Source organism: Tenrec ecaudatus, chromosome 1 (genome assembly GCF_050624435.1).
Source record: "Tenrec ecaudatus isolate mTenEca1 chromosome 1, mTenEca1.hap1, whole genome shotgun sequence".
Lineage (NCBI taxonomy): Eukaryota > Metazoa > Chordata > Mammalia > Afrosoricida > Tenrecidae > Tenrec > Tenrec ecaudatus.
The window spans coordinates 52,411,064-52,554,795 of record NC_134530.1 but is presented as its reverse complement, the minus strand read 5'-3'; the positions used below and the strand labels follow the sequence as shown (position 1 = coordinate 52,554,795).

The window sequence follows — 143,732 nt, the reverse complement described above, 5'->3', positions numbered from 1 at the left end:
GCAATTCTACTCCTAGATCGCTAGATATAGACAAGAGAAATAAAAATATGTATCTATTCAGAAACTTGTCCATGAATGTTTTTAGCAGCATAAGTCACAATAGCCAAAGGGTGGAAACCACCCAAATGTCCATCAACAGATGAATGGATAAACAAATTATGGACTAGACATACAGTGGAATATTATGTAGACATAAGAAAGAATGAAGTGCTGATACACACAACAAATTGTGTGCATCTTGCCAGCGATGATCATATTTATATTAAAGATCACATATTGTATAATTCATTTTATATGAAATATATAAATTAAGCAAGTCCATAAAATAGAATGCATATAAGTGATTGCCAAAGAATGGGAGATAGGAGACAGAGGGAAGCGACTTAAAGGGCACAGGGTATCTTCTGGAGTAATGAAAATGTTGAAACCACACACACGCACGCTGGTCAGAGCTCCAGGACAGTGGAAGACACTTTGTGTAGGACAACAAGGCCGCCATGGGGACTGGCCTGCACAGGACAGGACACAGCCCAGGGAGTGGAGAAAAGGCCACACTTTAGACATTTTCTTCTAGGTTTCCAAGACTTGGTCTTCGCAAGGCATCTTCCTTGCAACAGCCCCTCCCAGACCCCTCCTCCCACAGACCCTTCTGCCTTTGCAGACATGAAAAGGCGAAGCCAAGACGCCCTCCAGAACATCCTCAGCTCTGAGTTCCTGAGATTCCGAACTTTCCTGACTCTGGAACAGACCATCCCACCGCTCTTCTGTCAGTGTTTTGTACTGTGGTGGCTTACGTGTTGTGCTGATGCTGGGTGCATTACTGCCAGTATTTCCAATGCCAGCAGAGTCACCCATGGTGAACAGGTTTCAGTCAAGCTTCCAGACCAGGAACAGACTAAAAAGAAAGGATAGGCAGTCCATCGCTGAGGGATTCGCCACTGACCGTCTACGAACAGCAGCGGGCCATCGTCAGAGCGAGAGCTGGGAGAGGAGCTCCTCAGGTTGGCAGACATTGAAACGCGCCTAGGGAAGAGCTGCCTCCTCAAAGCAGAGTCGACTGTCATGAAGTGGATGGGGTTTGGAGGACCTTCATTTGGACTCAATTCAAAACGAGAAGAGACCGCTACCAGCATCTAGTCATCGCTGGAATGCAGAACATACAAAGCAGGAAATGAAAAATTGGCGGCTGTCAAAAATAAAGTGGAGCACCTAAAGACTGGTATTCCAGGCACTAATGAGCCTCAGGGACAGGTATTGGCCATTTTCAGTCGGACAACCATAGGGTTTACTAAGCCAGCAATGACCGATTCAAGAGGAAAGGTGTTGAATTCACAGTCAAAGAGGACATGGCACGCTCTATCTTGACGTGTAATGAATGCTGTCTGTGATAGGATAATACCTATACATAAAAGAAAAACCCGTTAATACAACTATTATTCAAATGTATGTAGCAAACACTAAAACCAGTAAAGAAGAAGTTGAAGAATTCTCCGGCTTCTTTAGTCTGAAATTGATCAACTATGTAATCAAAATGCTTCAATGATTACTGGTGAGTGGAATGTGAACGTTGGACGCAACGAAGGCTCAGTAGTTGAGAAATGGATGATTTTGAGAAGAGTAAAGGAGTAGGAGATAGGATGATAGAAATTTTGCAAAGCCAATACTTCATCACAAATACCTTTTTCAATAACATAGATGGCAACTATATGTGCGGATCTCGCCTAATGGAATACAAATGTGCAAAAAGATGAAGGGAACTCAGTATTATCCAAAACAAGGCCAGGAGCCAATTGTGGAATAGACCAGCAATTGCTCATAGGCAAGTTCAGGTTGAAGTAAAATAAAATTATAACAAGTGCACAAGGAACAAAACACAACCCGGACTACTTCCTAACTGTGTTCTGTTGAGTTCTCTAGAGAAGCAAAACCAGTGAAATTTGTGTATGTTTACAGAAAGAGATTTATATCAAGAAGTGACCTACATGTGGTAGAAGTAGGTAAGTAGCAATTGCTTTGAGTCCATATGTCTCCTGCCTCAGGTAGTTTCAGAAGCTGACAAAAGGAAGCAGGATGATGAAGCAGGAGGGACACAGCCTGGTAGAGGGAGAGGTGAATGAGTCCAGGTGAATCCAAGGTCAGCAGTCTGCTGATGGCTCCTGAGATCATCAGGTGACAGTACAGGAGATCAACAAACCAGACATGGGACCCAGATTCAGTGAAGAAGATGGAACAAGAGCACGCAGCTCTGCTTCTGCTCTCTCTCTCTCTCTCTCTCTCTCTCTCTCTCTCTCTCTCTCTCATACAAAGGCTGCACTCCTATGGAGGTGTCATCAGGCTGTAACCTGATTGAGAGGCTGGGCTCCATCTCTCCTTTCGCCCAGGAGTGTCTAGTTGACAGCAACCCTAACCGTTCATTACCCACTTGAATATAGAGACTATCTCAAAAACAAAGTTGACATATTGGACACCAGTGACCAAAGACCAATGACTTGTGGGATGACATAAAAAGCACCAAACATGGAGAAAGCAAAAGGTTTCGAAAAAGACTAACGTGGATATCAGAAGGGATTCTGAAACGTGCTCTTGAGCGCAGGATAGCTAAAGCGAATAAAAGAGCTGAACAGATTTTTTTTTTAAGCAGCTGGAGACGACAGCAGAAAGCATTAAATGAAATGTGTAAAGGCCTGGAGTTGGAAAGTCAGTAGGGAAGGACACGCTCAGCATATCTCCAGCTGGAAATTTGGAGGGAAAAATCCAAGTTTCAAATCGAAACCATGACGAACTCTATGGGTAAAATACTGAACAATACAGAAAGCACCAAAAGAAGAGGGACGAATAGAACGTCACTGAACCCAGGAGAGTGGGTAACCTTCAGCCACGTCAAGAGCGAGAATATGACCAAGAGCCAGTGGTGTTGAAGGAAGAAGTCCAAGCTGCACTGAAAATGTTAGTGAAAAACAGAGCTCCAGGAATTTGCAGGCAGCCAAGTGAAATGTTTCAACAAACCTATGAAGCTCTGGAAGCGCTCACTAGTCTATGCCAAGAAATTCGGAAAATAGCAACCAACCTTAAAATATCTGTACATGCGCTCATTCAACAGGAGAAAACAAGGTGACTCAAGAGAATATGGAAATTATTGAACACCGATCACTACTCTCCTGTGCAGGTAAAATTTTACTAAAGATCGTTCAGCAATGGCTGCAGCGTGACATTGAGAGGGGGCTGGATTCCGATGTGGAATGAAGGAAGTCACTGCTGAAAGCAAGGAACGTCAGAAAGACGCTTACTTGTGTTGGATTAATGCTGCAAAGACATCCAACTATGTCGCCGTAACGACGGATAACATCTCAAAGAAGGCGGATTCCAGACCATTTCGCGTGCTTGAATTCCTTGGAACCCCGTCTCAAAGTGATGCTGCAGCTAGTGCTGAATGACCCTCAGACTCTGTCTCACGCACTCCGGACACGTTATCAGGTGAGATCCGTCCAGAAGAAGGACATCCTGTCCGGTACAGGGTCAGGTGAAACGGAGGTCAGCGACACGCATGGACACCGTGGCTGCAACAATGGGCTCAAACTTCGCAACAACTGTGAGGATGGAGCAGGACCAGGGGTGTCTCACTCTGGTGAACACAGGGTCTCCATGATCGACAGCACCTAAGAACAACAGGCGATCAGCCAGTGTCTCGCATCCTCAACCCTGTGTCCTCTCAGCGGCACACAACCCGCACAAATGGACGTTCAGAAACTACTGATGGCCTCAATTGATGGATGCTAACATTCTGTCAGTCTAAGTGTTTAAGAGTATAATCCTAAGCATCTATGATTTGATGAGTCTAAGAATCGTAAGCAGCTGGTACTTTTAACAGGGGAAACCCATCTCAAATGCCAGCAGGGTCAGGTAGAGACATGCTGTGCATAAAATGGGTCAGATGTGCATGCAAACACCCCGCCCCTCAGCCCCAGGAGAGCACTAAGTGGCCAGGCTAGGTCTTGACACCAGATTGACCCAGTCTCAAGCCCTTCGCCCAGGCCCACTGACGCCTGTTTGCACCGTGACTGTTGGCAGCGCCTTTCTGCTCCTCTGTTCCATGCCTTGGTTCTCTTGTGGAGTTCGTTCGGTCTGGCTCTTGATTGTGTTAGATTAGAGCCTTCCATTGCAAGTGGAAAGACACAAATAGCCAAAGCAACATGCAAAGAACTATTTGTTGGCCTGTGTGACTGGAAAATTGATAAGAGCAGAACTTCCTTGCAAGACACTGAGAACTCCCTTGCAAGACGCTGAACCAGAGAAGCTCCATGTTGAACTAGAACCCTGCCTCACCTCAAAGGAACACCTCCAATGAAGCAAACAACCGAAGGCACCCCCCAGAGAGGACGACTGAGCACTTTCCCTGATAACAAGGTCCTGTGGCGAGAAGTAGTAAGCAACTGGTGGAGAGTCCTGATAACGTGACGTCAGAACAACGTGCCGTCAGAAGAGCTTGTTGACTCAAATGTATAAGAACCCGGATGAAGGTTGGTGGTGTCAGAGAGCGAGGAACCAGGGAGACGTCCACTCCTACTCTCTCCACCTTGACCCGTGGTGAGTACACTGACGACGGCATTGCCTTGATGATGGGACTGTGACTTAACTCCCTTTTGCTGGTCGTATAAGTTGAACTTGAACTTTATTCACTGTTTGCTGTGTAATCCTCATGCCCTTCCTTGCCCTTGGGTGACTATTGAATAGTTTGATGTGTATTTGCCGTGAATAAACCGAGCGTTCGAAAATGTCTAAGAGGGTTAAGTGATTCCTGCTCGCACCGCTCGTGCCAAAAATGCAGGGAGTGAACTGACTGCAGGGACAGCTGGAGGTCGAGGCTTAAGCAGTGTCCTGGAGCGCTCTCTCTCCTCCCTCCCTGCTCTGAGCTCTGCTTCCCTCTGTGGTGTGTGGTGGCATGGCAGCCTTGCTCCTCACTGAGGAAGATGAAGGAATCGAGGTACTTGAATGGGGGTGCTAGCAAAATAATCTATTGGCAGTACCACGGACTGCTGAAACAACGACACGCAAGTCTGTCTTGGAAGATGTGCGAGCGGAATACTCCTTAGAGGCAAGGATGGTGAGACTGCATCTCATGGACTTTGGACATGGTGCCAGAAGACACCAGTCCCTGGAGAAGGACGTCGTGCTTGGTAAAGTGGAGGGGCGGGGAAAAGGAGGAAGGGCCTCAAGGAGATGGATGGACACGGTGGCTGCGACCAGGGGCTCAAACAAGGACCAATGGTGAGGCTGGTGCAGGACCAGCGTCTCCTTCTGTTGCGCACAGGGTCGCTGTGGGTCAGAACTGACTGCTTTGATCCTCGAGAAAAACTAATCTTCCCTATGCCCTGGTCCATGGGTCGAATCTCAGAGAGAGTCTGAATCGTTGAAGTGGAATCGATCAGGGCGGGTAGGCCCATTAGCCAGAACCACATCGAATCAGTTCCTTACTACAAGGAGGATTCCGTTAACGTGGGGTAAGAAGATTCTAGACCTTCTCAGTGGTCCTGGTATATCCTTCACTTCATAGGAGCCTGGAAGATCAGGAGTTCCCTTGGCTTCGTTACTGCCACCCCCCAAGCCCACGGAACATGATGAGGCCGCATGGGCTCAACAAAGGCAGAGGTAGGGCTGGACCCAAAGGTTCGGTAGACAGACCTAGTGGGAACTACAGGAGAGCAGGAATCTGCTCCTGGGCTCTTAGCATGATGTTGGGAAGCGGATACTTGTCCCCCTCTGTGATGCCAGGGGCACATGACAGAGGCCATCGCCTGCGTGCGCTCTCAGACTGGGGGTTGCTGCTAGTCTGGCTCCTCCTCTGTGAGCAGAGTGAATAAACAGAGGAAAAATGGAAATCTTCAAATGATGCAGGATGGATGTAAGGAAGATATCCATCACTCCAACACACTGACAGATGGGCTGATCAGATGAATTCATTTTTCAGCCAATCACTTGTTGAATGCTGCCGTGAGCTTTTACTCAGAGACACCTTCAGGTTACCAATGACCTCCGGCCTCCAGGCATCTCCCCCATCCCGCACCAGGAGCACATCCTATCCCACCAGCAAAAAAGCAAAAGACAAAACAGCCTCCTAGTGGGAGACCTGCAAGGGGCGGGAGGGCCCCTGACTGACAGTTCGATGGCACCACAAGGCTCTCACAGCCCCCGGGCCCTCGCCAGTGTCAAAATGTTGTGATTTTCCTGGGAGAACTGATGAGTGGAACTGAGTAAAATTAAACATAGGCCTGATTCGGGAGGTGGGCTGCCTATGTAACCATGGTAACAGCATCCTTGCTGACGTTCCCACACACCAGAGGACACAGGCGGTTGGGGGGGAAGGCATCTCTCAGACCCTCCAGAAGACCCCATCCCTGAGTCTTGCTCTCATTCAGGAGCCTACGGACCTTCCACATGGTGCACAAATTACTCACTTGATGTCTTGACCTAATGCCTATTTGGTGCTAGGCATCCTGAACACCGGTGCCCAGGAGCGATGTAATGAACCTGGTAAATGCAATCAGCTTCTAACTGAAAGGTGGGAGGTTCAAGTCCACCCAGAGGTGCCTCTCCTCCTGAAAAGTCAACCACTGAAAAGCCTGTGGAGCAGCGTTTCACTCCATTATGCATGGAGTCAGGAGGCGTCCGTCACCTTGAAGAGTGAACACTCCAGGTTGGCCCCACCCCCAGAGGGCTTAGAGGGAAAGAGACTGGTAGGTGAACAGGAGGCTATACTGTGTTATGAAATGAGAGACTGAGCAACCAGAGGAGAAAAACAAAGGGGCCTTATTGGGATGGGGATCCAGGGAGGGCCTAACGAGAGAAATGTGAACTGAGACCGGAAGGGTCAGAAGGAGTTAGTCGGGCAAACAGGACGGGGAAGCGCTTTCTCAGTGGGAGCACAGCCTGTGTAAAGGCTGTGGGGTGGGAGGAGCTCAGAGGAACCCAGAAAGGCTGTCTGCAGTGAGGTCAGAGGCCTGACCAGGGACAGGTGAGGTGGGACCCGAGGGCTGTGCTGAGATCTAGCAACTCTATCTGAGGGCAGTGGGGGCAAGGAATGGGGCAGATAGAGGGCACAACAAAGGAGAAGGGTGTTCCAGGAACGGGGAGCAGCTCCCAAGTAGTTAGGCCTGGAAAAGAGGTCGTCCTGAGCCAGCGGGAGCTGGGTGGTAGCACACAGAGAGAGAAAGAGGGAGAGATAGCCCGAGAGGAGGGTGGAGATGAGGCCAGGTCAGAGAGAACATCACAGGTGGCCATTCAGAGGCTGACTTTTAAACAGGCCAGTGGCGGGATTCAGCATCTAATGTCTGCCGTACCCCCTAGGCTCGGCCTTACTTGGTTCTACAGCCACTTCTGAGGAAGGACTCAAGCGGCTCAGGCCCTAACTGGATGGGGGGCAAGGAGGGGATCGAATTGGAAGAGCACGGCTCTGGGGTCATGCCTCTGAAGCATTAGTGCCCTTCCTCCATCCTTCTCAGCTGGGGGGACCTGGGTCTCTGAGCCACAGCCCCTCAAAAAGCAAGGCTGAACCTCCCTCCTCATCCGGCTCCTCTGTGGGTGAGTGCCTGTGTGAGTGTACCTGCACGTGTGTTGGGGACATTCCTGCAGGCGTGTGTGTGTGTGTGTGTGTGTGTGTGTGTGTCACCAGCAGGGCACACAACAGGTGCTCAGGATCCGATGCTAGGGTCCGTATTGTTGTGAGCCCATCTCGAGTGGGGTTGGTGACGGCTGGAGTCACAGCAGCCCCAGAAAGGCAAGGTTGTCACTTCCTTTAAAGGGGATAAAGCTGGGGTCCAGGGAGGCAAAGAACCTGGCCCTGGGGCACTGGTGGCATGTGGACAGGATGTCCAAGGACCGAGAAGCTGAGATGGCTATGGCTAGGCCCTCCAGAGCCCCCTGGGCAGAGATTTGAATCTGATCTCTGACCTGTCAATCACTTGCTGGCCTCCTAGGCTAGGAGGCCTAACCTCTCCAGGTCTCAGTTGCCTCATCTGTGACATGGGAATCGTCCTCTCCCCTGCGTGGTGGGGTCGTTGGGAGGACTGCCTGAGGTGGAGGAAGGGAGGAGGGGATGCTGCTCCTAGCACCTTCGCTTGGTACCATTGCTGTCATTGGGGTGCAATCCGGGACTCTCCCAGCCTGGCAGAGCCCCCTCCCCGCAAGCTGAGCCACCTCCTATTAGGCACCCAGGACTGGGTGAGTGAATAAACTGGCGAAAGCAAAGAGCACCTGGTTAATAATGGATCTCAAGCACTCCCCCCCACAGAGCAGCTGTCCCGATACCCTGCCCCTCTGATCTCCTCTTCTCCCACTTGGTTCTCAGCTGCAGCCACTGTAATTTCTGCACCACCGACAACAGAATAGTGATGGCAATCCATCTCCCGTCCTCCCTTTCAGCAGAGCTCTGCCAGTACTCACTGCCCTCCCCTACCTCTCCCGACAGAAAGATGCCAAAGGCCGTCTTTGAGCAACACACCGCATAATTCTGAGCAGGCCCCTCCCCATTCTGTAGCTCAGTTTCCCCATCTGCACAAGGCCCGTACATCAATTGGCAAAATCAGCTGCATTGGGCCAATCAGTCCTGTTGGGAAGATCTAGGCGTCCACTCGGAGCCTGCTCCTTCATCTCCCAGCCATCCCTGTGATCTTGACTCTTCCAGCCCCACCCAGTCCCATGCACCAAGCTCCACCCACCCTGATCTCCTGCCATTCTTGATATAGGCTGAGTCCTTCCTGGATGCACAGTCTTCCTGTTTGCTGCTCCATCTGCTGGGAACACGCTTCCCTTGGCGGCAACCAGGGTTTGTTCTGTCGGTTCAGTCAGGCCTCTGCTCAGACGCCCGTAAATCTCACTCACCCCAGCCAACCACTCTCTGCCTGCTGACCTGGCTTTATTTTCCCACCCAGCGCTTTTCTACATGGCGCCTACTGTTACGTTGATGTGCGTGTTCACTCCCCCTCCACTCTGTGCCCCAGAATGGGAGCTCCATGAGGGTCTGCTGTGTCCCCAGATCACAGGATCACACCCAGAACAAGCACATTGTCTTTGACAAATAAAGAGGTTGGAGCTAATTCAACTGGCATCTGAGTTCAAATTCTGGCCCCTTCCCTCCCTCACAGTGTGACCTGGGACTGAATTTAGCCTCTCTGGTCTAAGGTGCTCTTCTGTGACATGCACTTAACGCTGTTGTTGTTAGGTGCCATCAAGTCGGTTGTGGCTCGTAGGAACCCTGTGTCCTCACAATTCATATACCGGAGCCCGTTGTTGCAGCCACTGTGGCAGATCCATCTCCTTGACCCTCGTCCTCTTTATGGATAACCTTCTACTCTGCCAAGCACGATGTCCTTCTCCGGGCACTGGTCTCTCCTGAGAACATGTCCCAAGTGCAAGAGATGGAGTCTTGCCATTCTCACCTCTAAGGAGCATTCTGGCTGTCCTTCCAAGAAGAGCTTCTGACAGTGCACGGTACTTTCAATCATCGTCGCCAACACCATCTTCTGTGCTCTTCCTGATCCATTGTGTAACTTCCACAAGCATATGAGCCGACTAAAAATGTCATGAGTTGGGTCAGACACACTCAGTCCTCAAAGTGACATCCTTGTTCTTCAATACTTCAAAGAGGTCTTTGGCAGCAGGTTGACCCATCGCAACACCTTCAATTGTATCAAAACCTTAAGGCACCTGCGATGCCATGACAGATAAAGGCAGGCAAACAGCCTAGTGCAGCACCTGGTATGGCGTCAGTGCTCCAGAAAGAAGAGATGTAAACAAAACAGGGGACAATGGAACAACAAGTGACCAAAAATCGATGGTGAGGAAGGTGTAGGAGGCCTGGTAGGGCTTGATCTAGGGCAATGTAACCAAGAGGAATTACTGAAACCCAAATGAAGGCTGAGCATGATAGTGGGACAAAAGGAAAGTCAAAGGAAATAGAGAAGAGAGCTAGGAGGCAAAGGACATTTATAGAGATCTAAATACAGGCATGCACATATGTAAATATATTTATATATGACAATGGGGAAATAGATCTATGTGCATATATTTATAGGTTTAGTATTAAGGTAGCAGATGGACATTGGGCCTCCACTCAAGTACTCCCTCAATACAAGAACATTTTGTTCTATTAAACTGGCATTCCATGATGCTCACCTTCCCTGCATGATCATTGAAGAAAAAGCAGGTGCATAAGCAAATGTGGTGAAGAAAGCTGATGGTGCCCGGCTATCAAAAGATATAGCATCAGGGGTCTTAAAGGCTTGAAGATAAACAAGCGGCCATCTAGCTGAGAATCAACAAAGCCCACATGGAAGAAGCACACCAGCCTGTATGATCACGAGGTGTCGATGGGATCAGGTATCAGGCATCAAAGCCCTAGAGCAAAAAATCAAAATGTCAACAAGGGTGGGGCGAGTGTGGAGTGGAAGCCCAAAGCCCATCTGTAGGCAATTGGACATCCCCTTACAGAAGGATCATGAGAAGAAGATGGGCCAGTCAGGGTGCAGTGTAGCAACGATGAAACATACAGCTTTCCTCTGCTTCTTTAATGTTTTCTTCCCTCACTATCAGGACCCTAATTCTACCTTACAAATCTAGCTAGACCAGAGCATGTACATGGGTACAGATAAGAGTTGGAAACACAGGGAACCCAGGACAGATAAACTCCTTGGGACCAATATTGAGAGTGGCCATATCAGGAGGGGAAGGAGAAGGTGGGGGAAGAAAGAGGGAACCGATCACAATGATGTACATATAACCCCCTCCCACGGATACGGACAACAGAAAAGTGGGTAAAGGGACACATCAAACAGTACAAAACATGGAAAAAGTTATAATTATCAAGAGTTCATGAAGGAGGGAGGAGGGAGAAGGAAAAAGTGAGGAGCTGATACCAAGGCGCAAGTAGAAAGTGCTTTGAAAATGATGATGTCAAGATATGTAACAAATGTGCTTGACACAATGGATGAATGGATGGATGGATGGATGGATGGATGGATGGGTGGATGGATGGATTGTGATAAGAGCTGTACGAGCCCCCAATAAAATGGTTTATTAAAATTAAAAGGAAAGAAAAGATGTGATTGTTGCCGTTGTTATGGCAATGGTACTACACCCACCCTCTCATGCCCCCACGTTGACACCCTTTCTCCTGCCAGATGCTGGGATGTGGAAGAATCAGACCTTGACCTGTTCACAGTTGAGTGGAAAGATAGACCCGGAAAATGGTAGTCAGGGTCTGTGTGGTGGAGAGCCAAGGCAAAGGAGGCTCAGCTTTACTGTGAGAATCAGTGAGGGCTCCCCAGAGGAGGGGGTGCTGAGACTGGGTCTTGAAGAGTGAGTAAGAGCTCACCAGCTGTCAGAGAGAGAGGATGGCATCCAGGCAGAGAGAAAGGGGGAGGCAGAAGCAGGGAGAGGCAATTACCTGGTGTGTCTGTGACTCATATCACCCCCTCCAAATGACATGGGGCTAAAGGCAGTGGCCTGTGGCCTGAGGGCTCGCGGGGCAGGGATCCCAGCAGAAAGCACCCAGTCAACCTTTGTTCCCTGAGGATAGCTCTGAGCAGCATGGAAGGTGGACAAGAGGGGACAAGATCCAGGCAGGGAAGCGTTTCAGAGGGCAGAGCTGGGACATGAGGGGGCTGATCCTGAAGGCCAGGGGAGACCCCAAGGACCAGGATGCACTCAGAGTTCGCTTAGGAGAAACAACTAGGCCAGTGGACTTGATAAGGAAATGTCTGCGCTTGCAAAAAAGCTTCTTCAAACCTGCAGCTGACACTGGAGTCTCTGACAGACAAGACAGGCTGGTAGGTGAGGTGGTGGCTGTGGGGTGGGAGAGCCATGGGGAGGAGGTCAGTCAGGGCATGTCTCACAGTTCAGGGAATATCAGGAAGGAATGTTCTGCCCACCAGAAGCAGGGCAGGGATCCCTGACAAGACAAATGCCTTCCCCCCAGAAAGCCAACGGGAAAACACATTTGTTTCCACACTTGTGTTTTCAGGAGACAGCATAATTGTTTTTGCACAAGAAAGCCGTGAATGGAAAATTCCACCTGCTGTGACAGCCACTTCCTCCCCTGGGCACGGAACAATAGAGGAAGCGTCTGCCCAGCTTCCTGGGGCCAGGAATTCTAGCAGCAGAGCTTTGGAGCTTCGTTCCTTTGGCTCAAGGCTTTATCATTTGTTAAAATGCAGGCAACTGCGCAGAAGCTGTGTCTGGAACACAAACTTATTTTCATGAATTCAACAAATATTTATTGAGTTTTGCTCTAAACCAGGCAGTCACCAGAGCCTGGCAGTAGAGAGATTAATTAACATTTGTTCGGGAACAGGCAAGCTGTGTGGGTGCCAGGGAGGGCTCGGGGACACTAAGGTAAGCCACGGGATAGGCGTAGGCCATCTGCCCCGTGTCAACTGTAAGATAGAAAACGCCCATTATTTTGTATTTCTTATTAAAGCCATCATGAATAGTTCACAGAGGGCAAACTGGGCCTGGACTCAAAACACTAAATATTCAACAAGCCTGTGGCCCTGTAGCTGGGTGCTCCCAGGCTCTGACACCCTAGGTGGGAGGCTCCCAGTGGTTCCTTCCTGTGTTGTGGTCAGTTGGTTTCAGATCTCAGTGATCGTGACAGTGAGCCCTGTGCAGAACAACATCAGTGTGTGGGGTTTTCAAGGCTGGACCCTTGACAGGCACGGATCCTCAGCTCTTTTCTCCCGAGAAGCTCAGAGTCGCTGCGTGGATTTGAACCGCCAACCTTTGGGTGAGCAGCAGAGTGCTTCACCGTTTGCACCACCAGGGCTCCATGCCTCCCTCCCAAACCAGTCAAACTCTAATTCAGCCTCCTCCAAGGGGGGAAGGGGGAGGGGAGCCCCTGTCCATGGTGCTGAAACAGGCGTAGGCCTTTCTGCGGGTGAACACCAGCCACCTTAAAGTTTTACTGCTTCCTACTTCTGGGAAGCTAGGTGACAACGAGGGCATCAGAGGGGCTTGAAGAAGGTGATCATTCCCAAAGTCTTTGCTTCTGCCACTCTGTCCCAGAGCAGAGGAGGGGCTCCTCAGGGCAAGGAAGGACTCAAGGGGCGGGGAGGGAGCTGGAGGGGCAATATTAGGACCATTATTGTGCATGGTATTCACATGTCCTAGGAAAAGGAATTTTTCATTTAGAGTCTTTTTTTCTGCTCCCTAAAGACCAGTCGTGTTCTTTAAAAAGGAAAGTAATGCCAGCAGTTTTTGTGGTGTGTGTGTGTGTGTGTGTGTGTGTGTGTGTGATTGCTTCTGTATTTGTGTGTGTGATTTATTCTGCGTTTAATAGGCTCTGTGTATGGTGATACATATCTTATATTAAAACAACTGACATTTCATAATTCAATTACTCAGGAGAGAAAATTCAAAACAAATCTTGAGCTGGTGTTTTTTTTCCCCAATTCTATCCACAGCCCTGTGACCACAGCCTACTAAGAAGAGAAGATTCTAGTATCCATGTGTGGAGGGTGGAGGTCCCTGCCTTAACTGAGACTCTGGAGGAAGCTCCCCAAAAGTACTTAGTCCCAGGAATCTGGACACCCCACAGCACAGGGCATCCAGCCTTTTGGCCGTGTCAACCATGGTCCCTGGCTGTGTCGACCATGCTCTGCCCCTCAGGACCCCATCTACAACCAACACTATTTTAAAATGTTTACTCATTTATTTATGTGCCTTCCTCTACGCTCAAGTCAATGTGTGTCTACCCCCTGGTTAGTCATTTCCCTCCAGGGTGGGAGAGGAAGGAAGGGAAGGAAGGAGGGAGGAAGGGAAGGAAGGAAGGAAGGAAGGAAGGAAGGAAGGAAGGAAGGAAGGAAAGAAGGAAGGAAGGAAGGAAGGAAGGAAGGAAGGAAGGAAGGAAGGAAGGAAGGGCAAACCGCTAACGAGGAAACATCGTCCCTCTGAGAACTAGTAAAGAATTAGTGTGAAAATCTTGACTTTCCATATGTGTGCTCTCATACAACATGTGTGTCCTTTGCTGTTGATTTCTTTCACTCAGCACAATGTCCCCCACATTCATCCAGGCCCTCAGAGTCACGCTTTTCCTGCTGTGCTGCTGGGCTCCCCTTTGGGTGTATGTTCCATGGTTTGTCTATCCTCTCTTCCATGGACGAGGATTTAGGATCACCCCCGTTTTCAACACTCCTCAGTCCCAGGCTGGTGTTTCACAATCTTGGCTGACCTGGGAGGCCTCAGGAGATCTGCTCAAAAACATGATATTGGCCAACTCTGATGCATGCTCACAGCAGTGGTATCAGACAGGACTGGGTTGAAAGCCAAGATCCGCTGTGGGACTGGGGAGAGGCCCTTTCATCGCTCCTGCGCCTCGTTTGATACCGAAGGCTGACCACAGCGGATCCCCAAGGGATGTGCCCCACAGTCTGTGTCTGGCCAATGTTAACATTTTTATTATTATTGTGTTAGCCCAGGTAAACTAGAGAAACAAATTCATAAACATGCATGTGTATATAAGGGAGAGGTTTATATACAAAAGCAATTGAACATTGAGAAAACATCCCAGCCCAGTCCAGATCAAGTCCATAAGTCTGATATTAGCCCATATGTCTGATATCAATCTATAAAGTCCTCTTCAGACTCATGAAAAACACATGCAATGAAGCCAAATGCAGGACGATCATAAGCCAGTGGGTAGAAAGTCTCTGGGCCCAGTGGCGTTGTAAGCATCTCAGCGCTGGCAGGGGTCTCTCTGTGGCTTCTCTGGCTTCAGAGGTCTGGTTGCATCCATGTGGCTTGTCTTCTGCAATGTCTCCCAGGAAGTGGCAGAGAGAAAGAAGTGTCTTCTGCCTCCAAGGAGGAAGTACCAGAATTCTCAGGAGGAGGCCATGCCCACAGGAACCTCATTGGCTATCTCCAGATTGACAGCCTAGATTCCACCCCTACCCTCTTCATCCTTAAATTGGCCCCAGATTAGGGGACTGTCACAATCAGTTTTATTGCATGCAGGACCTTGGTTTCCGTGAGTCTTCAGGCTTGGACAAACCCATCTGAGGAAGAACTGCTGTGTTCTTATGACGCTATTAGCAAGGGCCATTGAGCAGACCACAATGTCCAGAAGAACGAACAAATCGGTGCTGGAAGAAGTCCAACCAGAATGCTCCTCAGAAGAAAGGGCAGCAAGCCATTGTGTCACTTACTGGAGACGTGTTACAGGAGGGATCGGTCCCTAGAGAAGGACATCGTGCTTGGAAAAGTAGAGGGTCGGGAAAAAGGAAAAGAGGAAAACCCTCAAAGAGATGAACTGACACAGGAGCTCAACCCAAGGAATGATGGGGAGGACAGCCCAGGGCTGGCCATGGTTTTCCGTCCGTGGTTCAGAGGGTTGGTAGGGGCTGGAACTGACGCACCAGAACCTCACAGCCTCCACGATCTGCCTCTCTGTTTGGGGAGCCTGTTTGCCTGTGTGTACCCCGAGTCAGCGAGATGGATCCCGCAGAACACACGGAGTCAGATCTGCAGCTGCATGATGTGCATGTGCCTCCACTCTAGTGACTGTGCGCGGAGAACGACCCTGGACCAGGCCGGGTGGCTGAGTGCTTTGCCAAGAATTGTCCTCCAGAAAAAGAGTGCCATTCTCGGCTCTATTTGATGGAGACAAGTCTGAGGCTTAGAAGGGTTGGATGGTTAGTGCAAAGTGCCCATCTACTGAGTGGTGGCGTCTGCCCTTGACCTCAGATCTTTCTCACCCCAGACCCCCACGTCCAGCTTGCGTTTCGCACCGCGGAATAGAGCGAGCTCTCCTCCTCCAGCTCCTCTGTCTTCTTCTCTTCTTCCTCTTCTTCCTCGCTTTGCCCTCTTTTTCTTCTTTCTCTCTTTCCCTGGGCCAGCTCTCAGCCCACGTCCACCCTGCCAAGGCCCCTTTGGACAACCAGCCTAAGATCTAAGATCCTGTGTGACTTTCTAGAAAAGTAGGGAGGAAGCATATGGATTCAGAGACACCCCCACCCTTTGGAGAGGGATTTTACAGACTCCAGACTTCCCAACCCACCCTGAGGCCCCCTCTCCTGGTCCCCGAGCTCCCTGGCTGGGAGATAACACATCCGTTTGTCCTTCCCTCCTTCTCACAACTCAGATGTGGGACAGTCCCCCATCCACACCCACCCCTACCCCCAGCTCCCTGCCTCGCTGCAAATGCAGAGTGAGAGATGGTAACACTGTGTCAGGTTCACTGGCACAGAACTGGACCAAGGGACTTCTTCTGGGTCTCGTGTCCTCTTCAGAGCAGCCCAGGAGGTAGCGAGGTATGCTCACTCAACAGAAGGGGGTCACTGAAGTCCAGAGTGTCAGAGTCTTAGAAAGCCTCAACCTCCTCACTTCACAGATAAAGGAACTGAGACCCAGAGAAGACGACATGATTGCCCAATGTCACACAGCACGTAGGGAACAGAGTCGGCACCAGCTCCCCAGGGCCCCTGATGGACAGGTCTCGCCTGCCGGTCAGTCCAGGTTGTTTTGTTTTATATACTTGCTTATTTACTTTTAGCAAGACACTCCCCTGCCTGCTCTTCAGAGAAGCTGGAGGGCAGGGGGCGGTCTGATCCCAGCTCAGAGTCCCAGGGCAGTCACTGACACCCTGTGTGTGGCCTTGGACACCCCTCTGCCTCTGCAGGCCTCATCTGTGAGGTGGCCCGTCATGGAACCAGGGTACTGCGTGTCCCCTGGCGTCCTGGCTGTGCTCCTGGTCCCAGGGTTTCAGAGCCGGACATGGTCTCTGCAGCTGCTTCACACACCCCCTACGCCCGCTCCCTCCCCCCCCCACACACACATATACATACATACACACTAAGGGGGTTAATCCCTCCGCTAGAAAGCCTGCCTCTGCACTTGGACTGAGGGGGCTGGCTTGTAGGAACCTCCTCCAGCGGCTGTGCACATCAGAAGCAGCAGGTGGCTGTTCCCAGTGCTTCCGAGTGAGCCCGGAGCCCAGCTGGGACAGAGCCATCCTTTCCAAGTGACATCTGCTGAGGGCAGCATTGAATTATGCCACATGCTAATCGCATTTCACTCGCTCCTGGAACCTTTACTGAGCTGCAGCCGGAGGCTCCCCGGTGAGAGGCCCTCTGTCTGCCCGGGGACTTCTGGCAGGAGGTGGCCACCGAGGGCTGGCTGGGGAGTCGCCCGTGGTGGAGGGAGGGCCTCCGTGCCTGAGCAGGACACTCAGGGATGGGACTGCTGATGGGCGGGGAGAAGCTGGGGTGAGGGGGCCCCATGTATTGGGGATTCACTCTGCCGGACTGTCCACCCAGTGGAGGTCCCTGGAGACTCGTGTGGGCATCCGTCCCTCCATCCACGCACTCTCTCACTGACTCGCTCTGCACACACCTGCAGCTGAGGTGCTGGGAGTGACAGGTTGTGGGATGCGGAGGCGAGTAGGTGCTTGTTTGGACCCTGGAAGCACTCACAGCCTGACTCAGGGAAAGGAAGGTGATGAGAGCCTCTGCCCCAGAAAGGGCGGTCGCAGGTACAGTGGGCAGGACAGGGGCACTAATTCCCTCAAGAGGCAGTTGAGAGTGCGCCCACTGAGAAGCAGACCTCAGGCAAGGACTCGGGCTGGGAGTTTTCCTGGGCATGGCCCCAGTAAGCCTGGTGTGGGAGAGAGCCAGAGTGGGTGGCAGCTGTGGGCAGTTGCTTGGGACCCTTGGGGACCAAAGAAGATGGCTCGGAGTTACCCTCCTTGAGGACACAGAGGTATCCTCTATCCACTGACTGGGGGGACATCCCTTCCTCCTGCCCCCTCACCTGCAAACTCTCCCCATGCTGGCGGGTGCTCGCGTGCAGGCGCTTGAGATGAGAAGCCGTCAGCCTGCTGAGGACTGTCTGCAGCTGCAGGAGAACTCAGAGCCAGGGGACAGGAGACAAGAGCAGCTGCTGTGGCGTCTTAGGGCAAGAGATGACATTTTAACTGGGTCTGAAGCAGGAGCAGGAGTTGCTTGTGGAGCAGGCTTGGAGCGTGCTAACTCAGGCAGCCGGAACTGTGTGGTGGGAGGGCAAGAAATGAAAGTGGCTCCGTGGTCAGAGGACTTCGAGGATGGACTTTAGTTTAGGATTGAGTGTGCAGGTGAAGTTTTAGGTGGTGGAGTTGCAAACTGGGGGGAGGTGGGAGGGAGAGAGAGAGAGATCAATGGAGCCAGGCCCCTGCTAAAGTGGAAGGAATGGCTCCGGAGGACAGAAAGGGGAAGCACTTCCACCAGGAGAGTGGTCATCTTCCTGTGATGGCGGGGGATATGTTTAGCAATAGGAGAAGGAAGAAGTCAGGCTGCCTGGTGGGAGTCGGGGAGCTGAGGGTTGGGAAGTTGGGGAGAACCAAGCTGGAGAAGAGTGGACAATTTGAATTTCCCTTGAAGGTAAGGGGAGAGAGAACAGAACCCAGGAAGGTCCAAGGAGGGCTGCGTGGTGCTGGAGCCGGCTGAGATTGGCACCGACACATTGGCACCCTTGCCACGACTGGGTGCATTTTCCTCTGCAGCCTCCCAGCAGCTCAGGACAGGAGTTGAGAAGACAGATGGTCACATTGGAACGTAGCTGAGGTTTGGCAGGACCCGAGTGTCCGGAGGCGAATGCCAGCTAATTGCAGGCACCAGTCTGCCTGTGGGCAGGACCTTACTGGCTTTCCGTCGCCGGTCCTGCCCTTGGATAAGGGAGCAGAAGAGTGGATGGTTGACAAGAGCCTAGCTGGGAATTGGACTCTCCTCCAAGCTCTGCTCCCCACTCTCCTGTGTGAGCCTAGGAAGTCACATCCCCTCTTGGAACCTCGGTTTCTGCACCTAGGAATCCAGGGCTCCTCAGTTTTGGGACCAGTCTTCTGTGTTGTGAGGGGCCTATCTCCTGTGGGATGGTGAACAGCATCCTCTACCGTCTGCACACTAGGTGCCAATCGAGCCCCTCACTGTGGCAAACAGTTCCTCTAGGAGACAAAATTTCCCCCAATGGAAAACCACTGCATTAATGATCATAAAATCATTGGACTAATAATAAAATCTACGCAGCCAACCCATGAGAGCAGGGGTTCTCATGAGTCACGTTAAATAATAGGAACCAAAACAACAGCTAAAACCTCTGGCCGCTGATTAGAGCAGTGGAGAAATGCGCAGTTCCCGGGGACAACTTCTCGACGTTCCTAGTCCCTGATTCTGAGGTCCTGGCTCTTGGCACATTTTCTTCTGTGAAAGGTTGCCTTTTGCAAAGCATCCTGGAAGTAAGTGATTAATTCAAAGGCATGGTGTTCTTCAGTCCTTTACGACATCTTTGTCTTTGCATAATAACTGGATTGTTCTCCAGATGGATCTGAATAAAAGGCAGCAGAGAAGAGAGAGCCCAGGATGAGAATAATAAGATGGAATCCTAATCTTCCTAGGACCAGCCGGGAGGCAGCAAAAGAGGCCAGATGGAGTGGTGAATCTATACAGCAGGGTCAGCTCAGGAGGCAGACTCCACACTAGTAATGTGAACAGGCAAAATGTAGTGTACAGCATTGTCCATCATCAGTAAGAGAGGTTGAGCTACTAAAGGGGGTAAAAGAGGATTCTCAAGAACACCGCAGAAGCAAACACGGGGATTTGTTCCCTCCCGTAGTGACTGATAGGTGGTGCTGCAGGTGAGGCACTGGACTGCTAACTGTAAATCAGAGGTTCAAACCCACCACATGCACCAAGGGAGAAAGATGAGGCTGTCTGCCCCTGTCAAGAGTTACAGTCTCCAAAGTCCTAGTGAGCAGTTCTACTGTGTCCTATAGAGTGGCTGTGAGCCGGGACCAACTGGGTGGCCGTGGGATGTAGCAGTGACTGGGGGTGTGGCTGGAGACCACCTGTAAAAGTAGTTGCTACGTGAGAAGTCCCTGGGTGAAGGCTCGTGCACTTGGCTCTCATCCGAAAGATCGGCTGTTCAAGTCTGTCCAATCTACTTCTACAAGCTTTCAGCCATTGAATACCCGTGGAGAACAGTTAGACTGTGACACACACAGGGTGGCCATGAGTCAGAACCAACTCCGTGGCAACTGTGGGTCGTAGAGGTCAGAAGAGCAATAGATCAGGTCCACAATGGCTGGTGGGGGGAGTCCCACTGGGCAGCTCTCAGACTGAAGAAAGGAAAGTGGGAGATCCAAGTCAGGAAGTGCCTTCCCCCAGCAATTCCTTCCGTGGCCCCCTATTGACAGTCTAACCTAGTGCAAGCGGAAACAAAGATCTGTTACAGCTCCTCGCCCCACGGAGAAGGGCAAAGAGAGGTGAATTTGGAGCTGAGACAATAAGGTGAGTTGCCACAGGCCTCTTCTTTGGCTAACCAGCTTCCTTCTGTCCCTTCTACACACATCGTGCTTGCTAAAGCAGATGGGCGGTGAGAAAGAGGAAGGCCCTTGCAGAGATGGACCGGCACCGTGGCGGCAACAAAAAGAAGCAAAAGAGCAATGGGGAGGATGTCCCAGGACCAAGCTGTGTTTCGTGTTGTCTTGCACAGCGTCACTATGGGTCAGGAGCCTCTCAATGGTCTCTAGCCATGACAGATGGAGGACAATGGAAACCCAAAATCCATTTGCAGTCCCCTCCCCACAGGGATTAAGGTGCCAGTGAATTCCCTGCCGCTCATCCGGGGATGTGAACAGCCTTGTTATCAGACAGAGAACATCGGAAAGTCAGTAATGGTGGATGTAGTTAGGTTAAAACACTGTATTAATTGATCGCCCCTTTGACATATTTTAAATTTGTTTCAGTTTCTAAGGTTTTCTGCTCTTTCTTTCTATTGAGCTTTTCTCTGTTTTGTTTTTGCATTGATGTTTAAGGTGTTTTTTCCCTGTTTATGTTTTGTATGATTTTCGGTATGTGAAATCCAGGGTAGTGAATCTCTAGAGACAGTAACTGGATGAATTACCTAGGGGCATGGCAGGGAAGACTGGGAGAAAGTGGGGAGCTGACAAGAACAAGAAGAAAATGCTCTGAAATTCATTGTGGTGTTGAGAGCATAACTATTCTAGTATGACCGAGTGATTAAATTGCATGATACGTGCATTATATGCCAATAAAACCATTTTTTAAAAACAATGCGAGGAGCCAATGCCAGCTGCCATTCATGAATTACCTCTCCAAATAGACTCTTCAAGAGCAGACACGAGGGCATTCCTTAGCAGTAGGTGCCATTCCTGGTCCCACGGAAGCACACCACTAGTGACATCAACAACTCCCCACAGCTGGTTTCTCAAAGGCAGATCCGTGAGACCCCCACTCTTCCCACAACTTCCCAGTGATCGCTACCAATTCTCCTTCCCCTCCCTCTGTGGGAAACATCTTGGCATCTTACCTGTGGGTCCATCCAGTGCCCCAGCTGTCCCCGAGCAAGTTCTCTATCACCTTCTCTAATGAAGCTGCACAGCGATGTCATCGGCTACTCAGCAGTCAGCTGGCTGCCCCTGGCTCGCCAACACTACAGCAGACGAGCCCAGACAACCCCATGAACACTGCACCATCCACAAAGCAGCAACCACACTCTCTCCAACCAAATATCGGAATCCCAGCCTGGGGAGGGTCTTCCCTACCGGCCGAGTCTCCTTCATTCCATACACTGGCTCAGCCTTACAGCATGCTGCATGTGTGACTGTTGTTGTCATGAGGTGTCAGCCCATTGGCTCCACCTCATCGTGACTCTGTGTCTGACAGAAGGAAGCACGGCCCTGTCCTGAACCACCTTCACAGTTCCTATGTTTGAGCCCACGGTGGAAGCCACTGTAGCAACCCATCTCATCAAAAGCCTTCCCCTTTGTCACTCCCGTCCTCTTGGCCAAGCATGAGGTCCTCCTCCAGGGACTGCTCTCCCGGCAACATGGCTAAAGCACATCGCTGCTTCTAAGGAGCAGTCTGGCTGTACTTATGCCAAGACAGTTTATCCATGGTAATTTTCCATATTCTCCACCAGCATCATAATTCAAATACATGAATTCTTCGGTCTTCCTTAGTCAATGCCCAACTGCCTGTCACATGTATATGAGGCTATTGAAAATACCATGGTTTTCTAAATACAGACATGTATACAGGTAAATATATTTATATATGAAGTTGGGGGAATAGATCTATGTGCATATATTGATAGGTTTAGTTTTAAGGTAGCAGATGGAAATTGGGCCTCCACTCAAGTACTCCCTCAAGGCAAGAACACTTTATTCTATTAAATTGGCATTCCATGATGCTCACCTCCCTGATACAATCTCTGAAGACAAATGGGTGCATAAGCAAACGTGGTGAAGAAAGCTTATGGTGCCCAGCTAGCAAAAGATATAGTGTCTGGGGTCTTAGAGGCTTGAAGGTAAATAAGTGGCCATCTAGCTCAGAAGTAACAAAGCCCACATGGAAGAAGCACACCAGCCTGTGTGATCATGAGGTGTCAAAGGGATCAGGGATTAGGCATCAGAGAACAAAAAAATCATATCATTGTAAATGAGGGGGAGTGCAGATTGGGGACACTGTCCTGTCCTGCGGGAACTTCAACGTGGATCCTGGAGGAGAGAGTGGGAATTGGGGGGACAAGAGACATGGAGAATGGAGACAAGACAATAGCCTGATCAAGTCTCGTTTAATGAACAAAGGGTTACAGCTTAGAAGGGCCAGGGAAAGGGAAACACCTGTCACACATGCAAATTAGGCTACTTTGGTGATGGACCAACCAGGGAGTTCAGGGGAGCGTGCCTTGCCCATGAGTCAGTAATGCGGCTTACAGTCTTCAACCAGGTATGCAGAGTGGCATGTTTATGCAAATCAGGCGCAGGTGAAGACAATCTTTTACCCAATCAAGGAGAAGCAGGACATAGATGCTTATCTAAAGAACATCACACCTTGTTTGCTTATGCTTTATAGGCTGGCTACTTTCTGGGAATGCTGACCACAAAACAGGATCATACAGACAGATAGAGACTTCCTTATCTAAGTCTGGCAAGTTAGGAATGTCAAACACAGCTGCCGTGCTCTGTCACATAGGCTGAGGTAGAAGAATACTCAGAACTCAGGCTAATAAATTCCAAGTAATGGCCGGGCCTCATGGCTCTGGACAGGACACAAAGCCCATCTGTAGGCAACTGGACATCCCCTTACAGAAGAAACATGGGAGGAGACAAGCCAGTCAGGATGCAGTGTAGCACCGATGAAACATACAATTTTACTCTAGTTCTTTAATGCTTCCTTCCCCCCACTTCCCCACCTTATCATGATCCCAGTTCTACCTTACAAATCCGCCTAGATGAGAGGATGTACACTGACACAAATAGGAACTGGAAACACAGGGAATCCAAGGCAGATGATCCCTTCAGGATCAGTGGTGAGAGTGGTGATAACCGGGAGGGTGGAGGGAAGGTGAGGTTGAAAGGGGAAACTGATTACAAGGATCTACATATAACCTCCTCCCTGGGGATGGACAACAGAAGAGGGGTGAAGGGAGACGTCAGACAGTGTAAGACATGACAAAATAATAATAATTTATAAATTATCAAGGGTTCATGAGGAAGGGGGTGGTGGGGAGGGAGGGGAAAAAACGAGGAGCTGATACTAAGGGCTCAAGTTGAAAACAAATATTTTGAGAATGATGATGACAGCAAATGTACAAATGTGCTTGGCACAATGGACAGACGGATGGATGGATGGATTGTGAAGAGTTGTACGAGCCCCCAATAAAATGATTTTTTTTAAATACCATGGCTTGTGTGGGACACACCTTACTTCTCATAATCAAATGCTCTAAAGAAGTCTTGTACAGCAGCCTTACTTGATACAATGTGTATTTTGATCTCTTTTTGTATGTTGTTTTGTTTTTTAAATGCTTATTTTTTAATCATTTTATTGGGAGTTCATACAATTCTTATCACAGTCCATACACCCATCCATTGTGCCAAACATTTGTACATTTGTTGCCATCATCATTCTCAAAACATTTTCTTTCTTGACTGCTCCTTCCATGAGCATTGCCTGTGGATCCAAGCAAGATGAAATCCTTAAATACTTCAATCTTTTCATCATTTGTCATGTTGTTACCTGTCAGTCCAGTTGTGAGGATCTGGGTCTTGTTTACACTGACTTACAATCCATATTGAAGGATTCAATCCTTGATCTTTAGCAGCGTTTCAAGTCCTCCTCACTTTCAGAAAGCAAGGCTGTGTCATCTGCATACTGAAGGCTGTTAATAAGGCTTCCTCCAATTCTGATGTTGCCTTCTTCTTGATGTAAGCCAGTTTCTCTGCGTACCTGCTCTGAAGACAGATTGCGTAAGTACGGTGAGAGACCACAACCCCGGTGCACACCTCTCCTGATTTTCAACTATACAGAATTACCTTGTTGTTTACACAGCTGCCTCTTGATCCGTGTACAAGGTCCACATGCGCACAATCAAGTGTTCTGGAATCCCCCTTGTTCTCAAGGCCATCCATAATGTATTATGATCCACACAGTTGAATGTCTTGGCCTAGTCAATAAACACAAGTAGACATCTTTCTGGTTCACTTTCTCTCTTTTCAGCTAAGATCCATCTGACATCAGCAATGATATTCTGTGCTCCATGTCCTCTTGGGAATCCAGCAGGAATCTCGGCAGCTCCGTATCAATACCGCTGCAACTGGTAAATGGCCTTCAGCAAAATCTTGCTTGCATGTAATGTCAACACTATTGTTGTACAATCTGTACATTCTGTGGAGTCACCTTGTTTTTGGAATGGGTGTAAGTATGGATCTGTTCCAGTCAGTTAGCCGATGAGCTGTCCTCCAAATGTCCTGATATAGACTAGTGAGTGCTCCCCGTGTTTCATCAGCCTGTGGAACATTTCCATTCGCATTCCAGAAATTTCGAGGCCTTGTTTTTGACTAGTGCCTTCAGGGCACCTTGGACTTCTTCCTTCAGGCTCTTGATCGCATTCTGTCTCTTGAAATGGTTGAACGTTGACTCAGTCTTTTCGGTACAATGACTGTGCGTTCTTTCCATGTTCTTTTGGCGCGTCGTTCAATGTTTTGCCCATAGGATCTTACAATGTTGCAGCTCGCTTTAATTTTCTCTTGAGTTCTTTCAGTTTCAGAGATGCTGAGCATAGGCTTCCTTTTTGGTTTGCTAGCTCCAGGCCTTGGCATGCTGTACTTTGTCTCCTCAAGCTGCCCTTGGAATCATTCTCTTCAGCTCTTGCACTGCCCGCTCCTTCCCGTGTGCTCCGCTGCTCTGCGAGGAACAGCACGTTCCAGACTCTTCTGACGTCCACTTTGAGCTGTTCTTGTTTCTGATCTTTTTAGTGACATTTTGCTTTCTTCATGTATGATATTCTTTTTTCCTTTTTAAAATTTTTAAAAATCATTTTATCGGGGGCTCACACAACTCTTATCACAATCCATCCATCAATTGTCACATCTGCATATTTGTTGCCATCATCATTCTCAGAAAACATTTTCTTTCTACTTGAACCCTTGGTATCAGCTCATTTTTTCCCTTCCCTCCCCTCCCTCACAAACCCTTGGTAATTTATAAATTATTATTATTTCATGTCTTACACTGTCCGATGTCTCCCTTCACCCACTTTTCTGTGGTCCGTCCCCCAGAGAGGGGGTTATATGTAGATCATTGTGGTTGGTTTCCCCTTTCTACCACACCTTCCCCTTACCCTCTGGGTATCACTACCCTCATTATTGGTCCTGAGATGTTTATCTGTCCTGGATTCCCTGTGTTTCCAGTTCTTATCTGTACCAGTGTACATGCTCTGGTCTAGCCAGAGCCAGATTTGTAAGGTAGAATTGGGATCATGATAGTGGGAGGAAGCATTTAAGAGCTAGAGGAAAGTTGTGTGTTTCATCGGTGCTACACTGCCCCCGACTCCTCCCTGTGATCCTTCTGCATCTGGTCTCCTCCCCGTGATCCTTCTGTAAGGGGATGTCCAGTTGCTACAGATGGGCTTTGGGTTTCCACTCGTCACTCCCCTTTATTCATAATGATGTTATTTTTTTTTTGTTCTTTGATACCTGCTCCCTTTGTCACCTCGTGATCACACAGGCTGGTGTGCTTTTTGCATGTGGGCTTTGTTACTTCTCAGCTAGATGGCTGCTTGTTTATCTTCAAGCCTTTAAGACCCCCCACAGCTCATAGGATTTTCTGTCATTGATGTTCAATGCATCCAATGTGTCCTTGAGATGTTCTCTAAATTCAGATGGGGTATGCTCAAGGTCCTATTTTGGCTCTTGTGTATCTGTTCTAATTGTCTTCATCTTTGACCTGAACTTACATATAAGCAATTGATGGTGTGTTCCGTGATCAGCTCCTACCCAGTTAATATTGAACTTCTCCATCATCTCTTCCCACAGATGGAGCCAATCTGATTTCTATATGTTCCATCTGGAGAAGTCCATGTGTGTAGTTGTTGGGAAAAATTTTTTAAAGACCTTTGCTATGAACAAGTCATTAACCTTGCAAAATTCTAGCATGGGATCTCCAGCCTCATTTCTATGACTAAGATCATATTTGCCAACTACTGTTCCTTCCTCGATTTAGCATTCCAATTGCCAATAATTACCAATGCATCTTTGTTACATGCTTGATCAATTTCAGACTGAATGAAGAGAGCACTAGAATTCTTCACTTTCTCCATCATTAGCTTTAGGATTGATGCATAAATTTGAATAATAATTATGCTGCTGGAGTTCGTTGTATGTACAAATATTAGCCTGTCACAGACAGCATTGCCCTTCCACATAGTGCCTGAAATGTCCTTTTTGATGATGAATGCAACACCATTCCTCTTGAGCGTATCATTCTTAACAGAGTAAACCATACAAGTTTCTGACTCAAAATGGCCAGCATCAATCCATTGCAGCTCCCTCATGCCAAGTATATCATACTTTATGCATTCCATTTCAATCTTGACAACTTCCAATTTTCCTAGATTCACCCTTCATACATTCCACGCTCCAATGACTAATGTATGTGTGCAGCTCTTTTTTTCACCATTTGAGTCATGCCTCATCATAAAATGAAGGTCCTGGCAGCTCTGCTCCCACGGCTTTACCCCGTCCACTTCATGACCGTCTGCTCGACTTTGAGGAGGCAGCTCTTGCTCCGTCTTAGCTTGAGTGCCTCTCAACGTGAAGGGCTCATCCTCTGGCACTCTCTCGGACAATGGTCTGTTATTCATTAGGTTTGCCATAACTGACAATATTGTGATGCTTCCATGAGGTTTTCCATGACTAATTCCTCTGAAGTGGACAGCCTATTCCTTCTTCCTAGTGTGGAAGCTCTGCTGAGAAGCTGTTCACTTTGGGTGATCTGCCAGCATTGGAAATACCAGTGAAATCACTTCCAGCATCACAGAAACACACAAGCCACCACAGTACAGTCTGAAGTCTGTAGATTCGCTTTTATTCTTCCTTAATTCAAAGTGGTTCTTGTCTTCTGATTGAACCATGAGTGCAGGATAACCACTCTCCTTCCCCTGTAATGGGGGGTGTAAACCCTCTATTCCAACAATAGGGGAGGCACTGCTCTTTAATGGGCTCTGATTCAAAGTAAACATTTAAATCTGTCAGGCTTTGTCTCCCAGCTGCACCCAAACTCAGCCTTCAGTAAGCCATTGCCTTCAATTAGGTCAGGTAGTGATGGGGTATGTGACAAGGCTAGTTAATTTTACTGGAATGAGCCCACTGCTGCGCTTCCTTGGCTTTGAAATTAGTTCCCTGCTAAGAGGCACGCCTGTGTAACATATAATGAAGGTAGATAAGGCTTTTACAGACGATGGTGTGGACAACAGGATACCAAAACATCCATATCCAGAAACTGTGTCCAGCCCAATGAGGAAAAAGCTCTGTCCTCTACATGATGGAAGAAGTCCAAAGAAATCCACCTGCCAACAGTCTATCCAGGGAATGATGCCATATTGGGTACTCAATATTGGTTTTCTCATTTGAAGCTTGAGCACCCAGCAGTAGCAGTAGCCAAGTCACTATAAATAAAGGTACCGTATATACTCGAGTACCAGCCGACACAAATATAAGCCGAGGCACCTAGTTTTCCCTCACAAAAAAATTGGGAAAGCTTGTTGACTCGAGTATAAGCCTAGGGTGGGAAATACAGCAGCTACTCATACATTTCAAAATAAGAATAGATACCATAAAATTACATTAATTGAGACATCAGTAGGTAAATGGTTTTTAATGTTATTTTCAAAGAAAAACAGTAAACCAGCTCTGTAAGTGGAAAAGAGGGTCAACAAAAACAATATGGTTTCAACAATAACTATACACACTGTTACTGCGTGTGCTGCATTGCTACACATGCTGCCTCACCACGTGTACACAACGCAGCTTGTACAGTTTGAGGCCTAACACAGGCTGATGATATTCCAGAATGTGATGATATGACTTTGCACAGAGCAGCCTGTGTGAGGGCTCATAACATACACGCTGCATTGTGCGCACTGTTACTGCCACATGTAAGGGAAGTGTTAATGCAACACATGCAGTAACACAGTGCGTACACAATGCAGTGAGCATGTTATGAGCCCTCACACAGGCTGCTCTGTGCAAACATAGTCAACACTGGGCCCAGAGAGGGGCTAATAAGAATATAAAAAATAAAACATAGCAGACTAAGTACTGTAAATAAATGAACTGTAGATCCAAGACCAGAGATATACCGGTACTTGTATTCAGCAATGCTTGGGCAGAGCAAGGGGGTGTGACCAACCACGGGTAAGACTGTAAAGGCTACGTCATTGGTCACAGCCCTGGAGAAGAGTGGGAGAAGAAGAGGCCACATCTGACATTCATCTGACAAGGATGCGGTGCGCCCCAGGTACCAGCACACAGAAGCGGGCAGGTTCGTGCCCAGTACGGCTCAGACAACACAGGCTGCCGGCGTGCAGAAGAGCGATGATATCAGCAGACATCAGACCACCCAGAGGCTGCAGGCACCAATGCATGAGCAGGAGAGACCGGACACCACTCGCATTGCACCACAGAACAGGTAAGTGGGACCCTCACTCAAGTATAAGCAGAGGGGGATTTGTCAGCATAAAAAATGTGCTGAAAAACTCAGCTTATACCCGAGTACATACGGGAAGTCCATATTTTTGAGCCCAGGAATAGCCTGAATCCCTGCCAGCACTAGGGCCACTATACTCGTGGATCGCCTGGTCAAACATGGAAGTGGCTGAGTAAAGAGGTTAGCGGCTAGCCATAGAGCATGTATGGTGCTCATGTGATTAGTAAAATCGTCTGTTGCAGTAGCTTCCCATTAGTGAGCACAAATCTTCACAGTCTGTGCCCTTTCTAAGAAGTCTACGTTAACACTTCTTCCCAAGAATTCCTCGTTACCAACTTTCTAATCTTGTTACTACCAAGTCCCTTACTATTCAGCCACCATTAAGAATCGCTTATAATTCAATATAGATCCTTACTTCCTGCTGCCTCTCACTCCAAACTGAGCGGACAAGCAATATGCTTTGAGATTCTACCCACTGGGAAGATTGTCCTGCGCCATCGTCTGTAAGGGACGCTTCTCAGGAGAGCTGTAATGTTGCATTCTTCAACCTTGAGTGATTCTAGCATGCAGTCCCACCTGTAAATTAGACTTCGGGGTTATTGGATTTTTTTACCTCAGTCCAACTATCATAAGGAAAATCTTCAGAAGTCATGAGCATTTTTGAGGAAAGAGAGGCAATGGAGCAAGAATGGATCTTCAGAGAGTGAAGACGGCTGACTCATGTCCCTTACTCCTGCTTTCTTCCTGGCACAGCCTTGGGCGGGCCTGGTCTCTTTCACGCGACTGTATAGAAGCCTGGCCTCACTGTTGATGGTTCTTCCCAAACCTGAGGCAAGTTTTGAAAATGGGTCAAAGTAGCACACACAACGATTGTATATGTTTACCCTCAACTCTCCAAGTGTGCCAATGTCGTGCCACTTCTCCATGGCAAACAGCGCACAATGAAGCGCCTGAACTTGTGCCTGGAAGGCAGGATCTTGGCATGCTGCAGACATTCAATGCTCAGGACCTCCCCTGAGGACGCAGACTTCTGAATGTGGGGGGGGGGGGGGTTTAGTTCTCACTCTTTATTTCACATTTTTTTGTATTTGGGGATCGAAAGTTCTTGCCACGTTTTTGGCCATCAAGTGCAGCTGCAGCACAGCAGGTGATGCTCTGTGTGGTCTCAAGATGGTTGCATTATTTGTGCGCTATACAATAGCAGGGGGGGGGGGATTTAACCCTGACACAAGCCTGGGAAAGTAGAAGAAGACCGTCCCAGATTAAAGAGCGCTGCTGTGTGGTGCTTCCAAGTTGGGATGGTGAAGAAGTACAGCAAGTGGGCCAGTAGTTACTGTGTACCATGTTCCAGCGACGGTCTTGAGCTGCTCACTTAATTGAATTGTACCCGGAATTGCAATCAAGATTGGTCTCAGCATCGGATGGAATTTACAAAACTCCAAAATCATTCTCCAGAATCCATCCCAAACCTCTGCACAGACCTGGCAGGCAAGTTAAATGGAGAGGAGACTAGCCACGCCTACCTAGTGTAAGCCTTTTAGGACAGAGCCCTGGTGCCCTGGCAGGTGAGCTGCAAAGGCCGTGGGGAGAGCCCATTAGCTGCTTCAGTGGAGAAGGATGCCGTGCTCTGCTCCTGTAGGAAGGGACCCCTCAGAGACCCTTTGTAGGGTTGCTATGAGCTGGAATCAACTCGATGGTAAGAGGTTGGGTGGGCTGTGACTTCATTAATTCCGAAATCCCTACCCTCTCCCCAACCCCAGAGATACAGAATTGCTTATTGTTTACTTTCTTATTAGGGGGAGAATGTTCTAAGAGCTCCCATTTAGTCCTGCCTTCAGTAATGGCCCACACTCCATTAGTCACAGTCCCAAAGTGAAAGCTCCTCTAGTTGCAACTTTGTTTATTCCATTACACATTCAGGAACCAGAGAAATAATCCATTCTACACTCTTGGGCTAAGTATCTATCATCTGACTTCTGAAGTCGCCACTTTGACTGTTAAGTAACTGGGGCATTGTGCATCCCCTGTGTCATGGATGCAATTGTATCCCCCGAAACTGTGTGTCACATTGACTGAGCCTTGATTCTCAGTGACTTGGCAGGTATGTTATGATGTAATCACACCTCATGATATGATCTAATGTGACCATAGGAATTCCAGGTGCAAAGGACATGCTCCACTACTGGGTCCCTCCTTCTCTCCTTAATTCTCTTTCCTCTCTTCTCTTCTCTTCTCTTCTCTCTCTCCCTCTCCCACATCCCCACACCCCCATACCCCCTTGGCTAAGAACCTCCTAGACCCAGGGGAAGATTGATGCCAAGACACAAGAGATCTCTAAGAGATGCCAAGCCCCCACAGTTGAAAGAAGACAATGATCTTCCCCAGAGGTGACATAGACCAAAATCTTTCTTCTGGAACGTCCTAAACTTTGACGAAATACACTTCCGCTTATGAAAGCCATCCACTTGTGGTATTTTTGCTGCAGCAGAATTATATAACACATTCGTCCTAAATTTGGACTCTGTCTACTAATTGCCCCAAATCTTCTTCTAAGTCCACGGCTTCCAAGGACCTCTAATAAATGACTTCGTGTTCCTTTAGGGGAGGCTTGGAGGAGAGTTCTATGCTACACTGTTGCAAGATCCTCTTCGATCAATCTGAGTTGTCTGGGTCAAAACTGGATGTGAAGTCAATATTCCATATTGTAGTAAACGCGTGTCAGGTTGTAGCCACCAAACCTAGAATAGTCTTTGTTGGCTCTAGTGGGCTATCCTTCTACTTCCTGGATGGGGGTAAGGGAATGAGGGAGGGGACCCTATGATCCATTACTCACCATTAAAGAGCTGTGAGGAGCTCCAGGAGCGGACTGGGTGACATAGCGAGCTGCTCCCCTCAAGGTCTGCAGTTGGAAACCCCCAGTTATTACTCGGGATAAATATGAGGCTTTCTGCTCCTGGAAGTAGTCACCGCCTCCGAAGCCCCAAGTAGAGTTGTTTTGAGTCAGTATCAACTCGAAAGCAGTGGGCAAAGATCCCAAGTGAAATCATGGAAGTCCCAAGTGTGTGTGCTCTGTATATAGACCGAGAGACAATCAATCAAACAGAACAAGGGGCTACTGTGCTGTGTAAAATCACAAAAAGTCTATGTCAGAGTTGGATCATTTCACCATGTCTATCCAGTCTATATGCTGAGTAAACAATCCAAGAAGTTGGACTATGAAGAAGAATGAAGATTGGAGGAGGAGTCGTTAAGAGCCTGAAATATGTAGATGATACAACCTTGCTTACTGAAGTGAAGAGAATTTGAAGCATTTACTAAGGAAAAGACTACTGACGTCAGTATGGAGACCAGAAGATCCTGGATAGAGGGAGTAGGGAGTGGGCATGTGAACCAAACCTCTAAATCATAAAAGAGATGAGATGAACTGTATTGGTTGGGTAGAGGCATGAATTCAGGAAAGCCCGAGACCATGCAGAACTTGCCTGCTCTCTACATGACTTTCCAAAGTGAGCTTGCTATGGTGACAGACTATGGAGCCTATATCAAAATCTTGTGGAACCCGCAAGGCTCTGGCCCTTAGTCACCCTTCAGGTCTGGAACGACCTCATCCCTGTGGCTCTATTTTCGGCCAAACAATAGACAGGCTTTGAAGAGGAACAGTAACATCAATGAGGTACGCACACCTTAGAAAATCAAGCACAAAAATTACATTTTTACATGAATTAGACCTCAATAGAAAGAAAACAAAAATTCTCACAAGCAGGCCTCTAAGCAACATCACTAGAACTAGAGAGAAGATTGACATTGTTGGGGATTTGGGGGAGGTACACCATCAATGCCCACGGAAGCAACATTTAGGAAATGAAGCAACATATTGCATTGGATAAATCTGTTGCAAAAGACCTCTTTAACAAAAAAATATTATATATATATATATATATATATATATATATATATATATATATATCCTGACCCAAGCAATGGTATTTTCAATCACCTCATCTGAGTGTAAAGGAAGACCAACAAATGAATTGATGCCTTTTGAGTTATGAGGTCGGTGAAGAATATTGAACATATCATGGGTTCCCTGAGAATAAAATTATTGTCTCAGAATACTTGTTAGACATGAGGATGGCAGGGCTTCATCCACATACTTTGAACGTGCTATTGGGGAGACCAGGCCCTAGAGAAGGGCATCGTGCTCGGTAAAGCAGAGGATTGGTGCAACGGAGGAAGACCTCAGCAATAGGGATGAACACAGTGGCTACAACAATGTGCTCAAACACAGGACTAATTGTGAGGCGGACACCGAACTGGCCAGGGCTCGAGCTCTACTGGACATAAGATGACTACGAGTTGGGGACAGCTAGATAACACCCAACAACAATAAAGATCTTTGTAGGTTAAGTCCTGCTCACTAGCACATCCCGACTACTTCACAGTGAACGCGTCCACCTGGCCTTCGGTTACTGGCAGATGCCACTCCAGGATCTTCTCACCCCAGCAAGGCAGGAGCTCATCTGAATGGCACGACACTCCATGTCAACCCTGGCCTACAAAGCTAAGCTTCCATAGAGCTTCTTAAGAATGCAGATCCCCCATCCCACCCCCACCCTCACGAATGTGTTTCTCGGTGCCTTGATGAAGAAAGTGTCTTCTGGTAGTGTTCACGGAGCTAGTGGATGTGCAGGTCATACACGATACATGCACTTGAACATGCCTCTTTCCTTGAGGCGTGGGTTCTCTCTTCCATACCATGCCATGGAAGTCCTGGCTCCGCACCTCACGGAGCATAGGCTATCTTCCAGCCTGCATTGCACGCAAGCCGTCAGGTAAGCTGGTAGGAGCAACCTTCCGCTGCATGAGTTCATACAAGAAAGCCCAAGCCTGCACTAATTAATCCAGTATTACATTCAACGCTTGGAATCAACGCCCACATATATGGCCAGGATGGTGTCAACTCTTCCCACTAGCAAAAGTGTGCCCTTCTTTGGCACATAGTGTGTCCTGATTCCCTGCAGCATGCTGAGCTTCGACCTTCATTATGGATCTGGTGGCAACAAAGGTTACTTGTATTTCTTGAGGAGAAAGGGCATCTCCTTTTGGAGCATCCACTCCATACAAATGTATCACAGAATTTTCTAAAGAAAACTAGTCTCCCCAGATACAAGAGAGCACGTTATTTCCATTGGCAAGTCTCCATTCCATGTGAGGCCCCCAGACCCCCCAGTCCAAGTCTCCAGACCACACTCTTTCCTAGTCTGCACGTTAACTTTCACATGAGAAGGACGTTTTAATTCTGCAACCCACAGAATTACGTTTGATGTTTGGTTTCAGCCACATCAATCCTGTGGCTATACGGAAAGGGAAGGTTGCTCTGATTTTTTGTTTTGTTTTGTTAATCATTTTATTAGAGGCTCATACAACTCTTATCACAATACATTCATACATCAATGGTTTTCTGTTTTGTTGTTAAGAATTCTGTGGATTGATGTATGTATATGTATGGACTGTGATAAGAGTTGTATGAGCCCCTAATAAAATGTTTAAAAAAAAAAAAGGATGAAAGAAAAAAAAAAGAATGCTGTGGAAACTCTGTGATTCACAAACCATGACTCAAGCTGAGGGTTAAAGGCTTAAACGTGTTCTTTTTCTAATAAGTGCCCCATAAAGTCAAGAACTTCCCCCACACCCCAGTGCTTGCGGTCAAGTCTCTTGGACTCCCAAGACGCTTGTTCCAGTTGACATTGCATCAAAGTCGCAGGTGAAAGCATGGGCTCCTCACAATGCCAGGCTCCATCCTGGCATCCCATTTCCCATTGGCAGGGGCCTCTGTCCTGAGCTCAAGCTCAAGATTACAGCCAAATGAAATCACGTTCCATTTTTTGAGGTTCTGACCCTGGGACCAATTCGTTGTCCATTAGGATTCAGTGAGGAGACAGAATCCACACTGTCATTTGAGAGTAGGAAATTTCATGTAAAGAATTGTTCACTAAGGGGACCATTGAGTTTGTGTTAATGGTGGCAGAACAACTTGGAAAATGATATCAATAATAGTTGTACGTCACAAAGAATGTAATCAACGGCACTGAATTATACATGTAGAGGTCAAATTGGAGAATTTTGGTGGTGTATATTTTGTCACAATTTTTTAATTACATGAATAACAATGAGTACAAGAAGAAAATGTTCTAGAATTGATTGTGGTGATGATTGTACAACTCTTCTTGATATGATTGCATTATTGAATTGTATGACAGGTGAAGTGTCAATAAAACTGCTTAAAAAAAAGAAAAAGAACTGTTCATTAGAAAAAGGTGATTAACTAGTAAATGGAGTAAAAGAGACCCCAGGGGGTCCAGCATCAGCAAGCACATAAAAGTAACTATTACATGGATGACAGAGTGGGCGGGAGGGGGGTGAACAGTAACTCAGAGAAAGGCCTTCCCAACGCTGAGACTTTGACCTCCTCGGTGAGGCAGGGAGTGACTACTGAAAGCATGGAGTCTCCAGAAGCTAAGAGCCTTGCCAGAGAGCATGGGCTAGTGCTGGCACCAAGAAGTAGCCTTCTGGGTGAGAGTAGGAACCAACACTGTGGCAGGGGCTAGTCTGTAACAAACTTTGTTTATCCTGCCACCGTGTCAATTCCAACTCACAGCAGCTCTATACAAGGTTGATGAAACTGTACATCGTTAGGAGAGCAGACAGCCTCATCTTTCTCCCCAAGATCAGCTGGTGTATTTGAACCACCAACCTAGTGGCAGTTCAATTCCTAACCCAAATGCCAGCAAAGGTCAAATGAGAGTGAGGCCTGAGGGTGCATCTGGACCAGGTTCATGAGGGCCAATAAGGAGGTAAGCACTGGACTTTGGTTCTTGTTCTGAACTTTAAAATAAAATAAAGGTTAGAGCCTGGAAGAGAAGTGGCTTCCTGCTGCTCTCACCTGCAGTGTTCCCCCAGCGGCCTCTACCAACAAAGCCTACCATTGTCCCCATGGTAACAGAACTGTCTGCAGAGTCCCGCTCCGGTGTCATAAACAGGGCAAAGAAGGGCACACCTGGAGCTTAGAGTCAGTAAGTAGATTACTGGCCTGGAAAGACAGACAAACGTGGAAGGAAGTAAAGGGTTTGGCAGAAGAGGAGGTTAAAGCCGGGGTTTCTCTGGAGCCTTGGCCAGAGAACTTTGTCTAAGGCACTTCAAAATGAGAATGCATTCAGAGCATCAACACAGCCCAAGAAAGTCACATTGCTCAGTTTTCAAATAAAGTTCTCCAACAGTCTTCTTCTTCCCACCACTGGGACAAAGCAGGCATTTCGTCTTTCTTAAAAAGTCTCATCTTCCCATCTCTTGCTGACTCAAGCTACCTTGCCACCAGCAGTGTCAAGACATTTCCCCATTAATTTAACACCGTCTTCTGCAGTCCTACTGGGTGCCAGACGCCAAGCTGGAGAAGGCCCTTTGTGGGCTTCCACTGAGCCTGTTGACCGTTGTCTGTGACTGAGCCCAGCTCTCGTGAGTGCTGAGTGCAGACTAACTTATGAACAAAAGAAAAAAAATCCAAACAATTAATGTAGCTCAGGTTTAGATTTTCTGGCATTTCTTTGAAAATCACAAGAGCAATGGTGTCAGCTGCCGTGGGTTCTGGTGCTGCGTGGGTTCCTCTCCAGCTGTGTGACCATCTGTGAGCTAGCTCTCCTCTCTGGGCCTGTTTCCTTATACCAAGTGGACCTGGCAGTACCTAACTCCTGAGGATGGCTGTGAGGATCAGGGGCAATGTCTGTGGTAGGTAAAGTGGGAGGTGCTGGCACGGTAGGTGGTCAGACCATCCCCAAGATCTCAACAGACTCCAGACACAGATGTGGAGGCCAGTCACCTGGGCACCTCTGAGCAGTGTCAGTCCCGTTGTTGCTAAAGGATGTGGGACCCTCCAGAGTCTTCCTTGGATGGATTTCTAGGGAGCCCCGAGTCTCACGTCCTCAGGGACCAGATCTAGAGCCTGGGCCACCAGAGGACGCAGATGGTCATTCAAGCTCATACAGCATTGGGTGGCAGAACCCAAATGGAGGCCTGGGCTCATGGGACTGAGTTCCGTGACCACGCGGGAGACAGGATCAGGATGCACCTCAGTGTGTGGGTGTGAGAGCCAGAGAGGCTGCAATTCACGTCCCAGCTCTGCCGCTGCCGGTGACTCTCTCGAGGCCATGTGCCAGGCACTGAGCTCGGTGCTGGAGACAGGGGTGTGACAAGATCCACGGGGTCCAGCTGGCTCATGGCTCACAGTCTGCTGGGGGAGCTGGTGAACAAGCAACCAATAAACAAGTTCCTTGCCTGCTGTGAAGGACAACATGGGGCACGGTGGGGCCCCCGGAGTAATAGGGGCCTTCTCCCAGGCAGGAGGGAGGCTCTCAAGGATGAGGCATCTGGGATGAGGAGCAGAGGAGGAGGCTCAGTCGTCAGCGGACAGAGACCCAAGCCAGGCAGGGCCCTGGCAAGGGCGAGGAGGGCGCCGGAGGGCTGAGCTGACAGAGACGCGCTGGGTTTATGTGTTTCACATGCTGTTGTTCTCATGGCACTTATAGCCTGTGGTCTTAGGAAAGTTGCTTGCCCTCTCTGAGCCCCCGTCCTCTCTTATGTAGTAGATGGCCTTCGTTGGAAGATGGCTTGTGACAATCCCCACAGGGCACTTAACAATGTGTTCCATTCATTGGGAGTGTCAAACGCACGCTGGCCTTTGTACATCACTTCACCCAAAGGCCTCGCCGTCCAGCTACCGTCCATGGCCACGCTTGAATGTGCAGGTTCTGAATGGGCAGTGGCACCACTGTCTCTGTACTCCCCTTGACCATGGACATGTGAAGCTAAACTTCATGAAGGTCCTGTCAGTCAGCTAGGGAGGTCAGTGGGAGCCAGTGAGAGTGTGGCCAGACCACAGTCTCAATTAGGGCCTGCGGGTGACCTGTGGCTCTAGCAAAGCCATTGATCCAGTTCTTTGATGCCCAGGATAGCGCATGCCCCAACCTAGGGCCAAGTGAGAGGTCCCGAGGGGCAGTCATTGCTCTGGCCCATCCCACGGCCGGACCGATGATGACAGAGGAAACATATCGCTCCTGGCAGTAACAGTCACTGGGCCTCTCCACACTCGTGAAAATCCTATTTGCTGGGGCCTGGGTGGATGAAGGCATACACCCTACACCTGCTCAACCCTCGGCCCTAGGCAGAGCCAGGCGGGGCCACCCATCTTCTTGTTCTCTTAGGCACCTCATCCAAGAGGCCCCCACCTGACATACTTCACAGCATTGGAAAATATGTGCCCAAGCCACAAATTACCCAGCAGTGTTGCATCTGATCTCTGACTCTGACACTGCCCACAGAGGCCACAGAGCAGCTCAAGGCAGCGGCTTTGGAGTCACCCTGGACTTGGGTCGGTCTCAGCTGTGCCATACAATGGCTGTGTGTCTATAGGTGAATCAACTCACCTTCCCGAGCTTCCATTTCTTCTTTTCCAAAATGAGGAGTGGCCACCCCCGGTTTGTCTGGGTTGACTAGAACACAAATGGTGTAAGGCACTGACCACAATAAAACATGTAAGAACCTGTGGTCACAGAGTTGGCTCTACTCATGATGACCATGTGTGTCAGAATACAGCACCGCCTACTCCAAAGGTGTCCAAGGACGGCAGCCTCACCTAAGTAGATGGCCAGTCTTTTCTTGCACAGTAAAAATCTACCAGAATGGGTTATAAATAAAAGGGAGGGATCAGTTTCATGAGATGATATTTATGGAGGGTCAGTGATGATTCCAAGGGGCTATACTAGTTGTTTTGCCTTTTAATGTCTTCTCTCTGGCCCTCAAAACAGGGGGGGGGGGCTGTCATTGTCTCCATCTAGTAGCTTAGGACAGAGCCACAGTGTTCAGGGGACTGGTGCATGCACTCCCGGCAGGTGGAGGGTGGGCCTGCGGCTGAAACCCTTGGCTTGGCCATTCCGGAGCTGGTGCCACTCCCATATCACAATGCATTCCCAGCTATGAGACGGGCCGACTGGCACTCCCATGTTCCTTTTCGTCTTCCCTTCCTCGTGTCACACATTTTGAACCCCAGCTCCGAGAGAAGCCCTTTGCTGGAGGCCGAATACACAAAGGCGGACTTAGAATTTGAGGAGCTCAGCACTTGATGCTGCAGCCGAGCGTCCCAGGACACATGTTATCAGTTAGTTTTTGTTGTGCTTACGTGTTGATCTGCTAACCTCAAGGTCACCATTTCGAAACCAGCAGCGGTTCCCGGGGAGAAAGATAAGGTTTCTATTCCCATCGCTAGTCTCAGAAACCCATGGGGGCAGTTCTACCCTGTCCTATAGGTTTGCTCCGAGTCAGCATGGACTCAGTAGCTGTGTTTGGTTGAGTTTTTTAGTTTAGTAAGGTTCCTAAAACGCATTCACTGAAAAGAAAGGATCCACGTTTTTATTGTGTTTCCAATAAATTCACTTGTACGGCTACTCTCCTCAGACAGGTCAGCCTGACTGGCAGTCCCAGATGTCCACTCCCAAGTCTAGCAGTTGGTGCTGGATGTTCATGAAGAACTTTCCTGGTAGCTACCCAGGTTTCCTCATATACTAGTTTCAAGGCACAGTGCCAAGAGGGAAAAAGCCAGAGATAACATATCTGTATCAGTATCTATAATAGACATGTTACCCATCAGGTGAGGCTTAGTGGTCAGTTCAGGGTGAGGGGTCAGTCTGTGGCCTAGTCCAGTACACTTTTCATTCAGGTAAAAGGATATTGACTTGTGAGGTCACTAGAATGGGTCCTGTCCTTTGATCAATGGAAAAACCCAGGCACAGAGTCAGCCAGGGGATGAGTAGAATCAGTCCAGCGTACAGCAAGAACCTTGCCAACCAGTTTGCATATGAAGAAACCGAAGACCAAGAAACTGAGGAGTAGCAACTGTCTTGGTCCCAAGTAACACAGCAGAAGTAACTTGGGTCCCTAACACCCAGTCCTCTCCTCTGTCCACACCTGAGCAAGCCTTCTATGGGAGTGGGCTGTCCCCACAACTGGGGTGTCTCTCTTCTATGCCCATCTCTGCTGTGCATTTGTAAATGGAGCCTGTTCAACACACCTAGCGCCACACAAAGTACTTGGTCATCCCCATCTCCTCTGACCTGACAGGGGGTTCCCACAGAGAAGCCAAGTCCACAGTAAGCGACTGACTTGCCCGGAGTCACACTATGAGTGGGGCCAGTCTGCCTTGACGCCACAGCCTGCATCTCCCAACGTGCAGCAGGGAGGGCTCAGCCTGGTCCAGGAGCCCAGTACGGAGAGAGGCAGCTCTGGAGATCTTAAGGGTCTCAAGATATAGCCCCTATGGAAGGGCTCCAAAGTTTCTGGAAAACTTTCATTATTTTTTCATTCATTTTTTCCAGCAATTTTTGAAGCCCCTGGTACATCCAAAAGTCAACCTTCACTAATATGTTACCAGCAGGGGCTTGTTGGGGGGAATCACTCTTAGATAGTGCACCTGCTATTTGCAGGGATGGGAAATATAACAGCATATATGGGCAACTGGGTGTGCAGCTTAAATCAAGAAGCCTACAAGGGGGGAAAGATGCTTTTGATAAATGCTAGAACATACACAACTGTGCGACAACTAAAGAATAGGACTGTAGACAAGTGTGTGTGCATACGTGTCCCAGTGACAGGGATGTCAATGTGTGCACGTTGTCACTGTTCCGTGCTGTTGAGTTGGCCCCAGCTCACAGGGACCCTGGGTACAACAGGAGGAGACCCTGACTGCGCCTGTTCTCTCTCACCACTGCTGCTGTTTGAGCACGTGGGGCCGCCCAGCTCATGAAGGGCCTTCCTCTCTCTTGCTGACTCTCTACCAAGTCCGCGGTCCTTCTCCAGGCATTAGTCCTACCTGACAACGTGTGCAAAGCACAGTAAACAACAGCCCACCAGCTTCACTTCTAAAGATCACTCTGGCTGTACTTCTTCCAAGACAGATGTGTTTGTTCATCTGGAATCCCATAGTCCATTCAATGTCTTTGACGGACACCATAATTCAAATGCATCGATTCTTCTCCAGTTCTCCTTACTCCCTGCTCAGAAAGGAGGCCGTTTTGAGAATCCCACGGTTTGGGTCAAGTGTGTCTCAGTTCTCAGGGAGATCTCTTAGTTCTTTAACACTTTACAAAAGCCTTGTGTAGCAAACCAGCCCAATATCCTATGTAGCTTCACTTCCTGACTACTATGGCCGTGGGCACTGATTGTGGATCCAAGTAAAATGAAATCCTTGGCAACGTCAATCTTGTATCCACTTGTCGTGACTGTCTATTGTTGTGAAGACTTTTCTTTGCCTTGAATTGTAAATCCATACCGAGGGCCATAGTTTTAGCATAGCAGCAAGTGCTTCCTTCAAGTCGTCTTCGCTTTCAGCAGGCAAAGTTGTATCGCTGCGTGTGGCAGGTTCACAAGCTGCCTCCCATGCTGATGCCACCTACTTCTCTGATAGGCCAGCTTCTGGGGTTATTTGCCAAGCATACTGATTAAACGGATACACACCTGACCACACCTTGTTTGCCTCATTTCAAACCACTCAGTCTCCCTTTGTTCCAGTCCAATGACTGCTTCTTGGTCAATGTCTAGGTTCCCCATGACTACAATTCAGAAGTCTGGGATTCTCATCCTTTGCAATGTTATCCACAGTTTCTCGTGAGCCACACAGTTGAATGCTTGGCATCGTCAATGAAACTCGGGTAAACATCTTTCTGGTCTTCTCTACTTTCAGCAAAGATCTATCTGACATCAGCAATGACAGTCCTTGTTCCACATCCTCTTCTGCAGCCAGCTTGAACATCTGTCAGTTCCCTAGGTACTGCAGCTGCCATGTTTGAACTAGCTTCAGCAAAAGTTTACTTGTATGTGCTATGAATGGTAATGATGGACAGTCTTTGCATCCTGCTGGCCCACCTTTCTTTGGATTGAACACAAGTACCTCTTCCAGTCAGGTGGCCTTACATTTCTTGGCATAGATGAGGGAGTACCTCAAGCAATGCATCGGCTTGCTGACACATCTCTATCGCTGTTCGGCCAATCCCTGGAGCCTTTTGTCACTAATACCATCCGTGCCGCGTGGACTTTTTTTTTCAATACCACTGGCTCTTGATCATGTACTACTTCCTGAAATGGTTGAAGGTCAACCAATTATTTTTGGTACAGTGGGTCTGTGTATGCCTTCGATCTTCATTGATGCTTCTTACGTTGTTCAGTAGTGTGTCCATAGACTCCCTCGCTATGACAACTCCAGGCTTAACTTACTTCCTCCATTATATCAACTTGAAAAAGGTCAAACATGATTTTCTCTGTCTTCACATATCTCATCATACATGGAGTACACAGACGGGACTATATAAATGTATCTATATGCATGTAGATAAGTGTGCATGTAAGTGGATACATTCATATATACAATACAGTGTGCTTTGTTATGTTTTGTTTTCTTCCATCAAGTTGGCTCTGACTCAGAGTGACCCTGTGGACAACAGAAGCAAACACTGGCCAGGCCTACAGCATCCTCATCATTGTTGCTTGAGCCATGGTGGTAAGCCACCTCCCAGAGGGCCTTCCTCTTTCTCCTGAGCCTCTACTTTACCAAGCACGGTGCCCTTTTCTAGGGACTGGTCTCTCCTGATAACATGCCCAAAGTGTGCGAGATGAAGTCTCGCCATGCTTGCTTCTAAGCAGCATTCGGGTCATACCTCTTCCAAGAAAGGTCTGTTTGTTCTTTTGGCAGTCCGTGGTACTTAAATAGTCTTCTCCCACACACAATTCAAATGCATCCATTCTTCTTCAGTCTTCCTTATTCAATGTCAAATTTCCACATGCATATAAGGCAACTGAAAATGCCATGTCTTGGGTCAGGTCCCCTCAAAGTAATCATTTTTGCTTTGCAAAGATGAAATACTCTAAAGAGGTCTTGTGAAGCAGACTTACCTGATACAGCACGTCTTTTGATCTCTTGACTACGGCTTCCATGAGCATTGATTGTGGACCTCAGCAAAAGGAAATCCTAGACAGTGTCAACCTTTTCTCCATTTAACATGATGTTACCTATTGGCCCAGTTGTGAGGATTTGAGTTCCCTTCTCATTGAGTGGTAATCTGCACTGAAGGCTGCGATCTTTCTTTTTCATCTAAGGACTCAGAACCAAAGTCTAGGCAAACATCAAACTTGTGGTAGCTACATAATTTAAGTCCTCCTCACTTTCAGCAAGCCAGCTCCATGTAGTGTGTGGGATCTTTAATGAGCAAACAGCCACATAAGAGATCTATGATCTCTGTGTATGTGCTCAGAGTAAACGAGGAAGAAGGAACCCAAAAACTCAGAGAAGAACCTGATCCAGAATGAGGTGGTGCCCAGCTACCACCCTGACCCCCTGGATCTGGAGCATAATAGACAGGTTCTTAAAGAATGAGGGAGAAATATGGAACAGAGCTGAAATTCTTAATGAGGCCAGACTTGCTGCACCAGTTGAGACTGAAAAACTCCACAAGACTGTCACCCTGAAACACTCTTTAAGTTTTGAGCCAAAGCTATTCCAAGAGGTCTTTTAGTCAAATAACGTGCTGTCTCCTAAAACAAATGAAACCACCTATGAGTGAGATATTTCTACATGTGCTTGCATGAGGGATTTCACAAGTTCATGGGAAAGTGGAATTACAAGATGATGAAATTTTTCCAGGAACTTTTTGAAGCTCCCTCATATATAGGGCAAATATATCCATGAATAGAATGGAGCATAAGGGGGCAGACGTCTTACATTGTGAAAACTTCGTAGCCATAACCAAACAATGTGAAGGAATCTCTCACTGGGTTTAGGGGCTCAGAACCACAGTCTAGACCAGCGGTTCTCAACCTGTGGGTTGTAACCCCTTTGAGGGTCGAACAACCCTTTCACAAGGGTCGCCCAATTCATAATAGTAGTAAAGGGTCGCCCAATTCATAAAAGTAGTAAAAGGGTCACCCAATTCATAATAGTAGTTGTTATGAAGTCTTAACAAAAATAATTTTATGGTTGGGGGGTTACCACGACATGAGGAACTATATTAAAAGGTCACAAATGAGGAAAGTTGAGAGCCACTGGGCTAGGCAAACATAAAAATTATGGTAGTTACATAATTTCATGTCAACTTGAAGATCTATAAAAGTGTACGTGTGGAGTTTAGCCTGTCAATCAGGTCACAGCATGATGGTGCCTCCTTGTGGGCGTGACCTTCTCATAAGGAGAGTCGTGGGAACCTTGTCCTCTCTCTCTCTCTCTGCCTTCACCTTCCTGCTGGCGAGCCACTCTGAGACCTGCCAGAAACACACCACTGGATCCATGTGACTTGGCTCCCACCAGCCTGTGATCTTCCTGCATTCTGCATCATCGCATGTGGCTGTGTAAGTCTGAAGAGGGCCGCTGGACTAGTATCAGATCGGATTTAAGGACTTGAGTTGTGCTTGGCTGGGCTGTTTAATTACTTCTTGATATAAAGTTCTTTCTTACACATCTATGAGTGTCTCTAGTCAACCAGGCCTAATACAAAAATCACTTGGTATAACAGTCCCCAAAGACAATATTCCAGTCTACACGCTAATGAGCATGGACTGGACTCTCAGACATTTGTGAATGGCCATCAAAGGTGTGACTACTGGCCGATCCTTGCCTGCAACAAGGAAGAGTGAAGAAAAGCAAAGACACATGGAAACCAATAGGCTGAAGGACCACGTGAACCTCAGTCTCCATGACCCTGAGGCCAGAAGAACTAGATGGTGCCCAGACACCACTACCGGCGGCATTCAACCCTGTGGTCCAACCTTCGAGCAAACAAGACATGCTTAGAATGTGAACAATAACACTGGGGAGATACATGCATCTTAGAACAGGGACCATCCAAAATCAAAAGGACAGCGTTTGCACAGGGATACAGCTCAGTCGGCAGGAAGGGATGAGACAGAAGGAAAACGGAACTGGTAACAATGATAAAGGGTGTTGTTACATCAAGGTCACAAACTGTGTTGGAATTATTGGATGGGAAGTCCAGTTGCTCTGTAAACATCCACCAAGCACAATAAAACATTCAAGATGTCTAACCCCCCCCCCCTGAGTGTCGTGTACGTGTAAAGAAAGCATCTCTATGGGACCAAACGGGGAAGACTTAGGCCACGGCTCAGATGAGAAGGCAAGAGGGCAAGGAAAACGGATTCCTGGAAACAGAGCCATGAGAATGGAAACAATGAGAAGTTTGACACACTGTGTAAAATGCCACCAAACAATCTGTGTGTAAATTATAACCTAGGACCCTAGTTCACAGTCGGTGAGCCTTGACCGCACACACAATGACATGTTGTCTTTGTATATATCCATCCACAGAATTGTGAGGCTGCCGCAGGACGGCCGGGGGCTCCTTCAGTTGGACACAGGGTTGCTATGCATGGGAACCCACTTCACAGCACCTCACACATAAACAAAGCTGAAGCCACTGCCTGGTGGGAGCAACAATGGCAAGGCCCTCCGGAGCTACCTCAGAAATGGAAGGCCCTGAGCAGAGCGCTGGTCGACACCTCCATTTAATGGAAGGAAAACTGAGGCCAGAGCAGAGCCCAGGAGCTCCCAGTGCACAGGGCAGCTAAGAGGAGGGAGTGGGGCCCCAGTCAGGCTGGTCAGACACACAGCAGCTCTGCGGCATTCAGAGAGCACATTTATTTACAAAGCGCTTTACAAACATTGGCTTATGCCTCCCCACAGCCCCCTGCGAGGTAGGTCAGTAGTCTTAGCTACAGTTTACTGATGGGGATATTGAGGCACGGAATGGGGATGTGGCCTGTCCCATTTTAAAGAGAGCTTCCCATCCACCCTTCACAAAACAACAAAATAAACCAAGAAAGCAAAGATCTTGACCCCCAAAATACCGCTTCCTTCCTCCAAATTCTACGGGTTTTCTGTACCCCTCCTCGGGCACTTCTCTCTCCCCAGAGCCATGGGAAGCTCGCGGTCCGGGCACTGTCCGGCCTTGCGGATTGTCACTGGCCCAGGTTGAGCAGGCCGCCCAGTGGGGCCTGAAAGCTATGGGTGGGGAATACGTTGGCTTCATTCTGCAGAGGGTGGGTCAGGCGGGAAGGGGTCCCACATGGGACTGGGCAGAGATGGCCAGACCCTGGTTCAGAGAAGCAGAGGTGGGGTGGGGTCGTGAGCAGACACTCCGGGATGGCAGGAGCTGGGCTAGAGGAGGGAGCTGCAGGCCCCCTGGGAAGGGAAGTCAAGCTATGCCAGGGGCAGAGCAGATTAATACCCTGGGAGCCTCAGGGGCTGGGCCAACCCGGATTGCAGAAGCCACGCCCCAATTCATCTTCCACCCATGCCCAGCGGGCAGAAACCTCAGCCTGGCACCGCCTGTGCAGGGCTCCCCCATCTCCGCCAGAGATGGAGTCAGGGACTCGGGCCTGGATCCCACCAAGCTGGCCCCTCAGCCTCCCTGGGAGGCCCTCTGGGCCCGCACAGATCACAGGATGCTGCGGAGGTGGGGCAGGCCGCATCCTTGGTGAAGTGGCCGGCTGGCCCACAGCTTGCCCTCCAATAATGACAAAGGGTCCTGCCCACAGTAGAAGGTTCGGCGGTCCCTCCAGTGCTTCCCCTAAGGGGTCAGTGACCAAGCAGGGCTGGACACCTGGGTCCTCCTCGGCAGTCCTGGTCAGTGGGCCTGGCCCTGAGTACACAGTGGGTGCCTCAGGCTCGGGGCTGCTATCTGGACTCCAGCCCCTCCAAGAACTCCAGGGCCACGTCGTAGCAGAAGTGGTACTGGTCCTGCACGGGGAGAGGAGGGGGACACAGGAATCAGGGGCCAAGTCGGCCTTAGTGCTAGGTGAGGGGGAGAGGGCCCACCCGGGGAGGGAAGGGGAAGCCTGGGGGGAACGCTCTGACCCTGGAGGGCCAGAACCCAACAGCCCAAAGTGGGGGCCAGGCAGAGGGGCGGCCGGGGGCTGGGCGCGGGCAGCGGCCTCACCAGGGTCTCCACCATATTGGGCTTGTAGTTGCGGAGCGTTTTGGCAGCAAAGAAAACGTCGACCAGGTTGTGGCAGCGGATCATCTCCAGGACCGTGGCGCAGGCGCAGAAGGTGCCACTGCGGCCGCCCCCATTTCTAAAAGAGGCAAACCAATGGTCTGCGGACAGAACTAGAGGAGAAGGGCTAGGCAGGAAGCAAAAATAGAGAGGACAGAGACTGGGGAGCTCCGGCGGTGGGGTTGGAGGAGGGTGTTCAGAATCTTAGAGGGTGGAGAGTCCAAGGCTGAGACTGACTTCCTTAAGGCATCTAGGAAGACAGATGCTCAACACACGGACTGTGAGATAAAGGCGGCCGTCTCCCACCCCTACCCCCAACCCCCCGCCCCCTGCCCAAGAAAGCGGAGGGGCAAAGGCAGTGACCGGTCAAGTGACAGCTGGGCAGTAAGCACGCGCCAGAGTGTAAACTGGAACTGGGGTCCTGGGGAGAGTGCCCACCCCTCCCACCCGCCCTGTGGCTGACCCATGGGGTACACACACACACACACACACAGAGACCCCGTAGCCCACACACAAAGACTGTGACTCCAGGGACAGGGCCTCCTGGGGGCCGGGGGCTGACTGGGCCCTAGCCCCCTCTTTAAGTACACTCTGGTTCTGAGGGCCCCAATAGTTCGGGTCCCTGCCCCAGCTCCCGTGGGTCCAGTCTGGGGCCCAGGAGTGGCGGAGGCACCAGGCGGGCGTGAGCAGACAGATTTAAGAGAGGGGGCATATATATACATGTAGCAGGGGGTGGAGGAATTCATAAAGGAAGGACTGCGTGCATGAACAACGATTCCAAATCCTCTGGCTTTCAACGTAACTCTCACCTCAGGGGATGAAAAAGTCTGACATGGGGCTTTTGTCATTGGCAAGGTCAAAGGTCTCAGAGAACATTCCCTGATGGTGGCTGGGTTTCTCCGAGGCAGGCTGGGCTGCCCCGTCCTCTGTGGGGCCAGACTCGGGGGCTCTCTCCTTCTGAACCCTGCCCTCCCCGCCCCCCTGAAGGGCCCTTACTCACAAGCAGTGCACAACGGTGCGTCCATCCCCACTCTCCGCCTGCCACCTGTCCACCTCGGCCAGCAGGTGCAGGAAGGCCTTCCGGGAGTCAGGTGTGTCCCGGTATGCAGACCAGCGCAGGAACTGGAAGTGTCGCACCAGCAGGTGCCCCTCCTGCAGCTGGGGGGTGCAGCACCCAGAGAGGGGGACAGCGGGGACCTCAAGAGAAGGCCATGAAGATGACCCCAACCACCACCGCCACTCTCACCGGGGCTCTGTAGACCACTCACCCGAGACACGTTCTGCACCCGGAAGACCCGGGCCACCACGTCCTCATCCGCAGTGCCCGACACAAACTCCACCTCCATGAGGCCATACTGCTGCCGGCCTGGCTCTGGCCAGTACTGTAGACAGGGCTGGGTACCGGCACCGAGAAAGGGGAGCTGAGTAGCGCCGGGGGAAGGGGTGCATCTTTGCTCACAGCCACCCCCAGATGTCTGCACCTGCCCTGGGCTCCAGTGTGCCCACCACGGCCCACCCCCTCACACCACACTCATCCAGAGCTTCTGGTTCCCACCGCTGCCCTCACCACAGAGCACACTGGCAATGGCACCGACTCCCACGGCCGAGTGTGCAAGGCTGTTCCTTAGTGTGCATGAGCAGGCACGCTCCCATGCACAGGTGCAAACACACACACAGTTCTCCCAGTTGGAGAGGGAACCTGGGCCGGCCTCTTCCTCTCCCTGGGTCCCAGACTCCTCTCAGACCAGGACATGCTTCCTGCCTGACTACAACCTGGGAGGCGGGGGTGCTCCCTTCCTCTCTCTGCCTACTTAGGGCCCTGTGCCTGCTGCTCGCTCCCTCTCCTTGCCCCACCTCACCTAGCTAAAGCTCCTCTTGCTACACCTTGAAGCCTGGACGCTACCTCCTCCAGGAAGCCCCCCAGGACACGCTTCCCAGCCTCCTCTGGCCCCTGTCAGCTCCGTGATGGCCTTTCCCCCTATGTGCTGTCACCGTCTGCTATTATACTTGCTCCCCCTGGACCCTGAGATCCTGGGAGAGACTGTGTCTTCACCCTCTCCCACTGCCCTCTGCAGGGCCTGGCACAGAACCACCTGCGGGAGAAGGTGGTTAAATGAGTGAGCGAGTCAGTATACAGTCACAATGGCCAGTGAGTATCCCTCAGGTCCCTCCCTCCACCCCAAAGCATGTCCTGTCTACTGCTGGGCTCCCCTCACTCCCGCCCAGCAGAAAGACACTCAGTGCCCAACTCATAAAGAGCCTGGTTCATGAGGTCTTCTGGAGATGGCCATCAGGAGGCGGCCACGCCCTCCTGCTACCCTGACGCAGAGACTGGGGGGAGGGGGTTCTTAGAGACATAGGGGTTCAGTCACACTGCTGGAAGCCAGACATCTATACTTTTCCAAAGCTCCAAGGAGTCCCAAGGTCAGAAAGGCAACGTCTGGAAAGACCTCAGAAGTCACGTCACCCTCATCAGCGTCATCCCTGCCATGCCCCAAGTGCCTACTACATGCCAGGCAGCGCATCGTCCTGAGCATCTACCATGCATATCCCTGGTCGCGATGATGGCCCTGTGGTGCCCTCCATTTTGCAGAGGAGGAAACGGAGACCCAGGGGGGCACATTAGCTTTGCCAAGGCCACCCGGTCTAAAAGGGAGGTGGCCTGGGCTTTCCTCGGCCTCAAAAATCCCAGCAGGGGCAGGCTGGTCACATGACTGAAAGAGCGCAGGCTCTGGGCTGAGCAGCCCACCATGGGAGACACAACTTGGCCACTTGGGGACCCTGGAGAAGCCACTTCACCATTCTGGGCCTTAACGTCCCTCCCTGAAGTCCTTCCTCCTGGAGGGGATCGCAACTGCGGAGCATCCCTAGCATCAAGCAGGTGCTCAGGGGTCCTGGTGGTACAGTGGTTAAGCACCTGGCTGCTAGCGGAAAGGCCAGCCTTGCAAACCACCTCTGGTCATCTGCTTCCAGGAGGAGGCCAGCTCAACTGCACCTATCTCTGTCCGGGGCCCTGGTCACCACGGCTCGGGGACAGGAGGTGTGACTTGTCAAAGGTCACACACGGAGGTGGTGGATTACTCTGGGGGGTCACACCCCTGACCCCAACTGGTGCCCCAGGGCAGCAGCAGCCTGTCCGGCCAGCGGGCAGCTCACCCAGGCGGAGTTGGACTGGTTCAGCTGGTTGAGCATGACGATGGACGTGCATCCGTAGTCGTAGACCAGCCGCCAGAAATCAGGCGTGGTGCTCTGCAGCGGGTGCAGGGTCACGATGAAGGCCGCACTCCGCGTGTAGCTCTGCAGGAAGGCGGGAGTCAGATGGCCCCCACCGGCCAGAGCCCCTGCCCCACCCGCCCCACAGCATGGCACTGCCTCCAGCCACCCACTGCAGACGGTGGCACACCAAGGCCTGCGCTGACAGGGCGGCCCCCAGGCCTCTAGAGCACAAACCCAGGGCCCCTGGGAACCGAGCATTAAAACATGGAAGCTCCGACATGGTGGGCAGAGACTGCTCCCTGCCTTAGGGCCTCCAAATCTGCTGATCCCACCACCTGGACCCTCTTCCCCAGCTGTGCGTGTCGCTCCCTGCTTCCCTTCTTTCTGGTCTTTGTTGGACTGCTACCTGCTCTGGGAGGCCCTCCCTCACTGCCTCACTGAAAACTGTCAACCTGGTGTCCACCACACCCCCAGGGAGCACAGCTTCCGCTCAGCTGTTTCTGTAGAAATTACCAGTGCTCAAGATTCCGTAAAGACTTGATTATTCACTGGCCTGAAGGTAAGGGCCAGGAGAAAAGGCTCCCAGATTCACCTGTGCCCGGCACACGGCAGGGCTTCAGTGACAGTCCCCAGTACATGCACCTCGCCTCCTCCTGCCAACTCCATGGCTGCACCACTGGTGACCCCGGCCCAGGCTCCCAAACTGGGTACAGGAGTGAAGGACTAGCCCCTCCAGACTAGGGGCAGAGGAGGGGGCTCCCAGATGTTCCTGGGTTCTCCAAGAAGGGCCAGAATCAGGCCAGGGAACAAGGCACCACTGCATGCTAGACCCTGGAACAGGTTCCAGCTCCATTGCCCCAGGAAGAGCTCACCTGGCCCCACAGGTCCCAAGCCCCATCACAGCACCCCTTCTGGTCTCCCCAAATCCCCACGAATCCCTCATCCTTTCTAGGCTCTGCTGGACCTGCTCCTGGAGACAGCCCTGCCTGGACTCCAGCTCCCAGTCTCAGAGCAATGACTGAGGGGGGAGCACCGGCTGGACCACCCTCAGTGGGAGTTCACTAGGGACAGGTCACTGGGGTGGAGGGCTTGGTCCCCAGGAGAGTAGTGGTCTCCCTCTCCCTCAGAATCCTCAGCCCTGCTCCCTCAGCTCCTGGCCCTTCCCAGGGAGCCCCAGGCATCGCCCTCCAGGTCTCACGTCAGTCAGGGCGGCGTTAATGTAGTTGTTGGGGTCTCCGTCCGTGGAGATGAGGAAAGGCAGGCAGCGGTCGGGCGGCAGGACGTCCATGCTGCGGTTCTTGTCTCGGTTCCGGGGCAGCAGGGCGATGCTACACTCCTCCACGTCCAGTGGGGGCGTCACCGAGTTCAGTGTCTACAAGGGGAGGGATTGGGGGTGGAAGGGTGTCACGGCGAGTGCTCTCTGCATCTCTTCACAGCCCTAAATGGAGGACTAGGCTGAGCTACTTAGACCACACTTGTGGGGAAACTGAGGTTCAGAGAGAAATGAGCAGGCAGAACCCAGCTCCCTGTCTCCTGGGCCAGCTGTTCCCCGGGAGAGATTACCTGCACTCAGGCCCCCTGGCACCTGGGCGGAGCCCACCCCTTCTCCATGGGGTCCAATCATATGTTACTGCAGGTTGGGACAACCCAACTTGAAAGCATCTTCGTGGATCTGCTTGGCCCAGGCACTGGGGGAACAGTGACAATCACAATGACGCAGGGGCTCCGGAGTCCGTTCCAGCTCATCGCAGCCTCGTGTGGCTCAGCCTAGCTAGAGCTCAAAGCTAAGGGTTGGCCTCACCCTGGATAAGTTTCTGTAGCTCTCTGCCTCCACTCTCCGGAACCATAGAAACGGCTTGTGACAGGCCATGGGACAATCGTGAGAATGAAATGAGATGATGCCCAACACTGAGTCTGGCACACACACAGGCTCAAAAACCAGAAACATGGCTGTGACCATGATAGCTAACCACGACAAGCCCCAGTGCCGCACATCTTCCATAGAGGGGCACCCAAGCAGGAGCCCTGGAGCAGAAAGGACATCTGGGGACTCTGCCCACCCAGTGATGATGGCTCTTGGACGTGTCTCTGGAAAATAGTATTCCCCCATCTAAGTGATTTGGGTGAAGCTGGTCCCATTCTCAGGATCAGGTCTGGGGCACATGACCACGGCCTGAGCCAATCAGCGTGTCCATCCCTCTGGCCCCAGTGACTGGCTCAGGTACATCAGAGTCTGGTACAAGACTTTGGTTAGAGCTGCTGGGAGCTGGAAGTGCTTCTTCCCACTGAGCGTGCAGAAAATAGAGATGACTAAGCCTGGTCTTGCCGGGAACCCGGATGCAGGCATGAGAATACAGACAGGCCTGAGGTGGACAGAGACTAGATACAGGCATCGCTGTGAGCCCCTGGATCCAGCCATCACTGAAGCTGCCCCACCCTTGGACTTTTCACTTCCATGAGCCAGCTGAGCTGAACTGTTGTCACTTACAGCCAAAAGAAACATGACACACTTTACAAAGGTAGATATCAACCATGTTCATTTGCTCATTTGTCATTTATGGGTAAGACAACTACGGTGTGTTCAGCAGCCCAAGTCAGTCTGTAGCTGTGGCCTCAACCTGGTCCCTCCGGGTTGTCCTTCAATGTCTTCTACCGCATAAGGATTTCCCAACACACTCATACACCCACACATTTACACACATGGATCCCACACCTGGAACTCTTCCCGCAGCTGGGAGGAATTACTCTGAGGGTCAATGCGGATCATCTCCTTGTAGGTGGCCTTGAACTCGCTGACAGGGATGGTGGTCTCCCCACACAGGCAGGCTTCCAGGATTGCATCGTGGATGAAAATGTACTGCTCCTAGGATGGGAGGCAAGACTATGAGGAACCAAGAGGGCCTAGCCGCTGGAGGTTCTGGGTAGGGATGGGGACTGGAACAGGTTGAAGGTTGTGACAGGGGTGCTTTGAGAGAGGGTCCAACCATGTGTTACTACAGGCCGGGCCAACGGGCCAGTCCTACTTGAAGCAACGTCTCAGGGGTCTGGTGTCAGGGGGAGTGGTACTAACAACAAGACACGTTGCTGTTGAGTCCGTTCAGACTCACAGGCACCCTGTGTGTTTCTGAGCAGCGTTTCCCTGCAGGTCTTCAAGGGCTGTAATCTGATAGAAGTAGGTCACTTACAGAAGTAGTGGGCCAAGGCACCTCTGGCTGGACTCCAACAACAAGCCTTCTAGCTAGATGCCAAGCACCAGCTGCTCCTAAGAACAGCTGTCACTTACTGAGAACTAGGTGCAGGGCACTGCGCTACGTGCTTTCTCACATTCCACCCTTTTAGCAAGCCTGTGAGAAGCTCCACACAGTGGCAGGCCAGGCCAGGGCCTCACAGCGAAGGAGGGTAGGTCATGATTACAGAGCCCGTGGCCTTGGCCCACGGCTGCTGGGCCTCACCTAGCAGAGCACTGTGGGGCGGAGTTGGGAGAGGCTCGACAAGATTGGCAGGAAACCCTGGGGAAGGGAGGAGCCTCAGGGCATCCTTGGACCCACTCCACATGTTCTGAGCTCCTCTGAGCGGAACCAAGGGCCTGGCAGGGAAATTGGGACAAGGCTGGGGCCCCACACCTCAGTCTGGATCATGTTGACTCGCCGGGAGCAGAGAGTCTTCACGCAGTTGTAAATGTCCACCACGCCCTCACACTCCGCCATGTCCAGCATCACATCCAGGACGATGTAGCAGCCTGTGCGGCCAGTACCAGCACTGGAAAAAAAAAAAAAAAAAAGAGTGACCCCAGGCCAGTGACTTGGTTGATAAGCCTGTGACACATAAACTACTTTCAAACTAACAACAACCAAAAAAGCTCTTTCCCCCTGGATTACTCCAGAATCTCCTGCACATCCACGTCTGATACGTCACAAGGTGAAGGCCCTGAGGGAGCTCCCTCCAGCCAGGTGCTCCCTTGCAGTGCCCAGAGCAGACTGGGTCACTGTGCTTGCGGCTGTCTAAGCCACGTGCTCAGCGCTGGTGGGGCAGAGGACAGCAAGATTTCAAGGGTTGGCAAAGACATACAGAGAGTGACTCCCATAGGCCACCAGTGCTGGAATTCGTACCACCGCTCTGGAAGACTGCACGGCCGTGTGTGCGGACGCCCAACGTTCACACGCCCACCCATCCCACACCCACACGGACCCAACAGAAACACGTCCCTATGTCGGCCAGGAGAACACTCTGGCGACACTAGCCATAAAGGACCACAAGCGGAAACAGGCGGCAGGTCCGCCGACAGCGGAATGGGTTGGCCCATTGTGGTTTACTGCCCTCCGGGACGTGATACAATATGGATGAGGATGACGAGCATACGGGTGAAGGGAAGACGTCAGGGCCCAAGAGGACATACTGTTCGACTCCCTTTGTGTAAGGTTCAAAAGTAATCTAGGGCAGTTCCTGCTCTGAGAGGGGACAGGGGATTGCTTCCGGGTGCGGCGACTGTTGTCTTTCTTGATCTGAGCGCAGTTTATTTCACAGGTGTGTTCCGTTTGTGAACATTCATTAAGCTCTATATATACACTTAGGATTGGCGTGCTTGGCTTTATGCACATCAATCAAGTTTTCTTTGGAAGAGATGGCATCTTAAAGGGGCTTCAAGAAGTCGGAGAGATGATGGCTTGGGGATGGCAGGGCAGGGAGGAGGAGGTCTAGCATGTGGCACTCAGAGTTCATAAGAATCCAAGGAGAGGACCCGAGACCAGACACGGGGTCAAGATTGGTGGGCCCCGTGAGGAGGAGGGTAGCAGGGACACAGAAGCCAGTCAAGGAGCTGAGGAAGGCAGGGGGAGCAGAGAAGGCCAGGTGGTGCAGAGCCCGGGCCCGGGAAGCGGAAAGCCCCTGGAGTGTGGCTGGAGACACAATCCCCCTAGGCCCAGGCTAAACCTAATGGGCAGCAGGAATACACTGGACAGTGCTGGCCTCAAGCCCACCTGGTGCCCTCCCAGGCCCTACCCCGCCTCCAGTATCCTCTTGGGATCCGAGACAACAAGCTTCACAGGACTTGGAGGCCACATGAAGGTGAAATCCTCAGAGTTCAAGTGCAAAAGCCAAGGAGGTTTGGCTGGGGGTGGGTGGGTGGCGGGGGCTGGGGGAGGCGTTCCCTCCTGCCATCTCTCTCCCAGCAACGTGAGTCCAGGACGTGTCCCCTTCAAACCCAACTTCCCTGCTTCTCCTTGGGATTCCCAGGGCCCGCACCTGCAGTGGATGACAATGGGCCCAGCATCGGGTGGGGTGGAGACCTTCACGCGCCGGATGAAGGCCAACAGCCCCGTAGCATGGTAAGGGACGCCGTGCTCTGGCCATGCCGTGAAGTGGAACTGTCGGACCTCGTGCCGGGCAGAGTAGCCTCTCTGGGGGAGGAAAGCATCATTAGCAGCAGTGTCGACCGTACACTGACGGCGTGCTAGGCTCTCTCTACAGCCCAGTGCAACACACAGGAACTGTGCAGGGCAGAAAGCAAGGCCCAAAGAGGAGCCACTGGTCCGAGGTCAGGCAGATAGTACCCAGACTCAGACCCATGATGGCCCAACACCTAGCCACCCCTGCCACAAGGTTGTGGTATGAGCCTGGGAGATCATTTTGACTCTCCAGGTCTTGGCTGAAAAGGGAGAAACTGTTCTTCCCCTGCGGAGTTTCCAGAGTGGATCAGATGCAACCAAAGCAGGACTCCTGGCCAGTCATAGACAGCCTGTTGTGAGGGATGCAACTATGCTGAGCCTCACCTTCCTGAGCTGCAACATGGGCTAATGGCAGCTCCCCCCGAGCCCATCCTGCAGAGCTTCCTAGGCCTGAAAGCTAGTGTGGGCAGTGGGCTCAGCAGCACAGTACTCAGGACAGAGCAAGAGCCAACCCTGACAGCCACCATCTCCATCCTCATCACCCCTACTGCCTCTTACCGAGCCACACAGGGGACAGCCAAGGCAGCACCAGCTTCCCGTCCCTCCATGGGTCCCCCAGCAGGCAGTTACCACATGGCTGCCTCCTCACCCCTCCTGCTCCCTTTTCATACCTGGGCTGGGGCAGCGGGCACGTGAGAGGTGGAGGTTGCTCTACCCACCTACAGAGATGCAGGTGATGCGGAGACTCACCCGCTCCAGGGCAAAGGTGCGCACGACGTATTCGGCAAGGGTCTCTGTCTTCAGTAGCGTGATCGTGATGTCTCCGTACATATCCGAGTCTTCCGGCCAGTAGCGGGAGCATTTCACCTGGAGTCGGCAGCAAGTAGGCTTCAGGGGGCTCATCACCACAGCCCGCCACTGCCAAGGCCCCCATGGCACGCGTGCCACACTCCCGCTTACCCGGCCCACCTCCACCAGCTTGGTGATCATGACGACACTGGAACAGCGCTCCTGCCACACCATGCGCCAGAAGTCGTAGACCATCTCGGGCTTCGGCCCTAGGGGCACGGGGGGTAGGGGGGTCTTGTCCCTGAGACAGGGTCTCCACCCAGGGCCGGTACACCCTGTAGCCCAGCACTGCCACCCCAGATCAGGAGCTTTGGGAACCCCACTGTGGCCTTCTTGGGCATCCCACCCTGTCCCAAACCCTGCCTGGAGGGCCCTGGACGTAGGGAGTATCAGGGAAAGGTAGGGGACCCCAATTGTCCGGAGGGAAGTCCAGGAGGCAGAGGTGGAGGGCCAGAGACCCTGCCCTCTCCAAGAGGGCAGTCCAAGGGAACAGACACAGGGCTGAGCCCAAGTGGCCACCAGACGGAGGCAGAGCCACCCCCATGACCTGCCTAGTCCCTCTGCATGCACCACCTGGGAGACAGACAGATGTACCAAGGAGCTGGACAGACTGCACAGGGGAGACACCACCACCTAAGGGGCAGAGGCTGCTGAGCGACAGCGCGAGTCGGGGTCACACAGACAGAGATGCAGAGAGAGAAAGATGGACAGGCAGGCAGGCGGGGAGTCAAGCAGGGCGGACGGCAAAGGCAGGCAGCACGGGGGTGGCGGCGCACACAGAGGTACCTTGAGTGGCTATGAAGTGGTTTGACCTGTGGTAACCCTAGAACAGGAGAGGAAGGCGTGGTCAGGCCCCAGGAGCCAGCCACCCCTCACTCCCCACACATCTTCTTAGCTTGCTTCTCCAGAAGCAGCACCCCACCCACCACCCGCATCCCCAAGACCCCCTAACCAGGGTGACCCGGTCCTCCCAGTCCCTGCCTGAGGAGTAGAATGGAGCTGGCGCACATGTGCCCTCGGTGGCATGACTCCCCTGGGGCTGAGAGGAGAACAATCATCCACCGACAACTGATGTGCGGAGACGGGGTCCAGGACCCAGCCAACCCCAACCACAAGATGCGGTCTTGTCAGCTCTTCTGGCCCCTGCAGGACAATCAGGATGGGCAGCACCCCCTCTCTGCCCTATCCATCCCCAACCCCCACCCCATAGCTTGGTGGGGCCCAGAGCTTGGGAGACCAGACGAAGGCCGCAGGCTGGGAACAATAAGCAGAGGGACTCCTTTAGATTCACCAAGCATCAAGAGAGAATGCTTTTTGGAGAAGCTGTGACGTCACGGCCCCGTACACTATTAAGCACTTTGCCCTCACTGTCTCCCACGCGAGTCCGAGAGCTACTTCCTCCTCCATCCCAGAGCCCAAAGGCTGCGGGGAGGACCTAGCCAGCCCCTGCTCCCTCCCAGGTGCCACGCACCCCTGAGGTCTTCCCACAAGACCTCATCTCTCTGGGAGCGCAGAGCCCACCGGGCAGCCTGGGACACCAAGGCAGGCAATGCAGGGTGGGATGAAGCACTGCAGAGCCGATGCAAGAGAAGACCACCAGGCTCGGCCCTTGGCTCGAGTGCAGGTTCTCAACACACTCAATGCAAGCCTGCCAGGGTTCAAGTCCCCGCTCGACCTCTTGGTAGCTGTACATCCTCAGACAAATCCCTTCTCTAATGCCTCCATTTTCACCTCGATCAAGCACAGGGAGGACAGAAGCATGTGCTGCCTGCGTCTTTGGAGGGGGTGGAGGAAAACACTATGTCCAGGGCTTGGGGCCATTAGTATCATTGTGATTGTCAAGGCCAGCCTGTGGCCTGCAGGACCCAAGTCAAGAGCCCCTGAGTGGGAGGGGAGGTGCTGTGGGAATGAGGAAACCCACTTCTTCACATCAAACAGAGCCAGTCCCAGCCACCACTGCTCTGCCGAGCGGGAGCCCTGTGTCTCTGTGTGCTAGACAGCACCTCTGCATGCCCAGTGTGCACACGCGGCTCCAGGAGAGCGAGTCAAAGGTCTGGCTGGGCTGGGACCTGGATTGTGCTCCCAGCTGGGTCGTAACTGTGAGCAGCCTGGCTGGAGCCCTCCTGCAGCCTCGGTTCTTCCTGTGCAGCATGGGGACAGCAGAGAGCGGGCGCCGCTCTGCCCCCACGTGCCCTTCCCATGACAGTGGTCGAAACAACGTTCAGCACTCCCACGGCCACTCACGTCTAGCCTAACTCCTCCCTGCGGTTGCTTCAAGAGAGGAGACGTGGCCTCTGCTTCATGTCCACTTCAAGGTGAGGAAGGCAGAGGGGCAGGACGGGGAGGGCCCATTTCAGGTCCGGTCACACACGAGGGCAGGCTCGTGGTTGCGGCTAGCTGCCCTGGCGTCACCTCCCCACTCGTGGGAACCCCATGCACAACAGAGCAAAACGCTGCCCGGGCCAGCACCATCCCCATGACGGGTCAGATGACAAGCTGATTTTCGGCAGTAGATTGCCAGGCCATTCTTCCTAGTCTTCCTTAGAGTGGAAGTTCCACTGAAACCTGCTCAGCATCACAGCAACTTGCCAGCCTCCACGCAGCACTGCACACGAAGCACACCGAGCGGCAACTGAGTCCGACCCTACTGCATGGAAAACGAGACTTGCCCCGCTCAACCAGAGTGCCTACGAGCCGCACTTGGCAACCAGAGACCACTTGTGTCTGCCCCACATCCAGCACAGCGCCAGCACCCAGGCACAGATCCATGTAGCTCAGGAAGGGATTTCCACTGAAATTCATCTGTGGGCCCAATCGCCAGTGCGTCTGAAGTTCAACCCTCTTACGAATGTTCCCACAGGGTTCCAACAATCCTGCTTGCCGGTCACATGGAGGATAGCTCCCTCTGTCAACACTACGGTGCAGTCAACCCATAACTTAATTTATCTCAACACCCTATTTGTTTTTGGTTGGTTTTTTTTTTACCACAAAAACTGTATTAAAAATGTGCTGAAAAACTCAACTTATACACGAGTATATATGGTACCTTCATTCTTAATTCTTTTTTTTAAACATTTTATTAGGGGCTCATACAACTCTTATCACAATCCATACATATACATACATCAATTGTATAAAGCACATCTGTACATTCTTTGCCCTAATCATTTTCAAAGCATTTCGACGCCCTATTTGAATAAAGGCTTTGGGAGCCATTAACTCCCAATAGCTGGATATCAATTTCTTAATTACTATGTGTATTGCTGTCCAATTATATGACTGAAATATGGAAATTAGAATGTAGGAAATGATCGAATTGGAAATGAAGGTACCACATCATCCAAGCCTGCCCACTTTGGAGATGGGCATCAGCAGCATATCCCAGGAGCTTGCACCTGGAGCAGGGGGAGGCAGGCACCTGTATTGCAGGTAAAACTGCCAGGGCATGCTGCTGTCCCCCAAAGAGACAGAACCACCTAGTTAAAGGTCAGGACCTAACACAGGGTCTGAGAACTGGCTGGGCCCAGTGAGAGCCATGTGGCCAGAGCAAGTCACTTAACGTCGCGAAGCCTCCGTCGGCCCATCTGTCAAATGGGGGTAAATACGGCACCGACCACAGTGGATCTCAAGTGTCAGGGACACAACTGAAGCTCAGCCAGTGACACTTGCCAAGTGGCATCGGAAGAACTCAGCAGCCAGTCTCCCAAGGGGAGTAAGAGTCGGACACCACACCAGAGGAGTGGGGCTTGTGCATGTCAGGGTGTGCTATGGGCACGGGCGGTCAGCGGCCTGGGGAGTTGCCTCGCTGTCCTCTGACGGGCAGGAAGGCTAGGGATGTCCCCTGTGCTTGCTGAGCTGAAATTTCTCTTTCAATTGGAGAACTTTACAAGCCCACTGTTGGCACACACTTGGGGGTGGGGGAGAGGGGGAGGTGCTAGCCCGCCGAGTCGCTGGTCACCGCTGACAGTGTGGGTCCCTGGGGACTTCCCGCTGTACTCAGGGCAGCTCTGTGCTGTCTCGGAGTTATAACAAGCTCACCGTATCATCATCAGGTTTTCAAAAGCAATGAAGATGGCCTTAAAATAGAGAAAGCACCCAGGAAAGGGGCAAACATCTTTCGGCCATCAAATGTTAGGGAAACAATACTTAAGAAGTAAACCACTTAAGAATTAAGGGATTTTTTTTCATAAAAAGAATTAAAACAAAATGAAATATCCAAACCCATTGCATGTGAGTCAATTCTGACTCATTGCAACCCTACATAGAGTTTCCAAGGCTGTACATCTCTACCGGAGCAGCCAGCCTCATCTTTCTCCCAAGGAGAGGCTGGTGGCTTTGAACCACCGACCTTATGGTTGGCAGTCCAAAGCTTACTGGACAGAGCCACCAGGACTTCTTTAAAAGGTCAAAGAAAAAAGAATAGAATACTAGACTAAACCCCCATAAGTTCAAACGACGGCAAAATTGCGGGCGAAGTGACTAAGGCTGCATTTCAAGTAAATTGGTCAGAAAGCATTTTGAGCCACAGGGAGCCTAACTTGAGGGGGACTGACCCAAGGCTGGCTTTGTTTCCATGAAGACCCTGATCTCTGAGCAGGAGAGTCAGGACCAGCTAGGCACTCTCCTCTGTGACCCAACCCTTCCCAGAGCCCTGTAGAAAGTGTGGCTCATGAGGACCCTCCTGGGATGATGGGGCAGGGGCTCTGGAGGTGACAGAAGCTGATGCAGAAGGGGGAGAGCGCCGCCCCCACCACGACACCCCGGCCCTGCTGCCCTGTCTCAAGGCAGTGGAGGACAGGAAGGGTGCCTTCCAACTAGGGTACTGTTGAGTTCAGCCCTGGGGGGTCCCTGGCCAGGCTACTGAAGTGGACAGTTGGTGTTGGGCACACGAATGGAGGGGAGGGAGGACAGAGACCGAGAGAGAGAGACAGCCAAAGACTGTGAGAGAGTCTGAGGTACAGACAGACGGGAGGAGGAGGAGGAGGAGGAGGGCAGAGAGATACTTACTTCTCGGTTTATCCGAATCTTAATGATTCCAGTGAGGGAACAGTACAAAGCAAAAGAGACAGATATTAGGCCAGAGGCAGATGGAGGGGGATGGAACACAGGAGCGGCCAGAATGGGTGAGGGGCGCAGGGGAGCCGAGCAAGATGGGCGAGGCGGGCAGGACGGAGTGCTGGGAGTGGCCAGGGCCAAGGATACCTCGCACAAGAGCACCTTGACGAGACTGAGGAGAGGCCTCTGCCTTCCAAAGCTGTCCGAGTCTGCGAGGCCAGGCCTGGCCCACACCTTGGCCAAGGGAGAGGATGGGAGGGGTGGGAGAAGGCAAGGAATGCTGGGAAATCTGGGGTAGCGTGTCTGGCCCCCAGGAGGAGAAGAAGAGGGAGAGGAGAGATGACCTCGAGTCCTGACTAGCCCCCCTGCAGATACATGCCTTTTCCTCCTGCCCACCATCAGGCCTTGGTGGACGCTGCTCCCTGCCCGGGGGCCCTCCTCCCCTCTCCAGGCACCCACAGCCCGTCCAGCCCCACACAGCCTGCTATGACTAAGCAGGGCCTGGCATCGGGAAAGCCATCCCTCCTTGGAGCCTGTGTTTGCCCATCTTATCTGTGCATATAGTTAGCTAGCGCCCCACTAGAACACACGAGTTCTAGGGAAGGGGGGCACATACGTCTGTGTTACCTGCTTCTGAACCCCCGCTTCCCAGCACAATGCCTGGCAAATAATGAGTGCTCCAAATATAGGTGATGAATCGTTCCCAAACATGGTTTCTGGAGAGGGTCGGGGAGTCTGACACTTAAGCCCAGGCCTCCCAGCTGCCCAGCCTGCCTCCGGTCCTCCCCTGGTCCAGCCAGGTTCATTAGTGGGCCTTCAGTGGATGGCAGGGCAGCCTAGCTTTGGAGACACAGATCAGTGAGGGTGTGAGTCCTCTGTTCACCACGCACTAACTGTGTGATCCAGCCCAAGAATCTCCACCTCTCTGAGCCCGTTTCCTCGTCTGAAACGTCAGGTCATGATGCTAGCTACCTCGAAGGGTTGGAGAAATTACATACAATGAGATGTTGACTATAAAGTGCTTAGCACCTAGTATGTGCTTAACAAATAGGAGTTATTATTAATAATTAACAAATAATTAACCAATAGGAATCATTATTAACGACCATTCTGATCATGGTCAAAACATAGGAGCCCTCGGGGAAATCTCGCCTCCAGGCTGCCAGTCCAAACTTTCACACTGCAGGCCCCGCCTACTCCTCAGCCTCACAGGGTACTGTGGAAATCCTCCAGCCTCCCCGCTGCTCGCCCCCCTTCCTCACCTCTAGGCCGGCCTGCCTTCCTCTCCCCTGCTTTCTGTCTCACTGAAGTCCCACATCTACCTGGGCCAATCAGCCTGAGGGACATCTTCCCTGATGGCTCTGACCCACTTCTGTCCTCCCCCTCCTCGAGCTCCCTGGCACTGGCTGGGGAGATGAGCAGGGAGGCTCAGGATGCAGCCCGCTGAGCCCCATGTAGGCCCCGGCAGGTTGTCTGGAGAGTGAGCCAGGAATGAGCAGAGCAGGCCAGCATCCCACACACCCCCGGAGTTCAGGGGGTGGCCAGTGGCAGCAGAAATGGCAGGGGTGGCACTCACGTCTATATAGTTGGCGTTGATGTAGTCAGCGTTGGGGTCTCCCAGCATCGGGTGGAGTTTCACGCGGTGCCGATCATCTGCAGACACAGAGCAGGTGGGCATGGGAGTAGGCAAGGCTAATCTGGGGAACCCGGAAAGCAGGGACCATCTGGGAAGGCTTCCTGGAGATCAGGGCCATGGCAGCTGGGCTCCCAGAGGACCAGGGCCAGCCAGTCAATTCTGGGCACCAGCAGGGGCAAGCCAGGCCGGGAGATAGAGCCCCTGTGTTGTGTAAGCGAATGGGGTCAAGGTTGTGTGCTGGTCAGGCACGTATCAGCTGTGTGACTTTGGGCAGATGACTTAACCTTCCAAGCCTCAGTTTCCTCTGCTGTAAAATGGAGGCTATAATACTCTGCACCTCGAAGGGTTACTGAGAGGAACACATTCACACGGGGCTTGGCACAAAGTAACCCCCAAGACTGCCCCCAATTTACTGGCATACTGAGGCTGCCCCCCTTCAATGAGTGTACCCCCCGCCCTTCCCCAGGACTTACAGGCAGGCATGGGCTCCTGCCGTCCACCCTTGACCTTTTCTTTCTTCTTCGTAGCATCCCAGCCGTCAAAGAAGCTCTGCCACATGGGAACGTGGTCGTCAGTAGAGGAAGAGGACCCCTCGTCATGGGGTCCCATCCCTTCAGTGTGGGCCGGAGGAGTGAGCCATGCCAAGGCTCAGCACCAAAGCTAGGGGCTTGCGATAAAGTCACCGCATACCCCTCTGTGAGCCAGGAGCCAAGATCGAAACCAAGGGTGGGGAATGGGTAACTCTGTACACCCCTTTATGAGCCAGAGGTCAGGCGGGTAAGCCCAGATTTGGGCTGGGAAGAAGGTAAAGGTCAGGGTCAGAGTCAGATTAGGATCAAGGGTCATGCCAGAGCCCAGCTGGAAGTGGAGCAGGATTGGAGTCTGCATTTGAGCAGGGTTCGGGATCAGGGTCAGGCTCTACATCAGGTGGAGCAGGTTAGAGGTCAGGGTCAGTGGTGGTCAGGCTAAGATGAGGATGGCACAAGGGTCATGATCAGTGCTCGGGTGGTGATGGAGCTGAGATTCGAGGTCAGATTTCAAATCAGGATTAGGATGCAAATAAGAGTCAAGGCCAGTCTGGGATTAAGATGAAGGGTGGGGTGACAAATAGCGAGGTAGAGTTGGGGTATAGTCGCAGTTGAGGTTGTCAGAGTCGGGATCCAGAGGGAGGAGGCGCCAGGTGGGGCCAGGCGCAGGGTGCGGGGTGCTGGGAGGGGCTGTGCACCTCGTACTCCTGCTTGAAGCCGTAACCCTCAGCCGTCTTCATCTGGTTGATGTGCTGCAGCAGGTCGGCCACGCGCACCGCGGGGTGCAGCTGCCCGGTGTGGTAGGGGGAGCCCTTCCGGCCGCACGGCCGCCGCGGCGAGCCCCCCAGGAGGCTGCTGGCCTCAGTCACCCCACCACTGCGCTGGTCTCCTGCAGTCAGAGAAGGGGCTTCTGACACACTGGCCGCAGCCTGCGAGCCCTGGGGGACTGCCTGGGTGGGGGCTGGTCACTGGATCCAAGGAGCCTGGGGAGGTCTGCCCGGTGGGACCCTGGGCAAGTCCCTTTCCCTCTGCCTGCCAGTCTTCCCATCTGGAAAACGACCGGGATGGATCCTGTGACCCCTTGTTGACTGTGACCCAGCGATACCTTCGGTCCACCCCACTGCTCCCAACCCGGGCACCACCCCTGCCAGGTTTCGCCACACTGTCAGCAGGCGGGCAGCACTCTGCAGAGCCCCAGACAGTCTGTCCTTGCTCTCCATCTTCCAGGGAACCTTCTGGAACACTGGAAACTCAGTAATTAGTGCTATTCAAAGACAAGCAAACCCCGAAATTAGTTGCTGCCGCTGCCACCCCCTCTGCAGACTATGGTGTCACACCTGAATAAGAGGCGTTTCTCCTGAGCAAGCGTTTCCACTGTCAGCCTGTGCAGGAGCCTCAGCCAGTCTGGGGGAACAGTCGAGAGGTTCCCAGCCCACCCCCTACTCCCCACTCCTCTGGAAAGTGATATACTTCCCTGTGCTCTGGCTCTTTGGGTCAGCATCTCAAGGACATTCCTGCTCTACCTGGCCCCAAGGTCAGGTCCTACTAATCCCACAGGCCCTGACAAGTAACCAACGCACTTGTTAACCCTCATTTCCCCCACCTGCTCGGCATGAAAGGCACTCTCTGGTGGTGCGGCGGGCTAAGCACTGAGCTTCGTCAACCTCGAGATCAGCCATCCAAACCCACCAGCCACTTCCCAGGAGAAAGCTGCAGCAGTCTGCTCACAAAAAGGCCTGCAGCCTGGGAGGCCCTAAGGAGTGTTTGGGTCCAAGAGGCTTTCTCAAGCCTCACCCTGCAAGCACTTCCCCAGCGCCTCTCAGACAGACGGTGGCAAGGACTTAAGGAGGACCCCAGTGTGCCTTCACACATGCTCCCCTGTCTCACGCCTCCGCTGTTCTGTCTAGATGACGTGAAGCCCCTACTCATCCTTCAGGTCTCCTCTGAAATGACCCTCACTGGGGACAGGAGGCGGGGGGTAAAGGGGGTACTTCCTTAGTGCCTTTGGTTTCCCTGGCTCCTAGAGCATCCCAATGTCCCCTTTATGGCAATCTGTCCATCATCTGTCTTGCCCCCTTGATCTGAAAGGTCTATAAAGGGAAGAACAGCACTTGCCTAGCTCAAAGCTCTAGCCCAGCCCCGGGTCCAAACCAAACTCCAAGCCATCGAGCTTCACCACGACCCTCGCCGCGACCCCACAGGGCTTTCTGAGGCTGTACATCTTTATGGGAGCAGGCAGCCTCGCCTGTCTCCCATGAGTGACTAGTGGATTCAAACTACTGTTTTGTGGTTAGCAGCTCAACTCAGGACCCACGATGCCACCGGGCTCCTCGGCCCAGGGCATGGCCTGGGACTCCTGCCCAGTGGCTAACTGACAGAATGAGTGTTTCATGGCCGCAGCAGACTCCCCACGGAACTCTACAAAATGCAAACACACTCCTGGCCGGGACCTGGACTGGGCTCCCTCCGGCAGGTGAATCACAAAGAGCAACCGTCTTCAAAGACCTTAAGAATAAACTAAATGGGGCAACTTTTGGAACAGCATCTTGTCACCTATAGAGCTATGTCCTCACAGGTCCATGTATCACTCTTCCTAAGGACATGGGCCCTTCAAGTGGTCACAAAGCCTACACCACCACTACCCCCAAATAACACCGCTTAGATAAAGTCAAGCGTAGTCATTGAATAACGGGCCTACAAGGTGTTTTTAAAACAAGCCAGACCTACCTGGCAATGCTAAAACTTAGCTGGGGACTGCTCACCCATAAGGTGGCCCAGAACGGGGCTTTCTGGCAGAAAGAATTCCGTTATATATAGTTTACCGGATGGATGAGATTACCCGTCACAGGCTGAGATGAGACAATTAAGGTGGAAAGGAAGTCTGACCCCAACTAGCTCAATCCATTAATCAAGTAATCTACTCTGATTAAGGCATCATTTATATAAATGGATATACATTTGAAGTATGCCATACAGGAAGTTCCATACCATAATAACCAACCCCAAAATAGAGAATATCTGTCATTTCTAAAAAGCTTCCTCCTGTCCATCTGCAATCAGTTCCCATTCCGGTCTACTTTCTGTTGTTAGATTTGGTTTGCCTTTTCTAGAATTCCATGTAAATGGAATCATACAATATGCCCTGCTTTGTGCCAAGTCTTGAAGGTAGCATGTTTCTGGGAGTCACCCATGTTCTTTTATAGGAATATCAGTAACTTGTACTCTAAGTACAAACTGCTAAGTACACTGGTTAGTATTGTATTGTCTGAATAGATTGCAGTGTGTTCATCCATTCTGCTGTCGATGAGCATTCGGGCTAGGGTAAATAATGCTGCATGAACATTCGCGTAGACGTCTTTGCATGGATGCATGTTTGTATTTGTCCTGCGAATGACTAGGAGTGGAATGGCTGGGTCATAGAATGAGTACGTGTTTATATTTACAAGGAATTTGCCAACTGTTTTCCATAGTGTGCGTGGACTTCTCTAACAAGGTATGGCAGCTCCCCTGCTCCTCCTCTTCACCAACACAGCCTTTTTATACACATTGGGAGGGATCTCATTATGGTTTTAATCTGTGTTTTCCAGATTAGATCTTAAGCATCCTTTTGTGTGCTTATTGATCACTGATACATCTTGTTTTGTAAAGTGTCTGCTCAAACCCTTTCTCATTTTAAAACTGGGTGATCTAATTATTACTGAGCTGTAAGCGTTCTTTATACCTTCCAAGTACAAGCCTTATGCAGATAGCACATATGAAATCGTGTCTCTTGAGAATTTGACAATTCCACCTAAGTTGTCAAACTTATTTGCATAAAACTGTTCAAGACATTTCTTTATCGTCCTTTAATATCCGTAGGATAGTGATATCCTCTCTTCATTCGAAGATTAATAATTCATGCTTCCTCTTCTCTAATTCTTCTTGCTTAGAATGTATCAACTATACTATCTTTTTCAAGAATGCATTTTGGTTGCTTTGCATTTTCTCTACCGTTTGTCCATTTTTCCGTTCACTGACTTCTGCTCTTAGATTCACTCTGTTCTTCCTTCCAATTACTTGCTCCTTTTCATATGATGGAGTCTGTGATCACTGGTTATGAATCTCTTCTTCTGATGCAACAATCAAAGTTTAAAGTTTCCTCCAGGCAACGTCTACCTGTCCTTCTCAAACTGCTGATACGGTGTGTTTTTCATGACCATTCCGTTGAAAAGATTTTGTTCCTTTGATTCACAAGTTATCAGAAGTGTGTTGCTTAATTTCCAGATATCTGGGGATATTCTTGATATTGTTTCATTTGTTATGTCTAATATAATTAATTCTGTTGTGACCAGAAAGCAGAATTTGAATAATTTCAACCTTTTTAAGTTACCTAAAGATCAGCTTGGTGCTTTGGAGTCTTTGGGTAGCTCTCTTCAGAGTGAATCTGTTGTTGTTGTTGTTGTTGTTGTTGCTGCTGCTGCTGCTGCTGCTGCTGTTCACTGCTGTCAGCCCCAAGTCATGACAAGAGAACAAAAGATCTAGTTTCAGTACACTGAATTCCTTAATGGGGTCTTTAGCCATGGTTCTCCATTTTGTGATATGCTGCAGATCTAAGCCTCACTGCTTGTGGTTATGATCCCATTTTGGGGTGAGTTGTCCATTATGTTCATAAGGCCAGGTTAGGGTAGGGTGCATATCCAATCCCTCGTAACCCCAGTCACCACCCAGCACACCCTTGTGCCTCTTTGCTCAGCTCCGAAGCGTTTCCTCGAAGGTCTGGGGTGCATGTAATATCTGAATGCTCTGATAAAGCACTCTCCTGCTCTGGATCCTGCCTCATCGGAACACTGGTTCTTGGGACTTGAGCCAGCAAGGGATCATCTAAGCTGATCCCTCAAACTTCCACAGCCTTATGAGCTAGCAACTTATCATCGGGCCTGTCCACTTGTCAGCCCCTGAAACCACATGAGTTGGGAGAGGCCTCAACACTGGCACCTGACCCACAGATTGGGGACTTAAGCTATTTCCCTGATGGCTTCTGAGTTCTAGGAGACACTGCACCAAAGTAAGGAACTCTGAGATCCGAGGGCGAGACTGAGGGCAAGGAGAAGTCACTGATGTTAGAGTAGATGGAGTGTCACGCAGCTTAGAAAGCTGGGGTCATAGGGACATCTTCACCCTCTGCCTCACAGGAACCAGCATTGTGCTGATCCTTCTAAGAGAAATGTCTCATGCTTCAATCCTGCACTGTGTCCTTCATGTCTGGGATGTTTCAGTCCGTTGTTGCTCGATTGTGTCAATGCAGCAGGTCGATGGCTTCTCTCGTTCTCACTGGCTCTCTACCAAGCAAGGTAAGTCTCAAGTAGCCTTAATCTAAAGACAATTTAGCCATGCTATTAAGATATGACCCTTCTCTGAAGTGTCCCAGATATTCAATGAAGTTTCTCGACTCTGCGAGTCGGAATTGCAGTATCTCCCAGCCTCTGGGTAGCAGCTCCCTGGTAGCTTTTCTTTCACAGACAGCTTGTCTTTGTCTGGCTTCATGGAGTCTCACTTGATGAATGCACAATTTGTACTCAGAGAGTCAACGGACCCCGGTGCAGATCACTACCCCTCTTTCTCGGACTAGCTCCTTCGTTTCCAATGTTCCACCCTGCAAACACTAGGTACCTCAGTTTCCCTAAACGCTAATCTCTGTCTCTTCAAATCCCCTAAGTTGTCAAGCTCAGCGTGGGTTCCACCTTCCCTGGGCTACACTTTGAGTGTTGCTTCCAGATAGAAGGCCAGGCATTCACCCTATTTGTCCCTCTTCTTTGGGGGAATCACAATCCTGGGCATCCTATGGCACAGTGTCTGAAAACACTGATTTTGTGTGTTCTACCCAGATTTCTATATGGAGAGGGCAAGAATAGTAGCAGGTACATGTGCATGGCTAGACATCCCAAATCCTTAGGCTATGATGGGCAGAGAGAAGAGAGTTGCCTAATTCTGTGGTTGCCAGCATGTTCCAGCGGAGAGTCGTTCTTCAAGATGATCAAGCAGCATTCCGTCGGGAATAAGAAGAGGAAGAGGAGTCCCATATCTTAAATGCATTTGGGAAATTCTACTTTAAAGATAGTGGGTTCTTCCCAGTAGGACCTCTCGGGGCTTCCGACATGTTGGTGTGCATTTCAAGGCTCGAAGAGATGGGTGGAAACAGCCACCCTTCACATGTATCTTTCACCATGAAGTGCTTTTTTGCTTGTCTCGTGGAACGTTCCCAGGGGAACACAGTGTGATGTGGAGATTAAGAGACAGCTGCTGCAATCAGACAGACTTCAGTTCAAATCCCGGCTCTGCGTGAATCCACAGGAAGGGCTCCAAAGGTGGGAACTGACCAGAGAGAGGGCTCCTGGGCTTTGTGGAAACAGTGCTGAGAGCTCTCTGGGTGAAGACACGTTGGTACTAAGGGTAGTGGGAACCAAGCCGCTCACCCCACGCACAGAGTCAGCTAGCCCTGGCCAAGCACAAACAAGCAAAAATCCTACCTGGGGTACCCACCAACCGGGAAGGCTGAGCCAAATCCAGCGGCTCACAACCTGAGTCCAAGAACAGACAATGTTCCACAAATAGCCACCGGAAGGGGGCAGACAGTGAATGATAATGTTTCCAAGAGCATCCTCCATTTCCTGGACCCAGGGAAGACAGGCCCTTCCTCTCCCTGCCCATGATTTCTCCCATGGAATTTGAGAAACACACACACACACACACCACACACAAGAATCAGCTTGTTCATAGCATGCTAAGAGGGGAGGAGGGGGACCAGTGCTCACGCTCCCCGAGGCGCTCCACAGTGCAGTACGATTGCAGAGCACCTTTCAGGGGTAACCACTAAATATAGCTGATGTCTACAGAGCTCTAGAGAGACCCAGAGAAGATAATACTGGGTTTAGAGTCGGAGACTTGGATTCAGATCCCGGCACAAGTCAGGGCCTCTGCTTCCTCATCTAAAAATGAAGATCCTCAGACCTTCCTCGGAGATGCACTCTGACCCCCTCCCACTTTCAGATAAACACACACCACAGCTGCGTACTCCCACCGCACTCGGCTTTCCTTTGCTGTCTTCAAGTAGTACGCCGCTTTCCTAAAGAAACAGACTAGCCAACAGAGTGAGCGCTTTCATGTGCTTGACGGTTCTTAAATTCTTTCATCTTTAGGCTACCCTATCAGGAAAAAAAAACAATTAGTATCCATTTATATAAAGGAGGACATGGGTCCAGTAGTATCCATTTATATAAAGGAGGAAATGGGTCCAGGAGGGTTCATTTGTTCGCTCAAAGCCACACAGCAAATACATGTCAGTACTAAGATTCTAACGCTGGCCCATTCGATTCTGGAGTCCTAGTGTCTACCCGGCTTTCTCTGTTCCTTCTTGCTGATAAAAGAGAATTTATAAAGATGACAAACCTGGCGCTTACTTGACAAACCATTTGGCCAGAACTAACTAGCTCCCATAGGGATCAAAACCTCCAGGTGTATCAGGCCAAGCAAGGCTGGGAGCTTTCCTAGACAAGAATTCAGAGAAATGGGGCATATTCCAACATGTCGGGAGCAACCCAGCTGGCTTCCGAACCACCTCAGCCTCCTACTTCTTACCCAACATGATAATACCTTTATAAAAACTTGCTTATTTAGACTGCATCAAAAGCAACATGACTTTCTGATCTACACACACACACAAATCTATATATTCACCACTGCTTGGAGAAGATAAGAAAGAGGTTGAGGATGGAACAGTGGCTAAAGAGTACAGAAACAGGTAGAAGGTGCTAAAACGCAGTTCCAGCTCCTAAACACACCTTAAGTTTCTCTGCCATCATTCAGTTGCCCATGCCCTGTGCCTGGTCCCCATCCCCACCATCAGCCTAATCCTGTCCATCTGAGCTGAACCACCCCTACCCAAAGGCACATATTCTCAAAACTCTGACAGCGCTTGTCTCCATCGTCTAAATGGCTCTTAGCCTACTCCTGAATTCAGGGATCAGTCCAGTCTCTCCAACTAGTCAGGTTCCGTGGAAGCAAAGCCCAGGTTTGCAATCTCTCAACAAGATTCAGCAACAAGACATGCCCCCTCACTACTCTCATCTCCCATTCTCTTCAGCACCGTCTTGAAGATTTTGCCAAATCAGACCTCTCTCTGTTATCCTCACTTGTCAATCTCCATGCATTGGCACATGCTGTCTTCGTCGATGAAGGCCCTTTCTTTCCCACTCTGCCTGGCCAAATCCTGCCATTCCTCAAGGCCCAGGGTAATACAGTAGAAATGGCCATTTACCATTCAGAAAGACCTACATTCAAAGCCTGGCTTGGCCATTTTCTGGTCATACAATCTGCATAAGGGACTTGCCTTCTCTGACACTCGGCTCCATCAGCTTAGGGGTTGAGAGTACCTACCATGAAGGTCTGTGGGGAAAAGTTAATGCAATTATAAAGAGAAAATGGTGAATAAATGTGTGTCGATTTTAATAGTAGATGAAACACATATTTCTAGACAAGCATAACTAACTTAAAAATAAGTGACTTAAAAAGAGTCCCTTCATCTTTAAATAAATTGAGTTGGAAGTTTAACTTTTTTCTATAAAGGCAATGAAGCAAAAAAATAAAATAAAATAAAATAAAATAAATAAAATTTAAAAAAAATAATAATAAAGGCAATGAAGCAATATTGTTTTACCCTTCCCAGAAACAAATCTTCAAGGAGTCTCTCAGTCCAATCTTCCAGGATAAGGAAAAAGCATTCATCTGATGATGATGCTGCTGCTGCTGTTGTTATTGTGTGTCAGCAAGCCAAGATGAGACTATTACAAGACTGGTACCAAAATTCGCACAAGAAAGATTAATTACAGGCTAACCTCACTCAGGAGCACACCTTTAAGAATCTTGAACAATATTACAAGCATCGTGACTCCAACAATATAATAAGTGTGTGTCTGTCTGTGTGTGTCTGTGTATGTGCAAGACCAAATCTGATTCGTCCAAGGTATGTATGGTTGTTCGAATATTTAACACTCATTTTACCAACAGAGTAATGTTTTACATATGATCATCATAACAAATGCAAGAAAACATTTGATAAGTCCAATAACCATTTAAAATAAAACCTCTTAGCAAACTAAAACCAGAAGGCAATTTTCTTTCTACCAAATGCATACCCCAAAAATGAGCAAGCTTCATTCTCAGCAATTAAATGTTAGAAGCATTTAAAATCAGGAGAAGAAGACAGGCCTTCCTACTGTCACCACTTCCATGGGGCCTCCTACTGGAGGTCTCAGCCAGTGTGATGTTGAAAGACAAGGAAGGAGGGATAAGAACTGGGAAAAAAGAAACAGAGTTGTCAGCATTTGAAGATCCTTTAGATGTACTCAGAACATTCTAGAGACAAATTAGAAAGTAGAAGAAACTGCATCAAAGAGACAGATGTGAGATCAACCAGCAATACTTAGAAAATGAACATTTTTAAAGTATATCATTTATAATAGCAATCAAACTATAAGGATGCTAGGAACTTATCCAACAAAAGGTGTGTAAAAGTTCACAGGGAAGATTATCGAAAGACATTAAGGACCTAAATAAATGGGGTTATATATTCATGGGTAAAAAGGCAATTTCACAAGATGTCAGTTCTTCCCAAATTGATCTACAGATTTAATACAAAACCAATCAAAATTCCAACAAAGTTTTTCCAGGGAATTGACAAGTGGGTTCTAAAGTTTATAAGAGAATGAGGACAAAAATAGCCCCAATATCCTTGACAAAGAACAAAACTGGGAGAATCTGCCTGATGCATCTGCTATCAGACTTAGCTCGCCATCATGATTCAACAGTGTGGCATTGGCACAGGGTCACCAAACTCACTAACAGAAGACAGCAGAGGCACAGAAACAAGCCCATATACATGGAAACATGCTCTTGGATAGAGGCAGCACTGCCAATCAGATGCTGGTGCAGTGCTTACACACGTGGGGAACAAAACTCTTATTGACACCACATACACAATTCAACTCCAGATGAATAAAGACTTAAAGTAAAATGCAAAGCACTAAAAGTTTTAAGGGGTGGGGGGAGTAAAAAACACTCTCTGACCTTAGGTCAGGAGGAAATTATTTCAGAAAACCCCAAACACAGAAGTCACAAAGGAAAAGATGGATGCATTTTACTAAATTAAAATTAAAACCTCCCATTCACCCAAAGCACGCAGTAAATAGGGTGAGCAACGATGAGCCACAAACTGGGAGAAGTATTTGCAACTCGCAAGCCAACAAATGATTATTATCTTAAATATATGGAGAACTCCTACAAATCACTAAGGAAACAACAGAAACCCCCACAGAAAGTGAAACAAGAGCCACAGACAGGCATTTCATGGAGGGGGATGGGGAAGAAACCTGAATGGACAATAATGACTTGAAGATAAGCTCAAGCTCATTAGTAATCAGAGAAATGCAAACGACGATGATAGAAAATCACCCTTTTATACAAACTTGGTCTGCAGAAGTTAAGAAGCCTGGCAAATGCTGATCTGCATGCACAACAACGGAGAGGCTTGCACGCTGCTGCCGGCCGGATAAGCAGACCTGGCCACTTGGGAAAACACTCTGGTCCTGTCTTGTCGAACTGAACATGCACACACTCCATAATCCAGAAATTGGCCTTAAAGACTCTCCCATACAGGTGCCTGTGGAGACTCGTAAAAACGCTCACAGATGCCTCGCTATGACCCGCAAGTGAACTAGAAACACATGAAATGAGCAGTCGTGAGGGCCGAATGGATAAATAAATTGTGGCCACTGCGTAAAATAGAAAACAATACACCAAGGAAAATAAGTGGGCCATGTGGGCAGACTGGAAACTGGACGAAACAGGCTGAAAAACACAGTCTATTTTCCTCTTCTGGATTTATTTTTATAAAATGCAAGCATGAGCAAAAACCATCTAATGCACTGCTCAGGGGATACAGGCACATCTGGTAAAACTATGCCCTAAAATGCGAGAAAGTGATCACCACAAATCTCAGGCTGGAGCGTCCACATCAGAAGCAAGCGGGGGACATAAAGAGCACGGGGCCAGAGAATGTTCTCAGTGGTCGGCGGGGCTCACTGGGGTTCCTCCACTGTGATGCCGCACACTGTCAACAAGCGTCACGGACTCCCTTCTGTACATGCGTCAACACTGAGCGAGCAAGGGGCTTCAACAAGGGGCTGGGAAAAATGGGACGGAGATAGGATGGAATTTTTCCACAAACTTTCTGAAGCCCTCGCTCATGAGAGGGAGCCTAAGCTCCTAACACCCAGCAAGCACAGCAGCTCGAATTCACCAAGCCAAAGTCCCTGCTGTGGGGCCATTCTGACTCACGGTGACCCGACAGCACGTGTGGGTTTCCAAGACTGTAACTCTCGACAGGAGCTGGTGTTTCAAACTGCCGACCTTGCAATTAGCAGCCCAGCGCTTAACCCACGGTGCCACCAGAGCTCGACACTCTTCCTATAGGCACCAGCTAGCTTCCACACTTCATCTCCTTCAGCCCACAGAGGAGCTTTAGCTTCATCTTACCTATAAAAACAGAACTTACACGGTGAGCTGAGCGCGAGCCCAGGTCTGAGACTGCTATTAGGCCGTGGCTCTCCCGCCTGTCACACCGCAGCACTCCCTGCCAAGGGCCCCCATCCTGTCCTCAGAGCATTTTATCACCTTCCACGCTCACTTGAATAGAGGCCCCTGCAGGCCCTTCCGGACAGCCATGAGGCTGCGTCTTCTCACTGGTTCAGTGCCAGCGCTGGTTCCCAGCAGGAGCTTAATGAAGGCTCACCTTCTGGGAAAGGGGTTTACAGAGCTCACCTGCAGTGGGGAGGATCCTGGAGGGGGCAGATGTTGCTCAGGGGCCTGAGGGAGGGCGGGGGCTGGGGGGGGGTCTCACCCCGGGGGCTGTAGCCATGGGCGTCCATGAAGGAGAGGCCCAGCCGCTCGTCCTCCTGCAGGGTGCTCTGGTCGGTGAAGCTCCGGTCCACAGCGCTCATCATGTGGGTCTTCTCCTGGCGGTAGTTGACCGTGGCCTTGGTCATGTTCACTGGCTTCCTGCAGAAGGGGATGGGAGACCCAGGGGCTGAACCAGAAGAAACAGTGCCTGGTGGGTGGGAGGCCTGGAAGTCGGCTATCTAGCGGCAGGCAGCTATTCTAGAAAGATCCCTGGATGCCCAGGCAGCTCTGCCTCCATCCTGCCAACCAGACCCAGGGAGATGCTGCCCCTGGAGAGGCCAGGAGGGCCCCCGCCTGGGACCTGTGCAGAGAGGACGGGGTGGGGCAGCGGTGGCCCCAGGCTCCTGGCTCCCTTGCCTCCAGGCACAGCTTAATCAAGTAGGAGGGAAGCTTGTGACTCTAGAGGAAATGGAGAACAGGAAGAGAGAACCCCAGGGAGCAGTGAGCCAGAGGACTCCGCTCTAGGGAACAAGGGGCCAAAGGACAGGCAAAGGGAATTGCCATGGCACCTGTGATGAGGTTAGAGAAGCCCTCATAGCCAATCATAAAGAAGGCTGGAGACCAGAGAGCCGCCTGTCAGCTGGGCACCCACAGCTGCAGGATGTGGGCAGACCTGGGGAGACCCTGGCCAGCAGCAGGGAGGAGGCCTAGGAAGGCATCTTGCCACACGGCAAACTCCACACTCAGGAGCTGTCTGGGAAAGAGGATGGGCACCTGGCCTCCGGACACCCCTCCTGCCAGGCTACAATGTCCCTCCTATGCTAGCAAACAGCTCTGTGGCCACTCTGGGGCCACCGCTGCTGTGTACTCAGGAGGCTTGACTTTCCCAGGCTCCCCTCCACCCGCCCCAGGCTCTAGGCACAGGTCTCACTATGGTCTGGAGCCTCACAGGTCTCTGTGTCTTTGACCATGACAATGGATAGGAGACAAGGTAGGTTGGGGGAGAAGGCAGGAGCCATGAGTGGAGAGAGAAGCTAAAGACTGGGTGGGTTCAGAGGAGGAGGAGAGACTGGGATAAAGAGGGAGCCAGGGTGCAATGAGGAGAAACAGGGAGAGGGGGAAGCTGGCTGAGAGGGAAGGAAAGACTGTCAGACACCAGGAAATCACAGGGAGGACAGACAGAGGGCCACGAGCAGATGACAGTGGTCAAGTTGAACAATTGGTGCCCCAAATCCACACGTCAATGACTGCACTGAAGCAGTCTCCAGTGGAGGGCCACCAGGGCCTGCTGGAGGAAGACCCACCGAACGAATCCAGCAGCCCCCACGGAAGACAGATGCTGGGAGGGGCCCCTACCACGCTGTTGGCTTCCAGCTGATCTCGATGTGAGATTAAGCAGATGGAGTGTCACACCGATATTTTCAAAAGGTCTGAATTTAGATTCAAAAAGGAACAGCCCTCGTAGGGAAGGGGAGAGAATGCCTCATCAGCGATTCCTGCAGAAGCCGAGCTGGGGCTCAGCGTGAGGGCTCCGGCTCCAGTTGTTGGTAAAGCTAAGCAGACCTGATGCTGGGGGACTCTGTTCTAGCAGAGAGTCCCCCAGGAGGAGGAGGGGAAAGACCCGCCCTCCCCTGGACTGGCCAGGAGCCACTGGCTGCTCTAAGGGGAGGGAGAGCAAGTCGAGGAGGGAGAATGTTCTGGAAGGCCTGCAGGGTAAGTGAGGACAGAGAAAGCAGGGCAGAGTGGCGTGGGCAGGTCTTGGAGCCAGACAGAGGCTGTCCCCCATCTCTGGCACTTTGTGACCTCGGACAAGGTTGTCAGCCTTTCGAAGGCTTGGTGAAATGGGACTGGAGGCACTTCCCGCTCCTCAGGGTGGTCGTGAGGGTGCTGGGCACAGAGGAGGCCAAGGATGGAGGGTGTGGAGGGCTGTCAGCCTGTCCACAGAGCAGCTGGCGTCAGGGGTGGATCTGGAGCACACTCTCACACACAGAGTGGGACGTGGGTGAAGCCACTCCCTGATGTGGACTTTACTCTGGTGTCGGGAAGACCTTCCGACCAGCTGGCACAGACAGCTCACTCACACAGGGCTGCTGCTGGGGGGTGGGGTGGGGGGTCAGGGAGGACACTGGGGCTCAGGGAAAGAAGGGACTCAGCAGACCAGGCCTCCCACTGAGGGTCTGACTACAAAACCACACTGCGACCACCCTGCGAGGCGGAAGATGCAGAGGAGTACACAGGGGGGGGGAATGCCGAGGCCGGTGGCTGTGGATGTGGAGCTGACACCAGGCTAGGCTAGGTGTGGAGCCCAGGCCCAGTAAGAGAGGACCGAGGGTGTCCTGTCCAGAGAGCCCGGAGCTGAGAAGGCCCAGGTGGAGCTACTTACGGGTAGTAGGAGTAGGCATAGTGGTCTCTCCTGGCAGCGTGCAAAGAGAACAACACAGCTGTGTCCGAGTTCCTTCCCCAAGGCCAGGTTGTGAGGAGTGCCCACCCCAGCAGGCAAGGGTGGGACTCTGAGGGGGCTGCCCTTGAATGGATAGGTCACAAGGAGGACCTTCCTTGACCCAAGGACTGGCCAGGCTCAGATACTGAGGCATGGGCTCAAAGCCCTTCTGAATCCTTCTCATGGGGGAGTCTGGGAGGAGGGGGAGAGCTTTCACACACAGAAATACATATACACACACACACAGAGGAAGCGAAGCACACACAGACACGCTCATGTATAGAAACAGACACACAAGTACTCCCACGGGTACACAGACTCACAGCCATGTTCTCTCCGTGTGTAACTCACCCAAGTGCAGGCTCACGAATGCAGACCTCCCCGTGGGCACAGACATGTGTTGACGCGCTCACACGGGCACAAGGACACATACACTCACGTGCACACATCCCCACACGCAAAGGTAACAAGGCTCACCTGGAGCTGCACTCACCCCTGCAGAAAGCACCCTCCCACACTGGTCTCTACTGCTGCTGACACCTGCAGGCCCCTTGGCCTGGGAAGGGAAAGGTGGCTGGGGACAGGGAGAGGGCAGAGTGGAGAGCACTCTAGCTGGGCACCCAGAGCAAGCCTACAGGCTACCCTTACCCAGCCCAATGCATCCAGGACACGGGGTCCACTAACAGGGAGAGGTCGCCCCCTCATGGGGGAACCCACGGACAACCTGGATCAAGAGCTCTCGGGTGAGGTCCGTAGGGAGCTCTGACTGCCATTTCACAGGTGGGGACACTGAAGCTCTAAGAGTCATGGGCTACCCTGAGGCTACCCTGCGGGTCAGTGGCAGAGTCCAGGGCAGGTCCTAGGTCTTTGGACACTTGGATCAGGACTTCGCACCCCCTCCCCACCAGGACCACCTTTGCACTCCCACCTGAGTCCCCGTCCAGGGGCCCTCCACTCACCCACCCCATCACCCCAATGACAGGGCCCCCTCTGATGACCGTCTGCTAGACATCTTGCAGGTGGTGGAGAAAGTATAGAAGACTACGGCCCAGCAAAGGCCCAGTTGCTGGCTCGAGGTCACACAGTAGGTCTCAGCCACCCCAGGGGCAGAGGACCAAGAAGGGGAGAAAACGGAGAAGGTTAGAGGAAAGGCGGTCTTTCCATCTACGCTGAAAGGTCTTTCTTCAAAAGGAGCTTCTTGACCACTCCCCAGAGGCCCCAACTAAACCCAGCACCCTGTTCCTTCTGCTCCAGCACCTACCACAATTCTCACCGGGCAGGCTGCTACTGGTGCTCGGTCTTGTTGCTGCCTGCCCCCCACTAACTACACAGTGCACCCACCATGAGAGCCCCAGAGCCTAGCCCAGTGCCTGGCACATTATACCCCTTCAGTGGATGCTTTATTGATCAAGCAATCAATGCATGCATGGCTTTAAATAAAAGGACATCACCCCTCTCTGAGCTTCATGTCCTGAGGCTAATAATAATCCCAATACGGAGCTGTAGGGCGGCTTAAGCCCCAAGAAGGGCGCGCTCAGCAGAACTCGCTCAGCTGGGCCTCCGCCCTCCTCCAGAAGGCTCTCTCCCACAGTTGAGCTGGGGGAAGGGGACAGCACTCCGCGAGGGCCCTACTCCGCAGGGCCAGTCCTCCCTCCGCTGCTCCACGCAGCAGGGAAGGCACAGGGAGCCAAGCCCCAGAAGTAAGTCCTTGAAAGAGCAGGATGGCAAAAGTGCCACCAAGTAAAGGAGCCCGAGAACTGGGGGCAGGGGGTAGGGGAGGGGACTAGGCCAAGGTCACCAAAACTGGTTGTCCCATGGGCATAGGCAGGGCAGGACAGAGGACTGAAATCTCCCGGTTGACCCGCAACCCCTTAAGTCCTCTGCTTTCTCCAACAAGCAGGTAAATGCCCTCCCACCCATGTGTGACATTCTGAACAGGCCACTGCTCTCAGAGCACCTGTCTCCCACAAGCCCCGCACCGTGCGGGCTGGCGGGGGGGGGGGGGGCTGGTGGGGGGGTGGCCTGGAGAACAGAGCAGTGGAAGCTAAAGAGCCAGAGAAGGAGGCAGGGGCTGACGTCAGAAGCCAGGCAGTGGAACTGAATGGCCTCTAGAGGAAGTCAGGAGGTCCTGAGGATGGCCCAGAAGGACCAGTTTACAGAGGTAGCAACGACACCACTTAGAGGGGTCCCTATGGGACCCTCACAGTGTCTCTGACCCAACTGGGGCCAACTACCTTTGCAGGGGGGCTGATACTCCCCACCTTGTCCATCTTCTTTCTTTGAGGGCTTTCTAGAATCTCAAATACAACCTGCAAGCCCCCCAAGCCTGAGCCCTCTCCCACAGCCTTCTCCAAACCCCACCACATTCAGACACCTCTTGCAGGCCCCTTTATGGGGGGAGGGGGGCCAGCCATGAGCAACTGTCCCTCAAGTGGCTGAAGGAGTGAGCACAGCTTTGTAGTTGGGCTCTGCTCCAGCCCTGCCACTGACCAGCCCGGGAACACAGGCAAGTCGCTAACTCTAGTTTCCTCGGCAGTAAAGGGGGTGAGACCTGTGCTGGGGGCCAGGATCCAGTGTGAACCACACTGCTGCCTTCTCAGGAGCAGCCAGCGCGTGGTCCGTGCTCGGTGACTAAGGTTCAAGCGGTCCTGTGCGTACAGCCCTTGGGACAGAGTAACCACTTCTCAAAGGAGGGTTTCGCGAAGGTGTGCAACGATTGGGCAGGAGCGAGCCAAGCCTTCCACCATGCCATTACAGCGACCCCATATGCCCGCCCCCTCCCCCGAGGGCACCTGCTCTCAGTCAAAGGACCCTGTCCAGGTCTCTCACCTTGTCTCCCTGGATCCCACTTATCTGCACCTAGCAGCCTGAGACCCAGTGCCAAGGCTCCTGTGTGTGCTCAGCCTGGCAGCCGCCAGGCCTACAGGAGCCAGAACCCATGTGGGGAGGGGGCAATGCTGGTTCTGCTTCTGACTTCCTGGGGGACCTTGGGCAGACCAGTGCCACCTCTGGGTCTAGGCATCACCATCTCCAACTAGGGCATTTGGACCACAGTCTGGTGGGGGATGGGGCAGCGGGGGTGAGGAGAGAGGGAAAATGGTCTCAGAAGCACTCTACCCAGCTCTCTGAGATGCTTAGCCTTCCTCTGTGCCACATACTCGACTCTCAGGGGCAGGGTTTGGGGTGTTTTGAACACAAGTTTTTTTTTTACTTCAAGATCTTGAAAACCACTAGACTGCTGTCATTTGGCTACCTGGCAACTCTTGCCTTCTAAGACACTGAGTCTCCAGAACCATAAAATTCTGAGGTTCTAGGATCCCAAATTCTGGATTGCTGAAGTCCCAGAGTCTAAGATGTACTGGGATTCCGGCTGCCAGCTCTAGGAAATGGAGGCCCGCCAACCCCTAGCCAGCCCTTCCAGGTAGGGATGAGGGAAGAGGGGTTTCTCCATTATGGACCCAGAGGGCACCTCCCGGGGCATGCTGGGCCCACAAGAGGGTAGGTCCCAGGAGGAGCCAGGACTTGGGGCTCAACTTGTGTCACCTCCACAAGTCCATGGAGGGCAAATGTGCTGCAGGGGCTGGGAGGCAGACTCCAGCCGCCCTTGGGGTCCTCCTCGCCGGAACCCACTCCCCGCACAGCTCCAGGAGGCAGGCTCCGGGCCCTCCCTGGGTAGCAGCACAGGCACCAGCCAGACTTGAGTTCCAGCCAAGCCGCTCCAAGCAGCTCGATTTCCCGAGTCTCTGGCTTCTCACGGCCCAGCTCGGGTCCATCCACAGGCCAGACACCGGGCTGACAGTCCTGCACACACGCTCCAGGCACTGCCCACCTGTCCCCAGACACTCCTCCTCCTATGCCCACCAGATCTCTGAGGGGCAGGAGCAGGAGTAGACCAGAGCAGGGGCCTCACTCACCCCTTGCGGATGATGACAATGATGGCCCCCAGGAGGAGGATGAGGACGGCAAGCCCCCCTGCACAGATGCCTAAGATGAGCCCCATCTCCTCCGACCGCTGGGACACCTCCAGGGGCCGCTTGTTTTCCTTGCAGGCAGCTGTGGGGAACAGAGGGCGGTGGGCTCAGCGGGGACAGGACATGCAAAGGTCAGGGCCGTACAAACACACAGAACGCTGGCCCTGACTTGTGCTACCTCTCAGCCAGACCTATCTCCTCACCTGTAGTCCCCACCTCTCTCCCACCACGGAAGCCAGAGGGAGCAGTGACAGCCCGGAACCAGCTCCCCATAAGGATTATGGCCCAATACTCCCACCATTGATCTGACCGTAGGGCCCCTGGCAAGGCCCTCACTGGGATCGCACTGGGGCCCTGCAGCCCAGCCTGGGAGAAGGAGCGGGAAGGGTACACGAGGACCTCTGCTTCCATAGCCCTGGTCCTCGGCATGGCCTCCCTGGAGCTGGGCAGGTGGGAACCGGGTGGGAAGGCTGGACAAACCCAGGGGCTTACCTTTCCGGGCAATGCGGATGCAGTTGAGCCGGGTCTCCTGGAGGCACAAACAGGGGTCTCAGCGCTGGTGGGGCCAGGACCAAACCCTGGCCTGCCCCTCCAACAATACTTCTTGGGCTCAACCAGGGCTCGGATCGGTGCAGATTGTCACTAAGAAGGACACCACCCACCTCGCAGGAGGGGCAGCAGGAAGAGTGGGGGCTGGGAGGGAATGGTCTACAAATGAGCCCCAGGAGGTGGGTCAAGGCAGCTGAGAAGTGAAGGGGTGAGCCTCAGAGTGGAGGGCAGGCCTATGGCCCAGGTTAATTAAGAAGTCTGAGAAGGGACCCTTGGAGGGAAGTGGGCAGTGCTCCAGGGAGGAGGGTGAGCCTTCAGGAGCAAGCGGCCAGCTCATAGACCAGGGCCTGGGGACGCCGGCCAAAAGCAGACTGAGGACTGGAGTGGGAAGTGGGGGGCCTGGAAAAGAAGACTCGGGAAGCCTATTGGGCTGGGTGGGAAGGAGCCTGGTGTCAGGAGGGGCGGGGATCGGGAGGAGGGCAATGACCAAGGGTCTCTGGCTGCCCCTCTGGCATCTGTTTTGGGCCAACTTTTAGGTATCCCAAACCTGGTGTCCCCCCTGCCACCCATGTCCACCCCCAAGACCCCCAGCCAGTCCCTCACCCCCTTCAGGTGACTCGTTGCCTGGAAATAGATGAGGTAGGCCTTCCGGGGCTCAAGTGGTGGGTTCCAGAAGCCACGATAGGTCTGGTTGTCCCCCACGGTGAAGGGCATGGCCTCCGGCAGGCTGCTGGCTGCCAGCTCAGCACCGAAATAATGCACCAGGCCGCGGGCCAGCGCCGTGTCAAAGGACATTGGCACCGGGAAGCAGTCTTGTCCACCGGGCTCCCGCCGCAGCCGCCGCGGCCGTTCCTCCTCCACAATTACCTGGTACAGGCTGAACAAAAGGGCGGGGGGCACATCATCAGGGAGACCAGAGGCCAGGGAGCCCCCTGGGGGCTAAGGACGCAGGCATTGGGTCAGGAGGCCTGGGCCCTCCTGGGTGCTGCCTCTTCCTAGCTGGGGGAATCCCGATTGCTCCACACGGGACTGCTCTGGGAGGCAGAGCTGAGGATGCGCTGAGGTCACATGCTAAGGGTCTGTCCGTTGTTAGGGCTGCGACTGACCCGAGCTGAGGGAGCCCCGCCCAAGCACACCGGCTCATCTCCTCACTGGGTCTCCCAGCCTAAAACTCCCACGCACACAGTACGCATGCGCATCCACGGCCACAGGCTCCACACCCCTCAGGGAGCAGTGACCACCCCTGGGCTTCGGTAAAATAGAGGGTTCGACTAGAATCCATCCATTCATTCAATCATCGAGTATTCCCCAAGCTCAGACAAGGGGCCAGGCACTGTGCTGGACACCCGGGATCTAGGCTGCCCAGACCAGGCTCCGCAAAGGGAGGAGCGGTCACCAAGCAATTGAACATTCTGTCTGGGTGCCCTGCCAGCCCTGCCTCCCAGCCGACTCCTCTACATGCGTGTACTTGCAGACACCTCCAGACGCTCTCGTACCACATCCCACAGCCCTCGAATGTACTCACGTACACACACATCGCAGGGACACCAGGCCAGGTCAGAAAGTTCTGCTATACGATCGCAGAAACCTTTACTAAATAAACATACCAAAACAGAGGGCTGTTGCTTCCCAGCGCCCCCCCGCATCTAGCACTGTGCGGCTCTCCGGTGGTACGCTCCTCTTTCTAAGCCTCCCCCAAGAAGTCTGCATCCTGCACTTGCACCACACCCAAGCCGCACCTTGGGCATCCTCCTGGGATCACACTGTGTGTTCAGTGCTCTTTGAGTGGTAGAGACAAAAAGAAGTCTGAAGGGGAAAGACCAGGGCTGTGGGGGACAAGGCCAGCTTCCCCAGTGAAAGTCTCCTGGGATAGACCTGTGATGGGAAAAAATGCCCTGAAATAACGTTGCTGGCTTTTCTCACCAATGCCGTTTTCATGGTCCTGTGTCCTTTGAGAAACTCTCAGGATTACCCCTTGGGAATCCAAAAACACAGTCTCCAGAACCTTCCGAGCGGACCTTTCTGCCTTGCCGAAGTTAGCTGGCTGAATCTCCTTGAAAGCCACAGTTTTGATTGGACCTTTTATTGAAAGCACCCTGAGGACACTAAGAGCAGTGTGTCTGTAAGAGGACTGTCGGCAGCCATCCGCTTACTGCAGAGACAGGCGGAAACGCATTTGGTTCAGAATAAGCCTTCGGTGCATACACTGAAAGCTTAGTAGCAAGACTTTTTGACTGACCTTCATGTAGCCCAGACACACACACGCTCAGTCACCCATACACAGACCCCGACTTTATCCCCTAACCGAGGGAGCCACCAGCCTCTCCTGGGGAGAAACCCATGGAGACGCAAGCTCTGCCCTCCCCCCCTCCCCGAGCTTTAGTCCTAGCCTTCTAGGAAGCCAGGTCTGGCTGCCCTGGAAGGACCCTCCCGGAGAAATCAGGGACTAAAGAAAGCCCCCACCCAGAGTTTGGCTTCCACATGGTGTCTGGAGGAAAACCAAGTGACAGGCCTGGATGACCGCCCTCCAGGTGGGACACTGGCCTTCCCACCTGATGGGTGCTCCTCGACCCTGTGCCGGCCTCAGCAACACGGTGATGGTGTTCTCGGACTCGCCCAGGGGGGAAGGCATGTCGGCGTAATCAAAGCTGGGGGCTGGGGAAGGAGATAAGTCCGTGAGCACAGGGCCAGGCCACAGGACCTGAAAGGCCAGGCCCCCAGCCTGGACACTTGTTCCTGGATCTCTTGCCCTCCTCGATCCCTCTGACCTTGGGAATTGACCCGTGACCTCAACCCTTGGACTCCACTAGCCGTGGGCTCTTAGAGCCTCTGACGTAACCCTCCCCAGCCCCTGGCTTCAATCCCTAGATGGAGCATTATCTCAGCAGCCTCTGTCCCCTTCCCCCCACCTCATTCTCTGCCCACAGAAGTCTGGGATCCTGGGCCACCTCCTGAGGGACCCAGCTGGGGTGGGCCAGCTGACCTGAGATGTTGGTAGTGATCTCGGTGAGCGCCGCCTGTCCGAAGCCTTTGCCAGTGCGCGCCCGCACGGAGAACAGGTAGGTGGTACCTGGGTGCAGATTGGAGAAGACGTGGTAGGTCTCGTTGCGGAGCTTGGAGATGGTGCGGCGCGGGCCTGGCACATTCACTGCAGGGTCTGACGACTCAATGCTCTGGTAGCTGATCTGGAGACAGCACGGGTAGGGAAGCAGGTTCAGGGGCAGGAGAAAGAATCACTGGCCCAGAGCCTCTCACCCATCCACTTTCAGGTGAGCTAGGGATGAGATCTGGCCCCAGGGAGCAGCTCCTCCCCCCACTCCCCCAGAGCCACCAAGCAGACCCAGGTGGTGGGGAGAGGATCCCTGACAAGCACCTCTGCTGTCCCCACACTCCACCCTCTCCAAACTGTGTGCAACAGAGGGGCAGAGGGCCTTCCTCCGACCTGCCCCAAGGGTGCCCACTGTCACAAGGGCCCAAACCCACCTCATACTGAGTGATGAGGCCGTTGGGCTCCTGGGGCTCCTCCCACTTGAGGAAGATCATGTCCTCCAGGGGAGTGAAGGTCAGGGACTCAGCGGAGATCCCTCCAGGCACTGTGAGGGGAAAGGGGGTGTGAGGGCAGAAGAAGGTGGGCTGTGGGGCCAGATAATCCAGGTTCAAATTCTAGCCTGGTTGAACTTCTCATTCAACCTCTTTGAACTTGTGAGTCCTCCCCTGTGAAGTGAGCACGGTAACAGCTCCTCCCTAACCAGAACTGAAGGAGAGCTGGCAGCCCAGTGGTTAAAGTGCTTGGCTGCCAGCTGAAAGGTCAGCAGGTCAAAGTCACCAGCAACTCCATGGGAGAAAGATGTGGCAGTCTGATTCCACAAAGACCGGCAGCCTTAGAAGCGCTATGGGGTAGTTCTGCTGCCCTAGAGGGTCGCTGTCAGTCAGAACTGACTGGAGGGCAGTGGGTTTGGGGGGAGGGGCACCAGAATTAGGTGATCCTGGGTGGAGCAACATAGGAACGTAACAACATGAATGTGCTTAGCTGCCCAATGAAGTCGCTTGAGTTGTGTGTCCATCCTGAAGTGCTTTGGGAGAAAGGCCAGGTGATCTCCTTCCCCAAAAAATCATCGGTTGAAACCCCTCCGGAGCACAGCTCTACTGTGACACACAGGGGAAGGGTGTCATGAGTCAGAGTCCACTGGACAGCAACGGATTGGGGGTTTTTCCACCAAGATTAGATGGAGTAACATGCATACAGCTGCAGCACAAGTACCAGCAAGTTCAAATGGCTCACCCCGTTAACCTAACCCACTGCCATCCCAACCTTAGATAGGATTTCTGAAACAGTATCTCTTTAAAGGTGCAGACAATCTCATCTTTATCTCAAGGAGCAGCTGGTGGGTTTGAACTGTTGACCTTGTGGTTACCAACACTTTCACCCACAGCACAGACAACCTCATCTTTAGTCCAAGGAGCAGCTGGTAGGTTTGAACTGCTGACCTTGTGGTTAGCAACCCAACACTTTCACCCACAGCACCCCCGGGGCGACTCAAACTTGAGAACTGGTGTTTTCCTTGCCATACAGGTCACAGTCAGCAGAGCAAAACATTGGCATGTTCCTATTTTACCCCCGTGGGAGCTTTCAGAAAATACAGACATTTGTCAGAGAAATGAAAGCAACCATTGCATTAGGGTGGCAGGTTTATGGGTGATGTGTTCTTGTCTGAAAACGTTTAATTACATAAGCATATGTTCGATGTAGACCATCTGAATCATCGTAAAGAAAATGAATGGTCCCTACAACTCCACCACCTGGGGATAAGTACACTTTGTCAACATTTTGACATGAGCCCTTCCAGGCGGCCTTCATTTTGTTTTTGCCTTTTTTATTGTGGTTTTATTTTCATTTAATTTTTTTTTCATTTTAATGTAGCACCTTCCCAGGGGGCGTGGTAATTTCTCCTAGAAAGAGAATGGTCTTTGTTTGGAAAATGAGCTGAATCAAACTTGGAGGTTTTAGCTTAAAACCCTAAGGCCGTGGGAAGCACAGCCCAGGCTAGCAATCGGTGGCAGCAAATGAAGAGTTTAAGAAAGGACAGCATTCTCTAGGCACCTGAGCGGTGAAATGCAAAGAGCAGCTCAGAGTGTTGGTGCAGACACAGAGCAACCAGAAATCTCACACAGCCGCGGTGAGTGTGAGCAGAAACTGGTTCCACCACTTTAGAAAGCTGCTTGGTTCTATTTCTGTCGACTCAAGGTGAACCTGTACCATCCCAGGGGACTTCAAAAATTTCATGAGAAAAGTCTGTCTATCGTTCTGTTGTATTTTTCCAGGGCCTTTTTGACACCCCCTCATACAACCTAGTCATCCTACTCCTAGGCATATGCATATCATGAAGGTGTACATAAAGCCCCCAAATAGCTACAAGGGGGGGTTGGGGGGAAAAGACAAGCTGATGCCAAGGGCTCAAGTAGAGCAGAAATGTTTTGGGGAATGACGGCAACATACGTACAAGCATGCTTAATACAATTGAATGACAGATTCTTCTAAGATTTGTAAGAGCCCCCCCCCCGCAATAAAACGATTTTTTTTTAATCTACAAGGATTGGCATTGCACCATTATTCAAAACAGCTGAAAACTCAAAGCCATCCCAATGCCTCTGCGCCTAGAGAGGGCTGGGTCAAGAGTGTGCTAAATGCCACCCAGCGGGGAGGCCCTGACTGCTGGGCATTCTGGAGCAAGCCCAGGTGAATTGAAGCCAGGGAGCCAGACACAAAGAATGCATGCTCTATGGTTCCACTTGCAAGACACTCACAACCACGCCTTCACTAATGCATGGTGTTCCGAGTCAGGGGTGGCTGACAGTGGAAAGAGGCTTTGCGGTTGCTGGTCAGGTTATTTTTTGGTGTGGGTGTGGGCAATCCTGATGTGGTCAGTTTGTGAGAATGCACTGAGCTGGCCAGTTACAAAATTGTAAGCATTATATAAATATACAATTTGTAATGCCTCAATTAAAAAAGTAAAAACTATTACAGAACACTCAGTTCTTGGAAGTGGGGGTGGACAAGCAGGGAAAGAAGGTCAAACTGCCCAGCGAGGCCCAGCCAGGCCGGGAAGGAGGGAGGCGAGGTGCACAGGCATTCAGAATGGGACAGCCCAGTTCTATTTGAGGTGCTCTGCCATGCTTTGGAGTAAACCCCTGTGGCCCTCACTCCTGCCCCAGCAAAGCCCCGCTGCTTTGAGTGAACCGGATTAAAGCAAGGAAGGAGCTGGATTTCCTGTCTGAGCCAATGCTGTGCAGAACAGAAACTGCAGATGGAGCAACAAGAAAAGCTATCAACCAAGGCCCTGAGGGGCACCTGAGGGTTTTCAGCAATCTGGGAAAGGCTTTGAATTTCAACAAAGTGTCAAGTTGGAGATCAGGCTCAAATAAGCAAAGATCCCACCCAGCATGAGGATCCACTTAACCTGAGTTTGGCTCTCAGCCCTACTCCCTCCCTCCCTGCTAGCCCTGTGGTCTCGGACCAGCTCCTGACCCTCTCTTTTCATCAGTTACCTCATAGTAACAGTAGGCTATGATTCTACTACATGAGGTTGCCACGAGGATTGAAGGCACTACTGTATGAAAAGCACTCAAAGTCGTGCCTGACACGTAGTAAATGCTTGCTAAGTATTACCTTGACCTATGCCCACACTGCCTACATCCAATGATGAGAGGGTGCATAGTTTTCAAGGGCACATGCTGGGCCATACAGCCAGGATCAAGTCACAATTGATAAAATTAGAAAATGTGGAATTAAGGTAGACAAAGAAGCAAGGAGAAAATCCCATTTACTTGGAAACAAAGAAACAAAATTCCAGAACCCTTGGTTCAAAGAAGAAATCATAAAAGAAATTAGAAAATAATTTGAACGAAATGATAGGACACATCAAAACATAGTTATAAAATATTGCTGAAAGAAGCTCAAGAAAATCTAATTAAGTAGGAAGATAATCTGTGTTAAGGTATTGCAAAGCTTAACATTCTTAACATGTCAATACTACACAAAGTAATCTACATACCGAACACCATATGTATCAAAATTCCAATATCCAATCCTCACATTTTCAAGGGACCCCAAATAGCCAAAGCAATGTTGAAAAAGAAGAAGAAAGTAGGAAGATTCACACCTCCTGATTTCAAAACATCCTGTAAAGTCACGATAACCAAAACACACTAGTAATAGCATAATGATAGACATGTAGACCAATGAAATAGAATTATGTGCCAAGAAATGAAATCCTATGAGCAAATGATTATCCAACAAAGGTGTTAAAGGGGGGAGGGGTTGCTAAGTCTACTCAAAATGGATCCAAGACCTAAGGGAGTGGGCTAAAATCATGAAACTCTTAGACCAAAACAGAGGTGTAACACATTGGGACCTAGACTTGACGATGGCCTTTTAAGATACGAGGCCAAAAGCATGAGCAACAGAGGCAAATGGAGCTAAACTGGACTTCGTCGCAACTGAGAATGCCCATGCTTCAAAGTGAGAAGACAACCTGCAGAATGGGAGAAAATATTTAGAAGTAGAGCATTCATCTGAGAAGGGTTTATTATCCAGAATATATAAAGAACTCTTAGAACTCAACAACAAAAAGATAGACAATCCAATCAAAAAACAGGCAAAGGGATCAACAAGCATAGGGGGAAAATGCTCAAGACTATCAGTGATTAAGGAAACCCAAACCCTGAGGAGCACCACCTCTTACACCCCCTAGGAAGGCTACTCTCAGAAAAATGACATGCGGCAAACAGACTGAGGGTGTGGAGAGAGAGGAGTCCTTAGCCACTGCTGGCGAGACTTAACATGTAAGATGCAGCCTCAGAGGAGCTGGTCCCAAGGGCTCAAGTAGAAAGAAAATGTTTTAAGAATGATGATGGCAACATATGTGCAAATGTGCTTGACACAGCAGATGGATGGATGGATGGATGGATGGATGGATGGATGGATGGATGGATGGATGGATGGATGGATGGATTGTGATAAGAGTTGTACGCACCCCCAATAAAAGGATTTTAAAAAAAGATGCAGCCTCTGTGAAAAAGTTTGGCAGCTCCTCAAAAAGTAAAACATAGCACTGTCATTAAAAGCAAAATCAAATCAAACCCATTGCCATTCAGCCCAACTCTCAGTGACCCTATACTTTTTTTTCTCTCTCTCTCAGTGGAGGGCTTTTTACATCTAAAGCAACCCAACATTTTAATCATTTTTTAAACCTTTTAAGATATAACAGCAATCACAACCGCATTCCCATAGCAGGAAATGGGGAAAGGTGGTGATGAGGGCTGATGCTGGGAGGGAGACCCTGATGGTTTCCCATGCCCATCATGCTCACTGTAGCCCGAGAGCACGGCCATGGCAGAAGGCAGGCCAAGGCAGCCAGAGGAGAGGGTCTTGATACGGACAACAGGACAGCCAGAGCACAGCAGACCCCTCCAACATGTCTCTCCTCACCACTGAAGTCTCTAGAGAACACCAGGTCCAGCTGGAGGGTAACAGGAAGGTGGCTGAGACTGCGAGGAGAGGCACCTGCTGATCACACCTTTGGAGCCAGCATTTTCCAGGGGCTGCTGGGTTGAAAAGAGCTAAAAATGATCCTCCCCTTTCCACGTCTAACTCTTAACCAGGGTTTCTGCCCTGGGGTTCCAGACAGCTGGAGGTATCTCTTCCGAAAGTAGGGCAGCAGTAGCAGAGCCTTTGACCCAGCAGGACTGGAGTCTGGCCAGGCACTGACCATGGAAGATTTGAGGCAGGCCAGGGAGGGCTGTGGGGACCAGCCTTGGGTCACTGGTACTCAAGGGAGTCCATCAGCTGATCATGATATCTTTCTCCCACGGAGCAGTTGGTGGATTCGAACCACCAATCTCAGAATTAGCAGTTGAGTGATTAAACACTTCATCACTAGAGTTCCTTAGAATTACCAGACAGACGGCCACTCTATTCCTAGGGATATTCCATTTTCAAGCTTGGACTCACACAAATCCTTATACATTAATATTGACTGCTCCATTATTATTCACAATATCCCAGTGGTAGAAACCACCCAAGTATCTATCAACATATGAATGAATAAACAAAATATGGTATGGAATGTTATTCAACCGTAAAGAGAAATGAAATTCTGATACCTGCTACAACGTGGTTGAACCGTGAAAACATGGCAGGTGAGATAACTCAAAAACAAAAGGACAAATATTGTATAGCCCTAGTGGAACAGGGATCACAAGTTGGCCTGCTAACTGCCAGGTCAGCAGTTCAAAACCACCAGCAGCTCCTCGGGAGAAAAATGGTGCTTTCTCAGCCCGTAAAGAGCTACCATCTCAGAAACCCACGGGGGCAGTTTTACCCGGTCTTACAGGGTCCCGAGGAGTGGGCAGTGAGAGTAAGCAAGAATCCACTTACAGGAACTCCCTACAGAGGGCAAATGCATGGAGACGACAGTGGATCAGTGCTTACCAGAGGCAGATGGGAGGAGGGGGCGGGGAGACATTACTTAAAGGGTACTGAGCTTCCGTTAAGGCGATGAAACATTTGGAAACATGTGAGTCGTGAAGGCTGCACAAAATGATGAATGTAAGTAACGCCCCTAATCTGCACATGGAAAAATGGTTGGAATGGCAAATTTTATAAATATATACACACATATACATATATATGCATGAATGTATTTTGTGGTCATATATATGTATTTTGTGGCTACACATATATGCTTCAAAAGTTTGTGGAAAATTGCATTATCTTCTGATTCCATTTTTCCATGTACTTTGTGTTTATGGTTATGTGTACTCAGTGTTTATGGTTGTTGGGTGCTATCGAGTCAGCTCCAACTGACAGCAATGCTTCCTTGTCTGGTCTGCAGTCCTCACAACCATTTCTAAGCTGATCCCTTGCTGCGGCCATTGTGCCGATCCCTGTGGTTGAAGATCCTCCTCTCCTTGGCTGACCCTTTACTTTACCAAACACGATGTGCTCCTCTAAGGACTGGTCCCTCTTAAGTGCATGAGACGTCTTCTAAGACAGATTCGTTTGTCCTTCTGGCAGCCGTATGTGGTATATTCTGTATTCTTCACCAACACCATCATTCGCAGACACCAATTATTCCTCGGTCTTCTTATTCATTGTCCAGCTCTTGCACGCATATGAAGCCATGGCAAATGCCCTAGCTTGGATCTTGGTGCAGCTTCGTCCTCAAAGTAGTATCTTTGCTTTCTAACCCTTCAAAGAAATTTTTTTATAGATCATTTTATTGAGGGCTCGTACGACTCTTATCGCAATCCATACATCCATCCATTGCGTCAAGCACATTTGTCAAGCATATTTGTACATTTGTTGCCATCATCATTCTCAAAACATTTTCTTTCTACTTGAGTCCTTGGTATCAGCTTCTCATTTTCCCTTCCCTCCCCCACGAACCCTTGATAATTTACAAATTATTATTATTTTGTCATGTCTTACACTGTCTGACATCTCCCTTCACCCACTTTTCTGTTGCCCAGCCCCCCGGGAGGGGGTCATATGTAACTTCAAGGAACATTGTGCAGTAGATTTTCCCAATGCAGTCCCTTACTGGACTTCTTGACTGCTGCCTCCATGGGTAAGGATTGTAGATCTGAGTAAAATTAAACCCCTGACCAATTCAGTCTTTTCTGTTTATCATGTTGCTTATTGGCCTCATGAGGATTTTCGTTTTCCTTACATTGAGTTGTAAACCATACTGAAGGTTTTGATCTTCATCCCTTTCAGCAAGCAAGACTGCATCATCTGCATATCACAGACTGTTAACGATTCTTCCTCCAACACTGATGGTGTCTTCTCCTGCATATGGTCCAGCCTCTCAAGATTATCTGCTTAGCAGACAGATTGAATTAGTGAGAGGGTCCAACCCTGATACCCACCTTTCCTGAATTAAAACCATGCAGTATCCCATTGTTCCAATGACTGTCTCTTGGTCCTACATACAAGTTCTGCATGAGTGCAATTGAAAACCCACTGTTAGTCTAGGTAGACTAGAGAAACAAATTCATAAACATGCATATGTATATAAGGGAGAGGTTTATATACAACAGCAATTGAACATTGAGAAAACATCCCAGCCCAGTCCAGATCAAGTCCATAAGTCCGACATTAGCCCATATGTCTGACAGCAATCCATAAGGTCCTCTTCAGACTCACAAAACACGTGCAATGATGCCAAATGCAGGACGATCACAGGCCAGTGGGTAGAAAGTCTTTGGATCCAATGGCATTGTAAGCATCTCAGCACTGGCAGGGGTCTCTACATGATTCCTCCAGCTTCAGAGGCCTTGCCAGCTGCAATGTCTCCCAGGAAAGTCAGCAGAGAGAGGTGTCTTCCACCTCCAAGGAGGAAGTACCAGATTTCCCAGAATTCTCAGGAGAAGGCCATGCCCACACAGAAGTCTCATTGGCTATCTCCAGATTGACAGCCTAGACTCCACCCCTACACTCTTAATCCTTCAATTGACACCAGATTAGGTGAGGACCACACTCACCCACTGCCACTGAGCTGATTATGACTCGTGACAACCCTATAGGACAGAATAGAGCTGTTCCTTGGGATTTCTGAGATTGTAAATCTTAATGGGAGCAGACACCCCACCTTTCACTTGAGGAATGGTAGGTGAATAGGGGCCTCCACCCTTGGGGTGAGCTGCCCAACATTTTATCCACTTGCTAACAGGGCTCCTTTAAGTATTCTGGAATTCCCACTTTTTGCAACGTTTTCCGTAATGTATTACACTCCACTGTTTAATGTCTTTGCATATTCAATAAAACACAGATAAACATCTTTTTGGTATTCTCTGTTTTCACCAGGACCCATCTGGCATCAGCAATGGTATTCATCTTCCCACGTTCATTTCTGAATCTGGCTTGAATTTCTGGTAGCTGCCTCTCAATGTACTGCTGTGACTATTTCTTTAATTACTGTTGGTGAAATTTTACTTGTATATGATCTTAATGATATTGTTTAACAATTTCCACATTGTTATATCACTTGTTTTTTCTTTGAATGACTACAAATGTAGCTCTCTTCCAGTGGTTTGGCTAGATAGCTATCTTCCAAATTTCTTGGTATAAACAATAGTTGTTTAAATCACAATAAAATATTTTAATTAAAAAAAACAACCCTCATAGCATTCACCTAAAGGTGGGCTTAAAAGGAAATTTATAGGCTGAAATGCAATATATTATCATGTCATGTAAAATGCTCAAAATCAGTCTAAGCTTCCATCTCAAATGCTAAAAGGCAGCAAATAAAAACCAAAGTAAGTGCTTAAAAGGAAATAATAGAGTAGAAAAAATATACAATAAAGAAAGACAACAAAGCCAAATTTTGCTAATCAGAATGATAAATAAAATGTATAAGCCTCAAGCAAGAATCATTAAGAAAAGAAAAATCACAAATTACCACTATCAGGAATGAAAAATGAGCAAGCACTATAGAACCTACAGAAATTAAAGAACTATAAAAAGATAATATTTTAAATCATTTTGGGGTGCTCTTAAATATCTTATAAAAATTGTATTAAGTACACTTGTACATATGTTGCCATCAACATTTCCAAAACATTTTCTTTCTACTTGAGCCCTTGGTTTCAGCTCCTCTTTTTTCCCTTTCCTCCCCCGCCCTCCCTCCCTCCCTCATGAATCCTTGATCAATTATATATTATTGTTATTTCATGTCTTACACTGTCCATTGTCTCCCTTCACCCACCTTCCTGTTATTCGTCCCCCTGGGGGGTGACTATATATCAACCTTGTGATGGGTTTCCCCGTTTTCCCCCTTACTCCCCACTTCTACCCTCCCTCTACCCTCATGATATTGCTACTCCCACTACTGTTCCTGAGGGTCTTATCTGTCCTGAATTCCATGTACTGAAAGTTCTTAATTGCACCAATGTGTGTACTCCAGTCTAGCCAGATTTGTAAAGTAGAACTGGGGCATGGGAGTTGGGGGGAGGAAGCATTCAGGAACTAGAGGAATGATGTATGTTTCGTCAGTGCTATACTGCACCTTGGTTGGTTCATGCCTTCCTTGTGACCCGTCTGTGAGGGGATGTCCAATTGTCTACAGATGGGCTTTGGGTCTCTACTCCGAGCCCCTCGTTTGCATCGAGATGATTGTTTGTTTTGGATCTTCTGATGCTTGATACCTGAGCCCGTCGACACCTTATGATCACACAGGCTGGTGTGCTTCTTCCATGTGGGCTTATTTGATCCCTGCTAGATGACCACTTGTTTAACTTCAAGCCTTTAGGACCCCAGACACTATATCTTTTGATAGCCAAGCACCATCCACTTTCTTCCCCACATTTGCTTATGCACCCATTTGTCTTCAGCGATCATATCGGGAAAATGAGTATCAAAGAGCACCAGGTTATTAGAACAAAGTGTTCTTGTGTATTCGGAAGCCTTGAGTAGAGGCCTAAGGTCCGTCAGCTATCTTAATACTTAACATATAAATATATGTACATTGACCACTATCCCTTTCATCATAAATTAATATATTTACATATGTACATGCCTATAGCTATACATCTTAGGAAGATAATATTACAAACAACTCTATGCCAAGCAATTTGATGGTTTTGATGAAGTGAACAAATTCCTTAACAAAACACAGGACATCAAAATTCACCTAGAGATCATCTTTCAGCCCAACAGTAAGCAGAAGTAGAAAGTGAGGGAGAAAGGTACGCCCCAGAACAACCAGTCCAGAGGGCAGAATTCATCCAAAAAGCAAAATGGGGCCAGCGAGAGGGACAAACGGCAACAGGAAGCCAGGGAGGAAGGGGGGAGAGTGCTGTCACACTGAGGGGACTTCGGGGAATGCCATAAGATGAAATGTGCATCAATTGTCGATTGAAAACTAACCTGCTCTGTAAAGTCTCTCCCAAACCACAATAAATAAATCAAATGAACAATCAAACAGGATATTCCTATGTCCTCATTCTTATATCTAGTTTTAAATATCCTTATTCTATATATTCAGGAACTTTGGTGGTGGTGTGGGATAGATGATGGGCTGCTAACCACAAGAACAGCACTTCGAACCCACCAGTTGCTCTGAGGGAGAAATATGAGGCTTTCCGCTCCCGTGAAGACTGACAGCCACAGACACCCCCAGAGGCAGTTCTACTACATCCTATAGGGCTACTGAGTCAGAATCTACTCGGTGGCAGTGAATATTGTATATATTCTATACATATAATGTCTAAACATTCCTTGTCCATCCTGTACATTCCTCTTTCTATTGTTTAACATTTTCCCCAAGTCTACTTTTAACATTAAAGTTGTATTTCTATATCCATTTTTAAAATTGAAATCTATTAAAAAGCCTTCCCACAAAGAAAACTCCCGGCCCAAATTGCTTCACTGCTAAACTCCTCCAAACATTCAAGGAAAAAAATTTAGCTATCTTACCCAAGTCGTCTTAAGAATAAATATTAGCCATCATTACTTTGTCATTAGACAGTTGGTATAATCTTCAGCAAAAATTCCCGACAAGAATATCCGTTCCAGACACGAACCAAATATGGTTGGTCGGTGCTCAGTGGCCTGTGAGGGGGGGTTGAGACGCTTACCATCCTCGTCGGTCTGGAAGGTGACCTCCTTGCCCTCCTTGCGCCCCTCCGGGTTCGTGAGCATGAGGCGCACCTGGACATTCCGGTAGGGCAGCAGGTTCTTGATGGTGTAGCGACTGGCACCCCGCTCCATCCTCACGCACTCCCGGAAGGTCTGGTTGTGGCTGCTGCCCAGAGTGAAGTGATAACACAGGGACACGGTGTAGGTGTGGCAACGCGTCACGTTGTAGCCCAGTGGTTCCCACTGGAGGGTCAGCTGGCGGGCTTGGATCTCGGCGAAGGCCAGGCCTTTAGGGGCCCTCATGGGCTCTGGGGAAGGCAGGAGGCAGAGAGAGGAAGGTTGAGGAACGAGAAGGAGAATGAAGAAGCACAAGGAAAGAGACCATCAGACAGCTGACTGAAACCCTCCCTCCTTCCACCCCCCCCCCCCACAGCCCACAGCTCAAGGGACCCCACGGACATTGAACCAGGAGAAAAAAGGCATGGTTTGGTACCAAGCCACGTGTGAGTCCTGGTTTTGCCAGTGAACAAGCATGGCCGAGTCACTTCGCATCTCTCACCTGTAGTTTCTCCCACTGCACGTAGGAGAATAGTAAGCCTTTCCTCCTAGGAAGGTGGTGAAGATGTAAGGTAATGTGTGTGCAGTGCGTGCCTCGATGGCTAAGACTCAATAGACTCCTCAAGATCTTAGCTGTCGTTATTATGGAATAACCTTCCACCTTCTAATTCAATAACATCTTGGAGTACATCTGGCCCATCTCCATCACCTTGTTGCTCCATTTTTCTTAATTTACCGGCCCAAAATTGTTCTGAACAGCTTGTGGTAATATATATTATTCTAGAATCAATAGACATTTTTCTCTGTAATCCTTCATCCAGTTCACAATAAAATGCTTAAAAAATAAACAGAAATCAAGATGATAGGAAAAATGAGAGCCAACTAATTAAATAAAGCCAGAGAGTGTCCAGGAACCAGCAACGTGTGCCATGGGAGTCTGACACGGGTTCTGAAGGTAAAGTTCAAATGCAGTGGTGAATTCTCTGGCTACCAAGCAAAAAAGGAACTACAATATGACATATAATTTTAGGGATGATGAAAATAATGGCAGCTAATTTATTGGGGGCTTTCTATGTGCGCAGCATTGTTCTAAATGCTTTATCGCATTTAATTCTCACTCAAATGAAAAGAGTAAAATAAAAAGTTGCCCTCTAAGCGATTCTCATTCCTGATAATCCCATGAGACAGAACTGCTGCCCTGATGGCGTAATGGGTTACCAGTTGAGCTGCTAGCTGCAAGGTTAGCAGTTTGAAACCACCAGTCACTCTGCAGAAGAGAAATGAGGCTTTCTTTTCCAGCATAAGTCACAGTCTCAGAAGCCCCCGGGAGGCAGTGCTAGCCTGTCCTATGGGGTCACTGGGAGTCAGAATTGACTGGATGGAAGTGGGTTTGGTCTTTTGGTCTGGATAATCTTTTCAGAAAGGAACCTTGGGAGCACTGTGAGCTAGAGACTGTGCTACTTACTAACTATAAGGTCAGGGGTTCGAACTCAGCAGCAACTGCAAAGGAGAAAGATGAGACTTTTTACCGAATTTAATGATTTACAGAGACTTATTTACCAGGTAGCGTTCTATACATGAGCCTCGTCTCTCTCCCATATAGTAAGGTCGCTATGACTTGATGGCAGTGGGTTAGAATCTTGACAGTAGATCTCAAAGCCTTTCTTCCATGGTTACTGGGTGGTTCAAAGAGGCAGCCTTTAGGTCAGCAGTCTGGAGCAAACCACTCATGCCACCTGCTATTACTGGCCCTGTCGCACTAATATGGAAACGGATGCACAGCTTAAGCAGCTGGTCCACAGTCACACAGACAGTAAGTGGTGGAGCTGGAATGGAAACTGGACCAGGCTGGCTCCGGAGTCCTGCTCTCACACCATGGCCTTGTGTTAGATGAGGAAATCACTGCCCGAGACAAAAACCCAACAATGTCTCTGAAGAGAGACAGCTGCTGCCCACTGGAGAACATGGTGTGGTGCTGCACAAGCACGTGAGAGCTCCGTCGGGCAAGAACGTGATCCCCGCGCTCTACACAGAAAGCTCGGGCTTCTGAAGCAAAGTGAGGATCAGGCCTACGGTTCCAGGCTCGGAGCTGAGCAGCTGTGTGTTCCTAAGCAAAGCTCCGGACCTCCAACTCCCCATCTGGAAAATGAGGGGGAAAGACAAGAATCAAATGATTCTTTTCTCTCTTGCACCCAGAGTCTGATCTCGAGTTCTGGTTAGCACCCGCAAAGGGTCCCCAATTAGGGAGCTCAGAGCATGCTTAATGACCAGGTGAGACGTGCTGCTGCTTGGCCTCTCAAGATGATGAAGCACGACCCCAGTGTAATGTTTTATGTGAGTCGTTTGCTCAGAATGCATTTTACAAGGAATAGCAAAAGAAACTATCAGGCCAGCCTGCTCTTAACTCCAGAGTTTGTAGGTAGCGCAGTTGCAGATGCTGACCGAAAGTATAACACCACCCAAGTTTCTCCACCTTCTCAGGAGCCTCCTTTTCTGCCCTGGGCCACAGGCAAGTGGCATGCCTCCAGTCATTTACCAGTTCACCAAAGAGAATCATTTCATCTACTCGGAGCCAGCCCTACACCCTGATATCTTGCTGGAGTCTGGCTCCCTTCTCCCCAAAAGGAAGACACACCCAAGCCTCATCACAAGGGTATCTTACAGGTCTGGCTTCCGATGCTCACACTCCTGTGGGCTGCTGGCTGCAAGTCCCCTTATCATCTGTGACGGTCCTTGTTGTGCATCAGCGTGGCCACATTAGATATCTGTGTGGTTTGGCAGACATTGGACTGACAGTTGGTAGGTGCTGTCAAGTCGGTTCTGACTCATAGTGATCCTGTGTACAACCAAAGGAAACGCCACCCAGGCCTGCACCTCCTCACACCTGTTCGTAGGTTTGAGCCCATTGTTGGAGTCATGGTGCCAACCCATCTCCATCAAGGGCCTTCCTCTTTTTTGCTGCCCTTCCACTTTACCAAGCATGATGTACTTCTCCACGGACTGGTCTCTCCCGACAATTTGTCCAAAGTACATGAGATGAAGTCTCTCCATCCTTGCCTCTAAGGAACATTCTGGCTGTACTTCTTCCAAGACAAATCTGTTTGTTCTTTCAGCCGTCAATGGTGCTTTAAATATTCTTCACCAACACCGTAGTTCAAATGCCGCCATTTTTCTTCGGTCTTCCTTATTCAATGTCCAACTTCCACATGGATAGGAAGCAATAGAAAATACCATGGCTTGGGTCAGGCACCCCTTCGACCTCACAGGAACAACCGTGCCTGGCAACACTTTAAAGAGGTCTGTGCAGCAGATTCACTCAATGCAGTGCGCCCTATGATCTCTGGACTGCCGCTTCCATGGGCACTGATGGTGGATGTGAGCAAGATGAAATCCTTCCCAACTTCAGTCTTCTCTCGGCTTATGATATTGGTCTAGTTGTAAGGATTTGGGTTTTCTTTCCATATTGAAGTTTACATACTTCATACGGAAGGCTGTGATCCCTGATCTTCGTCGGCCTCAAGTCCTCCTCACTTTTATCACACAAGGTTGTCTCATCTGCATATTTCAGGTAGTTAATCATCTTTCCTCTGATGATGTGCTCAGCATGCAGACTGAATAAGTATGGTGAGAGGACACAATCCAGACGTGCACCTTTCCTGACTTTAAACCATGCACTATGCCCTTGTTCGATTCGCACAGCTGCCTGTTGATCCATGTACACGTTCCGCAGGAGCACGGTGAAGCACTCTGGAATCCCCATTCTCTCAAGGCTATCCATGGTTGGTTGGGATTCACACAAATACCTTGCACAGTCAATGAAACACAAGTAAACATCTTCCTAGTATTCTCTTCTTTCAGCCAAATCCATCTGACATCAGCCATGATATCCCTTGTTCCATGTTCACAGCTCTTCTGAATCCGTCCTGAACCTCTAGCAACTCCTCAATGTACTGCAACCATCGTTGGATGATCTTCAGTAAAATTTTCGTGCATGTAACATCAATGATATTCTGTAATTTGAACATCCTGTTGGGTTTCCTCTTTGGAATAAGTAGAAATATGGATCTCTTTTAGCCAGTTGGCCAACTAGCAGTCTTCCAAATTTCATGGCATAAACTTAGTGAGTGCTTCCAGAGCTTCATCAGCTTGTGACATCATTTCAACTGCTATTCTATCAATTCCTGAAGCCTTGTTGTTGGCTAATGCTTTCGGTGCAGCTTGGACTCCTTCCTTCAGTACCATTGGTTCTTGCTCATATGGTACATCTTGAACTGGTTGAACGTCAACTAATTCATTTTGGTACAGTGATTCTATGTTTTATCTCTATCTTCTTTGAAAGTTTCCTGCATCGTCCAATATTTGGCCCATAGAATCTTTCAATATTTCAGCTCGAGGCTTGAATTTTTTCTGTAGTTTTTTTTTTTCAGTTTAAGATATGCTGAGTGTGTTTTTTCCTTTAGACTGATTACTCTTTCCTAATGTAATATAATGTAATCATTTCCATGATGAGACTTGATAGGAGTAGCCAATCTGTTAAAAGGGAGTTTCCTTGGGGTGTATGTAGCCTGCCTGTGTTATATAAATGGATGTTTCAGCAAGGCTCACTAGTCCTCCCTTTCCCTCCTTCCCCCTTCCCTCAATCTCTCTCTCTCTCTCTCTCTCTCTCTCTCTCTCTCTCTCTCTCTCTCTCTCTCTCTCTCTCTCTCTCTCTCTCAATCCTGCATCCACTTATCATCTGACCTCTGGTTCTTGAAATGTGAGTCGGCTTGCCATCTGACCTGCAGATTTGGATTCACCAATTTCCACTGACCTGTAAGCCAGCAGCCTGACATCTAGACTGGCTATTTGGGGTCCATCGGCCCCTTCAACCACTTGAGTCAGGAGAAGCCTGAAGCCTGGCAAATAGAATAAGAACGTTCCAGCCTCTGTTACTGTATGTGCCATTACATTACATTTTCTTCATTCCTTCACTCACTCGGTCATTCACTCATCTGTAAGGCACCCCATAAGGTCCCCATGCCTAGAAGTCAATTTGATGGCAGCCCCTAGTTCTCTGATGGTACTCCATCATCATCCTCTACGTGGAGTGGACGAGGTGGATTTTGGGTGTGCTCAGATGTGCTCCCATTATTCCCTGGCTTCCTGGCCCTGGTATGACCTGCCTGCCCTGTGCGTGTGTACTCCCCGGGGATCTATGGGTCAAGGTGACCTTCTTTCCCTTGCCCCGATGAGGCTGGCTCTCGGTGTCCTGCTGCTCTGCTCACTCTCTGGAGCGCCCGCCTCACAGTCATCCAGCCTTTCCAAGTGCCAGTGGGTGCACGGCTCTCTTTGTGCAGAATTTTGAGAAAGGCATGAAAACTTTGATGAAACTCAAGACAGAAGCCTGTGGGGATGACAGCAAACAGGACAGCGGATGGCCCATCCATAAGGGGCAGCTGCTACTCAGCTCCAGGCAATCGTTCCATGCAGGACTGCAGCTCTGTAGGCTAAGCATTGGCAGATCTTCCCATTTGCAAGAAATTCCCTTTTTTCTGCGACATCTCTAGATTGTTAAATACTGGCAACCTATTCAAGCTTTTTTAATACTACCTTGCCAGGCACCAGATAGCCACCTCTGACATGAAGGATGCCTAGCCTCATGCCTGTGGTTACCCCCCAGCCACTGAGCTAGATTGAGGGGTCTCTGAGGAGAAGGTCCATTTCCATTCCACTGTTTTTCTCTGCACTGATCAAATCTGGGCAGATCCAGGGTGCTGAAATAGTTTGTTGACTACAGAGTGATCTGTTGATTGAGGGGTGTGAATTAATGAGTCTCTGTGTGTTTCCAAAAACCATCTGGCACCCAGACATACTCTCTTCAGCTGCCAGCACACACTGGCAAAACAGAACGTGGGACTCTCAAAGCCCCGCCCCTTCGCATTCCACGGGACCACAGACCACGCTGAGATCAAAGAAGAAATGCTCACGGGCACAAGGAGGATAACTTGCAACATCTGCTGCCCTCGCCCAAAATGAGTTGGGTTTAATATTACTAATAAAGACGCAGCAACCATAAAACAGTCTCTGATTTCTCAGAGACGGAGCTGTTGACTGGGTCAAGTTCACCAAAGGTCCGATCTCATTCCTGCTCTTCATGAGCTCTGTGACTTTGAGAAAATGATTTAAACCGGCACCACCACCACCCCCGTTATTTAAAAAAAAAGAAGCCACATTTTATTTCCATTTGGGTGAAAGTTGGCGGAGCTAGTTCGTTTTCCACTCAACACTCGGTACACATTTTGTTTTGTGACCTTAACTGTAATCCCCTCAATGTCACAGTGCCCTTCCCACTTCCTCACTGGCTTCCCCGTTTCTGCTCAGCCTCCTTTCCTGTCCCTTCCTGCCCCACTGGTCTCACGTGGTTGGCTGCTCTGAGGGGCGCGTGCCTTCCTCATAGTGTAAATGCGCACTTAGAGGCCTGGCTACTGTTCAGCTGAAAGATGATCTCCAGGAGCAGGCTCGATTCCAGGCGTCTGGGGGTCATCGATGGAACCCCCTTTGACCTCAGGTCCCCTGAGTGACAAATGGGGACAATAACACCTCCCTTAGAGAGTGACTGTAAGCGCTACATGAATTGAGTCACGTGACCCAGCCATGTGAAAGTAGTCCCTGGGTGCTGTGAGCCGCTAATGCTCTCTGCTGCTGGCCCAAAGGTTAGAGGATTGAGTCTATCCAAGGCCCCTTCAGAAGGAAGGCCTGGGGATCCCCTTCCAAAAGGGAAAGCCCGCTGGCGCCCAGTTCTGCTCTGACACCCATAGAGTGGCCATGAGTTGGAGATGATTGGATGGCACCTGGGGGCAATATGAACTCCTCCTGGCAGGATAAATTGGGTATCTGGTTTCTTTTTCATATTCATGAATGCCCTTTCCTGAACGACTCATGATTATGTACCCTAAAGAAATAACTTGTAGGGGGAGAGGAGAGGAAGAAACTGTAAGGACTCATTTTTAAATGTAATAGTATTCATAATAGTAAAAACTGAACCTCCTGACGTAGAATCAGTGATTTTATTGACTGGCATCTCTAGATATGGTTTGCCAGGTCTTTCTTCTGTGGACCTACTGAGTCAGTTGGCCCCACTAACTTTGAGGTTGGTGGCTGATTTCAGACTGCTTGTGCCACCCAAATGCAAACCATACCCACTGCCTTTGAGCGCATTCAGACACGTGGAGAGCCTCTATGGTGGAGTAGAACTGCCCACTGGATTGCCAAGGCGGTAAGCAGTCCAGAACCAGAACGCCATCTCTTTCTCCCATGGAGTTGGGTTAGAATCACCAACTTTTAAGTTAGTAGCCCTTAACCACTGCACTGCCAGGGACCACTATTTATAATAGGGGTCTGAACGCGATACAAGCATCCCCAGCAGCCTTCTATACAGCCCAAATGCTCACTAATTATAAACAACATAATACACAGCCAACAACACCAAGCAAGTAAAGCTGAAGACAGAATGCCATCAACATCCCAACAACAAGGGTGTAAAAAAGGAACCCGGTCAGCAGATGGGCAGAGATTTGAAGAACTCAGAAAAACTACAACAGCTGCTGGGCTAGATGAGATTTAGGGGGCTTTTTTTAAAGATGCCTTTTACTGGTGCTATATTATTGTTTTCAGAGTAAATGATATGGTGAGAGGGAATCTTCTGGGAATGACGGGATGACAACACAGCTGGCCAGCAAAAAAACAACTGCAGGCCTAAGCACCTAAGCACGAAGGTGGCGGGGATGGCCCAGCAGAGAATAGATAATTAGAGGGGCAGGATGAGCTGTTTCCACTGTCTTCCTGGCCCGCAGGCCTATGGACAGGGCTTAGCACGGGGGCCAGCACAAAGTGGATGCTCAGGACATGAAACCTGTGTTTGTGGTTGTGGTTGTTGTCAACCACCCAAGGGCAAACCCACTGCCATCAAGTCCATTCAGACTCACAGAGACTCTCTACAGACAGGGCTCCCAAGACTGCAAACTTGGAACCGAAGCAGCCTCATTTCTTCTCCCATGGAGCCGCTGGTGGGTCTGAACAGCTAACCTTGCAGTTAGCAAGCAACCCAGTGAGTGCCCAGTCCACGGTGCCATCCGGGCTCCTTGTTGTTGAGAACACTGCATTAGAAATCAGGAGATTCAAATTTGAGTTCCACTGTGGACTCTGCGTAGGTTTGTCCAGGGATAAATCTCTACTTCTCAATGTGACCCTAAAGCATCAACAGCCCCCACTAGGGAAACTGGGCTCTTAACTGACAGCCCGAGCCCTTCAAAGCCCTCTGGGGCTCGGTTTCCCCATCTGAACACTAAGGGGAGGGGAGTGGCGATTCTCGGTGAGCCCCTTAGCTCTGACTTCTTTCATGATGGTGATGATTTATTTTCCAAGTGCTCACTGTGTGTTAAGCACTGTGTTTCCCATGCATTGACTGCAATTGCCCACACTCCATCCTGAACACTGGAAGCCTGGATGCTCTTTTCCGTCTACACTGATGCCCTGGAAGCTACGGACTAGTCAGAGGTTCTCAACCAGGCTCTCTCATTGATATTTCAGAGCCAATGATTTTCCTGAGGGGATGGATGTCCTGTGCACTTTAGAATTCTAGCCGCATCCCTGGCCTCTACACTGAGGGCAGTAGCAAACCCCTGCCCCCGCCCGATGGTCCCCAGGCATCGCCAAATGTCTGCTGGAGGACAAAGCCGCCCCCGGGTGAGAACCACTAGTGTAAATGATTTCATCCAGTCTCATGGCTTTAAACACCATCTATATCATCTCTATGCTGACGAGTTTCAAATTTATACCTGCAGCCTGAGTCTCTTCCCTGAACTCTCCATTTCTGTATCCATCTGTCTGATGGATATCCCCACTTGAACAGCTAATAGCTATCTCACCGTCAACACTTCCAACACAGGACTCCTGATCTACAGCACCCCCATCAAACCTGGACTCCCGCAGGCTGCTGCAGCAACCAACAACTAACGCTATCCCTCCCGGTGCTCACGCGAAGACCTTGGAGCCATCCTTGACTTTTCTCGATGTCCCCTTCTCATCACACGTCCACTCCATCAGTTTGCTCTACCGACAAATGACATCCCGCGTCTGACCACTTTCCACCATCTCCGCCACGCCCCTCTGCTCCCTGCCACGTCCTCCTGCCGTTCCCCCCTCGGGTCCCCTTGCCCTCCTGGAGTCTGTGCCCCATAAGAAGGCCAGAGTGGGCCTTTGAAACAAAAGTAGATGATGCCACTCCGACTCTCCAAGCACCCCAGTGGGTCCGCAGCTCACTCGGCATAAAATGGCTGAGTCCCTCATCTCCTGCCCTGTCCTTCTGTGTCACTTGCCCACGGTTCACGGCTCTCCTTGCTGCTCCTCACAGGTGCCAAGCACGCTCCAGACTCCAGACCTTTGTGCTTGCTGTTCCATCTGCCTGGAATATTCCTTTCCTTGGCTGCCCCCCGGCTCCCCATATGCGTCAGTCCCTCGCCTCATTCAGGCCTCTGCTCAAATGTCACCATCATGGTAAAAAGATCCCTGGAGGGTGTTTTAAATAGCAGGCCTCCTACCCCCAAGCCCATCCCCTTCTCTGCTTGAGTCTGCTTCACAGCACACACCATGATCTGATCAACTGCATCGCTCCTTTGCTAACTTAGGGACAGTCTGTCTCCTCCCCCAGACTGCCCGCGCCATCAGGAACTTGTGGGCTTATGAGCTAGCTCTGGCTTGCTCACAGCTGCACATCCCGACCACTAGGGCAGTAGCTGGCATATAAGGATGTTGGCTGCCATCCAGTTGATTCTAACTCCTGGCAACCGTACCCCCATGTAGAACTGCCCCAGGGGGTGTTCAAGGCTGTGACCTCGCAGCTGCAGAACACCAGACCTGCCTCCTGACGCATCTCCGAATGGGTTGAAACTGCCCAGCTTCCAGCTGTCCTGTGCTGTCCTTTACACTTGCATGATAACGATGATTATTTAGGCCCACAAAGGAACAACAGCTCGGAAAGGTTAAGTAACCTGACTCAGCTCCCTCGCTAGAAAGCCACTCTGATTTACCACCCAAGGTCTTCCTTCCCAAGGGTGACACGCAAAACCAAACTCGCTGCCATCACGTGGATGTCGACTCATCATGTCTCGTGGGGTCAGGCAGACCTGGCTCGGTGGGGTCGGGCAGACCTGGCCCTGTGAGTTTCCAAGGCTGTAGCTGCTTACAGGCACAGAGCGCCTCGTCTTTCCTCCGCAGAGCGGCTGGTGGCTTTGAGCAGTGCATCTTGCGGATTGCAGGCCAACTTGTAACCTCTATGCCACCAGGGCTCCTAGGGTGGCGCTCCAGGCCACAAAAGGAGATTTCGGGTGGGTTCGTGGACCAGTTTCAATACAGAGGGAACACGCTGAAGAGCACAGAGTCCAAGTACATGAGTGAACCCTGACCTGCACCTCACACCTAATCCAAAACGGATTCCAAATGTGCTCTGGGGTGAACTGTGCCAGGTGAATCTCAAACACTTTTTGAGGGAAACTCGCCATCCAAAGCTCAACCCACAAAAGAATACCCCGGAAAACTGGGGCTCACCAAAACATCAAACTTTTGCTCTTGAAAGCCCAGGAGGAGGGACTAGAAAAACAATCTGCAAATGAGAAGACATGCACACACCATACCAGTGGCATAGAACCGAAAGATTAAGAACTCTCACAAGTCCGCAGTACACAAAGCCAACTCCTCCAGTGATAAAATGGGCAGGTGCTGTGAGAAGACATTCACAAAAGAGTGAATACAGTTGACAAACACCGAAGAACACTTCAACATCACTAGCCACGCCGTCTCTTCCGTTGCCACTCATATGGACCCTCTAGCACAGAGCAGCGTGGCCCCTCGTGGTTTCCGACAGCCTCCTATTTCTCCCTCACAGCAGCTGGTGGGTTCAAACAGCTGACCGTGTGATTAGCAGCTCAGTGCATAGCCCACTATGCTATCAGGTGACGAGAAGATGACAATGAGACACCACTACACACCTCTCAGGATGGCTAAAGTGCACGCAATGACACCAGCACAGGCAGAGAACTGTCGAAACCGGCCTATAACATGGCACCGCCATTCTAGAAAGCGGTTTGGCAGCTGCTTATAAAATTAAGCATGCACTTGCCATATGATCCAGCAGTTGTCCTCTTGGGCATTTATCCCAGAAATAAAAAGTTATGTTCACACCAGAATCTGTACGCAAATGTTCACAGTGGTATTCTTTGTCATCGCCAGAAACTGAATTCACCAAGATGTCCCTCAACAAGTGACGGCTTCAGCAATTCCTGGTACATCCCTCCCATGGAATGTTATTCATTATTGGGCATCACTAAGGAATAAAATTGCGACGCATACAACAACTTGGATGAATCTTCAGGGAATTATGTTCAGTAAAAAAAGCCAAGTCCAGTTCCAAGACAATCAGTGGGGGGAAGGTGATTGAACTCGTGGCCAGTATTTTGACTGAGATGGCGAAGACACAAATCTGAGCATGCGACAAATGTATGAATGACACACACACATACAGACATGTACACGGGAGACCAGGGAACACTAAGGAGATGCGTGGACCGGGTCAATGTCAGTGTTGGTTGTGATTTCACATGAGAGCACTGCAAAACGGCACCACTCTAGGGAGCTGGGTAAAGTGGACACAGCCTCTCAGAAGATGTTTCCTACGAATGCATGTGCCTCTAGTTATTTCATCAGAAATTCTAATAACAAACTGAAGTCACACCTAGGAAATCTGGTTCTGCTCGCCATTGCTCTTGAATTAAACAGCCTCTATGGCAGAAGCGCCTGCACTCGGGAGGGGCTCCACTCTCTTGAACGTCCTCGCAGACACAGGGATCCAGTCAGACTGAGGAGCACCCTCCTACAGGACCGGGGTCCACTGTTTCTTTCATCCTGTGCGATAGTGTGGAGCCAGACCGCAGGGTTCTACTCCCAGCTCTGACCTTGAGCCAGTTTCTTAAGCTCTCTCTGTGCCTCAGTTACCTCATCTATAAAATGGGTATGGCAAATACCCCTACATCGTGGTATTGTGAGTTTTAAAGCCAGAACTAACTCTCTCTTTCTCTCCCTCTCTATATGTGTGTGTGTGTGTACGTGGGCGTGCATATATTTTAACAGACATTAACAACGTCTGGCACAGTGATAGCTATCACGCTCTTTACCATAACTAGAATTAAGGGGAAATCAGGACTTCTTAGAAAGAGCCATACCACTGCTGAAAACCTGGTGGGGACTGAGCATGATAGTGGGACAGGAGGAAAGTCAAGGGAAATACAGGAAAGAGCTGGGAGGCAAAGGGCATTTATAGAGGTCAAAGACATGTACATATGCAAATATATTTATATATGAGGATGGGGAACTAGACCTATGCACCTATATTTATAGGTTTAGTATTAAGGTCGCAGAAGGACATTGGGCCTCCACTCAAGTACTCCCTCAATGCATGAATACTTTCTTCAACTAAATTGGCATTCTATGATGCTCACCTTCCTGACACAACCGCTGAAGACAAAGCGGGTAAATAAGCAAATGTGGTGAAGAAAGCTGATGGTGCCCAACTATCAAAAGAGATAGCATCTGGGGTCTTAAAAGCTTGAAAGTAAATAAGCGGCCATCTAGTTCAACAGCAACAAAGCCCACTTGGAAGAAGCACACCAGCCTGTGAGATCACAAGGTGCCAAAGGGATCAGTTATCAGGCATCAAAGAACAAAAAATCATATCATTGTGTGCTCACCTCCATGATACACTTGCTGAAAACAAATGGGTGCATAAGCAAATGTGGTGAAGAAAGCTGATGGTGCCCAGCTATCAAAAGATATAGCGTCTGGGGTCTTAAAGGCTTGAAGGTAAACAAGCGACCATCTAGCTGAGAAGCAACAAAGCCCACATGGAAGAAGCACACCAGCCTGTGCGATCACAAGGTGTCGAAGGGATCAGGTATCAAGCATCATCCAAACAAAAAATCTTACCATAGTGAATGAGGGGGTGAGTGTGGAGTGGAGACCCAAAGCCCATTTGCAGGCCACTGGAGATCCCCTTGCAGAGGCGTCTCGGGGAGGAACCCAGCCAGTCAGGGTGCAATGTAGCAACGACGAAAAATACAACTTTCCTCTACTTCCTAAATGCTTCCTCCTCCCCCCTCACCATTATCATGATCCCAATTCTACCTTGCAAGTCTGGCTAGACCAGAGGATGGACACGAGTACAGATAGGAACTGGAAACACAGGGCATGCAGGGCGGATGATCCCTTCAGGAACAGTGGTGTGAGTGACGATACTGGGAGGGCATAGGGAGGGTGGGTTGGAAAGGGGGAACCGATTTCAAGGATCTACATGTGACCTCCTCCCTGGGGGACGGACAACAGAAAAGTGGGTGAAGGGAGACGTCGGACAGGGCAAGATATGACAAAATAATAATTTATAAATTATCAAGTATTCATGAGGGAAGGGTGAATGGGGAGGGAGGGGGAAAAATGAGTTGCTGATGCCAGGGGCTTAGGTGGAGAGCAAATGTTGAGAATGATGAGGACAATGAATGTATGGATGTGCTTTACACAATTGATGTATGTATGGATTGTGATAAGAGTTGCATGAGCCCCTAATAAAATGATTTTTTTTAAAGAGCCATAGCACCTTGGAAAAGGTGCCCCTTTCAGGCCTCAGTTGCCTCGCGCTGATTTTTCCCGGTCTGGGTATGGGACAGAGGGAGGGGCCATGGCCCGCCACACTCACCTGCACATTTCGTGCGGCTGATGAGGGGCGGCCCCGGGCGGCCGGTGCCGCCGTCTCCGGGGCGCGTGAGCAGCACGCTGATCTCATACTCCGTGTCCGGGTCAAGGTGCCACAGCTTGTAGGTCTGCAGGCTGACGGCGTGCACCTCGGCCCACGGGCCCCGCGCCATGCGGTACTCGATCTCCTTGCGCACGATGGGCCCGTCCCCGATGATGGAGTTGGTGTTGAGCTGGATGATGAGGTACGTGGGTCCGGCGCGCAGCAGCTGCGGGGGGGCGATGGGGGTCGGGGGCTCTGCGAAAGGAAGGGGCCAAAGGTACCGGGGAACCAGTGGGTGCTGATGTGAGATTCTAACCCCCAACGCAGAACCCCACCATTCTCAAGTCCTCCGGGCCCACTCAGGCAACCAGCAAACTGAGGCCCAGCCACTCGCCCGCTCCCACTAAATCCTTAGCCCTAAAGGCTAAAGCGTTTAAGTAACACGCTGGCCCTCGCTCGGCTCTGGGCCCGCACCCCCCACGCACTCCCCTCGAATACCCCCAGCCCCCAGCTGAACCTGGCTCAGGCTCTCACCTGGACTAAGCCCCGCCCCGCCCCGCCCCCCCCCCCCCGGAGAGCGCTGAGCACAGACCCTTGACAATGAGCTCTGCGAAGTTGGAGACTCCGGCGCCTCGCGGGGCCTGGGACACGCAGCGGTACAGGTCCTGCTCTTCGCGGCCCACAGCGGGCAGCGGGAAGGTGGCCAGGAAGCGCCGATGGCTAATGTGCCGCACAGCAGCCGCGGGCACCAGCACCCCGCTCTGACGCTGCAGGGGAAGGACAGGGTGGCAGAGTGAGGGGCGCTGCACACCCAGGGGTCTTGGTCCCACTCTGACCTGGGCAAGGGAGGTAACGGTCCAGTGTCGGCTTAGCCACCCCTACCCACGGGAGAAAGATGAGGCTTTCTACTCCCATAAACCCGCAGTCTCCGAAACCCACGAGGCCAGTTCTACCCAGTCCCATCGGGGTCACTAGGAGCGAGCATTGACTGGTAGGGAGTTTGGCTTTTTGAAGATTCAGGGGGGACTCCTCCTACCCCCCCACCCGCCCCCCCCCCTGCCCAACCCACCCCAAACTCTGCCACTTGCCAGGAATGGAGTTAACAGCTGATTAGGAGAGGCAGGCTTTATGCCTTTGGCAGGAAGAGAGCTCTGATCCAGGAGCCGTGCTCTGCCCTGGGAGAAAATGCCACCCAAGGACGTGGCCAGAGCTATGGGGACCCTGCTGTGATATGTGCGTGAGAGTGTAAAGGAGGGAAGACGCAGCCAAAGTCCCCGACCTCACTTACCTGCAGGAGGAAGCGTTCGGCCTCAGCTGCCCTGCCTGCGGCCATGCACTGGAAGGAGGCGTTCTGGCCCGCATTGACCTCCACATCAGCCAGGCGGGAAAAATGCGGGGCTTTGGCTGCAGGGGTTGAAAACACGTGGTGAGATGGACCTGTGCTCCCTTGCGGGTAGCGGACGTGGCCGCCCAGGCCCCTCTGCCTTTGTGCCCCCAGTGTGCTGGGACTCACCGCAGGGGTAGCTGAGAAGCAGAATGTCATCTAGGCCCATGTAGCCCCTCCCGTCTGGGGAGATGAGGGCCTCAAACAGCACCTAGGGAGGCAGGAGGAGGCATGCATACTGACATCCCTGACCCCTACCTGGTGAGGTAGCCACAAGAGGGAGAGGGTGGAGGGAGTTCAACTCTGCCCCAGTCCCAGCCCCAGCTTCCTCAATCAGCTTAGGAGTTCACACTGATCCTCCCTGCCCAGCCAGCTAGTTGGAGGAGGAAGACAGCACACAGCTAACTGGGTCAGGGCCAGAGACCAGCCCATCCCACACAGTTACCTGAAAGCTGCAAAACTCTCTTCCCAGCCAGACAGGATCTCTAGGTCAGGATGATTCCAACATAACCTTGACCCTGGCCATACACTATGCCTATTCACAAAAGACTCCTGATTCAGCTCAACCCCGACTGATCTCAGTCACTGAATGCTGACCACAGATCCTGCCCAGAGACCAGCTTCAAACTCAATCACTCATTTCCTAATCCCTGACCTCAAACTGACAGCCTTTCTCACCCCCTGCCACAGGCCGACCCCAAACTGAACCCAGCCCACCTGATACTCATTGGGCCAAAAGGTGCTGACAGCCAGCTCAGCCTGGTGCCACTGCCGGCCGTGGGATCCACTCATATTCCAGACAGCGCTGCCCAGAGGCCCCCCATTGACGCGCACGTAGACGCCCAGGGTGCCAGGGCTGTGTCCATCCCGGCTGTACAGGAAGTAGCTGAACTGCACACAGTGGGTGTCGTTCTCACTCAGGCTCTGGAAGATGACATGGGCCCGCTGCCCTGGGCCATGCTGGGAAGCATTGACCATCAAGTAGGAGCCTGCAGAGAGAGTAGGAAGAGGCAGGAGCTGAGGGAGTCTGGGAGAGGACCAAGGTCAGGAGAGGGGCAGAGACAAAGGATCCATGGGATTTAGAGCCCTGGAGTCAGAGGCTGGAGTTCTGGGTCTGATTGGCTGAGTAAGTCCCTTCACTTCCCTGGGCTTCATTCCCAAAGGAGAGTTGGAAAAGGGAGAAAAACAAACCAACCAGTCACAAATGGCTCCTCACCACCTACAGGGCAGCCCAAGCTCATGCCTCGCTGACCACCACCCTTCCCAGGTCCCGAGCCATCCTTACAGCCAAGCCCAAACTCATGCCTCACTGACCACCACCCTTCCCCAGGTCCTGAGCCATCCCCACAGGCAAGCCCAAACTCATGCCTCGCTGACCACCACCCTTCCCCAGGTCCCGAGCCATCCTTACAGCCAAGCCCAAGCTCATGCCTCGCTGACCACCACCCTTCCCCAGGTCCTGAGTCATCCCCACAGGCAAGCCCAAACTCATGCCTCGCTGACCACCACCCTTCCCCAGGTCCCGAGCCATCCTTACAGCCAAGCCCAAGCTCATGCCTCGCTGACCACCACCCTTCCCAGGTCCTGAGTCATCCTCACAGGCAGAAGGTAAGAGCCTAGCTCATTGCAGGCCCTTGAAGGCCAGCTCTTTCCAAGTCCTCTCTCCAAATCCCACTGTGGCTGCTCCCCTGGCCCATGAATCATTCATAAAATGCACATTCCCGGCACCAGCTCTGAGCCGAAGCTGAGTGAGAGTGTGGAACAGAGATGGAATGAAAGGACTCCAGCTTCCCTTCCACCCCCAACCTCCTGAGTATAAATTCCAGGGAGACAAATCCTTTTGGTTTCCACCCTAGAGACAGGCAGGCCCCGTCCCTTCCCCAGGAGAGCTGGGCTGTGTGCTGGCATGGGCTGGTAAACCAGAAGACTTTGCAGGGCCCGGCTGGGGGACTATGGCTTCCCTTCCAGAGGGAAAAGGCTCCAGCAGCTGCCAAGGGGCGCCCTCAGCCACCCAGAGAGGCTGCCTCCCAGAGTTGGCTGCTGGCCAACACAAGCTCATTCACATCCCAAGCCATGAGGCTCCCCACTCGCTCGGAGAGGACTCCCTGGGGACTCCATGGCTGCTAGGACTCTCATTCATCTCAGTGAGCCGGAAGCCATGTGGAGGTGGCTCCTGGATCAGTCCTGTGGGGTGGGGGGAGAGTAAACCCTGGAAGGGGCACATCTGAGGCCCAACATAACCCCTCTCACCTTCCTCCTCTCCCATGCCCCGAGAACCCTGGAGGTCCTCCCCCTGCCTAGCTCCCTCTCCCCAATTGTTTCCTTCCATTCCCCACCCCTCCTCTTCTCTGGCATACTCCTCTTCGCCCTGCCTTCCTCCTTCTTCTCTCTCCTGCTCTCTGTCCTGGGTCTGCATCTCCCTCCTTCCTCCACTTTCTTCTCCTTCCCAACTCCCTGCCCTAAAATGTGGGCACTCAGAGGGCATAGGCCGTGTCTACCTCTCTCAGTCCTACATCCCTAGCACCCAGCACCAGGCCCTCACTTAAGGCATTTCTCTCCCCCCTTCCCACTGGGTGTCTCCCTGTACCCACGCATGGCATTTGGAGCTGGAAGAGGTGGCTTCAAACTAAGTGCCAATATTTGGATGTGGGCCCTGGGCCAGGGCACAGCTGTGCCCTGGGGAGCTGGAGACAGATCCTGTCACACCAAGGCCCTTGATTGACTGCTCTCAGGCACATCCAGCTACAAAACCTGCTGAGGCAAGGTGCAAGCGAGGAGCTGCAAGCCTGGTGAGGGCAGAGATGATGCCCCAGGGAGGATGTGGTGTGAGCGAGGCAAAAAGGGAGGCAGCCAGGTCTCCAGGAGGTGGGACATGTTAGGGGAGACCCTCTCTCCTGCTGGCTGCAAGTCCCACCACCGCCCCCACCCCAGGCATAAGGTCAGCCATGCTGTGAGGATAGGCAGGAAAGGCCCTAGTCTGCCCCTGCGACAGGCAGGGGTGGGTCCTTCAAGCCATCCCTCTCTGGACTGAGCACAGCAAGCGCTCTTGGTTTGCACACAACGCGCGCCCTCTGACCAACTTTATCTGAATAAAGTTGGTCATTTGGCCCCCATATGCCTTGCCCTTTCATATTCCCTGTCGAAGAAGAGTGCTATTTTGAGGGGTCCTCGAAAACAAAAATAAATAGCAATTAAAAATTAGTTGGTACCTACATTCCATCCCCACACTATGTATGTCATAGGTGGGTTCTAATAACCCTATCTACGAAGTATTATTGGAGTAGTGCTGATAGTTTAGTGGCTTACTCATCGGACTGCTAACCATAAGGTCAGGAGCTCAATTCCATCAGTCATTCCTCGGGAGAAAGATGAGGCTCTCTGCTCCCATAAAGATTTACAGCCTCAGATATTCAAAAGGGTCATTCTTGCCTGTCCTGTGTGAATGCAAGGAGTCAGAATCAACTCAATGGCAGTAGTTTAGAAGCAGGAACTAGCAGAATATTGCTCTTCTCTGCATTTTACATTTAAGAAAACGGAGGCTTAAAGAGGTTGGATGTCTTGTCCAAGGTAACACAGCTGGCAAAGTGTTGGAACGAAGATTTGAACCCAGGTCTTCTAAAGCCAGTGTTCTAAGGGACCATTATCTAATGTAATTATTCTCCTGACTCCCTGTCCAGTTCTCAGGATGCTAAAAATGTTCCACCCTAAAATAGGGGAAGCATCTGGAACTTCCAGGAAGAAATATTTGCACACATCTAGGCCCTGGTATTACTGCTCTGGCAGCATCTGCAAGTCCTGCGGAGACAGGGTCACAGGCTGCCAGGGAGAAGAAGAAAACGTCCATTGAAGGCAGAGGATCCCAGAAGATCCCGCTGAGTGGGGTGGGCCTGAGCTGACCTGACGGGAGGTATGGGAAGCAGGTTTGGAGCTACGTTTTTACCTGGTCCTGCACCCATTTTACAGCTAAAACTCCTCCCCTTTCACACTGCCTGTCTGTACAGAAGCAGAAGCAGATGAAGCCAGAGAGGTTGTCGTGTGCCCACAGTCACACAACAGCTGGGCAGGCTGCTCCTGGAAGGAGACAAAGGAAAGGGTCCTGGTAATGGATAGACTCACCATGTGGCAGGTCTGCGGGGGTCCGGGTGCCGGGGTGACTCCGCACTTGCTCCCACTGGAAGTCATTGTACTGGGCCTGGCTGTACTCGCAGGGCACCCCTGGGTCACTCACCTCCTCGAAGGTGCAGCCAGCTGTGAGGGCAGGACCTGGTGAGTACGGGCCAGGAAGGGGACCTGGAGCTGCCCGATAACCCCACCACTGCTCCTACTACTCCCAGGTGCACACCCCTCTCCTCAGGTCCTGCCCCCACTATTCCCACCCTCTGCCCAACCTCTCCGGACCCCCCACCTTCTCCTTCCACTAAGGCCGCCCTCAATACCAAGACCTCCCCACACTGCTCACTGCTCCAACACCGCCATAGGGCTCCAACTGTTCAACCAGCCCTCGGAGACTCTCCTCAATTAGTGCCAGATGTCACTTAGTGTATCACTGGAAGTTCCCAGCAACTCTGCAGAGTCCAAACTAGAACTAGCCCCATCTTACAGATGAGGAAACTGAGGTCCAAAGAAGCTAAGTGACTTCCTTAAGACCGCACAGCTCGTGAGTGACAGAGGTGGAGCTTGAGCTTCGATCTGCTGACTTCTAGGCAGAGTTTCATCAGGACAATATCTCCTTCGTAAACCACAGTCGCCACCGATCATATCGGCACCCGGCCCGGGTTAAAGAAAATCCCGCAGGGTCTCTGTGTGCCTCACGCTCCGGAGCAAGAGCCACTAGTATTCCTACTTGACAGATGGGCTCCGTCATTTGCCCAAAGTCCCTCACCAAGGCCTCTGCATGCGGGGATGTGGAACACGAAAGCATAATCACACATGTACGAGGGACACATATGCTAGTGGAAGAAACTCCCAAATATTCAGAACCAAGGCTTTGCCAAGATTACAGATTAAATGGGGAGAGAAGCAGTGGGGAGCGGGGAGCAGGAAACGGATGCGAAAGTAGATGGGGCAGTGCCCTGATGTCGAACAAGATCCATGCACCTTCACTTGCTTGACTAAGCCCTGAGCAGGCAGGTGCCTCGTATTTGTGGGAATACCACTAGTTCAAGCAGGAAGTGCAAACCAGGCCCCTGCACTCTCTCTGCAACCTTCACACTTGGGGCCCCTCGCAGGTAGTGCTGACCCCGGAGGGATCTGAGACCCAGGAAGGGCCTGAGCTGGCAGTGAAGAGGCAGGTACAAGTCATGCTAGATCCTGTCTTAGGTCTGGGCCTCACGCTGATACTTCTCCCATTTAACAGATGAGGTGACTGAGGCTTCAAGGGTGTTCGCCCACATCCAAATACAGAAGGCAAGTGAGTGGGCTTTGGAGAGCCACGCAGACCTGACCTGAAATCTTGACTCAATTTACCAACCCTGTGACTATGGGTAATCAGGTCGACTTGCTGGACCTCAGTGTTCCCATTCATATGTGGGGTTGTTGGGGTTCGATGCACTTAGCACAATGTCTGGCACACAGCAAACATTTGGGAAAGAGCCGTTCTTTGCACGTGTCCCTTGAGCAACATAAATAAGAGGCAGGATTTGAACCCAGATCAATCAGATGCCAACATCCATGCTCCCTACCAATGAGGAGGCAACCAACCCGGTGCTTTTTCTCAAAGAGAGGAGGGGAGGAGCATGGACAGTGACTGGGGAGTGAGTGCCACACGCCAGGCGAAATCTAGGCACCTGCTCACAGGTGATGACACTCCGGGGATTCTGGTGCTCCATCTGTAAGGCCACCCCTCTGAGTTGTCATGTAGGTTATATGAAGTCATGGAGACATGCCTATTCGAGCCAGGCACAAAGGAAGGGATTGCCATTCTTGGGGTCTCCCTCCCCTTTTGGGGGCGCCATCAGAGTGTGAAATGGTGAGGTGTGGGCTGAGGCTGGCAAGGCAGGTGGAAGGAAGCAACAGGCAAGACCTTGGCTGAGCTCTTTACCTCTTGGTTTAAGACACCCTGGTCGGCATCGTGTCCTGGGGTCTGGGAGAGGTGGATGTTAGTTCATCCGGGCAGGGAGGGCCTCAGCTCTCCCTCTAGAAAATGACCCACAGCACAAGTAAGGGACATACCATTCAGGGTGGCCAGTGAGGGCTTCCAGGAGAAGGGGAACAGCTGACCTCAGCCTGAGTTGCACACACCCCGCTCCCCAGGGTCTTAGGTCCCCAAGGTCTGAGGCAGAGAGATTGCCAGAAAAAGGAAACCCAAGATCTACAGCCCAGGACAGGGCTGGCATTGCGCCTCTTCCTCTATAAGTATAAGTAGCCAGGCGGCTGTCCCAGGACATCTTGGCTTCCTCCCGTCCATCCTGGCCCAGGTCGCATGGCCTGCCAGGTCTTCCAGCCAGACTGACCTGGTCAGATTAATGCTCAGGCTGAGATCTGTGCTCAGGTGACCTCCAGATGACCTCCAAATTGACTGTCATAGGAAGCCCCAGACTGCCTGCCCTCACCAGGAGTAACTTGATGACGGCCAGACCATCAGCCATCACCCACAGTGGCCACCAAGTCAACTGACCTCAGGATGACCAACCTCCACCAAAGTGACCCTTGACCTGGATGACTCTTCCTAACCAAGCCCAGGCAGAGTGTCCTCGAAGGCTGAGTAACCCTGCAGGCAAAACAATTCCTCCCTGGGCAGTGTCCTACAGACACACTGACCTGGGTCAGGGAGGGACAAGGATCACTTACTAAAGGCCTAGCTGGTCGCCATGCTCTGTCCTCCCCATCCCAATCCACGCACCCTCTACCCAACCCCCACCACCCACCCCTCTCTGAGCTGTGCCCGATTCCTACCTATAGGATGACAGCTGGAGCCCCAGCCCCAGCCCCTCCCCACTTCACCCTGTGCTGGGGGAATCAGCCTCATGGCCGGGGGTGGGTGGAGACCATCCCCTCCATCCTGGGGCCCTCAGGAGCCAGGAGCCCCAAAGCCCAGTCCCAACTCTCCCTGGAGACCCAAGGAGCCCAGAGCCCACCCAAAACAAACTCACTGCCACCGAGTCAAGATCAACTTATATCCACCCTACAGGACAGGGCAGAACTGCCCTTAGGAGTTCCCGAGGCAGAACTCTGTAAGGGAGTAGAAAGCCTGTCTTTCTCAGAGGAGTCCCAGTGATTTCGAATTGCTGACTTTGCGGATCTCGGGCCTGCATGTCCCACTGCCCCACCAGGGCCACAGCCCTCCAGCCCAGGGGAAAGAGCTAGGTCAGACTTTGGGCTCCGAGGAAGAGTGGGCTCCAGGACTCCCTCCCAACTCTGTCCATAGGGTCCTGGGCACAGCTCACACACGCATCACCACCACCACCACCACCACCACCACGGCTGGCTGCCACGCAACCCCGCGTCTGCAGCCAAACCTTTAGGCGGCCCAGAGCTACTGTGACTGTTATTCCAGGTGCACAGATGAAGCGGCGGCACAGGCAGGCTAGGTGGCTTGCCCACCACCTCCACCACCACCACCATCACCCCTCCAGCAAAGTGCAGAAGCTGGAGCTCAAACTTGCTAGTTTCTTCAAGGAGGCTGTTGTGCTTCACTGCCCTGGAGGTGAGTCCAACCCGGGGCTCCCTGCATGCAGCGCAGAGGCACTGTGGGGTTGGCAGGGCTCCAACCCCCTGCAGGAAGCAGGTCCCCAAGTCTGACTTCCACAGTGGTTCTGGGTGCCTTTGAACTGTCAACCTTCCGTCTAGCAGTCAAGTGCCCAAAGGTTCACACCACCCAGTGACTCCCCAGGGAGGGAAAACGCAAACAAACAAAAAGGGGCTGTGACGTGCTGCTGGCCACGTGCGCTGATGCCGTGCATTCAAAGGCGCTTTCTTCCCGACACTGCTTGCAAAGCATCCCAGGCTGGCTCGACTGACAGAGACAGAAGCAGATGTAAGCCTGCCTAGGGCTCAGCCCTGCCCTAGGTGGGGGAAGGGTTGGGGGCTTCCCGTCTGGAGATGGGTGAAAGAAAAAGACAAAGCAGAGAAAGGTCAAAGCCACTGGGCAGGGTGACAATGGGCATGTGCCCGGGAGCTGGGATGTGTGAGGCAGGCGCTAGGAGAGGCTTCCTGGAGGAGAGGGTCCCTCTGAGCTCAGCTTAGGAGGATGGGTAGGGTTTATTTGGGCCAGTGGAGATGGGAGAGGGGCGGGACTAAAGGCTGAGGGACCTCCTAGTAGCAAAGGAAGGCAGTCTGTGCTGGGCTCAGGGAGGGGCCGAGACTGGCTGAAGCTGTGGGCAATGAGACTGGAGCTGGTGGGGGCCAGGGCCAGTCATGGGGGGCCTTTGTTGCCAGGGTGAGGAGGTTGGCCTCACTGCACATTGGGGAGCTGGGGGAGGTGGATTCAGATGACACAGCCTTAGAGAGGGGGCCTGGGTATCCACCCAAAGGGCACTGGAGGGAACCTGGGGCCCAGCCACGGGTGCGGAGTCAGATGTCAGAAAGTGCTAAGGTAAAAAAGAGTTCCTGTCCTCACCGGGAAGGCAAAAAACATAGACCCTAATCACACCCAGAGATGCCCGGCACAGGTGAATAAGCACACACAGCCCCACACGCCACTGCTCACGTGGGCACTCCCTTCCCTTAGGCCAAGCTTTGGGAACAGTCTGCTGGGCCCCCCCCCAGTACCCTATCTCTACTGGGGGCCCCTCAGAGAGAGTAGGCTGTGCCTATCCAGGACCCCCACCCAACCCCAGCTCCAACTGGCCCAGCTACATTCCTCAGCTAATCTCCCCAATCTGCCAGGCGGTTGCTCAGGCAACCGTCAACCACAATTTGGGAAGGCAGGGGAGGGGTGGCTTATCCACATCCGCTGGGCTCTGGATGGGTGGGGGGGCAGATATAAGGGGCAAGGCAACCTCTGGAGGTAGAGCCAGAGTGTGGGAGGGGGGTTCCCTGGTATGAATCTGTGTGTGTTCCCACATGAAGGGGGTGGTGAGTTTAATCGTATGCTTGTGCACCAATGGCTGTGACAGGGACTGCTTGGTCACAACTTGCGCACACCTGGCTGGCTGGCAGAGGAGGCCTTATTCCTGATGAGCCTGGGTGACTTTGGGCAGGTGACTTGCTCTCTCTGGACCCTTGCTTCTCACCTATGAAATGAGACCAGGGAGCCAGGGGACCTCTAGGGTCACGCCAGCCCGGGGATTCGCACTCCATTCGGGTGAGTGTGCATTCCAGAGAGAAATCTTCTGGAGGGAGAGGGCTGTGCAGATGACCTGGGGGGCCTCAAGGGTGGTCTCCAGGCAGGGCACTCACAGGAAGTTGTGGGTGTGCTGACAGCTATTTCTGTGCAGGGGAACTCGGGCCCACGCAGCCATGTACAGGTGCCCTCTGTGGCGGTGAGGGCACGTGGTGGGACAAAGGGAATCTGTATGTGTGTGTGTGTGTACCACCCACAGGTGTGCACCAAACACGGGAAAAGAGCTCTGTGCCAACTGTGTCTGCAGTCCCCACCACAATGTTTTCTGAAGCCCCAAGGTAAACAGAGCCTGTTTGCAATGAGATTTTTCCCCTTTGGTTGGTCAATAGAACACCCAGCTCCCCAGGGTGGGCCCAGAAGAAACAAACCTTCTCCCAACAGGGAGCAAATGTGGGGCTGGGCTCACAACTAGCTCCAAACAAAGCCCCACCCCTGGCCTGGGGACCAATGACAAACTGACCCCCCACCACCAAAAACAAAACAACGAGCCCATTGCCCAACACCTAACCCAGTGGTTCTCAACCTTCCAGATCCCGCAACCCTTGTTCCTCATGAGGTTGTGACCCTCTAACCATAAAATTATTTTCGTTGCTACTTCATCACTGTCATTTTGCTGTTGTTATGAATTAGTGATCCCTGTGAAAGGGTCTTCGACCCCCAAAGGTCAAAACTCACAGGTTGAGAACTGCTGACCTAACCCATTGTGCTGACAACCCTGATTAACTAGTTCATCAGCCAAAGCCACACGCTTATCGACATCACCCAACCCAACCCTGGAACCAACCCTGGCCTCACCACTAGACATTGGGTACAACCCAACCCTATGTCCAGCCCAACTATGGCTCCTTCTCAGGCCGGCTAAGCAACAGCCTCTCGTTCAGGAACTGGCTTCAGCCTTTGAGCCCCATCCCCTAAACCTGTGTGTAATGCAGCAGATGATCAACAGTGGCTCCATTTATTGACCCCATGACCTCAGCTAGTCTGACCTGGATCAACCCCACCCAGTGCAGAGGTCCAGCCCTGACTCCCCTACACCAGGGGTCCCTGGAGCTGCTGGCCAGAGACCTGAATAAACAATGAGCATCGACTTAAGGGTAGCATTGGCAGCCATATGCCCACCTTCTAAATACCCAAGGTTCAGCATAGCTGCAACCAAGGAGAACAGCCAGGGTCACCAGGAGAAGAAGCAGAGTTGGCATCACTCACAGGAGCCAACACAGGGCCCACAATGCCAACATCCAGCCATCTCCTCTGAGCGTGAAAGAACGCTTGCCAACTACAGGGGGGACAGACTTAAGCCAGAGCAGTTCCCTGGCTCCCTGGTTGGTTTGCTTGGTGAATCCTGGAGCTAACGGGAGCTGCCATGTTGGCAGTGTCAGGGAGCCAGTGGTGGCACAGTGGTATATTTCTTGCCTCCTGTGCGGGAGACCTGGGTTCGATTCCTGACCAATGCACCTCACACAGCCACCAATCGGGCTTGCGTGATCCCGAGGTGCTGAATGGGTTTCAGCAGAGCTTCCAGACGGAGGTGGACTAGGAAGAAGACGCCTGGTGATCTAATTCTGACAATCAGCCAATGAAAGCCCTATGGATCATGGGGCACAGGGTTCAAGGCCAAGTAGGCAGCACCTAACACCAGCCAAGGGACACTGAGGGTGGGTGGGGTGAGGGCTGTGCTGTGCAGAGGTCTTGGGGACAAGGACTCTCGGCCCCCCACGCAGTGCAGGGGCCTGCACCACACAGAGATGCAGAGCAGATGGTGGGGCCGGGGTCTGAGCGTGGACGTGTGCGGACGGGTGTGGAGACCATGCAGTGCCATGGCAGGGTGTTGAAGGGCACAGGTCACCTGGCAAGCAGCAGCTCCTCACAGCACGAGGGTATGCATGGCAGAGGAGCAGAGCACACGGGCAAGAGCAGCGCCCGGGCAGACACCTGGCTTGGGTGGCAGAGGTGGCAGCACAGAGGAGTATGGGGCTGGTGCTCATAGCTATGTGGCAGGTGTGTGGAGGAATCCCAAGGTGATCAGTTCAAGTCTACTAGCTCTTCTCCCTCTCCTGAGACTAAACTCACTCCATTGAGTCAATCGGTTTCTGAGACTGTAACTGTTTATGGGAATAGAAAGTCTCATCTTGCTCCTGTAGAGTGGCTGATGGTTTCAAATTGCTAACCTTGTGGTCGTGCAGCTCAAAACAACATGCTCCATACGCCACCAGGGCTCCTCTGAAGGAGCTCCAAAGAAATCTCACAGAAAAGACTATGCCCAGGGGCAGCTGTGCAGAGCCATCCAGAGATAGGATGGGTTCACGGGATGCATAAGAAACTGCAGGGGGTGGAAGGCCAGGTGGAACTCTGGGCTCAATGCAGTCCCCAGGCACAGTGGTAAGAAGCGGCCCAGCATGGAGACCCAGTGGAGAAGCCTCTCACTCACTGACGTAGAGTCCACTGCAGCTCATAGCAGCCCTATAGAACAAGGGTAGAACGGGCTCTGTGGGTTTGGGAGACTGTCACTTTTTATGGGAGTAGAAAGCCTCATCTTTCTCCCTCAGAGTGGCTGGTGGTTTCAAACTGCTGAACTTGCAGTTAGCAACCTGACACATAATCACTATGCCACCAGGACGAGTGGCACTGGAAGTCAGCAGAATGCATACCCCCAACAGTGACCAGGTCCATGGCAGGATCCAGGCTGCCCACAGACACGCTGTAGGACCGCTGGGCAAAGGGGCTGCCCTCAACATCCAGACCAGTCCTGAAGCCAGGCCAGCAGGGTGGTCCCCAGCTGCGTGTACTGTGGGGCTCACTGAGTGAAGACATCCACTCCCCAGGGCAGGGCACCAGCCAACACCCCAGTGGTCACAGCATGAAAGTTGGGGCAGTGTTGCCACAGCAGTGGTGCAGAGAAGGCCCGGACCCAATGCAGGGGGACAAAGTGCTGTGTGAGGAGGCAAAGGCGCCCTGTGCTGGCCGAGGTGGGCTGCAGAGGAGCTGTGCCCGGAAACTCTGGGAAGCCCACATGCAGTGTGGAGGCCCATGGCAGAAATGCAGTGCCCAGCAGGCTGCTGTGGGATGCAAATGAGAAACATTGTGGTGGCATGCCATCTGTTGGTGCCAAGCAGCGGTGCAGTGTAGGCAGAGACACCCCAACCCCTGAGAGAAGCCACACTCCCAAAGCTATGCAGCTGGGCCTGGAGGTGCCATGGTGGGGAGCAGACAGCTCTATGATGTGAGCATGCAAGGTGGTCGAAAGGCCTGTGTTGGTATCGGGCGATGGTGCAGGGTGCAGGCTCCATCCAGAACCCCAGGAGAGAGCCTCCCTTCCCAGTGAGCTCACGCAGCAGAGCAGAGAGCTGCCGGCTTACAAATGACAGTGCCACTGCAGGCCGGAGGGAGGGTGCAGTGTACAGAAGCCAGGCAGCTGCACACACCCAGTACCGTGCAGAATCGCAGCCCCGTGGTGAGGGTTGGCTCCACAACCCTAGTGGTTACCAGAAGGCCTGCAGATGCCTCCTAGTGTGAGGGGAGGGAGGTACTGACCACTGGAAAAACTTGCCTTCAGCTCTGCCAAGCTGAACTAGCTCACGCCCTGGGTTGGGGCCTTAGGCCTCATTGGCTTGCCCCTATTCTGGTCCTTACACCCAACATCTTCCATCCCAGTGACTCTGCACGGGCCCAGCATGAAGCTACTGCTGCCCTCTAGACCGTCAGTCCAGAACCGAGCACAATGTCCAGGGATTTGTATCCAAGCCGGGCCTCATCTCACTAGCAGACAATGAATGCAGAGTCTGCTAAAAGGCTTTTGGACAATTAAACTACATCTCCTGGCCCCCAGCCCAGGGCAGGGCAGAGGAGGCAAAGGGGTGACCCACTGGACCAGGTGCGAGCACAGGGTCGGAAGGAAACAGGAGGAGGAGGAGAGGCCAGGACGTGAGGTGTCCAGCATGGCGAGTCACCCATCCCAGACCTGGATTCATCAGAAGCCAAGAATAAGTTTTAGGAGCTCACGGAAGGCACACACACACTCACACTCATACCACATCATCCAAAATACCAAACTCGTTGCCATCATGCCGAGTGGGTCTCCTAGGCTGCACATCTTTACAGAAGCAGTCTGCCATCATTGTCTCTCTTGTGGCAGCTGGTGGATTTGAACCCTACCACACACATACACACACAGAAATCATTAACACTTGCACAGTGCTGTTGTGTTCAAAAGTATGCATAGATCCAAAACCCCAAACTCATTGCCTTTGAGTCAATTCTGACTCATAGCAGCCCTACAGGACAGAGGAGAGAACTGCCTCTGTTAGTGGGTTGAAATCGTCACAGGAGCATAAAGCCTCTTCTTTCTCTAGAGGAGCAGCAGGTACATTCAAACTACCGACCTTGTGGCTAGCAACCCAATGCATGATCCACCACGCCCCCAAGAATCCTATATGCATATATATATATACTAAAAATTTCCAACAAATTCATGAAACACACATTATTACCTCCATTTCACAAATGACAAACTGAGGCCTAGAGCATGTTATATGGCTAATAAGTAGCAGCCTGGATTGGAAGTCCATCCTCTTAACCACCACACTCTAGATACACAGACATGTTTACATACCTGCACAACCCCAAGCACAGCCACAGATGCGCACACACACGCAAACACTCTGAGACCCACCTATCTTATCCCAAGGGATTTCTGAGGTCTCCCAGTGGTCCCCCTGAGCACCCAACTGCCCCATTGCTCCCTGGTCTCTCCATCCCATATCTGTCCCCAGCCCCATACCAGCTATCCTCTCATCTCCCAACTGTCTCCCAAAACTTCAGCTGTTCCCACCCCACAGCTGTTACTCCCCCCACCTCCTGAGATTCCCACCCACCAAACAAATTCCCAGTTATCTGCTGACCACCATGTGGCTCCTGTCCTTGGCTGTCACCCCAGCTCTGACTTTACCCATCAAATATCCCCCAGCTTCTGCCCTCCAACTCCGAAACCTCAGCAGCCCCCATTGAAACCCCTCTCTAGACCTCGACGCTTCTGACTGACCACTGGACCTGGGCTCTGCACTCTGGGTCTGCCAAGAACTCGTGGGTCATCCAATACAGCTGCATCTGAGTTGTCCACCTCAGGGATCCTCCCCAGACCACTTGCAGGGGGGCGGGTGGTGAATGGTAGCCCTGCCCAGAGCCAACCAAGAAGGCAAACCACCCCCACCCATGGCTGCCCTCAACCCCACCCAAGCCTAGCCTTTCCTATGCGTCTGGGGTTCACACTAAGGTCAACACTACTGGGTTGACCTGCCCTGAAGGTGTGAAGATGATCAAGCCCCCTCCCCACCCACCTCCGTCAGGGAGCTCTCAGTGCGCACCTATGCACACTGTGCATTGTGGGAGAATTTGGAGAATGTGCCAGGCCCTGGGTAGCCTGAGAATGCATCACTGGCAAAATCAAACGCAAGGGTGGGAACCCGCAGGAACTCAACCACCATGTCAGGTGTAGTGTGCAGCCCCTGGGTGCTGCAGAGCCTCAGCAGGGCGCCAGGATGGCAACGTCCTGCGCCTGCCTTGGAAATGCCACTGGCAGTGGGCAGTTTGAAACAAGAGGAGCTGGCAGCGGAATGAAGACCAAGGCGGGAGCTACTGCCATCATGCCTGCGTAAACAATGAGGCTGGGAAAAGGGGGCATGGACTCAACCAAACACTTCTTGGCAGTGGTGCGTGAAGAGCCCTGCTGACAATTCCAGCCCCTGGGGGGGCCAGGCGAGCCTCCCACCTCTAGACTAGCACTGCCCACAGAGCCTTCGTCGGATGGAGCTGCCCTCAAGCTGCACAGTCCAGTGCAGGAGCCACTGGCCACGGGGGCTACTGAAGACCTGGAGCCTGGCCTGCGCAACTAAGGGACTGCATTTTTACTTCAGTAGTTGAGACTCAAACAGCCTCTGTCTAGGAGGAAGCTGGTGCAGAACATCCCCATCACCGTAGAAAGCTCTGTCAGGTAAGCCAGCTCTGAACTGACTGGTCTTTCCTCCGTGGTCCTAATGATGCCACTGTCCAATTACATCGTTACAAAACTGCCATACCCCTGGGGCTTCCTCCAGAGCGCCTTGGCTTTGGAAGGGAGATCAGGAGGCAAGCCCCAGAGAAGAGGGTGGCAGAAGCCGAGCTGGCACAACCTCCATCCCTGGCCCCTGCCTGGGCACAGTCACTAACACACTCTCCACCCAACCACGAACAGGCCATTCCTGGACACAATGACACACTCCTGGACGACACCAGGCACCAGGGGTTGAATTGTGCCTCCCACCACCACCACCACCACCACCGGGCTGTGCTAACTTGGCTGGGGTCATGATGTTCAGTGGCTTCAAAGTTTTATCGTGATGTAGTTTGACAGTTTTATAATGATGTCACCACCCCCCTAGGATGTGATCTGATGTGATCAGCCACTCAGCTGTAAAGAGATGAAGGTAGGCTGGCACCACTCATACCTGGGCCACAGCCGTTTCCCTGGGGTGTGGCCTGCATCACCTCTTCCTACAAGGGACCAAAGGAGAGAGAAGTGAGCACAGAAAGAGGGGCCTCAGTGCCACCAAAAAGAAGAGTCAGGGAGCAGCTCTGGGTTCCCTGCACTGGGAACCTCCGAGACCCACAAGAGGATTGATGGCCAAAGACTTGGAGATATCCAGATCACCAGCCGCTGGAAGGAGACAAGGAATGTTCCCCTGAGCCAAGAGAGAGGAGCCTTCCCCTTGAGACAAGGCCCTGGAAGACTCTGGCCTCAGACACTGTGAGAGATTAAACTCGTTTGTTAACACCACCCTTTTGCACTTCAGTTATAGAAGCACTAGATAACTAAGGGGAGCCCTGCTGGCATGTGTTAGGCTCCGATCCACCAGGTCCACAGTTCAAAACCACCGGCCGCTCCTCTGGAGAATGACGGGGCTTTCTACTCCTATAAAGAGTTACAGTCTGGGAAACTCAGAGGCAGTTCCCCTGTCCCGTGGGGTCACTATGAGTCGGCATGGACTCAATGGCAGTGAATGAGATAACTAAGTCCCCGGGGCAGCCCCACACCTAAATCTACAGACAGACACACGAACACTCCGACTTTGTTCCTGGGTGCATCCTCAGATAGCCAGTCACCTGGACAGTCCACACCTGGACACAACACAGAGACATCCCTGAGCATAAGCGCTTATTAACCTGGGGACTCAAGACACATGGACACACCCACTTCCGGACCCAGAGAGGATGCAATATCAGTACCCAGACACCTCAATATCAGGCTCCCCGGCCAGAAACACGGTGGTCACCTCCCCACCCAGACTCATCTCAGTGATAACACATTGGACAAGCCACATGTGTCCTGTACCCAGGCTACAATATCACACACACACACACACACACACACACACAAGCACAACAGGGACATTCCAGGACATACCCCAACAGGAGCTACTCGGCCCTGCCGGCAGCCATCAAGCAGTCAGGACTGAGGCTGTGACCCCCCTGGCCACCCCAAGACCTGAGACTAAGGGTAGAGGAGGTCGGTGTGCCTGGAAGGCCCTCCTCCCCTTTGGATGCAGGGAGCAAGATCCTTCTCCCCCACGCTCAGACGCTCAGATGACAGTTGGGACTGATGCTGTCTGACTAACGGCCAGGCTTCAGGCACAAAGGGCTGAGGCTGGGGGGCTGGACAGGCTCAGCCAGCTGCTGGGGGCGGGGCTGGAGGCCAGTGGATCAGCAGTGCTGGCAATCTGGGGGAGGGACTGGCAGGCAAGATGCCCATTTCCTTCCTTCTTTGCCAGTTAGAGACTTTACCTCCCCGGCTCACAGCCCTGAAAAGGCACTCCCTACATGGCCCTTTCCCAACACCACACCATACCCCAGCAGAATTTTCTAGATTCCAGAAGGGGAAACCTGTTTCTTTAATCCCTCCCTCCAGTGGAGTCAGTGTGCCCCCATCTGGCGAGTCCAGCTCTGAACTTGACCCACTCAACTCCAGTCCTCTCATGCCATCTGTGTTTACTCAGAACCTGCACCAGGGCACCAGGCCTGTGCCCTCCCTGAAGACGCCCAGGTGAGCTAAACACCCCACTCCTGCCCTCACCAAGCACACAGTCTGAGAAGACCGGGCCTCTCGAGGAGACGCTGCAGGTACAATAATTACAATGCTATATGAGAATTCCATCAACAGCTCCCCTACTCCCACTCCAGGACAGGGAGGAACCAGGGAAGGCTTCAGGGTGGAGGTGATTAAGTCTAAACTGAGACCGGAATGAGGAGCAGGTATGCACCGAGCAAAGAGGTGCAGTTAGAGAGAATGCCCACTTCAGGAGAAGACCCAGGAGATGGTAGGCGACTGGAGTGTAGAGGTAAATTGGTCACACTGCCAGGCAGAGCCAGACTGGCAGTAGAGGCTAGAGGGAAGGACTTGTCCAGAAAGCAGCGGGGAGCCTTTGAAGGGTTTTGGAAAGAACCCCAGCACCAGCACTCAGAGGGCGGAGGGGTGAGGTGGCTAGGGACCGAGAGAAGGGATCAGATGAGAGTCCCTGAGACAGGCATAAGGAGAGCCTACAGCCGGATGCAGGAAGGGCTCTTGGAGGAGGGAAGGAGCAAGACTGTGACTCTGATAAACCCAGCCCTGTGGGCCACGTCACCTATAAGCCTGGCTTAACTCAAGAAAGAAGGCAATAAGGGCAGGGTGCACTGGGCAATTGAGGAGGCCATCCTGTATGGTCCCTGACCTAGGAGCTCAAAGGTGGCCGCCCTGGTACTGCACACTCTGTCACCAGTGCCCATTCAGTCCCCTCCCTTGGCCTCAAAGAGAAAGGAAGGCAAGGCTACCCAGACAAGCCGTTATTGCCCAACCTGAAACCACTGGACAAGCCTCTCTCTGTTCCTGCACACCCACAGCACACCCCGACCTCTCAGGGGACTCAGGAGGCAAGGGGGGGGGGGGAGCTGGGCAGACAACTCCTGAGTGGGGCAGGCTTGACCCTGCTCTTTTCAGCAAGGGTTTCTGAATTACGCTCTAATACTAATCTCCACGAGGATGAGTCCTCGGAACTTGACCGGCCACACTGCCACCTCCTTTGCAGATGAGGAAATGGGCTTAGAAGCAAAAGTGGCTTTGCCCCTAGAGCAGTGGTCCTCAACCTTCCTCATGCCGTGACCCTTTCATACAGTTCCTCATGTGGTGGTGATCCCCCCCCTCACCCGAACATAGCATTATTTTCGTTGCTACTTCATCACTGTCATTTTGCTACTGTGATGAATCAGGCGACCCCTGTGAAAGGGTCGTTCGACCCCCAAAGGGGTTTCGACCCACAGGTTGAGAACCACTGCCCTAGAGCTTACAGCCTACAAGTGGCAAAGGCAGAATTTGGACCCGCGTCCTTCTGTCAACCAATCACAGTCCCCGGGGCTCTGTAGCAGGGCCTGGTCCCGTCTTTTGTTCCCTTACATTCGCAAGCAAACCCTACTGTACAGTCTACCAGATACCATAGACCGCTATTACGACCCTCCGGCGTAGGAGGAAACTGAGAGCAAGGTCCCACTCCTGACAGCCCCCTCCGCCGCCCCCAGCCCACCCGCGCCCCGTTGCTAGCAGGAGTTTGTGACAGGGTCTTCCGAGGGTAGGTAACGGGAGCGGATCGCTGGCCCGCCGGGTTCCCGCGACAGTGAGTGGGGGAGGGGGCAAGGTTTCAGGGGGGCTAGTGGGCGGGGACAAACGGAAGGTGGCCTTAGGCGTCTCGCCGGCACCGCCAACGTAGGTCGCGGCTGCAGCGGCGCTCGGAGCGCGGAGTCGGCGCCCGCGGCGCCCGGGGTAGCCCCGAGAGCTCCCGGGGGGCGCCCCGCCAGGGCCGCGAACTCGATCCCGGAGGCGGGGAAACGGGAGGGCGTCTCCGAGGCCGGCGGCTGGGAGGAGCCGCACCAGGGCCGCGGCGCTCCCCGGAGCACGCACTCAGCCCGGATCCCCGGGTCCGAGCAGGGGCCGCGCACGGTGGGGCGGGGTGCTGCGGCCCCGGGGAGGGCAGGACCAGCCGTCGCTACCCCAGGGGAGAGGCAACGCGCCGGGAGCCCCGGCCTGCGCGGTTCTTCGTGGGGGGAGGCGGGAGACACACGCGCACACACACCCGGCACCCATCCAGCCCGCGGCCCAGCACGCACCCTGCGAGGTGCACGCGGGCACACACGCATTCCGACAGGCGCCCTCACCCTCACGTACACACCCTCCGAACGCGCCCAGCGCCAGCGCGATGGCAGCAGCGGGCAGAAGCGCGGAGACACACACGCACACGCACACACTCGGTGGGCCCGGCCGGCCCGAGGCCGCACAAAGTTGCAGGGCCGACCCCGGAGTGTCCCGGGGGAGCCCCGCGGCCCCCGGGGGGGCGCCGTCCCGCGGCCAGCCCCAGGCCTCCAGCTCCCCGGGCCCCCGCCCTCCGCAGCCCGGGCGCCGCGCGGAACTTGGGCAACAACAAAACGACCCGACATGTCGGAGCGGCCGCCGCGGCCCCGCGCCTCCCCGGGCCTCAAGCCCCGCCTGCCGCCGCGACAACTTGTTCCGGCCTCGCGTGGCCGCACAGGCACACCGCGCGCGCGCACTCACACACACACACACACACACACGCCGCCACCGCCCCCTCGGGCGGCCCCGGCCCGGGCGCGCACGCACTCACAACATTCCTGGACACACAGCCAGCACGCACGGCACACGCACACACTCACATCGGCTCCCGACACGCTCCTGCACACGCATCCCCGGCACGCGGGGCATTCCCTCGGACCCCCGCAGCCCCGGCGGCGCGCACACACACCCTGACACTCGCACACGTCCACCTCACGCCCCCGGTACGCGGACACACATCCCGGGCCCCTGCGCACACGTCCACGAATCCCGCGAGCACACACACACCACACACACATGCCCTGGTCCCCTCTGGGGCAGAGGACCCGGCGCATCGCGGCCACACGCACATCTCAGACACACAACAGCACTCCCAGCAAAACGCAAACAAACGCAACACATTTGCAGATGCAACTCCAGTCACAACGGAACTCGGATGCACACGCAACACACACGGCCCGCTCGCCTGCACCAACAGGACACGCTGGAAGACCCACAGGGCAGCGCGCAGACCGTGCCCCGATGCACACTTTCACGCCGACGTCCCCGGGGCCACACAGCACACCCAGCACCCCTTCCTGCACCCAAACTCACGGGCGCACAACCTTCGCGGACACAGCACCCCGAGCACACGATCGCACAGCGCAGCCCAGGACGCACGCAGGGAGCAGGCTCGTGCCGCACGCCCAGTCAGCCGACTCTCGCACTTTCTTCCGAGCTACGCCACGGCCCGCAGGGCTCGGCGGGGCCAGCCGGGTCCCGCCGCCGCGCTTACCTGCCGGCGTCTCGGTCTCGGGAGCGCAGAGCTGGAAGGTGAGCGCCAGGACCAGCGCCTGGGCGCGGGCCATCGCGCGCCGCCGCCGCGGGTCGCGGGGCCAGGCGCTGGGGGAGCCGGAGCCGGAGCCGAGCCTGAGGCGAGCCGGAGAGCAGCGGAGCGGAGGGGCGCGGAGCGGGACTGGCGCGGAGTCCAGAGCGGGAGCCCGGGCGAGCGGGGCGCTGACGTCAGGCCCGGCCGAGCGTTCCGCGGTCTCGCGGCGCCCCCTGCTGGCGGCAGGGCGCCCTGCTGCCCGGCTCCCGCCCGCGGGGCCCGGCGCGCCCCTCCCCCGCCCGCGTCGCGGCCCGGCCTGGGCGCGCAGCACCCCGGGGCGCGCCCGGCCCACGCCTGCGCCTGCCCTGCGCCTTCTGGAACGGCCTCCCTGCCTCGAATACCATTCAATCCCCTCTCTCGTGAGCCCTAACTACCCCCTCATAGATAGATCACGGATCAGGCAGATGTTGGTGTGGATCAAGTTCTTCCGTTGCACTGGTTCTGCTTCCACCGTGGTGAGTATCTTTGGACCTCTACTCACTGATGACCTGCACAGGCCCAGCCTTGCCAGCGCAGGCCAGGCACCCACGTGTGCCCATCCAGCCTGGCTGTAACCCTCGTAAGTATGCAGTATCGCTGTCCCCGGTGGGGAAACCGAGGCCCAGGAGAGGTTGTGACGTTCCCAAGGCCACGTATTCCTTGCGTGTCAGGAAATTCCGGGACTTGGATCAGGGCCAACCAGCTTGTAGTCCCCGTCAGAGCTGAGACCTGGCTTTCTGTCCGGAAACCCATTCATTTCACAAGGTCTTACTGACATTTTATTCAGCATTTAATATGAGACTGGGGCGAGATCTAAAACACACACGCGCACACACACACACACAAACCCTACTCTCGGGGAGCTTGTATTCTAAAAGGAAGACAGAACCATAAACAACCCAAATAAAAGCCAATTCCCTAAAATGTGCACGTTGATAAAGAGGTATAGAAAATAATCAGTGAGGGAGAAGCCCCCGTAAAATTTAAATAGAGTTTTGTTTTCGTTATTTGACTGTGAGTCGCCTTCATTCTCTGGCTCTGTCTAGAATGGGCACTTCCTTCGGGCAAGAACATGGTCCTGTATTCTGTCACCGACTATCTGGCGTGCAGTCAGTGCTCAGTAAATGCTGGATGCATGAGTGGATGAATGAAGGCAGACGTGGCCCCTGCCTCGTGATGTCTGCATTCTACTGGAGAGCAACCACCCGTATGGAAACAAACATGGGACCGCACCCTGAGATGGGTGCTCTGAAGGAGTTCGGTGATAGAGCATATATGATGGGTACAGACAGATGTAGAACTTAACAAGAGCCACAGTAGACGCAATTGACGTGTGCATTCCTGGATGGAAGAATGGGTGAAACACGGCGCACACCTGCAGCGGAATATAATTCAAGCCTAAACAGTAAGTCATACCAACAACTATATCTTAGAAGAAGCGCAGTCAGGATGCTCCCTAGAGGCAAGGATGGTGCGATTTCGTCTCTCCCACTTGGCACACGCTGTGAAGAGAGACCAGTCCCCGGAGGCTGACATCATGCTCGGTTAAGCAAAGGGGCAGCAGAGAAGAGGAAGGCCCTCAACAAGATGGTTTGACACCATGGCTGCAAGCGTGGGCTCAGACAGAAACAAGTGTGAGGTCGGCGTGGGAGCGGGCAGTGTTTCCTTCCGGTGCACATAGGGGTTACTGTAGATCAGACCCTATTCAACAGCCCCCAACCACAGCCGCCAGCGCAACCGAAGGGAAATGTCCTGACACATGACACCGCAGGGATGAGAACATGCTGAGCAAAATGAGTCCGTTGCAAAAGGACAAAGAGCTCACCTGTGTGAAAGGAGCAAATATTTAGAAGCCAAAGAGGGTTGATTGGTAGTTACTGGAAGTTATTGCGCCTCAGTGGAAAGAAAGCAAGAATCCTCACGACTGGATCACTGAAAAACATGGTGAGAAATGGAGGACAAAATGGAAGTTGTCCAAGATTTCATCTTCCTTGGATCCACAATCAATGCTCATGGAAGCAGCAGGCAGAAAGTAAATAAAGATATTGTCTGGGGAAGACCTGCTGCCTGAGACTTGTTGGACTTTCAGGACCACCTTGTGCCTGGCTCAAGCCACAGGGTTTTCCAGCGCCTCCCATGCCCGCAAAACTTGGACAGCAAATAGAGGACCCAAGAGCACGTGAGGCCTTGGAGTTGCGGTGTTGGCGAATGGGCCGTGGGCTGCCAGCAGGATCAGCAAATCTGTTTGGGAAGCCAGATGTTGTGAAATCAAAGAAGGCAAGACTTAGTCTCTGCTACTTTGGAAATATTCACAAAGAGACCAGTCCCTGGAGAAGGACGTCACGCTTGGCAAGGTGGTCAAACGGTGGGAAAGAGGACGGCCCTCGATGAATACATGGACACGAACAATGGCCTCCAGCAATGGGGAGGATGGCGCAGCGTTGAGCGGGGTTTCAGTCTGTGGTCCATGGAATGGCCAGGAGTTGGAGCAGACACACCTGACCAAAAAAATAAAAATGGCCACAGAGGTGGGCGGGGCAGGAGAAAGAGGAGCTTTTGCTTAAGGGGACACAGTGTTGATGTTGATGGTGGTGGGATGGCTTGGAATGGAGGATGGGAATGGTTGGAGGACATAAAAATATAATCAACGACTGTAAATCGTATGTGTAGAAATTGTCAAATCGGCCAATGTTGTATATATTTTCACCATCTTTTTTTTATATAAAATGATGTGGTGATCGACTGTAGGTCTGAGAGGGCTTCCCCAGGGAGGTGACACAGGAACGCTTGAGATGAGACCCAAAGTATTAAAAGGACCAGCCTCAAAAAAAAAACCTTTTGAGGGAGTAGGTATCTACTAATTGCAGAATAATGCAATACTCTAGGAGTGAATTTCCTTCCTTCTGGGTTCAAAAGGAGCCCTGGTGATGTAGTGGATTAGAAAATGGAAAATAATACACTTAAACTGGTTTAAATTAAAATTTATATTATATATCTTAATACATCTTTTAATTTGTAAGCTTTACCTTACTTTGATGGAATAATAAAAATTATTAATTGTATTAAATCTTAAAAAATAAAAAGGACCAGCCTCATGGAAATCAGCCAGGGAAACCAGTGCAGCACTGCAGGCCCTGGAGCACCTGAGTTAGAAGCAGAAGGACCTGGGACAGACCCCCTCACTTGTCCTAAAGGCCAGAGACTGGGGAGGAGGGACTGGTTGGTGGACAGTGGCACTGGAAAGATCCTAAGGTCCCAGTGTGTGTCCAGGTCTTCCCTGTTCCCTGCCTCCACTCCCTAGGGACAGGGCAAGTGGGCCAGGGCCTGGCTGGCTCCACGCTGAGATGGGAACACCCAGCGTCACCCTCATCCAGGAGGAAGAAATGCCGAGGACCCCAGGCTTTGGCTGTCTCTGAGCATTGATGAGCTGCAGGCCGAGCTGGGGAAGGGGCCAGACAAGACAGAATAGGGAAGAACCAGAATCAAACAGACAGACAGACGGAGAGTGGGTGGTGCCATTGGTTAAGCTCGCTACAGTCAGCCAACAGACGGGTGCTTCAGACCTCCACAGGGGGCCTTCGTGAGACAGGCCTGGCACGCTGCTTCCTAAAGGTGCAAACCGGATCCAACCCCACAGTTATCACGTTGATTCTGATGCAAAATGACCCTACAGGCCAGAGTAGAATTTTTCCCGAGGGTTTCCAAGGCTGTGGATCTTTACTGGAGTCGCTGATGGAGACTAACGGCTGACCTTGTGGCGAACACCCCAACGTGGAACTCTTTGGATCATCCAGAAGGTCACAGCCCTGATGACCCCAGAGAACAGTGCCACTCTCCACCCAGTGGGCTCTGGTAGAGGAACAACTGGGAAGATGGCACAGAACTGGGCGGTGTTTGGTTCTGGAGCAAGTAGGGTCGCGACAGGTCGGAACGGACGTGATGGCACTGGGGCACCTAGCAACAAGAACTCTGCACGCATGGGGTCACCATAAGTTGGAACCAACCCAGCGGCCTCGGACAACAACAACAATGTGTTTACTAAGCAAACGAACTCAGAACAGTGAGTGGAGACGAACACGGAAGCAGAAACACTGGAGCAAAGAGGAGAGAAAGAACTACTCAGGAGAGACCAAGAGGAACTGCTAAGGATGCTGTTTGCAGAGTTCTCTCGTGAAAGTCCATGCCCGGGTTTACCCCCAATCCTGAATGTGGAACCTTGTCCCATCCCGCGGGAACTTCAACGTGGATCCTGGAGGAGAGAGTGGGAATTGGGGGACAAGAGACATGGAGAATGGAGACAAGACAATAGCCTGATCAAGTCTCGTTTAATGAACAAAGGGTTACAGCTTATATCGGCCAGGGAAAGGGAAACACCTGTCACACATGCAAACTAGGCTACTTTGGTGATGGACCAACCAGGGAGTTTGGGGGAGCGCACCTTGCCGGTGAGTCAGTAACTCGGCTTACAGTCTTCAACCAGGTATGCAGAGTGGCATGTTTATGCAAATCAGGCGCAGGCACTCGATAGGGCGAAAACAGTCTTTTACCCAATCAAGGGGAAGCAGGACGCAGGTGCTTATCAAAAGAACATCACACCTTGTTTGCTTATGCTTTATAGGCTGGGTATTTTCTGGGAATGCTGACCACAAAACAGGATCGTACAGACAGATAGAGACTTCCTTATCTGTGTCTGGCAAGCTAGGAATGTCAAACACAGCTGCCGTGCTCTGTCACATAGGCTAAGGTAGAAGAATGCCCAGAGCTCAGGCTAATGAATTCCAAGTAATGGCCGGGCCTCATGGCTCTGGACAGGTCCCCCTTTTATATATATTTTTCAAAGCCGAGAGAAATCCCTTTGGGAACTGCATCTGTCTTAGGCCGTCAGGCATCAAGAATCATCTTTACCCGTCATTGATCAATGGAATGCTTTCATAAAATAAGAACAACCCAATATCTGTCTTAGGTTGGTATGTCTTGTGCCGATCTTACCCGTCATTGACTGCCAGTCCTTCAGGCTTTGCGGAACTCCACGAACTTGGTTCAACTCAAGGCTGTTCAGATGGACTTGTGCAGTAATACGTGCTAGCGTGGTTTGAAGACATTGCAGATAAATTTCAAAAAATAATAATAACAACATATTCCTTATATTCATGCAGAAACAACCCTGGATTAATTATCTCATTGTTAAGCAAGCACATTTGATACACATAGCAACTTTATCTTTTGTTAAGCCAGACATCCTTGAGAAAATTAAACCACCTGTTTTTCCCAGACCTGGCATACTTTCTTGTTCTTGACAGTCTGTTCAAAACTTTAAATTACAGAAGAAATCAGCAGACACTGACACAAGTCATGAGAATTTTCAGCTGTTTTAAGGCTGAGTCTTAATGGCCTTCAACAGAACCTGAGGCTCAGAGAGCAGAAGGCACTTGGCCAAGGCCACACAGTTGGAAATGATGGGCCCAGGACTCCAGCCTAGATCTGATTGATTCTCAAACCTTCTACTCTGTCCAGGGGAAGACAGGTGAGACTATCTGGAGGCTGTAAGAGAACAGAAGCAACAGGTGGACAGAAGGAAAGAGAACACCTGCTTTACTTTATCGTCTCTTTTACCCTGGGAAGGGGCCCTAGTGGCACCATGGTTACACATTGGCTACAATCCACAGGATCTGAAGTTCAAAACCACCAGCCACTCCAAAGGAAAACAATGGGGCTTTCTACTCCTGTAAAGAGTGACCGTCTCAGGAACCCTCAGGGGCCGTTCTACCCTGTCCTATGAGTTGTCCTTGACTCAATGGCAGGAAGCTTGGTTGGGGGGGGGCGGTTTATCATCCTGGAAGGGAGCGTGGTGGCACAGAGGGGTCAGCGGTGGTAGCAACACACCAGCGACTCCTCCAGAAGAAAGACGAAGCCGTCTGGCTCCCATCAATGTTCCGCCTCACAAACCCTGTGAGTGCAAATCCACTTGGCAGCGGTGGCTGTGGGGTTGGGCTTTATTACCCTGGAGAGTGCTCAGGAGTGACCGGCCTGAGTCTGCGGAACCGGAGACAGCACCGCCGGCAGTGCAGGTCATGAGGAAATTCAATGACTGGCACTCATGGATTATTTATGACACTGCCCTTGCCAGGCCCCATTTGGGGTGCTGGCATCATGGAGACGCCCGCCATGGCATGTGCAGGGGGAGTGGAGCACAGGAAAAGCTAAGAGGCCATAACGCCACCGCTAACAATACCAGGAAATCACCAGGGCAGCAGGGCTTGACTTGGCCAAGTTTGGAAAACAACCTCGAGGGACCATCTGACCTGGAGTTTCCCAGGTCAGCCAGGCAAGGAAGAGCGCTCAGGCCCAAGGAGCAGGCTGGTGAAGGCGCGAGACAAGAAGTGCTGGGAAAGGTAACCCTCGGGAGGGTTAGCTCAGGCTCCGAGGATGGGGGTATGCTGGAAAGGCAGGGTGGGAATTTGTGTGAAGGGTCCTACATGCAGGCCAGGACCATTGAACTTGAACCACTGACTCCATGCTTCTCCAACTGCCCCTGAGGGAGCCGTGTTCTAATTCGCAGGAAGGTGGATTCAGTTCCAGAATTTCCTCTGTCATCATACATTTTTATAAAGACCGTATCTCACTCACAGCCATCCAGCCGATTCCGACTCCTAGCAATCCTATAGGGACTGCCCTTTGCTTTCCAAGGCTGCCCATGTTTATGAGGACAGAAAGTCTCATCTTCCTCCCTCAGAACAGCCGGTGGGCTCAAACTGCTGACCTTGTGGTGAGCCACCCAGTGCAGAACCCACTACCCCTCCAGGGCTCCTTCCAAAGGCTGGAGTGAATATCTGTGGTGAGATTGAAGAATAGACTTAGTAGAGCATCATAGGTTTGGGGTTTTTTGTTTGTACATTTTTAGGTTGAACGTGTCAACAACAATTCATGGTGTTCTCCAAAGCACTGTCACTTCTGGTTTGCCCTACGCTTGCAGAGTCGTGGAAGAGCTTTCAGCAGAGGAAAGACAAAAATCTGATCTTCCTTTTAGGGGGTGCCAAAATCATTCTGGAGAGCTGGGAAAGAAAAAGTGGGGAAGGAGGGATGAGGGGGAAGGATTCCCAGTTAGGGAAAAGTTGGTTGACCAGGTAAAACAAGAACCAGTGGCTGGGAGTGGATGGGGATAGGGGTGGTAAGGGAACCATTCCAGGTCTGTCTAAATAAGATAGGCTGGATGAACAATCTGGAGGAGAAAGCAACGGGACCAACAGTTCTGGGGGGATATGGGAGAGAAGGAGGTGGGGGGAAAGGAAGTGGTGTTAACAAACCCAGGGACAAGGGAACAACAAGTGATCCAAATTGGTGGTGAGAAGGGTGTGGGAGGCCTGGTTGGGTATGATCAAGGGTAATGTAACAAAGAGGAATTGCTGAAACCCTGGTGGGGACTGAGCATGATAGTGGGACAGGAGGAAAATCAAGGGAAATAGAGGAAAGAGCTGAGAGGCAAAGGGCATTTATAGAGGGCTAGATAAATATATGCAAATATATTTATATATGAGGATGGGGAAATATATCTATATGCATATATTTATAGATTTAGTATTAAGGTAGCAGTAGGACATTGTGCCTCCACTGAAGTACTCCCTCAATGCAAGAATACTTTCTTCTATTAAATTGGCATTCTATGATGCTCACCTTCCCGACACAACCGCTGAAGACAAAGCAGGTGAATAAGCAAATATGGTGAAGAAAGCTGATGGTGCCCGGTTATCAAAAGATACAGCATCTGGGGTCTTAACGGCTTGAAGGTATACAAGTGGCCATCTAGCTCAGAAGCAACAAAGCTCACAAGGAGGAAGCACACTAGCCTGTGCGATCACGAGGTGTTGAAGGGATCAGGTATCATCATCAGAACAAAAAATCTTACCATAGTGAATGGGGGCGGGGGAGTGCAGAGTGGAGACCCAAAGTCCATTTGCAGGCCACTGGAGATCCCCTTGCAGAGAGGTCTCAGAGAGGAGATGAGCCAGACAGGGTGCAATGTAGCAACGATTAAAAATACAACTTTCCTCTAGTTCCTAAATGCTTCCTCCTCCCCCCACTATCATGATCCCAATTCTACCTTGCAAGTCTGGCTAGACCAGAGGATAGACACTGTACAGATAGGAACCAGAAATACAGGGAATCCAGGGCAGATGATCCCTTCAGGACCAGTGATGTGAGTGGCGATTCTGGGAGGGTGGGGTGGAAAGGGGGACCCAATTACAAGGATCTACATGTGACCTCCTCCCTGGGGGACGGACAACAGAAAAGTGGGTGAAGGGAGACATCGGACAGGCAAGATATGACAAAATAATAATTTATAAATTATCAAGGGCTCATGAGGGAGGGTAGCGAGGAGGGAGGAGAAAAAATGAGGAGCTGATGCCAGGGGCTTAAGTGGAGAGCAAATATTTTGAGAATTATGAGGACAATGAATGTACAAATGTGCTTTACACAATTAATGTATGCATGGATTGTGATAAGAGTTGTATAAGCCCCTAATAAAATGATTTAAAAGAAAGAAAGGTAACCATTCCCAGAGCTGAGGAGGGAGATCTGCTAGATGACTGTCTAGGCTTCCTGGCAGACTGCCTAGGGAATTCTAGAGGAATCGATTTGGTAGGAAAGATCCTTGCAATGGCTCGATGTCCGTTCGGGAAACTCACAACAGAAGCCTGCTTGTGCACCTCCTGGCATAAGCAGACCCAAGTGGCATCATTAAAATAGGGGCTGAGCAATAGGGGCTGAGCAATAGGGGCTGTACAACTGTGGAGCTCCGCGTCAGGAGCCCGGAAGTTCTGTCATAATAAAGGCACACACGCACACGTATTGAGGACTTGCTATGAACCAGACCCTAATCTAAGTGCTCCACATGTACAGTTTCTCACTGAATCTTCACAGCAACCCCGTGACATTTACCAAATGCGTCCTGGGCCAAGCTGTGTGCTCAATGCTGCAATGCTCCCAATGAATTAGCATTTCACCTGATCCTCGCAATGGCCTTGAACTGGGTACTACTATCTCCTGCCTCCTTTGCCCACAAGGATAAGAAAATGGAGACGGGGACAAGCCAAGCGACTTGTCTGTGACCAAATGGCAGAGTCAGGACTGGAAGCCAGGTTTTGTCCAAGTTCCCCATCCTTAATCAGACCAAGCCTCTGATGACTTTCAGGTCAATCAAGTCCAGAGGAAGGAACTGCTCCTCCTTAGTCTTCCAAAGCCCTGGCCTGCTGTTTCTCAAAGCCTGCCTCCTGCATCAGGATATTCTTGGGAGCATATAAAATAAAAAGGTAAACTCAACTTCTCTCTAAGATTCTACAGTTCTCAATAGAGGAGCCTTATTGTTTATTATGGCAGCTTGCTATTTTTATAACATAGTGATTGAGTTGAACACAATCAAAGTGCGGTAACTGATCTCTCCTTCTTCCTGGATGAGTGGCCGTGATAAAGTATTGATGTCAGCACCCTCAAACGGGTCGTTAATGTTTGGCTATTTGCCTGTGTTTGGCCCAGAGCGAAGAATGCCGCATGGCATCTTTTCTTCCATGGAGCTCTTGCCCTGCAGCCCTCTGTCGCAGATGATTGGGTTGAGTGTGCTGCTTGCCTCCACTTTGTCATGTTTACGTGGTTCCAATGGTTTTGTTTGGGTTTTTTGTTTTTAATGGCTTTCAGCTGGTGTTCATGAGAGAGCAGTATTTAGAGCTTCACCACCAGGGACAGGAACTCCCATCGAAGAAGGTGCAATTCTGTCCCAGAGCTGTGTCACACCATCCATGGGCCCTCTGCTGGAAAAGTAGAATCAAGTCTCAAATAATGCCTTTTTAATTGTATCCTCTAGTATTATAGATGTAGAACCGTACTCTATCATACCTTTGTGAATGTAAAATATCTTGTACCTGCTTTATGACATGTAATAGTGACTGTGCTATATCAGAGCTGTTTTTTAATGATGTTATTCTAGAATATTTTCTTTCCAATGATGATTGAGAAGCTAATTTTTAAAAATGGTGCCAGGTACCACAACAGTTAAAAAAAAAAAAAGATTCTACAGTTCTCTACTCTGAGACACATGGATCTGCCATGAGGCAGAATGGACTACGTATGTAGTAGATTCAGGGGGGAGGGATTGGTTGGTGGGGGGGGGTTGCTTTGTTTTTCATTAAGGTGCATCCTCAGGAGGTGGCTATGCTGTGTGGTGCAAACAATGAAGCAGTTGGTTCCTGTGTTAGTCCAAGTAAACTAGAGAACAAAATGTATAGACAACGCATTTGTATATAAGAAAGAGCTTTCTATAAAGAGTAATTGTATATCAAGAAAACATCCCAGCCCAGTGCAGATCAAGTCCCTAAGTCTGATATTAACCCATATGTCCGATACCAGTTGGT

The 143,732-nt window shown here is 51.5% G+C and overlaps 1 protein-coding gene across 1 annotated transcript; it reads right to left on the bottom strand.

Annotated features, from left to right (window-relative positions):
* Positions 1-45,781: 45,781 nt before the first annotated feature.
* PTPRU (protein tyrosine phosphatase receptor type U) lies at positions 45,782-133,330 on the bottom strand. Its single transcript, XM_075538802.1, has 31 exons — positions 133,258-133,330; positions 116,692-116,823; positions 113,293-113,564; positions 112,705-112,786; positions 112,480-112,595; positions 111,784-111,958; positions 111,153-111,446; positions 97,318-97,626; positions 86,164-86,273; positions 85,664-85,865; positions 85,233-85,335; positions 83,284-83,557; positions 82,624-82,660; positions 82,075-82,213; positions 78,104-78,133; positions 75,722-75,879; positions 64,488-64,678; positions 63,736-63,811; positions 63,203-63,279; positions 57,358-57,394; positions 56,683-56,780; positions 56,473-56,589; positions 55,580-55,734; positions 53,962-54,097; positions 53,052-53,201; positions 51,537-51,710; positions 50,279-50,419; positions 48,391-48,516; positions 48,123-48,280; positions 47,066-47,201; positions 45,782-46,866 (listed from the first exon to the last, which is right to left on the bottom strand). Exons 1-31 carry the CDS (start codon positions 133,328-133,330, stop codon positions 46,804-46,806), a joined length of 4,341 nt encoding a protein of 1,446 aa, XP_075394917.1. The 3' UTR covers positions 45,782-46,803.
* Between the last annotated feature and the right edge of the window lie 10,402 nt (positions 133,331-143,732).

What these genes read in the sequence shown, in the direction of transcription:
- PTPRU (XM_075538802.1), bottom strand. Translation starts at nt 133,330, where the DNA reads ATGGCCCGCGCCCAGGCGCTGGTCCTGGCGCTCACCTTCCAGCTCTGC. An exon ending in GCACCTTTGCCCTGGAGCGG is followed by an intron (nt 55,735 to 56,472) that starts GTGAGTCTCCGC and finishes TTCCTCCCCCAG; the next exon opens with AGAGGCTACTCTGCCCGGCA. An exon ending in AGCTGCGGGAAGAGTTCCAG is followed by an intron (nt 51,711 to 53,051) that starts GTGTGGGATCCA and finishes CTCCCCTTGTAG; the next exon opens with ACACTGAACTCGGTGACGCC.